Source organism: Myotis yumanensis, unplaced genomic scaffold (assembly GCF_028538775.1).
Source record: "Myotis yumanensis isolate MYYU_CA2020_CCGP unplaced genomic scaffold, mMyoYum1.0.hap1 SCAF_1, whole genome shotgun sequence".
In the NCBI taxonomy this organism is placed as follows: Eukaryota; Metazoa; Chordata; class Mammalia; order Chiroptera; family Vespertilionidae; genus Myotis; species Myotis yumanensis.
The window spans coordinates 4786681-4929800 of NW_027223752.1; the positions used below are offsets into that span (position 1 = coordinate 4786681).

At 48.6% G+C, this 143120-nt stretch overlaps 1 protein-coding gene across 2 annotated transcripts; it reads left to right on the plus strand.

The window, feature by feature from the left end:
• The first annotated feature begins 24812 nt into the window (after positions 1 to 24812).
• Positions 24813 to 84674, plus strand: VRK1 (VRK serine/threonine kinase 1). Of its 2 annotated transcripts, none has more exons than XM_070412789.1 (13): positions 24813 to 24899; positions 46056 to 46220; positions 51629 to 51684; positions 60809 to 60878; positions 61898 to 61985; positions 66281 to 66389; positions 66504 to 66596; positions 68518 to 68650; positions 69381 to 69501; positions 70034 to 70092; positions 72362 to 72540; positions 78678 to 78768; positions 83843 to 84674. In XM_070412789.1, the coding sequence occupies exons 2-13, from the start codon at positions 46061 to 46063 to the stop codon at positions 83872 to 83874; spliced, it is 1191 nt and encodes a 396-aa protein (XP_070268890.1). In that variant the 5' UTR covers positions 24813 to 24899; positions 46056 to 46060; the 3' UTR covers positions 83875 to 84674. The 2 variants fall into 2 exon arrangements, with proteins under 2 accessions (XP_070268890.1, XP_070268900.1); XM_070412799.1 differs by lacking the exon at positions 24813 to 24899 and adding an exon at positions 45692 to 45767.
• Positions 84675 to 143120: the final 58446 nt, after the last annotated feature.

Here is a 143120-nt window from a genome sequence, read left to right on the forward strand (position 1 = left end):
CTGAACATATTGTGTGTGTATCTTTCTGTATTCAGTTTTCTGTTTGCCCTGTCTGTAAAGCTCCTCCTCTCTTCTCTGCTTGGGGAATATCTCTTAGACATTCTTCAGCTCCTGGCCAAAATGCCACCCTGCTGACATTCCAGAAGTTACTATCGCCATTCTCCCGTGGCAGTGGAAAGAGGACTCTGTATGGCACTTGTCACAATGTGTGATTGTTATTCCTTTATGCACACCAGACTCTGAGTTCCTTGAAAGCCTGACTGTGATATGTTCAGTTCAAAAGCCCCTGTGTCAACCACTACGCCTGGTGCATAATACTTGCTCAGTAAGGATTTGTGCAATGGTGCTGTGGATGGATAGGTAGGTGGATGGAAGGCAGGATGGGTGTGTGGGTAGATGGGTGGGTGGGTGGATAGATTGTAGGAGGATAACGCTCTCTCTGACCCTGGAGGCCTTCAAACACAGGATAGGTTGTCAGGCGAATGAATCTGTAATGCATTGTGCTATGACGGTAGGACAGCTGTGATGTCCCTAGGCAATAGGAATTTTTCAGCTCTGTTATGATCTTACAGGAGCACCATCGTGTGTGTGGCCTATCGTTGACGGAGACGTCAGTATGTGGTGCATAGTCAAGCCAATTATTGAAATCTCTTATTATTTTTAGTACTTTTCCAGTAGGAAAGCAGATAATGATAGCCTACACATAATGCAAGTTTAAATTTCTTCCTAATATTTATTCTCTGATTTTCACCTAATTGCTTTGGGTAGGACATCCAGTGAGATGCTGAGTAATAAAGAAGATAGCAGGTATCCTTTTCCTGTTCCAGACTTTAATGAGACCATTTCTATGATTCATCACTGGAAATTGGTTGTGGTGATTTCTGGTAACTATTATATCAGTGTGCTAATTAGGACATAGGCTGAATGGTACGGAAAAGATACTCCAAAATGCAATGGCTTGGATAACATAGAAGCGAATTTCTTGTTTACGTAAGAATTCACAGTGATAGCCCAGGGCAAGCAGTCCAAAGCCGGGCCTGCCATTCTCCGCCAACTTGCTCTACTCTTGCATATTCCAGCCAGCAGGAAGCGGGAAAGGGATGTCTAGGGTAAGCAGCTTCCTCTTTAGAGCAATGACCTGGCAATGGTAGGTATCATTTCTGCTCATATCCCATTGGCTTAAACATAATCACCTGATCACAACCAACTGCAAGGAAGGCTGGGAAATGTAGTCTCTGGCTCAGTGGCCAGACTGCCAGGAAAAGCTGGGGTTAGCTACAATTGAAAAAAAGGGGGAGAGAATAGATCATGGGGACTGAAACCATATGTGCATTTCTAGGATTTGACTACCTGGATCAAGTTGCACTATTCCCTTAACAGACTGTTAATCATGTTTTATTTAGGATTTGCTTCTGCATTTATAAATGAAATGGACCTATAGTTTTTATGTGTGCACCTGTCTTGTTTTTGGTATCAGGGCCATGTCAACCTGAAAGGATGAGCCAGGAAGCTGCCTGCCTTTTTCCATGCTCTAGAAAAGTTGATATATTATGAAACTATCTCTTTTTTTTTTTTTGAAGACTTGGGAGAATTTGTTCTTAAAACCATCTGGCGTGGTGATTTCTTAGAGACAGATCTTTAGCTCCTTTGGCAGAAACGGCTAATGGTCCACAATATCTGTTCTCTCCTTTTTCTAAGAAAAGAGGAGCCTTGATTTGTAGCTGGGCATACATGCCTGCACTGCGAAGTTTCCCTAGCTTCTCTCGTGGCTAGATGTGACCGAGTTCCAAAGTTCAGGTTGGAAAGAGTTCAGAATTCAGGTGGCAAAGGCAGGGGTGTGTGAGCAACTTCCCGCACATGCCTTTACATGCGAGTGTCCCCCTTCTTCCCTCCACGTGCTGGCCGGAAGGGGGGCCCAGAGGGGAGTCCGCTGGCAGCAAGCTGGGATGGCGGGTCAACAGAGCAGACGGAGCCCGAGTCCTCAGGGCTGTGAGGCCGCCACGCCACCTTCTGAACTGTTCTGCAAAGGAAACGTTGACTTCTGTTTTGTTTAAGCCACTTATTGTGGGTTCCTTTTTTTAAAAAATTAGCTTTTTAAATATATTTTTATTGATTTCAGAGAGGAAGGGAGAGGGAGAGAGAGATAGAAACATCCATGATGACAGGGAATCATTGATCGGCTGCCTCCTACACTTCACACTGGGGATCAAGGCCGAAACCTGGGCATGTGCCCTTGACCGGGAATCAAACCGCTATCTCCTGGTTCATAGGTTGATGCTCAACCACTGAGCCATGCCGGCCGGGGTACTGTGGGTTCTTGCTACACCCACGGACTCCACGTCTAATTAATATAAGCTGCCATTTTAATGAATTACATTTTGAAAAACTCCTCTGTCTGTAGTTATGCCTCTTTCTCATTTCTATTATTTATTTGTTCTCCCCGAGGCGCCTGTATGAAATGATGTAAGACAACTCTTCCAGCCTAAACAGGTCAGCCTTGACTCACCAGGAGTGGAGGGGCAGTCGGGAACAAAGGTTCTGGTTAATTCAGTGATCTGCCTGAGTGGGCCCATCAGTCAGTCCGGGTTTTCATCACAAACTGGGAGGCTTACTCAGTAGGACTGGATGGCCTCCCAGGCCAGAGGCCACAAGCGCGAGATCAAGGTATTGGGTACCCGAGGCGGCTTGCAGGTGTCCTGCCTCGCTGAGAAGGGTGTGATTCCCAGGGTGGGCGTTCAATGCCGTGCAAAGCCGTTTGAGGTTGTAGACACTTCCAAGTCACACCGCTGACTCACCTGAGCCTCCGTCCTACAGCCCTGGGGACTTGCTTTTGAGCTAGTTCATGTCCACTTTTGTTAGTCAGACATGCCCAACACTGTCCGTATTAAGGGATGCTTCTAGAAACAAGGTTTGAGTAAGTACATGTTTCTCCTGAAAGAACAGAATCCTGTATGCAAAACCCCACACCATTGAACAATTAGCCTGGGATCTGTCTGGGGCTTAGGCTCACTGCTGGGAATAAAAGCCCAGCTCTACCTGGACACGAAAAGACAAAAAGTTGCGGGTGATGTCAAGGGTGGTTGTGGCAGAACTGCCTGGGAAAGTGGGAAGTCCAAATTCTGTAGTTTCTCCTTTTGAGAGCAATAGACAGGAATACACTGATGGACAGCAAGGGACGAAGGAGGAAAATGAGGAACATGAACACACAAGAGCCATTCACAACCGGCATCCATGTCACAATATGTCTACGCACAACGCCCCAGCTTGGAGCATGCATCTTGAATGTGTTACTCCAGGAGAACAGGTAGGAGGCTCGGATCATTGAAAAGTCCGCATTACGGTTCCAACCAGTGGGGCTCTCCAGCCTCTGCTGAGTGACAGGCCAGACAGTCGCCCGGCACCCAGTCACAACAGGGGAGGGAGATCCACCCGCCCCTCCTGCTCCCTCCGAACAAAAGCCCCCATGGCGCTGTCAGGTCCCATTCGGAAACACAATATCAGTCTTGCCTTATCCATATTATTGATGGGCTGTGGGTTTTCGACTGTAATTATGTCAAAAATGAAATATTTCTAAATGTGATTGGCAGGCTGATTACAGGAATGCGTGGGACTAACCCAGCGCTTGCCTGTGCGCCGAAAGGAAGCCTGTCGGTGGCAATTACTCTATTTTCTTTCAAGTTTGCCAAGATTTCTCTTGTTTTCCATTGTGTCTTTGTAAAATAACCCACCCGGCACCTGTGGGGGGCGCCCTTCCTGTTCTTCCCCAGGGCAGCCCGTGGATTGTGGTTGGGGGCAGAAATGAAAGGAATCTTTGACTCCTGTGAGCTTTGCCAGCCTCAGGAAGTAGCTAGAACCAAGGACAAAGACTGTCCAAACTCTCTCTCTCTCTCTCTCTCTCTCTTTCTCTCTCTCTCTTTCTCAGTCTTACTCTCTGTCTGGGGCTCTCTTGGGTCCATCTGTCTCTCTTTCGTCATCTCTTTGCCCCATCTCCTCAATTCCAAATCCTTGCAGGAAGGGACTCATTGGCTCCGTTTGGATCCCATGCCCAATTGGCTGCCATTTTCTATGATGCCAACTCCTCCCCCGCCACCTCTGACCCATGGCATAGGCCACAGATGGGTAGACCCGGTGGGTAGGTCCACTGCCAGATGTGAAGCAGCTGGTCACGGCTGTCGCCATGCCCCAGGAATGGGCTGGGCTGGGGTTCAATTTTGCTCTTATTTCAATTAAGTGAACATTTTCAGAGAACCTACAGGGCTCCAGGCTCTGATCTGGACCCTGCTGGGCGTAGAGTCCAAGAAACGACATCCCCTGTCTGCCCCATGGGCTCATAGGGAGCGGCGAGGGCACAGGAGGGCCTCGCTGACCTTCTCCGGCTGCTGTTCCGCTCACTAGAACCCCTCATGGAGAAGGATTCTCATCTTGAGATGGGCCCACGTGTTGAATGCCAGAGCCCTCCAGGGGACCCGTGGTGGCCGGCGGCACTCAGCACAGGAGGAGCGTGTCCCCCACGGCCCTGGAAGTCATCCAGACCTAGAGCCACTCTCAGAGCCCCCTGGGCCCGGGGCTGTCGGGACCCTCTTTCCTGCCTTTATTGTGAACCCAGCGCGATGCTTGGTAGGAGCTTTTCTCTCCAGAAGGCCCCCGAGTGCCAGGAAGGACCAGGTCTTATTGGTCTGGGTCTGAGGCCCAGCACATGTATGTTAGACCCGTGGTCAGCAAACCGCGGCTGGCGAGCCACATGTGGCTCTTTGGCCCCTTGAGTGTGGCTCTTCCACAAAATACAGTGCGATTGAAACTTCGTGGCCCATGCGCAGAAGTTGGTATTTCGTGGAAGAGCCTGTATTTTGTGGAAGAGCCACACTTAAGGGGCCAAAGAGCCGCATGTGGCTCGCGAGCCGCGGTTTGCCGAGCCGCAGTTTGCCAGCCACTGTGTTAGACAAATGACCCCGTGTGTTTTCCTGGGGCCACTAACCCAGTGGCTTAGCCGGCAGGACTGTGTTCTCTCCCAGCTCTGGGGCACAGGTCAGAGGTCAAGGTGTCACAGGGCCCGCACCCTCTGAAAGCCCCAGGAAGGTCTGTCCCAGCCTGGCTCCCGGCTTCCGGTCGTTCCTCGGCTGTGACAGCCTCACCCTGCTCTTCGCATGCCTGTGCCCAGGTGTCCCTCTCTATTAATTTATTTAGTTAGTTAATCCTCACCCGAGGATATTTTTCCATTGGTGGTTAGAGAGGTTGGGCGGGAGAGGGAGAGACAGAGAGAAACATCGATGTGAAAGAGACGCATCAATTGGTTGTCTCCTGCACGCATTCCGACCAGGGCCGGGGAGCCTGCAACCAAGGTATGTGCCCTTGACCAGAATCGAACCCGGGACCCTTCAGTCCGCGGGCAGATGCTCTATTCACTGAGCCAAACCAGCCAGGGCCCAGATGTCCCTCTTTTATAAAGACACTGGTCACACTGGATTAGGGGTCCACCCCACTCCAGTATGACCGCCCTTGACAAATGACACCTACGATGATCCTATTACTAAAAAGGCCCCCTTTCGGGGTATAGTGGGAGTTAGGACTTTAACACATGAATTTCGGGGACACACAACTCAACTCCTCTCACCCCTCGGCTGGTCTCCAGGCTCCTTCCCCAGAGCGTGCAGGTCACTGCCTCTCTGTGGCCTCACAATACCCCTGAGACAGAAGCAGCGCTGCTGCTGCAGACTCCCAGCTGCGCAGAGCTGGCATGTGAGCGGGTCTCCGCTCCAGCACAGGCCGGGCCTCCCAGTGGCCTCGCCAGTGCGCTCCGGGGCCTCCCGGAATGTCCTTGTCTCCCCTGCAGCATGGCCTCCCCGCCCCAAGGCGTGTGTCAGCCCGGCCCCTCGACTCCGGAGACCCAGGTAAGGCTGAGCTTTGTGTTGGGCTGCTCTGGGTGGAGGGTGAGCCGTGGGTGGAGGGGAATGGTTTGGAATCACCCCACACGCCTTCCTGGGAGGGAGGGTTTGCTGGCGAGGGAGCGTGGTCTCGGATGTGGCCCAGGAACACGAGCAGTGGTGGTAGCGATGGCTTTGCAGTGGGAACGAAACACCGACTGACATGGCGCTATTGCTTGGCGCCTGGAATGGCGTTAAATTCTCGTTCGTGAATGAAACCCACCCACTAATGGTGTTCCCCATACTTATGCCGTGTTCTTTCCCACAGGGGCCACGGGCCCTATGTTGTCAGGACTGTGGCTGAGACGTGACACACGCTGGGGCAGGAGACAGGGTGGGAATGAACGATGCAATCGATGTGCCTAAGAAGTGTGTGTGCATGTGTGTGTGTGTGTGTGTGTGTGTGGTGTGTGCGTGTGTGTGTGTGTGTGTGTGTGTGCACATCCTCGTGCACTACTTCTTATCTTCACGGGACATTTGTTAGTAGATTTAACGCTTTGAGATTGTCCACTGTTCTGTTTATGTCTTGCTGTGTCCAAAACCCCTTAGTGACGTACGGCAGCAGCCATTTAACTCCATGCACGGTTTTGTGGGGTAGGCATTGGGGCAGGGACGCGAGGCAGCCAGTCTCTGCTCCCCAGTGGCTTGACCGAAGCTCGGATGGTTTGACCTGGAGGTGGCCGAGCAGCCCAGCTGCAGCTGCGTTGCAGGAGGGGGTAAGGGGGAGGTGGGCCGGGTCCAGCTGCTGGCCCTGGTCCTCGCTTCTTCCCCACGCTGTTTGCCGGGCTGGATTGTCCATGATGGGGTCTGCACACATGTGTCTGATGACTGGGTGGGGGACTGGAACAGCTGGGCTGTGGGCTTCTGGCTCTCCGTACACACTCCCCGCATGGCCAGCTCGGGCTTCCACACAGTGAGGTGCTCCCAGGCGACCTGGGCAGGTGGCTCCCCTCCGGAGGGCGGGTTCCAAGGCTGGGCGGCAACTGCAGTGTCCCTTCTCCCCATGCTATTGGCCAAGCCGTCACGAGGCAAGTCCTGGGCCCGAGGGTGGGGAAGGGGGGTGGGGGGAGGGAAGGGAGCGCCGCCTCTTGATCAAGAGTTTGACAATGTGCTGCCATCTTTAACCTTTTTGGCTCATTCAAAGCCTCCTCACAGGAAGTGCGGATGCCACGCTTCCCACACTGATTTCATCCGGGAACTCGGGCGGGGCCGTTGGGAAACGTTATGTTTTATTTTACTTGTCATTGCTGCTCTGCCCGCCACCCTTTTCAGGGGACACGCCTGCTCTTAGCCCCCGTTGACTAGGCCGACAGGGGACCAAATAGCCTTGCTGCTCAGCTATTGGCAAAGGGCGGGCCAACGACCAAGAGGGGCCAATCGTATCCTCTTCTCTGTAGCAGGTGACTGAGCTGGAAGGTCCCATGGGATTGAGGTGGAGGCAGGGGGGGTCCACGCACAACACGAGGGACCAGGACGACTCGGTGGCATTTTCAAGTGGCAAATGGCCTTCACAGTGAGGAGGAGGAGGTTAGAGAAGTGAATGGCTGGTCCGGGGTAAAATGAGAGTCAGTGGGCTGAGCTGTAAGTGGGGTTCTACCCACGACCCCACTTCCCTCAGTGGGACCTGAATAGGTGAAGTGACCGAACCAAGGGTCGAACTGCAGTAATGAGGGGGTCAGAATTCAGGCCTATTTCTGGGTGGCTCGGCTGTCTTTCTGCCTTAAAAAAACACACAACTCTTTCGTTTTTGTTTTTTTTTAAATTAATTAATTAATTATTTGTTTATTTTAAATATATTTTATTGATTTTTTATAGAGAGGAAGGGAGAGAGATAGAGAGTTAGAAACATCGATGAGAGAGAAACATCGGTCAGCTGCCTCCTGCACATCTCCCACTGGGGATGTGCCCCAACCCAGGTACATGCCCTTGACCGGAATCAAACCCGGGACCCTTCAGTCCACAGACCGATGTTCTATCCACTGAGCCAAACCGGTTTCGGTAACTCTTTCGTTTTGATTTTAATATATTTTTATTGATTTCAGAGAGGAAGAGAGAGGGAGAGAGAATAATATCGATGTAAGAGGTTGCCTCCCGCACGAGCCCTGACCAGGGCCAGGGATCGAGCCTGCAACTTCCTTGATGGGAATAACCCAGGACCCTTCAGTCCACACGCTGACACTCTATCCACTGAGCCAAACTGGCTAGGGTCTGGCTGTCTTTCTTGAGCAAAGTGCCTTGCAGCCCATCCAGGATGGTTTCGGTCTCTGCCAATGGGCACAGGGGAAGCGCAGGCCTGTGAAATGTGTCTGACTCGCTGGCTGGAGGTCCAGCCTGGCCCCGGGGTTTGCCGCTGCGTCGGCTGCTCCCAGAGCAGCCTTCTGGGGAAAAGGATCAATGGCGGAGTGAGTAGATCCAGCAAGGCTTCTGCAATAAAAGCTTTTTATGCCTCTTGTTCAAAGCATTTAAGTGCCTTTTAGATCACAGATTGAACCATCGACATTCTAAAGTGGAACCTTTTAATGCCAAAATACACTTCCAGAGTGAAATTCCATTATGGGGAAAAGCATTTCACGGCACCGGGCTAGATAATAATTCTCGCACGTGTAATAGGATGTATGAAATGTTTGATGATAAATAGAGTTTCTCAGCATTGTAATAAGGCGACTGATACTGCAAGGGGTGTGTGTGTGTGTGTGTGTGTGTGTTGTATACACATAACAAGTTCCATCTTATTCTGGACACCAGTTTCTTTATCTGTAAATAGTGGGAATTGAACTTGATGGGCTCTGAAGTGCTTTCTGCTGTCAGATTATATGAAAAGGCTATTTTTCCACTCTGGGTTTCCATTTCCTCATCTTTAAAATGAGGGCTTTTGAATCAACCAGGGAATGTTTAGTTGCAAGTGAGAACTGAAAGTGGCTTAAGCACAAGAAAAGAGGGGAGTGGGGAAGGAAGGACTATCATGTCTCGTGTAACTAAAAATTTCAGAAGCGTTCCGGGTTCAGGTAAGGGTGCACCCAGGGGATCAGCAGTGTTACCACCTCTTGATACCGTGATCAGCCAGGCTCCCCCTTCTTGCTTCCCTCCCTTTGGCCCAGGTTCCCATTTTCATGGCTCAGCAACTCCAGGATAAGAACTTCGTTCTCCCAGAACTTTTCACATGAGCCCCTGGATTGAATCCCATTGGCTCCGATCAGATGACAAGTCTCTCCCTGAACCAATCACCATTTTCAGGGTGCAAACCACACCGATTGGCCAGGCCTGGGTCACATGCCCACTCAAGGGCAGAGGCGGGAGTAGGGTGAGCCCATTCAGCTGTAGAGTGAAAGTTGGGGGACGGTTCCCATGGAAAAGTGGGAGTTGCTGATAGCAGAGGGGGAAGGGTACAGGCAGAGGAAGCCACAGGGATCCTTTGGGTTTGAACTGGCTCTAGCCGGCCCTGCAGCTGCCCAAACTGCAGGAGCTTCTGAATAATAAATGCTTAGAGCTACAGGCACTTTTGAGATTATAACGTACAACTCTTTTTTTTTTGCTTCAAAAGCTAAAGGAGCCCTGGACAGGTGTGGTCCAGTGGTTAGAGTATCGTCCCGTGTGCTGAAGGGTCTCGGGTTCAATTCCAGTCAGGGCACATACCCAGGTTTCAGGTTCGACCTCTGGTCTGGGCGTGTTCGTGAGGCAACCGATCGATGTTTCTCACATCGATGTTTTATCTTACATTGAGGTTTCTCTCTCTCCCTCTCCCTTCCTCTCTCTCTCGAATCAGTGAAGAAACATACCCTTCGGTGAGGAAAAGTGAAAGGAGGCTGAGGTTCAGAGGGGGAAGGGACTTGCTCAAGGTCACTTGAGTCTTTCATGGCAGGCCTACTGCCAAAGCTCGGCCTCTTTCCCTCAGCCCCACCATCCTTAACTCTCTTCTTTGAACTGCGCAGCGAGGGAGGCCTCCTGGGAGGGACTGACTCAGGGGAGCCCCTTGGCTGTGCCTGACGAATTAGCGGGGACCTTGCTAATTTGACTTGCTTCTGCTGACAGCAGCCCTTTGCACAGTCAGTTTGGGATATTTCAGGTTGGCTGATGCCTTCCAAGTTTCCCTCTGCAGATTTCTGATTAGATGCGCCCGATTTGCTGTGCACTCTTGGCCAAGTCACTTAACCTCTCTGGGCACCAGTTTCTCAATTTGTAAATCTGCCCTCGTATCAAAGCTCCCCTTTATTGCCTCTCTCCCCACAGGCACCCCCCTGTAGGCCACCCCCCCTAATGTCTAGAAGAAGATGATCTAATACCCAGGTCTATGAAATGGGTTTCCTTGGAAACCTCAGGAAGCGGCTGTATTTCAACAAATGAGTTTAAAGAACACAGTGTGGGCTCTCCAACAGCGGGAGTGTTTCCGGCATGTGGGATGGCCTGGACTCCCACCTGGGTTCAGCCTCGAATCCTCCCTGCGTGTGACCTTGTGCAGCCGATGCCACCTTTTCAGACCTCTGTGTCCTTCTCTGGAGAGCGGGGACCTTGCAGGAAGGCTGGGCTTGTGCCAGCGCGGGCTCCAGGTTAGGAAAGACATGCAGAAGCAGGAGACATGCCGGCAACACCTGGGGACAGTGAGAGGTTGGCAGCGCGGCTTCCCCTTTTAGTTCCATTAAAGGGGACTATGGCAGCCACACGGGCCATGGCTGCTGTTACGTTGTGTCTCCAAAAAGATATGCCCAAGGCCGAGGCCCTGCACCTGGGACTGTGACCTTCTTTGGAAATAAGGTCTCTTTGTAGGTGGAATCAAGTTAAGGATTTTGAGATGAGATCCTTCTGGATGTAGGGTGGGCCTTAAATCCAATAATGAGTGTCCTTAAAGAGGACAAGAGAGGGAGATACTTTTATTTTTTTATGTTTTTAGAGAAAGTAGAAGGAAGGGAGACAGACTGAAAAACATCGATGTGAGAATGTGTGAGAGAGATACTAGTATTTATTGATTGCCTCCCACACATGCCCCAACCAGGGCCCAGGATCGAACCTACAAACCCAACCAAGGCCGGGAATCGAGCCTACAACTGGGTTATGTGCCCTTGACCAGAAATGAACCCGGAATCCTCAGTCCAAGGGTTGGTGCTCTACCCACTGAGCCAAACCAGTTAGGGCAAGAGAGGGAGATCGGATGCACACAGGAAGGAGGCCCTGTGGAGGCAGAGGCTGGAGAGAGGCAGCCACGAGCTGGACCCCAGGAGCTGGGAGAGGCCCGGAAGGGTCCCCCCGGAGCCTCTGCAGGGAGCGGGACCTGCTGACACTTTGATCTCAGACTCTGGCCTTCAGATCTGTGAGAGAAGACATTTCTGTGCTTTTATGTCACCACGTTTGCCGTAATTGGTTGTGGCAGCCACGGGAAACTAAAACAGCTGCCAACCCAAGTTTTTGATAAAGCAGAAACTTTGTAAGTTCTGTAGTGTGGACGCCAACTGCCTTTCTGACTACAAAAAGGTCTTATCTCTGTCTTCCTCTTTCCCTCGTTCTCTCCTCCCCATTCATTCTCAGCGTGAGCCCTATCTTTATGTCCGGTTTGATTACCCGTGGAAATGTTCCCTACTGAGCTGATTCATCAAAATACTGAGTCATTCACATTGCACTTAGAAATTCCTGATCCCGCTTAAAAATAGTAACAGCCCTAGCCCGTTTGGCTCAGTGGATAGAGCGTCGGCCTGCAGACCAAAGGATCCCGGGTTCGATTCTGATCAAGGGCACGTATCTCGGTTGCAGGCTCCTCCCGGCTTGGGCCCTGGTGGGGACGTGTGCAGGAGGCAACCAATTGATGTGTTTCTCTCACATCGATGTTTTTCTCCGTCTTTCCCTCTCTCTAAAAATCAATGAAAAAATATCTGTGAGTGAGGATTAAAAAAAAAATCAGTAACAGATACACACAAATAAACCTGGCCATGAACCAGAGTGCTTATTGGTGATTTAATTCACTCCAGGTCATAAAGTGTGTATGGGGGGAGGTGGGGGGTGAGGGGGTGAGAGATGGGGGTGGAGGTGAAATTATATGGCAGGACTGCATGTTTAATCATATGTCTTTACTAATAAAAATGTATTAATGCGTCATTATACATGCATAGGCTTTGGTGAATTAGCCATCCCCAGCCATTCATTTCTTTACTCAACAAATGTCATTGGACTGTGTGCCCGCCCCGGTCAAGCCCCCGCTGTAATGGATCCTCCGTGCGGGAGGCCGGCAGCTGAATGGGCGACGACACTGGATGCTGAACCCGGGGATGGGCGCTTTAAACAGGGAACGGCCGTGTGGGGAGAGCCGCGTGGATGCGGTGGCCGAGAGCATGGGCGCTGGGGCCGGAGCCCTTAGGGCGGATCCCAGGCCTGCCGCTCACCAGCTGTGCACCTAAGACCTGCTCCTGCTATGGGCGTGCCTCGGTTTCCCAGGTCCCTAGGCCTTGGACATAGGCTTTCCTCCTAAGTCTTGGTCTTTTGGGGGGTTTCAGGGGGCAGCCCAGAATGTTGATGAAGCTCCACTAGGTTGGTAGGGCTCGGGCTCCAACCCGGTCTCCCCTGCTCGGGGATGGGGGCGGTGAGGGGGGTGAGTGGGGGCGAGGGGGGCAGCTGCCATCTCTGCCTGCCCCTTTGGCCCTCCTGTTGTCAGGTCTTGGGCTGCTTGAGGTCTTGCTCGCGCGGGTGCAACTCATTCATCGGCCAGGGCTTTCAGGGGTCTTCGATGGAGGTGTTAGGGCTACGCCTGTTGCCCCCTTTCTGGGGTCCCACCTCCCCAAGTTCCCATCGCTCTGGCTGTTCGCACTCATCCTGTGGATCCTCAGGCTGCGGCTGCGACGTTCTGCTTGAGTTCGAGCCCCCGTGGGGCCCGTGATCCCAGGAGCGGCCTCAGCGGGACAGTCAGGATGACGTGGGTCTCCCTCAGTGCGGCTCCGTCTTAGGGCGGAGCCCCCTGGGTCCCTGCCCGCCCGTGGCTGCTGTCTGGCGGGGGTTAGTGTGATGTGAGTGACTCCGCCATCACCACGGAAACCCCCGCTTCTTTTCTGAATGCACACTCGCTCCTTGGGGGAGTTTGTCTGTTCTCCTGGGTGACCCCTTCTCATTTCTCACAAGCCAACCCTACGCGGCGGTCCCCACGTCCCCCCCGCCTTCCCCCCCCTCCCCCGCAATCTGTAGATGTGAACATAAGGCCAGAGAACAGGGCCTTGAAGACTCAGAGGTTGGAACCGGAAGGCCCTGCAGAAGAGCTTTCAGAGGAGGGAAGGAAGGCGGGCGGCGCGGTCACAGGGCCCAGAGGGAACGTGCTGGGAGGGAAGGGAATGGGCAATGGGGGTGAAGAGGCTGGCAGGGTAAGAGCGGTGGTCATGCCCGGCCGGCGTGGCTCAGTGATTGAGCATCGACCTAGGAACCAGGAGGTCACGGTTCGATTCCGGGTCAGGGCACATGCCCGGGTTGTGGGCTCCATCCCCAGTGTGGGGCGGGCAGGAGGCAGCCGATCCATGATTCCCTCTCATCATTGATGTTTCTATGTCTCTCTTCCTCTCCCTTCCTCTCTGCAATCAATTTTTTTTTAAAAAGAGCGGTGGTCACTGTAATCAGTAGCACGCGGTCCCTGGGGGCAGGGCAAGCATGCTCTCGGTGGATGAGGAAGGCAGATGGCGCAGTGGAGAGGTCGAAGAGAGGGTTGAAGAGGAACTGAAGAAGCAAAGGCGTAGACGGAGACAAGGAGGTGGAGCAGGGGCCGCCGCTAGAGAAGGTGCCGGCCAAGAGCACAGGCTGCTTCCATACTCTGCGCCTCTGAGGGTGCCTTTCCCCTGCCAGGAACGCCCTTCCCACCCTTGTCTGCTTGACTCGTGTCCTTTCACCCTTCAGAGCTCCACTCGGGGGCCCAGCCTTGCCCACCAGCCCGTTAGGTTAGGCCGCTCTCCCCCTTTTTGCTCCTTCATCTCCTCCGACTTCCCTCTGTCACAGCTCATGGGGTTTAGGAAACTAACACTTCATCTCCTTCCCTCTGAGTTTTGAAATAAATCGAAATACAGACATAGAATCAAATAGATGAATATCCACGTGCCAACTTGATCATCACTAGAGCTGGATCGGAGACTGTGGCTTGCCCTGTGGCCCAATCGGCTTCCTTAGACTGCGGTCCCAGATCTGGACTTGACTCCCCTGAGCAAGTCACATACAGCCAGATGCAGGGGGGGCTCTGCCCACACCTGTGAGCCTTAACAGACCTGAGTCAGGAGGCAGGACTGGTCCGAACCCCAGCTTTCTTACCCCGGGAGGCAAAAACAGGTGAGAGAGAGAAAGAGAGAGAGAGAGAGGAAGAAAGGCACTGGGCCCATCCTGAGTTCTGTTTCCCAGTGCTCCAATCAGACACGTCACTTATTTGGGAGGAGTGGGTGGGGAAGAGCTGGAATTCGTGTCTAATAACCCTCCCCGCGGCGTGGAAAGGACTTTTCCCGTGGGAACTTGAGGGTGGAGACAGCCATCCTCTCCCGTAACGCAACTAGCCACCCCCATCCTGTAACGGTCGCTTTGTGTCCGCCTGCCCCAGCAGAGCGTGGCCTCCTTAGAGACGGCAATCCTGGCAGGTTCATCCCGACCCTGAGAACCCAGCACCGCGCCTGGGGCAAATGGGTGCTCAGCAAACCACTGTTCAACAGCAAAGGGAAAAAATCCAAGTGACGCCAGTGGGTACGTCAAAGGGCGGTGCCATGTGTCCCAACTCCTCTTACAGCTGCTCGGCAGATGTGAAGACGGCCGAGGCCTTATCGCCGAGGCCAGTGAGAGCCAGGAGAAAGAGTGACCCGGTTCACAAATTGGCCTTTGGTTCATGTTTTAATTCCCGAAGATACACGGTACCTCCGTTCAATCATGCGTTACGCTTATCAAAATATTGGCTGAGCTCAGCTCCCTGGTGTGAGGTGCAATCCTGAGGAATCCAAACGTGCAGGCGGACTGCAGCCTGGGCTTCTTTTTATTAATGATCACTGATGTTCCGCCATGAAGCCACACCTGTGAGGGGCCACCCACATGGCTTGTTTGCCTGAACTGGGCATGATTTACCAACTTGCTAATTATTCATTCTCTCTCAAGGTGTTAGACAGAGACAGCTAGGCAGAAAAAGACAGGGGGTGGGATCAGGGTTGTCCTCTTGTCGAGTGTCACAGGCAGGTGGCGTTGTTGTGGCTCCGGGCCAGACAGCCCTGGGCAGGAAGCCGGTCCTGTCACAAACTGGCCGTGAGTGCAGGTGAAGACCTGTTCCTCATCCTTAGGTCATGACCACGCCAGCCTGTCAGGGCTGATGGCGAGGGTGACATAAGTCAGTCGCCTCGTGAGGCCTCCTGTCGCAGTAGGGCCGCACATTTGCATTCCGGTCCCCTTTGCTGCTTTCTAGGAATTCTGTCCATCCAGTTAACATGTGAAGCCCTAGCTGGTTTGGCTGAGTGGATAGAGCGTTGGCCTGCAGACTGAAGGGTCCCGGGTTCGATTCCCAGTCAGGGCATATGCCTGGTTGTGAGCTCACTCCCCAGTGGGGGGTGTGCAGGAGGCAGCTGATCCATGATTCTCTCTCATCATTGATGTTTCTCTCTCTCTCTCTCCGTCCCCCTTCCTCTCTGAAATCAATCAATCAATCAATCAAATTTAAAACCAAAAAACATGTTAAGGCACATTTGCGCCAACGTCTCTCCCTCGGTTCACACTTTTGGCCTCATAGGAGGTGCCCTCTGAACTGAGTGACAGAAGAAAGGGCCCTGGCCTGGTGCCCAGCAGAGATGGGTGGAGAGGAGCGCCAAGCTCTCCGCAGGTGGGGGCAGACTCGGGCCTAGAGCCACCCTGCTCTGTGGCTCCACACTCTGGTCACCGTCTGTGTTCCCATGCTGGGGCTGCCACAGCAAAACACCACAGACTGGGCGGCTTAGTGCGCAGATATTCCTTTCCTCTGAACATCCAAGGTCAAGGCTTTGGAAGACTGGTTTCTTCCGAGGCCCGCCTTCCTGCATCCTCATCCGTCTTCCCTCTGCGTGCGTCTGTGTCCTAGTGTCCTTTTGGCGGGAGGATGCCAGCCCCACTGGGTTCAGGTCCACCCCACAGCCTCGTTCTGACGTAATTCCCTCCGTGATGACCCTGTCTGCAATACAGTCACATTCGGAGACACTGGGAGTCAGGACTTCAACATATGAACTTTGAACTTGGTGGGGTGGGGACACAATTCAGCCCATGGCTCCTGGGAGCAGAGCAAGCAGCCCGGAGCCTGGGGGACAAGGTGGGGTCCTATATGGGGTTCTATCACCACCACCGCCGGGGACTGGGGGGGGGGGGAGGGCAGGATGCACACAGGGCCTCTCAGACACACCTGGGCACCTTCCCTCTTCGCTTCCTCTTCCATCCCCCTCCCTGTCTCGGATGGAGCGCAGTCTGCTGGAACTTCTGCTTTTCCTTCCAGACCTTGGCTTTCCATGCCCAGAAGCCCAGGTTTCTGAGTCACAAGTCTTCTGTGAATTATATTCCTACTGCCCTGACTTGCAAAGGCATATTTTAAAGTCTGAAACGGAGACTTTCCATCCTTGCTCTCTGCTTCACACCCTTGGGGCACCCCTCCTCTGAGGCTTAGAGCTGGAGTCGTCTTTGTGGCCTGAACTGGGGAGAAGCTCCAGGTCACAGAGAAATGGATGGGGAGAAGGAGAGGGGTATAAAGTGCTTTACAAACAAACCATGGCCCCTGCACACTGTCTCCTTGGCCTCGGCCTCACTGCGCCTGAGCGCAACACTGGTCTCAATGACCAGATCCCAGGTTTCTGAAGATCAGGGTCCGCGTGCGACTTTCCGTTGTTTAATCCCATATTCCCGTTGGCATACAGGCGGAGCATAATCGCTGGAATAGTACAGCTGAGTTCAATCTCTGCTCCACCACTTGTTAGCTTATGACTTTGGGCAGGTTGCCGAAGTTCCCCGAGACTCAGTGTCCTCTCCTGTAACATGGGCTAACAATGGTGCATACCTCGAAGAAATGCTGGGAAAACCAAGTGAGATACTAGATGGAAAGTGGTTCTGACTGTGCCTGGCACATGGTAACTGATAAAATATGTCTACTGTTATTATTATCTCCTATAATAATAAGAGTGTAATATGCTAATTAGACCAGATGTCCTTCCAGACGACCTTCCGGACAACTTTCTGGACGAAGCAGGGTCTGCAAGAGAAGCCCGGGTCCTGGGTGCCAGAGGGAAGCTGGTGCTGGCAGCTGGGGGAAGGAAGGCCTACTCTTGCACGAATTTCGTGCATTGGGCATCTAGGCTACATAATAAAAGGCTACTATGCAAATTGACCAAACGGTGGAATGACTGGTTGCTATGGTGTGTACTGACCACCAGGGGGCAGACGCTCAACGCGGGAGCTGCCTCTGGTGGTCAGTGTGCTCCCACAGGGCTCACCGCTGGCCAGCGCAGCAGCGGTGGTGGGAGCCTCTCCCACCTCCGTGGCAGCGCTAAGGATGTCTGACTGACAGCTTAGGCCCGCTTCCTGCTTAGGCCGGGCTAAGGGACCCCCCCTCCCACCCGAGTGCACGAATTTCATGCACCGGGCCTCTAATTTAAAAATATTTTTCCTATGGATTGATAGGCGATGAGTTTCGTTAAAGCAGGTGGTGGTGATGGGGATGACGTGTGGAAAAAAGGAAAAATGCGTTTTCCATGCAGTGACTATATTTGGCAACAAGTCTCTCCGATTCTCTTGTGATGAAAGGATTTTGTTTTGCTCAGAGCCCCTTTGAGTCTCACAATAATGCTTATATATAGTGCCTTTTGTCCCGGCGTCTTGGAGCGGCCCCGGAATCAAAACATAACAAGAGTTGGATGGTGGCAAAAATAACAGCAACAATTTGCTTTTGTTTTTGGAAAAGCTTGCCTTCTTTTCCTCATTTGCAACTTGGCAGCTGCATGTGAACACGTCCGTGTATTTGACCTGAGTCTGTGGCTGCCGCTGACAGTGAATGATGACAGCTGTCTGCAGCTTGGCTCCTGGAGCCCGAGTGACGCGAGGGGTGGGCCTCAGGGTGTTTAGAGGGAGGGACATGGGTGAGGGGCGAGCAGAAGAGGGAGGAGGAAACAACCGCCCCGGGTGTCTAGAACTCCTCCCATGCTATTGCATTGGATCCCCAAATCTACAAACTCGTCCAGCTGAGGAGGGAGGCTCAGAGAGGCTGATCGTTTCTATAAGGTTGCACAGCAATGAAGTGGCAGAAGGAAGTTTCAGCCTCAGGTCAGTCTCATTCTTAAAACCCAAGCTCCTGTCCCATTGCCACGCGTGGGGAGTGGGTGGAGGAGGGGAGGTCAGGCCCTCGGGAGTTTGGGAGTCGGAGCCAGTGAGCAATGCGGGGTGTGGGGTGCACAGGAGAGGCGGCCCGGAGAGCAGCTCTCACGCAGCAAGCACCAGGTGTCCTGGAATTTCATCAGATCTGAGTCCGTCCATTGTAAGAGGCCCCCTTATCTCACGTGTTATTAATAAAGAAGAAATCAAATCACTGCTAATTACAGCGGCATTGATTGCAAGACATCTCTGAATTTTAGCGACATTAACATGTGAAAAGCTTGCGTGTTAGGATTGCTGAGCGATGTTGTTTATCAGGGACAGCGCCTCTTTGGTGTTGGTGAGTTGAACACAGGACACAAGAGCCATTCTAGGGGTGTTGAGCACCGAGGGATTTAATACTATTACAGGGAATCAAATACTCACAACATGGCCACAGGGCTGGGCTGGGCTGGCAGGGAGCTGCCGGGGCACTGCAGAACCTCGTCGCTAGGGAAGCCACCAGCTGTGCCACCACAAGAAAGGGCAAGAAAGCCCAGCAGCGTGGCTCAGTGGTTGAGCATCACCTATGAACCACCTATGAGCAGTTCGATTCCCGGTCAGGGCACATGCCTGGGTTGCGGGCTCCATCCCCAGTGTGGGGCATGCAGGGGGCAGCCAATCAATGATTCTCTCTCATCATTGATGTTTCTATCTCTCTCTCCCTCTCCCTCTCCCTTCCTCTCTAAAATTAATAAAAATATTTTAAAAATATTAAAAAATAAAGAAAGAAAAAGGACGAGAAGGAGGAGGCTGCCACTGGGACTAGCGAGTGTAGGGACATGGTGGGAGCTCCAGTGAACTGTACCGAGGGAGGGAACACAGTCCATCGATCTCACTCTGACACCAATTCCGAGTTTGGGGGAGGCCCCCAAACCCCCCTCAGTTTTGATCATTCACGAGAAAGACTCACAGAACTCACTGAAAGCTGTTACACGCATGGGTGTGGTTTCTTGTGGGGAAAGGACACAGCTTAAAACTGGCCACGAGCAGACACGGTGGAGGCCTGAGGAGTCCAGACTTGGAGCCTCCGTTGTCCCCTCCCCATGGAGTTACGGCGGCATCAGGCTCCCAGCACCCCCATGTGCCATATGCGGGAGGAGTGCCAGCCGGGCACCTAAGCCTCTGGGTCCCGAGTGTTTCCTGGGGCTTCGTCACCAGGGTGTGACCGAGTGCCAATGGGCCGACCTGCCGGGGCTGACGGCTGCTGCTGACGCCAAGCACCCAGCACAGATGGCACGACCAGCCCCTGCCCCGCATCCTATCGGGGACTGGAGGCTCCCAGGCCAAAAAGATACTCCGATTAGGGTGGCATTCCAAGGTCTGAGGGCTCACCTCCGAGAAGCTGAGGACGAAGGCCGGAGCCGTTTTGGAGCGAGGTTAAATTCTGTCCTACACAATCCCCCAACTGTCCCTGCGCCCAGGGACCGGGGCACCGCCACTGCCACCAACACAGCTGGCTTCTGACGCTCAGGAAGGTGGATGCCAGGCCCGGGAACGCAGCCGCAGGAACATCCCACAGCTCCCTGACCATGACCCCTCGTCCTGCCCTTCACATCTCCTTGGGGGACCTAACAGACCGAACCCAATTTGCATCCAGAGCCTTAAGCAAGAGGGTGTGGGTGTCTGGGAACTGCAGGTCTTAGCCCCGTGGCCTCCCTGGAGGGGGGGCAGGTGGGCAGGGTGTGTGCTGCGTGTCAGTGCCATCTGCCAATCCTCTAGACCTGTGGGCAGGAGCCGCCCATCCACAGGCAGTCACACCCCCTCGGCTCGGACCGTCTCCAGCACCTGAGTCTGTGGGGCGACCCAGTCACCCTTGGAGGTGCACACACTACAGTTTCCCCTCCCATTAATCTCTCAGAACTCCGGGAAGACAAATAACCACGGCCCCTGGAGCCCCAGCTCGGGAGACAGACACGCGCCGAAGGAGGAATGAACGGCTGTGTACTGTGCGGAGAGTCGCAACATAGACTTAAACCCAAACTGTATCGCTTACCAGCGGTGTGACCTTGAGCCAGGCGCTTCCCTTCTCTGAGCTTCGCTTCCTGATCGTTGCAGTGGGGAGGGGACACTATCAAACTTCAAGGGTCATTGGGAAGCTTTCTTGAAATGTTGTTTGTACCCTCTTAGCGCAATTCCTGGAAAATGCTACATAAAACGTAACAAAATAGAAGCTGTCATCGTCACCGTCGTACCATCGATGTCACCATTATCAGGATGAAGAAGAGGAGGAGGAAACGTTAAACCCTCATTTGAATGTTTCCTAAAATGTTAAAACCCCATTCATCCACCTCTGACCTCAGAATAATCTATAATCACCAATGATTAGGGCGTTAAATCTGAAAGAACCTATTGCCAGGACGGTGGGAGCCACTGGATTCGTTCAGTAGGTCAGCAGGTCTGAGTCCCCGTGTCTGTGAAGCTGGGCAGGACCCCATGCCCACTCCCCTGCATCCTCGCTGCACAGAGCTGTGCCCACAGTCAGCTCTTACCTCCTCGCCCTTCCCAGGGTGACACCGAGTCAGCCCGCTCTGCTGGTCCCTGCGGTGTGACCTTGAGCACATCAGTCCATTTCTCAGGGGCTGTGTCTCACTGGGACACTGAGGCGCTCAGGGTTATGTGAGATGGTTTTCCCAACATGCAATGGCTGCTCAAGAAAAAGCGTCGTGATAGCATCGGAGGGCACGTCTGCCTCTCCTACCGGACTGTGAATCTGTGAAGGACGCTGTGCCTGGCACACGGTAGATGCTCAAAAGTCCTTCCCGAAATGGGAACAAGGGCGCCGGACACCTGGGATGAGATGAAGCATCAAAAGGGGATGGAGGAGCGGGAACCAGGGCAGGGTCCTCAGAAGACCCCTGAAACGTTCCGCTGCTCATGCCCCTCCCTCTCCCCTCCTCCCAGGAGCTCGTATTTTCCTGGGTTGTTGTTCGGTTGCCAGCACTGAGTAATGAGGCCCTGGCAGCTTTGTTCCAGGAAGATCAAAGTTCTTCTCGCACATTACCTCGCCTACCTCCCACCGCCTGGGCAGGCAGAGAACTGGTTGGGCCAGGATGATTGCTCCCATTCTACAGATGAAAGCAACAAGGCCAAGGGCTCGTGGACTGACTCCTGGGTGGAGCCAGCATCCGCTGGGCAGCCTGCCAGGGCAGAGTTGTTTGCTAGTGGCTCTCAAGTTTGTTTGAACTTCACAGACGTAGTTTCTGCCATGGTCCAGTCTATACCAACCTCCTCTCCCTTTCCCAAACGTCCCTGTACTATTGAGACCTTTCTGTGCCTCTGTGATAGGGTTATGAGGGTTGGAGGGGCTTCTGGAAATACGGGCAAATCAATGCTGATCGCATGTATAGACTTAGCTGGTCTGCCCTTGCTAGGCGGCTGGAAACTTTTATTCCTTGGGTTGGACCCACTCATGGGTCACCCTGTTTTATCCACGATGATCTGCTGGCCAGGAAACCCATGACCCGACTATGCCAGTATTTCCAAATCTCTATCACAGCACTGAAATTATTATTATTTTTAATATATATTTTTATTGATTTCAGAGAGGAAGGGAGAGGGAGAGAGATAGAAACATCCATGATGAGAGAGAATCATTGATCGGCTGCCTCCTGCACGCCCCACACTGGGGACTGAGCCCGCAACCTGGGCATGTGCCCTGACTGGGAATCGAACCGTGACCTCCTGGTTCATAGGTGGATGCTCAATCACTGAGCCAGGCCAGCCAGGCTGAAATTATTTCTTTATAAGAAGTTTCCTCATTTACTGAAGCTGTGCATAAAGGGGCAGTACAAACAAGACTTGGAAGTAGATTCAGGGGGCCTGGGATCATTGAAACCCTTTGAGATTTTTTTCTCTTTAAGACTTGAGGTATTATATGCAAAAAGCACAGTACCTAACACATAGTAGGTCTTCCTTTAACGTTAGGTTAACCAGAATCCCAGCGTCCACAGCGGTTAGCCCAATCCCTGGCTCACAGTAGGTGCTCAGTGAGCCTTTGGGTGGAATGTAGAGGTGGTTTTGAATACATGGCAGGACTATATTCATGAACCTGCCCTTCCTAGTTCCATTCTGAACGTCTAAGGCCCAGCCACAGCAAGTTCTCACTGGTCAGCCTTCTGCAGGACACTGATCCTGACACCAAGCTATCAACTCATCAAAATCCACTGAGGCTCTCCCCTGTCCCCGAGCTGTACCCTCACAGCTTGCACCGGTGTCCTGCCGTGCTCTGCACTCAGACACGTGTGGGTGGTGCTGGAGGTGTTGGCAGCTGCCTTGGAACCTGGGTGCATTTAGGCAGCGTTTAACAGTGAGTCATCGGACTGAGGGTGAGGGAGTCATGAGCTCCAGATGAAATACATTCCCCTCTCACCTTGGAATACTTCATGCACTGCTGCTCATTTAATTGTGCTGTGAGGCCCGCCAACTGGCAACCCAGTGCGGAAGCAGGGACACTTTTCTGCCCGTGTGTGGTGAGGTTAAGGGAACATGGCCACATGTGCCAGATAAGTTCTGTTCCAAGGCTTCTGAGCATGTGTGTGTGAGTGAGCAGGTGTGTGTGAGTGTGCATGTGTGAGTGTGCATGTGTGTGTGAGTGTGCATGTGTGAGTGTGCATGTGTGTGTGAGTGTGCATGTACGTGTGAGTGTGTATGTGTGAGTATGCATGTGTGTGTGTGAGGGAGCATGTGTGTGTGAGTGTGCATGTGTGAGTGTGCATGTGTGTGTGAGTGTGCACGTGTGAGTGTGCATGTACGTGTGAGTGTGCATGTGTGTGTGTGAGTGTGCACATACGTGTGAGTGTGCATGTGGGCCCGCATATGTGTACGGTGGAATGCCCTCCTCTCAATGGATTCTGGTCACAGAGTCTTGCTGGGGAAGTCCACGCCGATCAGAGGTGCGAATCTCAAGTCCCCTTTACGACAGACGTGCATCAAGGGCTCACCTTGTGCATGTGTTTCCGTCAGGGTCTCAGCAGGAAGCAGATGACACATTTGAAAGAGGGTGATTTCAGGAGGTTTATGTGCAGTGAGATTACTCGCAAAGGTGTGGGGGTGGAAACCGTAGGAAAGGAACAGGAACTGGAATGTTAGCAGCAGCCTGTGGTTTTTCGTCTGAAGATCTGAGGCACCAAGGGAGGGCGGGGCGGTCGCTGCAAGCCCCAGGGAGAGCCAGGGAGCAGTGGCCTTCATCGAAGGGACCAGCCAACTGGAGGCAACCTTCCCGAGGACCCACGGGAATATCTCCCCCCAGGAACCTCTCTCTCTCTGTCCAATCCTCTGTAGGGGGGTGGCTCCCCACTGGCCTAATCCAACAGAAGCCAGGGGTCTTCGGAACCTTGCAGAGGTTTGTCCAGCTCACCTCCTGGGGCGGAGGGCAGGCTGGAGAAGTGTCTGGAGCAGGTGAGGGGATCTGGAGGGGCAAATGTACGACATCATGCGCAATGCTGCACTGTGCAATGGACAGCGTGTTTCAGGTTCTGTGGGGACGGAGCTCACATAATTTTGGAGGTCTTCTTTAAGAAAAGCACACAAAAATATCTTACATGGCAAATACAAAAGCTAACCAGCCAACCAAACAACTAACCAAACCACCCCAACAACGTGTAACCACATTGTTAAGGCTTAGAAAGACCCAGGGCCTTAGAAGGACTCGTATCAATGAGGTTCTGGGCTTTGTGCTTCATTGTACATCTCCCTCTGCCTATGGCTTTGGTGGTTTTGACCTATAACAGAGTCCCAGTCCACAATCAGCTTACAGTCTCATGGTGGTGCAAGCTTAGATGACTGATTCGAAGTACAAAGCTAACCGTGGCATAAGAGAATTACAGATACAATACTAGAAAAGGTGAGGTGGACATGGAGGCTTTGAAAAACAAGTAGCATTTAGACACATGGCAGTGGCTGGGCAGAATAATATAATACTATCTGCTACTGGTCACCTACGATGTACGAAGCACTGTCTATAGATTATTTTATTCAATCCTAACAGAAACAGGAGACTGAGACTCCTAAGGGTTAAGTAACTTAGGTCACAAAGCTACAGAGTGGAAGAGCTAGGATCTGAACCACTGGCTCCGCTGTTTGCTTCCAGAGGCAAGCCCTTGTACAATGAAGCAAGCTGCTGTGGCACAAGCACCCCCGTAAGGTGCGCCAGAGGTGGGAAAGCGCCAGTTCCAACAGGCAGAGGAGACACTCGGCCCATGGAAACATAGGACTGCTTTTACCTCTAACCCTTTGTCAGCACTTATTACGTGAATCAAAGCCACCGAGAATATTGGCAATCCTTATTTCGGTTCCTAAGGTACTGAGCAGGACTGACTCAAAGCTTGTAAACTACATTTCCCAGAAACCCACGGGGGCAGATGGACTGAGATCCAGCTCCGACTGTGAAAGACTCTATTTCCCAGCATGCAGTGGGAGCGCGGGACCACGGCTTCCAGCATCAGGGGAGGCCCCGGGGCCAGCGCAGGCTCCGCCCCACTCCGCGACGTCCCCGCTCGCCCCGCCTCCCCCGCTCGCCGCCGAGCCAATGGGAAGGCCCCATACTGCAGAGTGCGCCGGGGCTGGCGCCGCAGCGGAGTTGCGAGTAGTGGAAAGCGGCGGGAAGTTCATACTGGGAAGGAGGAGACGTTTCTGCTGCTCGGGGTAGGGGTGCTGCGGCCGGCGCGGCCCGAGTTCGCGGCGCCGAGCGGGGGTCACGCAGGGGGCTGCCGGGAGCTGGGCAGGCGCGGGGTGGCCGTGACCTCGGGCGGCGCCGGGGGCTGCGGGCGGCGCGACGCGGGCGTCCCCTTCAGCCTGGTCTCCCTCAGGCCCCGCGGCGGCCCGGGCTCCCTGCACTGGCCCGGCCGACCCCCGCCCTGGCCCCCAGGCTTAGTTGCACGTTCTGGACGGCGTGTTGGCGCGGCCGGGCCGGGCCTGAGAGATGGGGTCTGTGCCCGCCCGGCCCGACGAGGTCCCTGTGCTGTCCCGGAGCTGACATTCTGGAGGGTAAACACGATAGGCGCAAGCACGGTCCTTTGCAGGCGCTGAAAAGCTCCTTTAAAGCGAGGGCAGGAGATGGTGGGGCCCGGGCGACGGGGGGAGGCGGGGCAGCCCGGAGGCCGTGACGCTGGGCTTGAGACCTGAGCGGGGACCAGGAGCCCGGGTCCTGAGGACAGCGTCCGGGCCGCCCCTCGCCTGCCCGCCTGCCCGCTTGCCGCGAGCTCGCCCTGCAGGGCCGCTGCCAGGCCCTGGAGCCCCGGGGGGTGGTGTGTGTGTGTGGGGGGGGGGGTGGGGGGTGTTCTCCGGGGGTTTGCGTAACCCTCGGGCAGCTCTCCGGCCTTCTGTCTCCCCGCAGAACTGCTGCCAGGCCCTGGAGCCCCGGGTGTGTGTGTGTGTCGGGGCGGGGCGGGGGGGCGGTGGTGTCCCACTGGGGGTTTGCGTAACCCTCGGACAGCTCTCCGGCCTTCCGTCTCGCGAGCCGGCGGGGCGGCACCCTTTACGGTGTTCAAGGGCAACAGGCAGTGTTTCCTACCGTCGGAATAGGTTTTGGCCCTGGTCTCGAAGCTCCTAGGACCTAGGTGACCTAGTTAATTAGCTCCGACAAACAGCATCGAGTCTCTGGGGAGGGGGAGAGAAGGAAGGAGGGAGGGGGAGGGGGGGAAGGGGAGGGACACTAGGTTCCTGTTGAGGCCACCCATTTTTCTGACTTCTCCTTCAAGCCAACCATTTTTGTCTGACTTTGTACTTCCCTCCCCACCTGCCTTGTTTGGGGGAACAGCTTGGAAAGACCAGTTTGGTGGGGGGGTGGGGGGGTGGTTGTGGTGGTGCTTTTAGGGAGCCGCCGCGGAAGAGCATCTCTCATTATTTCCCTTTCTCCTTTTTAAAAACTTGGACTTGCCCATCTGTTGAGTCTGGAATGTGTAAGCGTAAAAAAAAAAAAATAACTTGTAGAGCAGCACTTGTTAAGAGTTCTGAATACAGGCGCCTTCCTTTTATGACATGCGGAGCACGGTGGTTTTGGGGGAGGATTCAGTCTACCATTTTCAAGCGGCTTCAGAGGGAAGCAAGGGCTCTTTGTAGGATCCTTTTGTGCAGATTGTGCCTGTGCTGTTTGGCCCGGAGGAACTGGGATTACATTTCTGGGTAGATGAGGTTGTGTTCACCTGCTGCCTAAGAAGGGGATGTCCCGGACACGGTCGGTCGGTCGTGGCTCGCGCTGCCCCAGCTCCCACAGATGGCATCCTCTCTGCAGCTCAGCGTTGCTGACCACATTGTCTCAATACGGGAAGCAACTCAATTTCCTAACAGTAAACCTGTGTTAAGCATTACTGTCAATTTAGTGCTGGTGTCTAGTACTAGTCGTACCATGTGTATAGTGTAACGGCTTCTTACGTTCAGTGCTGCAAAAATGAAGAGAGGGTATTTGTTAAACACATGAGATAATGGAGTAACGTGTCAAGCAGAGAACCTGGCATAGAGTAAGGTAGTAAGTGCCCAGGAAACGGTTATGGTTATATGAAAAGCTTATGCTCAGTTTTATTCCTGGGTGCAAGTGTATATTTTAAAAATAACAGTAATGCATCCAAAATGTTGACAGCTCCTAAAATTAAATTTCTTGAAGAGGCCAGCTTTTATTTTTTTTAAAAGCACTAATGTGAAATAATAATATATAAGTGAATGTCCCAGATGTCTAGAAAAGAGAAAAGCTTTTTATTTTGACAACTATATTTTTTTCCTTAAAGCCATCCCTACTAAGATATAATTTACTATGAATAGATTTTGACTTGAAGAATAAAACTTATTGAAAACGAGGCAGAGCTTTACAGTGTACCTTATATCAAATGAAGGTTGACTCCTGAATTTATACAAAAGTTCAAATGCTGATACCTCCATATATCAGGTGGTAAACTTAATAGGAATTAAAGTGTGTGTGTGTCTGTGTGTGTGTGTGTGTGTGTGTGTGGCTTTCAGGAAAATTAATCTGGATGGGTTTTGAGATTGGATTGGTAACTGAAGAGGACTGGAGAATATTGTTCAAGCTGGTCAGATATTTTACTTGCTGAGGTTATATTTCAGAGTAGGTGGAAATGGACTCATTTGTTCACCAGGTATCACGTGCCTACTTTGTCAGGAATTGCTAGGTGCAGTCTATTCTTGCTATTGTAGTGTTTTGTCGAAGCAAGTTTCCTTTGTTTTAAATTAATAGACGTCATTCTTTTTTGCTTAAGTTATCTAGCATTCAGCCCACAAGAAGTTAATAAATGTGTAGGACACACTTGAAAAACTACACTATTGATAAAGTATAGCAACTATGGACTTTTTAATAAGAATGTAAGATTAATTTAGAAAGGTGATAGGATCCCAACAAAACACCTAGCTAGGTGGTGTAACAAAGATGTGTTTTGCTGTTTTGAAGTAGTTTCATGCACTTTCCCAGTTACTCCTGTCCATCTCTCCCAATGTTGTTGCGAATCTTTGCACTCAAACATAAGCACGTCCTATTCTTGTCCTGGGTGACATGGGGAACACTCTTAAAAAACACCTCTCTAGAGAGAGATGAGGTGTGCCTTCCTCCCTAATAGGAGTTAGAGTTTTAATACTCACCAATAAACAAATGCTAATGACAAACGACCTTTGGTAATATTCTTCAGTAAACTGACTAAGAGTTTTACTAGCCATAGCATCAGCATTGTCAGCTGGGAAAAATGCATTGTGAGTTATATTATTTATGTAGTCTTCATGTAGGTACTTGGGTTTGATGATTCTTTGCAGTAACTCCCATCTGTCCATGGGTCTTTGGCCCATAGAAAGGGAACCAGTACTCTAGGATTTGAAAATTAAGACACTGCACATTGGCAAATATTTAGGATGAATATTAAACCCATACTAAAATGCTTATCAGTAAGCCACGTACATTAAGTGGGAAGATACACTAGATGGAAATCATATAATTGCAAGGTTATTACTTTGAGATTTGGGAGTGTTCTGTCATATACTTTCAAAGCAAATTATACATTATTGGAAGGAAACATTTATCTTGTGGAGCTCAATATCTGGAACAAATGTAGTTGGTCCCACAAGGGACTAAATGAGAACTGGAAAGTTACTAGGAACGAGGGTGGCACCATCCCTCTGTTATAATTTTTTCCCGTGTACTTATTTATTTTCTTGTTGCAGACTGGCGGGCTTGCTGCTGTTTGCATGTGGGGTAGATAAGTTTGCTCTAGACCTACCTCCTGGTTTCAAGAATGCAAAAGATACCGTTATCTATCTAATTGACAGTTATGTCTAAAATTTTAAAAAAAATCATGAAGGTAGAAATCTAAGATAACTCTAGCTGTATTTCAGGTTAATTACTTTTCTCAAATTGTTTTTCCAAGTGACAGCTGAACAGATGTCATTGTTTGATGGTACTATGTATAAATGCATTGTGACCACATTTCACAGTGCTAAGGGTTAGAAACTGCTATTAGACTTTTAGTCTTCATAGACTGTCTGGAAGACATAGGTGTATGCTTAACTTATTAAGAAACTACCAGACTTTCCCAGAGTATTTGTACCATTTTACAGTCCTATTATCACTGTATGAGACACAAGGTTTCCTTGAATCTTTGTCAGCATTTGGTGTTGGCGATATTTTTTGTTAACCATTATAACAGGTGTGTTGTGGTAGCTCATCATGGTTTGAATTTTATTTCCTTAATGGCTAATGATGTTGAATATCTCTTCATGTGCTTATTTGCCATCAATATCTTATTTGGTGACTTGTCTGTTCATATCTTTTGCCTGTTTTGTAACTGGATTGTTTGTTTCCGTATTGTTGCATTTAGAACGTCCTTCATGTTTCTGAATACAAGGCCTTTTGCCAGATGTACGATTTGTAAATATATTCTCTTAGTCTATGGCTTTTCTTCATTCTTTTACAGTGTATTTTGTAGCACAAAAGTATATGTGGATTGTGTTTTTGGTGTCATGCATGTCTCAGAGCTCTTTGCCTAACCCTAATGATGGATACTGAGGATTCTGCTGAACTTTCAAACTCCTTCATATTAATTCTACTTTTAATAAGTTGTACATGTGGGAAGAAAGGAAGTTTTTTTTTTTTTTTTTTTTTTTTTGGCTTGTTGACGTGGGTGACATTTCTTATCAGGCCTAATAAGGGTCCAAGAGGTGAGCAACTGAAAACAGGGTTGATAAATTGCTCCAAAGAGGAAATGTTAATGGAATCACTCTTATTTATGATGGCAAAGAGGAGACTGGGGGGTTATTTAATCAGTGTGTTCTGATACTGTCTATGAAGAACTATGCAGAGAATGATGATGGCCAGCTGTTCCTCAGAACCACCGAGGATCGAGTAAGGACAAACGGCTCAAACAGCGTCCTCAGTTTTAGTCTTAGGGAAGCATTTGCAGGCATTAGGGCTTTAGACACTTAATCCAGTGATCTAAACAGTCTCTAAAGGCAGAGAGGGAACCTAGATGTAGGTTAGGAGCATGACAGCAGGGGGATGTGACAGGCGACAGCTTCAGTCCTAATTCATGGTGACTGAAAAGACTCAGTTTCTTATTCTTAGCACCCATGTCACTGCTTGATTCTTTCCCCAAACAAATTATACTCATTTTCTATGTATCTGTGGGAATTTCATTTGGTTTCTGCTTTCTTTTGTGTATTTAAACGACTATTTTGGATATAGATTAGACTTCTGTTATTTAAAAAATAGAACTTATTTAATGTCAGACAGACTACTAAATATCAGTACATTTCTACTTTTTAATTTAGAGCATGGAAAAGTGTATTATCCCATTTAAAAATTAATGATGACTTGTTGAGCAAAGGATTTTATTGCATAAGAGATTACTGCGACACGTATTTTCTGTTTGATTTAATTTTCCTTCATCTGATTCTTCTCTACCAGTCTAGATCTTTTTCCCACTGAAATGTTAAGGTTGACCAAGAATGTTTCACTTATGATTGTAAGCCTTCAGTATTACCACAGAGAATTTTTTTTTTCTTCCTGTAGAAGAGCAGGCTCTTACAGTGCAATGCAAGCTGCCCATTTAAAACTATCATTGCTTGGCACCTATGCCCTAGTGACAGTTTGACCAACATGTGAGCAGGCACAGTGCCATCCTGACAGATGGGCGTGAGTGTAGGCAGCCAAGAAACCATGTATCTGCATCTCGTGTATTTGTTAAGGGCAGGATTCCCAGTCGGGGCTGTTCAAACGTCTGTCCATCCTGAGCTTTTACGCCTATGGATAAAGGGATGTCATCATTAATCTCAGCTTCTGACTGAGAGTCCATGGTGTATAAGAGCTTCGTGGCTCTCACAGAAGTAGGCAATTGGGGACAGTCATGATAATTTCTCCCTCCTTCATCTCAGGACTACTTCAAATAATCTCCCCTTTCTCCTATCTAACTAGGTTTGCCGTGAGTACAGACCTGTTCAGACATTGTCCCCCTACGTCTAGAACATGCGAGGCTTTGTTTGTTGTCTAGAGTGCACAGCTTTGTCAGTCATTTAATATTTATGGTTTGGACAGTGATGTATATAATTGGAGTTAGGTAGCTCTGAGTTCAGATATTGACTGATATGTGACATTAGGGCAACCTAATTTTACCATCAAATCAAGGCATAACAGTACCTGTTTCATAGGGTAGTTGTGAGGATTAACTGTGAAGTATGTACACTAGTCACTTGATATATGTCTGGCTCACAGTCAGTGTTCAGTAAATGTTTATCATCATCACTTTAACATCCCTGTTTTTCTCTGGAGAGTTACCTGAAACATAATCTTTTTTAAAAATATGTTTTTATTGATTTCAAAGAGAGGAAGGGAGAGGAAGAGGGAGAGGGAGAGGGAGAGAGAGAGAGAGAGAGAGAGAGTGTTAGAAACATCAGTGATGAGAGAGAATCATTGATCCACTGCCTCCTGCACACCCCCTTCTGGGAATTGAGCCCGCAATCTGGGCATGTGTCCTGACCGGGAATTGAACTGGTGACCTCCTGGTGCATGGGATGATGCTCAACCAACTGAGCCACACTGCCTGGGCCAGGGAATCTTTTTCAAAAAACCCATTTTCCATCATCCTTGAAATCCACATATTAGATATTATCACATGATCTCGTCTACAATGGAATATCTCCAATGACAGGGAACTCCACCTCTGGAGTTTTTCAGCCACGGACTAGTGACATTGTAGACACCGTGTCCGTGGAGACAGAACTTCCACTTGAAACTTGCTTTGTTTCTTTGCAACTCTTGAGTCCTCTGTGGACTGTTTAGTGTTCAGATATTGCTACTGAAAAGGCTGTCATGGGGTTGATGATCATACATGACCAGAGGAAGGTCATGTCAGTGTCTAGAGCAGGGGTGGGCAAACTTTTTGACTCGAGGGCCACAATGGGTTCTTAAACTGGACCGGAGGGCCGGAACAAAAGCATGGATGGAGTGTTTGTGTGAACTAATATAAATTCGAAGTAAACATCATTACATAAAAGGGTACGGTCTCTTTTTTTTTAGTTTTATTCATTTCAAACGGGCCGGATCCGGCCCAAGGGCCGTAGTTTGCCCACGGCTGGTCTAGAGGCAGAGCTTCCCTTGAGGGGAGGAGGAGAGGAGTTTTAAGAAATGCCAGGCGAGCACAGTCTCTCTGGTATTGGGTGAAGTCACAGCATTTGGAGATGAGCTCCTGCATTTTCACTCTGGGTCCTTGTAATTGAGACACCGAGCTTAAACTGGACATTGCATGTGTAGGGGCTTAAATTGGTGGTATAACTTCTTCAGTGCATTTGCTTTCTCTTCTGTTTTAGGAATAAGACTCACCTCTTATCACCAGCTGTTGTTGCTTTAAAGGTGGCTCTGCCCTGGTTGCAGATTCTGCATGAGGCCTGGGCTTTTCACAGCATGTTGGCTGGGATCCCAGAGGAAGCTTCCTGAGAGTGACTTATTCTCAGAAGTCACATCATATCACTTCCACTAGACTCTCTTGGTTGAAATAGACACAAGCCTGCCTGGTTTCAAGGGTAGGAAACATAGACCTCATGTCTTTATGGAGAGGTGTGTCAAAAAATTTCTGGCCATTAAAAAAATCACCACAAATTATATACCACAATGTATTTATCCATTCTGTTGTAGTGAATGAATAGTTTCTAATTTGTAGCACTTATGAATAATGCTGCTGGAATCATTCTTGTTCATATCTTTGGGTTCACGTGTGTTCATTTTAGTATCTAAGAGTACAATTGCTGGCATGTATGTGTATCTTTAGCTTTAATAGAGAGATACTGCCAGTTTCCCAGAGTGGTCATACCAGCTATGACCAGCAAAGTGTCCGAGTCCCAGCTCCTCTGCATCCGTGCCTCCACTTGGTACTGTTGGTTAAACATTAAAATTTTACAACCTTTCATCTGTGATTGTGTGGAAGATCTCAGTGTGGCTTTAATTGGCATTTTGCTGATAACTAGTGATTTGAGCATCTTTTCATATACTGGTTAGCCATTTGGATATCCTATGTTATGAAGTGCTTGTCAAATCTTCCCTCCCCCCTTTAAAAAATCCTCACCCAATGACATTCTTTAATTGATTTTAGAGTGAGAGGAAGTGGGGGGGCGGGGAGAGAAACACCCATTGGCTGCCTCCGTACATGCAGAATGCACCATATGCACCCCCACCAGGGATGGAACCCACAATCTAGGCATGTGCCCCCCTGACTGGGAATCAACCCACGACTTTTTGGTCTGCAGATGATGCCCAGCCAGCTGAGCCACACCCACACAGGCCAAGGCTTCCCATTTGCTAACAAATTGGGTTATCTCTTTCTTTATTGAAATGTTGGTTTTTTTATACATATGCATAATAGGTCTCTTTATTTTATACTAGAGGCCCAGTGCACAAAATTCATGCATGGGTAGGGTCCCTAGTGGCTACTGGCTGCCGGCTAGGCACTCCCTCCCTTCCCCTGGCCGGCCCCGCCCCCTGGTTGAACTCCCGGACAACTCCGAGTAGAGGGGACAGTTTGCATACTATGCTTTTATTATATAGGATAGATACAAATGTTTTACACATGGTTCTTCCCTTGCACTTTTTCATTTAACTATATCTTGGAGACCATTTCACATATATAGAAGGGACCTGGAATATCTTGTGCTAGAAAGCAAGGAAAATACCTGAGACTGTGGGGTCATGCACAAGGACACAGTGGCCAACTTGCAGTACTTCTGTTGCCTAGTGCAAAGGAAGAGAGAAGGGAGCAGCCCTGGTGTTCAGACACTGGCATGGCCATGGTAGACCATGTTGTTCTCCAGTTGAACGTAAACAGCCCCAGCTACTGCAGACAAGGTTCCTCCGAGTGCATGATAAACTGAGACAAAGCTCGAGGAAAACCAAGGTCGCTGGGCCACCCACCAGATACTTGGCTAAAATGAGTGACTGCTGCTTCCTTACCAATTACAGCTTCATCTTCCTTCTAGTGTCCCTTCCCTTGGAAACGGTTTCTTGAGATACCCAAACATAAAATAACCCCCCTTTCTGACAGCATCCAACTTAGAGAAAGCCCTCCTTCCCTAGATCCTCCCCACATTACCCAACTGGCCCAAATCCTGTAGTCGATTCTCTTACTGAGCTGTACCACTGGTCCCTATGGTGTTTGTTCTCCTAACTTGTGTAACTACAGATGTGTTCTCGGTGGTCTTTGGTTGAAGGGCTTTGCCACCAGAGATAGGACAATTTGAGCAACACCAACAAATTACAGGGGAACAGGTTAAGTGACAATACATGGACACAGCAAAATTCAAAACGTAGGAAATTTTACAGAACAGATGACTAGGGGAAGAAAAAAAATAAAAGAGATGGGTGGCATTTGTTGATTAAAAAGATTAAAAGTGCCCAGTCGGCATGGCTCGGGTTGAGGGTTGACCTATGAACCAGGAGGTTATGGTTCAATTCCCAGTCAGGGCTCATGCCTGGGTTGCTGGCTTGATCCCCAGTGTGGGGTGTGCAGGAGGCAGCTGATCAATGATTCTCTCATCATTGATGTTTCTATTTCTCCCTCTTCCATCCTCTGAAATCAATAAAAATATTTTAAAAATATATTTAAAAAAATAAAAAGATTCAAAGACATATCAGCCAGATGCAGTGACTAAAAATCAACTATAAGAGGACATTTTTTGAGACAAGATTTGAACATATTTTATTAGATATTAAGGAATTATTATTAATTTTGTTAGGGGTGACAGTAATATATGGTGGTTACATTTTTTAAAAGTACCTGTTAGAAGTGTTTACACTACATATGAAATGATGTGATATCTGGGGTTTGGTTGTAGACTGGGGTTTACAGAAGAAACAGATGGCCATGTGTTGATTGCTAATTGTTGAAACTAGGTGATGCGTACATGGGAGTTTATTATATCATTTGCCCACTTTATTATATATTTAAAAACTCCTAATAATTTTTTAAAAGCAATTTGTATTTCTTTTTCGGTGAGTTTGCCTCTCTATGTCACGTTTCATTTTTCTTTTGTCTTTTTCCTTATAATGAAGGATTTTTAAGTACTAAGAAAATTAGCCTCTTGTCATATTTTGTAGATATTTTTTTATTTTTGAGTTTGTTTATAGTATTTTTTATCTGGAGAATTTTTATTTTGTCAAATTTAGCAATTTTCCTAATGTCTTGAGTGTTTTATTTTGTGTGTTGCTTAGAAAAACCTTGTCTCAGATTCTGAAAAGTTTTTATGTTTTCATCAAGGATTTTTAATGACTGCAGTACACTTCTGATAATACTTTGGTTACTTGGTAATCCTAATTTCCTTTTAAGTAGTTAGAAATATTCTCCCTTTGAGCCTGCTGTAAGAATATATAAGGAGAAATGTTTCTCAGTAGTTATCTCATATAGACTTAATAGTGAACACCCAGGGAAATAATTGCAAAAAAAAGTTTGGTAGGTAATTTTGCTCCCCAATGGGAGAACTAATGGGAAATCTATCATTTACAAAACTGTCAAACTATGCTAAATGTTATGTAAGAATATTAACAATATAGTGCAGAATTTGTAATTTTAGGAATTGTTTGCTCTACATAAAGAAGCATTCTTTTCAGCTTTTTCCTTTTAGGGCCTATGAGGAGAACAGCGCCACTTCCCTTTGAATCCTGCATGTGTCTCTGTCTGTCTGTCTGTCTCTCTCTTTCTTTTGTAGATGCATTTTTTTCTTCTTTCGCAGTGTATAGCTTCCTCCAAACAATCAACCACCAGGGTATCTGATTAGAAAAGAGTGAGGATTGCAGTAATTTTTTAGGATGCAGGTTGGTTGGTTCCCCAGAATCTGTAAGAAGAAGAAATGTTTGAGTGTTTTCACAGACCCAAGTCAAAGGATAATGTGGTGATGATCTCGTCTTGGTTAGATAATGCTTTCAAACCCAGGTAGGCTGCTCTCCTGAGCCTGTGGGAAAACATGTTTAACTGCACAGAGAGTGGGGGAAGGGCGTTTTAATGAGGCTTTTCCACATCAGGGAGGGAATGCACGATGGCTCAGGAACTGCCTGCTGAGGTCCACATCGTTCGACTGCTCCCCTCTTGCTGTACATGTATGATCCCTCTTGCCATACATGTATGATGCTTTGCATAGGCAGAGCAGGAAGTTCCTAGTTTTTAAAATCGGGGGGCGGGGGGGGGCAGGAATCAATGAAGCAGTGTCTGCTTCATGGTTGGTTCCTGGAGACTTGTTAGGACTCCAGGGGTGGATCAGCCACTCACGGCATCAAAACTCAGAAAGAGAAGTGAACGGACCCTTCCATTTGGGGAAGTGGTGGCAGTGAGCAATCTGGGCTTGTGTTTGAAATGGTACCACAGTCCGTGTTCTCCCTTAAGACTAGTTCTGCAGTTAGCGTTCCTCTTTCAGATGTCACTTAAAGGAATGAGAGTTGAGGGTGTATATTTGATACTGTATTTTAAAATTTTATTCACTAGACCAAAAATTTAATGTAACATTGATCACTTTCCTAATACAAGTGAAAATAATCATGGCTAGGACGAAATGTTTCTTCTCTGAAGATACTTCCTTTTTCAGAGTTAGACTTGAGTGTCTTCACCTAGTTCTTTCCCTCGTAGGTGTGAAAATAACTCGTGTGGCAGTTGCTACAAAGATTGTGTCATAGTTTGAGTTTAGCTTAATGTTTTTCCAGAATAAATTTATGGGTTTATAGGATCTTATTTCAGGAGGTTCACTTCTATATTCTTATGGTTTGTTGTGTTACTCTTATTTTTAAGTTACTCAAGGTACCATATAACATGAATGTCTTTCATACTTTTATTCATTGGCAGGTTCTCTGAGTGAAACCAGAGGTCTGGTTGGATGTCCCTAACAGGAACTCACAGTTCACCTTCCAGTGTCTCAGGTTTTATGTTAAACTAGAGACCCGGTGCACGAATTTGTGCATGGGTGGGATCCCTTGGAGTGGCCTGCAGAGATTGGGCCCCAGCTCTCGCCCCCAGCCCCACAGTCCCTCAGCCCCGCAGCCCTGCCTGACACCCTGCCTTGGCCTGGTGCCGCCCTCTTACCTGCTCCACCATCCCACCTGTGGGCGCGATCCATCAGGGCCAGGCTCCCCACCTGGCTGCTTCTGTGTCTGGGAGCTAGGTGGCGACCCTGGACCCTACCACCTTTGTTGGTTGCACCTGCCTTGACCTGGCGCTGCCTGCTCACCTACTCCACCATCCCAACACGGTCCTGCTCTCATTGGGGCCCATAGGGGCCAGCGGTGCCTCCACTGCCGCCTGCTGCCAGTGCCTCATCACCGACGCCTGCCATGTTCTGCTCTGCTCCCTGGTGGTCAGCGCATGTCATAGCGAGTGGTCGAACTTCTGGTCTCCCTGTCGAACGACTGCCCGAGGGCACAATTTGCATACTAGGCTTTTATTATGTAGGAGGATGGTGTTGGTAATAAGTATATTTTTTATTCTTGTGGCTATCCTTATTGTTCTGTCTGAACTGTAGGATTTGTGTGGATAAAATGAAGTAAATATGTAAAGACCTTTTATATTATTGGGAAGTGGCTATGATTCAGTATTTTATTTTTCAGATGATCTCTTAGCACTAATCAAATGCATTGATTAACTTCTGATTAGCTGGCTCATTTGTAAGAGAATTGTCTTTAGATGTATTGCTTTCAAATCGTTCCTGATGTAATTTAGCAAAATAGGTGCTGAAGTTCTTTGTTGACTGTCTCCTGTTTGATTTTATTCTTTAACTTACTGTAGTTTGGCAGGAAGCCATTTACACCAAACTATATAATTACTTCTTAATCCCAGATAAGTTTGAGATACAAATGAGGATTTGGGCTTGGGATGCAGTAGGATGAGAAAAGGGCAATTTTTTTTTTTTTACTTCTCTTGTGTCACTCATTCACTAATTTATATATTTGCCTCACTTCTAAAATGAACTGGAGGTGGCTACTATTAAAATGATCTAATCCAGTAGAATTGTAGGTAATAGAGCCGCTATTTTGGAGTGAAGGACTTAATGAAGAAAGGCAAATGCACCAGAACCTAGATCAGTGGTCCAGTCTGCGTCTCAGCCCCTGTGCAGCACTGAAGCATCCAGACACGGGGCCCTTGGGGAGTAGGGCCTTATTTCACGTTCCGCTGGGGATTATGATGGACAGCCATGGCCGAGAAGCACTCCCGCAGATGATGGGTAGGCATGTAAGAGAGTTTATTCGTCTGCTCTGCACTTTGTGGCACTGATTGAAAAAGAGAAAACAGGAGTTTCATAGCTCTTAATATCTTAAAAATTTACACACTGGAAGAGGCACTTTTTCCCCACCATGAAACTAACAGAGTTTGATGTTGTAGATGTCTGCAACTGCTCACTGTCTTTAACAAGTAGTTTCATCAAGGACTCAGAAACATCCTTTACCTGAAGGGCTTTTTATCGATCCTTGTGTGAGGTTGACAGTGTAATATGAAATCATAACTGTGTGATGGCGTTTCTGTATGAAACTAGTCAGCTTCCTGAGTCCAAATGTTGCATTTCATTCATGTTTGTATTTCCAGCCCCTCACACAGTTTTGGCACACATTTCAGAGGTGTTTTATAAATGCTTTTGGAATAAATGAGTTCAAATGTTTAGTTTCCTGGTGAACTACATTGCCATAAAGATAGAGCTGAGGAAATCTAGAGTAAAAATGATTAGCATGTTTCCTGGACCATCTGTCACTAATATCAGTTGTTTCTACTTGGCACTGAAGACTTGTTTTTTTTTTCTGTGTTTTTTTTTTGGTGGGAGGGAGCGTAGCTTGTGTAAAGTTAAAAGAATAAAAGGAAAGCTCGTAAGTTTATTCTGTAACTTTCTGTTTAATGGTTAAAAGGAGTGGCTACATCCAAAGTTAGACTTCAGGTACTCAAAGAAAAAAAAAGTAACTTTCTGCTGTTTATTTTTACACAGTTTTTGAATTCCTACCAAGTGCAATGTATTGTAAGGTAGTTCTCTTTTCAGGGAGCTTATAAATTTACAGGGAACATTTATCAAATGCAGTAAGAGGTAAGAACACTGCTGAAACCAGAGGTCCTATCTGACTGAGAAAGAGAGATATTTGGGTGCGGAAAAGATTTCAGTAAATGTAGATGTTGGAGGGCAAGAAACAGCTTTATACTGTGAAGAGTGGAGATAAGACTATGTTGGTACCATGTTAACGGAATGGTGAATAGTCCAATGGTGCAAAAGTATCCTTGAATCAGTGCGGCTACATAGTTTAAAGGCATCAGAGAAGCTTATGACTTTCAAGAAAACTTCATGAAAATCTATGACCCACTCAGAGGAACTTATGTGCATACCTATCGTAGGGAAAATGCATGACTAGGCATCCAGTGTGTAATAAGCTTTATACAGCATTGTCATCTTCCAGTTTGGTTGTGAGGAATTCATAGAGCTCATTGTCAGTAGAATTGTTTGAATCATTCAAACATTTATCTTCAGCAGAAGATTAAAAAAGAAATTGTTCCAAATTTGAATCCAGGACTTGAAAAATGCCAGTTGTCTAAATACAGTACTGTATTGTGATAAATATAGCTATGGAATATTTTAAAAATCTCTTCACAAAACTTTATTTTAATATTCATAGCAGAATATTTTTGGAAACGTTATCTGAAAAAGAACCATTTTATTATCAGAGCTGACTATTAATTAGGGTATTGTTTCGGATATAAAAGTTGATCTGCCACTGAATTTCTATTTGAATATGTATAGTTCCAAGCTTGCTTTGTGTATTTAATAACTTTACCACCATAATTACTCTGTTTACAATTAGATTTTGGTGAATATGCTAATATGGACTATACCAGTGAGTGGTTCCAGCAAAGGGGGTATTGATTTGCATTTGGATGTGCTTTTCACTTGCATCTGAATTTCATTTCAGTGGTAAAAGAGGTGGTTGGATTATGTAGTGGATTATATGTGAGGGTAAACTTTTTCTTTGCAACATCTCTGTTGAATTGGCTATCATAATAGTGGATTTTCTTTGCTCCAGGTGGGCAGAAATAACGCGGAAAGATTTAATTTGGTTGAGGTTTGTGCTCTCCGATGTATTGTTTAATAGAAATCTTAAAGCTGGTCATTGGTTCATTATTAGAAGAAGCCTATAATGTACTAATGCAGTTGTTTAATTCAAATTAACATTTTAAGCTCTTTAGAGAATTCACTGACTTACTGAAGCAAATGCTATGGTTCTGTTATATATCATAGTTTTTGAGCAGGAACTTCTGGTTTCAAATAATTCTACTCTCTTCTTTTCACAAATCACCTGAAAAGGAATAAGTGGATTGAGAAACACAGATTTCCTGTTCTCGAAAACTAGGAGACTTCTGTCACCCTGAACCAGAAAATAAGAGTGGCTGCCAAATACAATGAAGGTCAGAGAGGGGCATGGGAGGCTGCTGCAAAGGGACATCAGGTCTGAGACGCAGATCTCAGACAAAGCTGGCAGAGGAGTGTTCTCCAAAGTCAGTGGCACAACCTGAGTGGCCTTGCCAATCAGCTGAAAGAAGAGGAATGCATGGGTGTTGGCAGGAGAGGGGCTGGAGGCAAGGTTATGGTGTGATGAAAATGTTCTCGGAGTCCTGATCCCAGGTAGTTGTTGCTCAGGTGTATATACATGTGTAAAATTTACCAGTCTTGTGCACACTTTCAGTTTATTGCCTCTCAACTGCAAATTCACCTTTCTTTGCTCTGTTTGTGATACTTGCGTTAGATACTATAAACATTTTTTTTTCTTTTCCAGCAGTGTTAGGTTTTGTCACTAGAGGATGAGGGAGGGATGCTTGCAAGGCATAGTGAGAAAGGGACTTCCTTTTAACATTCCTTGCAGTGCTGATTTGGTGGTAATGTACTCCTTTAGTCTTCTTTTTTTTTTTTGGTCTGGGAAGCTCATTATTTTGCCTTCAATTTTAAATGATAGCCTTGCTGGATAGAGTAGTCCTGGATTCAGGTCCTTGCTTTTCATTACTTTGAATACTTCATGCCAGTCCCTTCTGGCCTGAAGTGTTTCTGTTCAGAAATCAGCTGACAGTCTCATGGGAAGTCCCTGTGGATAACGTTCTGTCTCTCTGTTGCTGCCTTTCTTTGTCTTTAATGTTTGCCATTTAATTATGAGGTGTCTTAGTTTGGGTCTCTTTGGGTTCATCTTGATTGGGACTCTCAGTGCTTCCTGAACTTGTGTGACTTTTTCAACTTCACCAGGTTAGGAAAGTTTTGTCATTTTTTTAAAAACAGGTTCTTTATTTCTTGCTCACTTTCTTCTTTCTGGTCCCCTATGATGCAGATGTTGTTACCTGTCAAGTTGTCCCAAAGTTTCCTTAAGGTAGCCTCATTATTTTCAAGTGTTTTTGCTGTTCTAATTGTTTTTTTCCCCCTTGTCTTCTAAATCACTGATTTGAAACTCTGCTTCATCCAGTCTACTTTTAATTCCTTCCAGTATATTCTTGACTAGAGGCCTGGTGCACAAAATTCGTGCAAGAGTAGGCCTTCCTTCCCCCAGCTGCTGGCACCGGCTTCCCTCTGGCACCCAGGACCCAGGCTTCCCTCCGGCCACTGGCAGGCACCCGGGACCCAGGCTTCCCTTGCAGCCCCAGCTTCGTCCAGAAGGTTGTCTGGAAGGACATTCGGTCTAATTATCATATTATGTTTTTATTATTATAGATGTTATGGTATTCTTCAATATTCTTATTCATGGTTTCTATTTCCTTGTTCGTGCTGTTGTGTTCCTAAGTTTCTTGTAATTCTTACTCAGTTCCAAACCATGACTTTGAACTCGTTATCTGATAAATTGCTTGCCTCCATTTCATTTAGCTCTTTTTCTGGTGATTCCTCCTGAGTTTCATTTGGGGCCTGTTTCTTTGTTTCCCTATTTTGGGTGCCTCTTTCTGTTTGCTTCTATGTATTAGATAGCTCTACTATGATTCCTATTCTTCGTTTGGTGGCCTTATGTAGTAGGTGCCCTGTGGGCCCAGTGCTGCAGTCTTCTTGATCTCGAGAGCCGGATGCTGTAGGAATGTCCCTTGTGTGGGTTATGCGGACCCTCCTGTTGTAATTGGGTCTTGATTGCTGTTGGCCTGTTCATGTGTCGGATTGACACTCAGGGTGGCTGACTGTGAGGCTCAACTTTGACCACGTCGAATAAGTTGTTGTACAGGTGCCGACAGAACAAAACAAGACAAAGTAAAACGAAAAAAAAAACAAAAAATCATTACCACCACCACCACCAACAAAAAATAAGGAAAAGAAAGAAAGAAATAAAAGACAAAAGAAAAAAGAATAAAAGAAGAAAAAATATGAAAGGAAAGAAGAAGAAAAAAGATTAGGAAAAGAAAACCAAGAAAAAAAGTATAAAAACAGAAAAAAGAAAGGAAATAGGATTAGAAAGGAAAGAGAAATATGAAATATTAAGGAAAAAAGAAGGGAAAAAAGAAAACAATAGCAAAAAAGAATAACAATAAAAGAAAAAAGTAAAAAAATAAAAAGAAAAGAAAAAAGTGAAGCTTGTTGAATCCTGTTCTGATGCTGTTGAAAGCTGCCATTTGGTTTAAAGGTTCCTGGCCTCCCAGCTACCTGTTAGCACCTATAAGTGACCCACCAGTATGTGGCTGCCTCTGCTCAGCTTGCTGCACTGGGAAAAACCTCAATGACTTCTTCACATTCATGTGGAATGGACCGAATTGTCAGGGAGGTTCTCACCGAGGCAGCAAGTTAGTTTCAGATACTCATTAATAAATATATTTTTCTTCTTTTTTGTTTGCAGAGAAGCTGGTAATTTAGGACCTACATTGAACAACTTCATATGAACTTTGTACTTAGTTTACTTGCATTGGTATAAGGTCTTGAACACTGTGGGTCTCTTGAAGGGGGAGGGGGCCGGATAATCTGGAAAAAGGTGGAATCCTACTTTATATCTTAAACCAGTGGTTCTCCACCTTCCTAACACCGAGGCCCTTTAATAGCTCCTCATGTTGTGGTGACCCCCAACCATAAAATTATTTTTGTTGCTACTTCATAACTGTAATTTTGCTACTGTTATGAATCGTCATGTAAATATCTGATATGCAGGATGTATTTTCATTGTTACAAATTAAACATAATTAAAGCATAGTGATTAATCACAAAAACAGTATGTAATTATATATGTGTTTTCCTATGGTCTTAGGCGACCCCTGTGAAAGGGTCGTTCGACCCCCAAAGGGGTCGCGACCCACAGGTTGAGAACCACTGTCTTAAATCTTTGTAAGTGTAGACAGATCAGAATTTTACCAGCAAAATATGAAACCATAAGACAACTAAAAGAAAACATGGGAGATACTTGAAAAAAGTAATTTGACTGGGTGAGGTCTAAGGATGATGTATAATCCAAAAGCTCAAAATTAGCAATATCGAAAGACAATTAATTTGGGAAGGATATTTGCAATACAGAGGGGTAATTTTAAAAATATAATGAAAACAAAATGCTACCCATAGTTCACAGGAAATGAATTACAGCTTTTACTTGGGGGTGGGGGAGTCTTTTTTTTCTTCCTTTTTTTGTTTGTGTGGTTGGACAAGCTCATGGAATATGAAAAGATTTCTAGTTTTGATCCCTTGATGATTGTTAATTATAAGAACAGTAATTTTTTAATGTTATAGCTATAAACTACCAATACAGAAAACCTTATCAAACAAATATAGACTTAATGAATTATAAGGTACTTTTATAATTACCACCCACATCAAGAAATAGAACTTTGCCAGCTATGTCCCTCATCCTACTCACAACTTTCTTATGCTTTTCCAGTGTAACTTCTATCTTTTATGGTAGTCGTTTCCGTTTCTTTATAAAAATTATCACTCAAATGTGCATCCCTAAACACTGTAGCTTAGATTTGCCTGATTTAATTTTGTTTTGCATGTTATTTTTAAGCCTTTTAAAATGTAGGTTTTTTTTTTTTTTTTCTGCATCTCTTCTCTTTTTCCTTTAGTGAAGAAATGGGATTCTGTGTATTGTAAGATTTCCACAGTTAGGGTTGTGCAGATTGCTTTTCTGTGTTACAGTTTATCATGTTGTTCTTTTCTCTTCATAGCTTGTGAATTGGTAGGCTTGATCAGATTCAGGGTTTATTTTTTATTTATTTTTAATTTATTTTTTGGCAAGATTGCTTCATGGGTAGCGTTGTGTTCTTTTATCAGGAGGCATATAATGACTGGATATCTGTTATATTTTGATGCTTGTAGCTGTCAAGGCTCAATGTGTAGATCCATTAATTCATTAGGAGGGAGGAATGGTGTTAACTTAAACCATTCTTAGTCATTTATTAGCGGAAATTTTTCTGTAAAAAGAAATTTCTCATCTTCTGTGGGTTACCCAGTGGTACAATTTATATTTATCACTTTTCAAAATTGAGTGGTTTTCTATTATCCTTTAGAGGTGACCGCTTAGGGTTTCTTACTGTTATAAGCTCCTGGATTTACCCATTGTATATGTCTTCAGCCATTGTGGTGTTGTCTTTACTGACGCAGATTGGCCCATCTTTGGTCAGTGGGAACATCTTTCAAGCTGACTCCTTAGACGTATTTGACGTAACGCTAGTAGTTTTTGATAGCTTCCTTGACGTCTAGAAACTACAGGTGTTCCAAGTCTATCTTGTACATGTACAGCTTCAGACCTGGAGTCAGTCCTTTCTTCATCTGGTTTCTTTTAATAAGAATTGGTATTCCAAGAATACAATTTATGTACCAGGGATGCTCATTTGCTACTGGGTTTGTTTCCAAGCTTTTTTGTGAATGGGGTTAGGAAATACAAGGGGTGTGTGTATGGTTTTTGTAAAAGATAAGATACCTTCTGAATTAAGAATATTTCCAAATACACAGCATTTCAACCTTACTTTTTGGTCTTTCATCTGTATTCTTTCTTCCATTTTTGAATCCTGATTTTTAAGGATCCAAAGGGATGATAGAATTCAAATATCACATAATTACTCATTTGCATTATTCCACATTTGTGCATACAATAGCCTTAGTTAACAAAAGCAAGTATCACCACAATATGATTACTGGATAATTACTTTTTTGCATATGTTCTCTTGATTTTTCATAGTTGTACTATATCTGAATTGTCAGACATATAGCCATTATGTATTCTATTCTTTCCTTTATTGCCTTTGTTGGTTCTACAAGTAAATATCTATTTACTGCTCACTGTCAGTTCTTACGTTAGTCATTTTGGATATATGATGCTTGTTCTCTAGTAAGTTCTGACTCCCTTTTTCCATTTTGATAACACTTTGAAGTCTTTATAGTTGAAATTTAACTGAGTATAAAATCTTTGGCTTATGTTTTCTATCTTCAAGTCTTAAATACGTTACTTTTTCCCCCCTGGCATAAAGTGTTGCTGTCAGTGATGACAATCTGATTTTATTTTTCATATAAAATATCCTTTTTTTTTGGCCTGGGTGCTCAGAGAATATTTTCTTCTACTATTAAGTTCAGTAATTTTATTAAGTTGTGTTTTAGTGTTGATTATCCTGGGTTGAATTTTGTTAAGTGTGTGGTGTGACCTTTCATTTTGATCTTTATTTTTTTTTAAGTACAGAAAAATCGTTCCCTTTCCCCTTGTGTTAATTGTCTTGTGTTTTCCATCTCTGTACTGTGCTCTTACCACATTGGTATTGACCTTTATAAACTTACTGCATTGTGATAAAGTGTGCATACTAATTGGATGCACCTTTCCCCTCACCTTCATAGAGCATATTTTTGTGTGTTAAATAGCATTTTTAGTTATAGATATTAGATCACTGAAACTTTAAACTAAATATTTTCTTGAAAGTAATTGCATAGGTTTTTTGTTGTTGTTGTTGTTAATCCTCACCTGAGGATATTTTCCCATTGTTTTTTAGGGAGAGTGGAAGGGAGAGGAAGAGACAGAGAGAAATATTGATGTGAGAGAAATACATCAATTGGTTGCCTCCTGCACGAGCCCTGTCCAGGGCCAGGGCCGGGGAGGAGTCTGCAACCAAGGTACGTGCCCTTGACTAGAATTGAACCCTGGAATCTTTGGTCTGCAGGCTGACACTCTATCCACTGAGCCAAACCGGCCAGGGTGCATAGCTCATTTTATTTATTGTTTTCTCTCCAAAATTAAGAGATAATCCAAGAGGATTATAAATTAGAACAGATGTCCTTTAAATTTTAGAGTTAGTAAGAATTTGAATAGTACCTGTATTGCACAGAAGCTTTCCTTAGTGGGAAATGTTTTGAACACTTCTGGCATGATAATTCTCAGTGTTGCTTTGTTTTATATTTTAGTGAAAATGCCTCGTGTAAAAGCAGCTCAAGCTGGAAGACAGGGCCCTGCAAAGAGACGTCTTGCAGAACAATTTGCAGCTGGGGAGGTAATCACCGACTTGGCAAAAAAGGAATGGAAACTAGGATTACCCATTGGCCAAGGTGGCTTTGGTTGTATATATCTTGGTAGGTGTATGACCACTTCTAATGAATTGTCAAGCCAAAGATTTATGTGCTTCATATCAAAATAGTTTCTCAATTTGAGCTGTTACAGGATATTTCTAATAAACTACAGTCAATATATGACTAGGCAAAAATGCATCTCTGTCAGGAGTGGAAGAGAAGATGGTTGATTTAGTCACAGTAGAAAGAGTATAAAGTATCTGTAATATTGTCATTAGTGAGCACCATGGCTTTGGATTTTTAAGGTATTCCATATAATCTTAACTTTTTTGAGATGCAAAGAAATTGATGTACATTTTTTCCCCTACCTCCACCCAATTAGGATTTACTCCCTCTGTTTTGGTTTAATTTGGCAATTTTCAGATCTTAACCATTGTAGGTTTTTATTTTCTTCCTATACAACCTTAATAAGTTGTAATTATGGAATTAGGAGAATGATCTAGAAATTCATGTTAGTCCTGATTTAATGTACTATTTTTAGCATACTTACCTTGAAATTTGGGGGGACCTACTGTGGAACCCTGAGATTCTGTAGGTTAACTAAATTGTTGATTTAAAAAATATTTTACCTGACTACTTCTAAAGTTGTCTGCTTCATCAAGAATATTATAGTGATACAACACACTTCATGTTTGCTTTTGATATTTCTAACGTTTCTGTGTTCTTATTCCACCTCTAATCTCGATTCAGCTAGTCCATCATTTAATTATTTAATTTCTGCCTGGAGGTTTATAAAATGTTGCTCTTAGTAGCGGAACCCCTTTTCTCTTTGAAGGAATATCTTTCTTAGAATACTAATTTTGTAGTGTAGATTAGCATCACATGGAAACCTGTTTGAACTGCCAGTTCTCAGGTTCCACCCAGACTTGCCAATCAGAAACTAGAGGGCCCATGCATGCTGAAGCCCCTGACAGAGATAAACGAGCAGCTGTATCTCCTCCAGGACCCACGGGCTGCAGTGGGTTAGCCGGTCTCTAGGGGTATGGTCATGAAACAGCTTAAAAGCCACCGCTTTACTATCTATACTAATAATCTATACTAATAAAAGGATAATATGCTAAATAGGGCGGACATCTGGACGTCTGTCCGGACAAAGCCACAGCGGCTGCGAGGCCCGGGGGGGGTCACGGCAGCCATGAGCCTCGGCGGCTGTGAAGCCCAGGGCTCATGGTAGCTGTGGGCTCAGGCAGCCAGGGGCTAAGGCAGCTGTGGGCTCAGGCAGCTGCGAGGCCCGGGGCTCAGGCAGCCGCCACGGCCAGCAGTGGCAGCAGCAGCGGGGTTATGGGGGCAGTGCCTTATCCTGATCAGCCCGGTTGCCTCCTGTAGAGCAGGAGCTGGGAGTGGGCCTAAGCCATCAGTAGGACATCCCCTGAGGGTTCCTGGACTGTGAGAGGGGGCAGGCCTGGCTGAGGGTCTGCCCCCTTCCCCCAGTGTACAAATTTTCATGCACCGGGCCTCTAGTATTTCATAAATATGATTCCTCTAGGTCAGTGGGAAATAGGTGTTGATTCTTTAGTTTTGTTCAGAGCCAAACGCATTACAGTGAACTAGGTTATCTCTGATTTAACGTGAAAATCCTTGTAAACCATGAAAGGTTAGAAGCTTTTTTAGTCAGGTATATATTGTTTGACCTTGTAACTTAGAGATGGTAGATTATTAGGCCGTCTCTCGGCAGAATGTGTGGGTTAGGACATCCCATAGTAGGAATGGGAACTTGTCTTTAACAAGCTGGTTCTTAATTTTGCATTAGTTACTTTACTTTTGTAACCTTTGGCAAATAGGGAACTTGCTTTTGCATGTGTGCTAGCTATTTTGTTCATATTTGTATTTATCACCAGAAAATGCCATTTAATAGTATTTTTTGTATTTGATGGTTTGAAAGATTTCTGTGACAAAACGTCACTGCTATAAGCCTGGATTGATAACTCTGGAGAAGGGTTTGCCTTAATGCTGCCTCCAGCTTACCTCTCCATAACTGCCCTACCGAAGATCATCAGCAGTTTCTGCTCATGAGTTAAACAAGTTGCTTTTGCATCTTCTTTGGGTGTTTTCTGCAGGACTTGATACTGTTTATCTTTTACAAATAGAAATTGCTTCCATCGTCTTCATGACAACTACCTTCCTCTCTGGCCTTCCTCCTCCCTCTCAATGTGCTTAGTCATCTTCCAGCTTTCCTTCTTTGGCTCACCTTTCTTTGTTTAATGTTTTTTTCTTTTTCTTTTTATTGATTTCAGAGAGGAAGAGAGAGGGGGAGAGAGAGAAACATCAATGATGAGAGAAAATCATTGATCGGCTGCCTCCTGCACACTCCCTACTGGGGATAGAGCCCGCAACCCAAGCATGTGCCCTTGGCTGGAATTGAACCCGGGGCTCTTCAGTCCGCAAGCCAATGCTCTATCCACTGAGCCAAAGCGGCTAGGGCTGTGGCTCACCTTTCTTCTGCATATTCTGTCTGAGGGATGTCCTCCAGTCTCCCGGCTTCTCTACCTTTGCTGCCACTACCTTATTAGTGGAGGTCATTTCCATGTCTCGTCTGGATTCTCACTGTAGCAATGAATCCTCTGCTCAGTCTTGTCCCCTTGCATCTCCTTGTTCACATTGGGGCTTAAGTGACCCAGACCGCTAATCAGATCATAGGACCTTCCATTTAAACGTTTTTTAATGTCTCCCTGGTGCCCTTAGGATAAATGACAAAGTTTTGGAATGGCATACAAGACCCTTCATACAGTCTGGTTCCAAAGTAACTTTCTTCATCCCTTTTATCCCCAAAAGCTATGCTTCAGCTATAATGTTGCCTTTTGCCTCTTGGTTTTTGTATGTGATGCTTCTTTTGTTTAGATTTTCCAAAGCTGAGTTTAGGGTAGGCGCTGTCTTTTTATGGTCCCCCTGTGCCCTGTCTTCATCCTCTCATAGTACATCCACGCTGTGTTGAAATTACTTTTCCTCTTTCCAGAATAAACATAAGCTTTCTGTTGTTTTGTTAATCCTCACCTGAGGATATTTTTTCCTTTTTTTTTTTTTTTTTTTTTAAGAGAGAGTAGTGGGGTCGAGAGGAGAGATATCAATGTGAGAGAGACACATGGATTGGTGGGGATCAAACCTGCAACCCAGGTACATGCCCTTGACCCAGGAATTGCACCCATGATTCTTTTGTGCATGGGATGGTGCTCTAATACGTAGCACACCACCCAGGGTTAAACGTGTGCTTCTTGACGATGGACAGCTCTTATGGTGTACTTAGTGCCTGGCATATTTTGCAGTACATATTGTTGGAGTGAATTATTGAGCTTTTTTTTTTTTAAAGATATTTTTATTGATTTCAGAGAGAGAGAAACATCAATGATGAGAGAGAATCACCGATTGGCTGCCTCCTGCACGCCCCCTACTGGGGACTGAGCTCACAACCCAGGCATGTGTCCCTGACCAGAATCGAACCCAGGACCCTTCAGTCCGCAGGCCGATGCTCTATCCACTGAGCCAAAGCAGCCAGGGCTTATTGAGCTTCTTTTCCCCTTTTTCTTCATTTGAATTGTACGGTCTTATTAGTATACTAGCCTCATTTTAATATTTTGTATACCAACTGCTAAAATCTGACTGTGCTTTATTACTAATTCAGTATTTAAGCGACATTCCTTGGCTATTCCTTCTACTCATTAGCCAATTTTATGACTTTGTGTTTCTTCTTTAGACTGAAGTATTCTTGCTGCTTCCCAGCTGGTTGGAGTTTCTTGGTTTCACCTTGCCTGTCCCTCCTATCTCTTCACCTGCTGATGTGAGAATGCCTTAGGGTTCAGTCCTAGGATTTCTTCTTTCCTCTCTATACTCATTTCCTGGGGAGCTCTTCCAGCTTCTAGGGTTTGGAGTGAGTAGATTGATGACTTAGGTTGATGACTCATTTATTTTTAACTTGTATCCCTCTTCTGAAACTAAGACTTGTACAGGGTGGAGCCAAAATAGGTTTACAATGAGTATGTGAAACAGTTTATTCTTGTATTATCATTTATTAATTATTGTATTATTTTCCATACAAGCAGGGTAAACCTACTGTTACCCTACCCCGTATACCCACTGCCTGTTTAACATCTGACCTTGGATATTTAATAAGCATCTCGAATTGAGACACCCCCCGCACCAGGTCTCCTGCGGTCTTCTCCGTCTTAGGAAGTAGCAGCTTCCTCTTCCCAGTTGCTCAGGCCAAAAGCCAGGAGTTATCCTTCCTCCTTTCTCCCACTGAACTCCATATCCAGTTCACCCACAAAGCCTGTGGCTCTTCTTTGAAAATATGTCCACAATGTGACCGCTTCTCACCACCTTGTCTGCTGCCACTCGGGTTCAGGCACCGCCATCCCTCACCCGAGTACTGAGCTCCTTGCCCTCTACTCTCCATTCTCCACAAGCATTCTGAAGGATTCTTTACAAGGCACAGTCTGACCTTGCCAGTCCTCTTCCCCAAACTCCCAGTGGCTTTCCAGCTCATTCATAGAGGGACAGCTTTATGTCACCAATGAAGCTCATTGTGTGTGTTCTGCTGCTTTCCACTCACTCTTCTCTGGCTACTTTGGCCTCCCTACTTTCCTCCGACATGTCAGGGGCTCCTACATCAGGGCCAGGTGCTGGTTGGCCTGGAATGGTTTCACCCTGACATTTCCATGGCTCACTCCCTCACTGTGTTCAGACCACTGCTCCAGTGACACCCTGTCGGTGAGGTTTCCCTTACTATCTTGCAGCACTTATAGCACTTATCACCATCACACATAATTTATATGTATATTCATTTATTTTTGTTGTTGTGTGAAGCCTCACCAAGGATATTTTTTCCATTGATTTTTAGAGAGATGGTAGGGAAGGAGGGAAGGCGGGGGGAGGAGAGAGAGAGAAACATCGATGTGAGAGAGATACATCGATTGGTTGCCTCCTGCACATGCCCCAACCCCGGGCTGGGGATCGAACCTGCAACCCAGGTACATGCCTTTGACCGGGAATTGAACATGCAACCTACCCTTCGGTGCACAGGCCGACACTCTAACCACTTACTTTATTAAATGTAAGAAATTGCATCAGTTATTATCTTGGGAACTCTCAACGTATGTTAGCATATCAAAGACCATGCATACTTTCAAGTTAAAAGTTTAACTTAGAGTTTTTCATACTTAATAGATGATCATATTGATGATACCAGCCATTATAAGATACATTCCAGTTTGACATGTTAAAACATTAAAAAAAATAGTCTTCAAGTTGATGATATACACTGTATTGATATGCTGAAACACTGCGTATTTGGAAACTGAAATTTATTCTATCAAAGGATTATAGATATAACAGACCTAACTGTTAATAAAAAGTAATAGGCTATGTATCACGATGCTACTTCTTGTTTTGATATTACATATATCACTTTTTTCAAACAGCTGATAAGAATTCTTCAAAATCGGTGGGCAGTGATGCATCCTATGTTGTAAAAGTGGTAAGAAAATATTTTTTCTTTTTTGTTGATTTAGTGTAGGACTGTGTTTATTTTGCAAAACATCCTCTTTGATAACTAGAATTAATTAAACCATAAGGTATTACATTTTTAATAATGTTAATAAATATTTAATGAGACACAAAGTAGTTTTATAGTTTTAAATAATTTGAATTCAAAAAGTCGGTCTCCTGTCTTGAATTAGAGTGGCACTAGTATTTGGGGGAAAATGAGTGAAAGCATAGAGGCATGCAGATGTGGACTGAAAATATTCAGCTCATTCTTTTTAGTTTAGCTATATTTACAGTAGATGAGATGCTTCTTTATACTTATGTCCTATAAGACTATACTACCTTAATGAAATTTTATTGTATTTTATCTTGTATTTGCTTCTGAAGTACTTGGTCAATTACTTCTGTGTATTTCCAATTTTCTTCCTTTCCCCTTCTATTTTAGTAAATTAAATTATTTAATTGTGATCACTTTGAACCTTCTTTTGGCTATGAGAACATTGAAATTATTTTGTAACTAGAGGCCTGATGTATGAAATTTGTGCAAGGATAGGCCTTCCTTCCCCTGACTGCCGGCTTTGCAGCCCTGGCTTCGCAGCCCCGGCTTCGCAGCCCCGGCCCCCACCCGCACCTGCCTTGGCCTGGTGCTGCCCATGTCCACTGCCACACACCCTGGTTCCCCGGTTCTGTGGAGCCCCCCCATCGATCGCCGTGCAGAGGGTGGCCTGGGCCTCCCTCTTTGGGGCAATCGTGGAGCCCCCCGATTGATCGCCCCGCTGGCCGGTGGCCTGGCCTCCCTCTGCGGAGCCATCATGGGGCAATGGCGGGCCCCCCCGACCAATCGCATCGCACCCGCCTTGGCTGGCCTGGCACCAGTGCGTGTCATAGCGTGGTCGTTCTGCTATTCGGCCATTCGGTAGATTTGCATATTACGCTTTTATTATATAGACTAGGGACCCAGTGTATGAATTCGTGCACCTTGAAAGGAACTGTGGGCATCGAGGCTGCGGTGGGCACAGGGGTGGGTCTCGGCCCATCCTTCACATCCCCGCCTGGCCCCTCCTGCCACGGCCCCTGGTCCCCTGTCTGCCGGCAGCCCCGCTCCTGCCGCTGCCACTCCCACGCGCACTTGCTGACGGTGTAGAGTGATTGGGGCCTGCACCAGCAGCGGGTGTGAGCGGGGCTGGTGCTGTCAGTGGGTGCCAGCGGTGGCTGCTGCCCCAATTGCCCCTCAGGAGCAGGGGGAGGTGGAGAAGCCCTCAGGGACGTTTGGGGCTGGTAGCCACCGCTTGCACCTGCTGATGGTGCTGAGCAATCAGGACGGGTGCCGGGCGCCAGCAGCGGGTGTGAGCAGCGGCTCTAGTGTCAGGAGCAGGTGTGAACAGCGGGCGGGACTGCGGTGCATGGGAGCAAAGAATTTTCAGTAACCACCAGAGGCTCACCCTGATGACAACAACTGGTGCCCCACCTTGGTCTGGCGCCCCCTCTCACCTCCTCCATTCCGCTGTGGCTAATGCCCGCCACGTTCCGCACACGCCCTCTGGTGTTCAGCGCACGTCATAGCGACTGGTTGTTCGGTTGTTATGCCATTTGGTCTATTTGCATATTAAGGTTTTATATAAATAGATGAGTAAAGGTCGAAAACCTTCCATCTGACGTAGCATACTTGAGTAGCCAGGGCAATTTATAAACTGGTGCACTAAAAGACATTTTAACTGCTCTTTATTTGTTATCAATATATTATGCTTTTTTTTTTCTTACCAACATTTGTAACTCCCTTCTCTCAGAGTTCTTTCAGACATTATGCGACATGTTTTTGTTACATAGAGGAGATAACAGTATCTGTTATTTGAGCAAATTACCACATATGTCTCCCACCCTTCCTTTCTTTTGCTAAAGGCTACAGAATTCTGGAATTAGAATTACCCCATGTTTTTTGTTTGTTTGTTTGTTTTGATTTGTTTTATTTTACTCTCTTTTCAAAAGGAATATACATGATTCATTATGAATGAACTATTTTGGACCTAAATTGTTTTAGTGATTGTTTTGAACATATTTTAATTCAGGTATAGTTTTTAAAAGGAAATACGTAGATATTAAATGAACAATTTGAATACTGTTGACAAGTATATATACCTTTGTAATTCCCACCCCTATTAAAATATAGAGTATTTCCATCACCCCAAAAAGATTCCTTGTTTCCTTTCTGGTTGAACCCCTTCTTCCTGCATCTTTGGAGTTTCCACTGTAGATTAGTTGTTCCTGTTCTAGAACAGCATATAAATGGTAGTGTGCAGTGTGTCCTGTTTTGTCTCTGACTTAGTGCAGGTTGCACAGGTTCATCCATGTTGTTGGTGTATCAGTTGCTTGTCCAGTCTTACTGCTCAGTAGTGTTGTATCGTATGGACATAGTTTGCTTTCCGTTTCCTGTTGATAGACTTCGGGATTGTTTCCAGTGTTTGTCTGTTACGAATAAATGTCTATAAATGTTCCTGTACAGACGTTTTTATGGATGTAGGTTTTTACTTACGTGTGGAATTGGCTGGTTATAGGGAAGGTGCATATTTAAATTCACAAGAAAGTGCCAGATTTCCAGAGTGGTTGTGTCACTTCACAACCACAGTCATATATGCGAGTTCCGGGTGCCCCGCGTCCTTTCACACTTACAGCCCTCGGGTTGGTTGCTTGGTTGGTTACTTAGGGTTAGGGTTAGGGTGTGTAGTAGTGTCTCAGTTTCAGCTTGTTCACTTTTTTTTTGGTGACTCATTTTGAGTATTTTTTCATTGTGCATATTAGCCAATCATACATTTTCCTTTTGACACCCCTTCATCAATCTTTTGACACCTCTCCATCCCCACTTTTTTTAAATTTTAAATAACAAGGTTGTTTTGCTTTTTAAAATTGAGGAGTAAGAGAGGTGTTCTGGATACAAGTCCTTTTTCAGATACATGTGTTGTAAACATTTTCTCCCACTCTGTAGTTTGGCTAGTTACTTTCTTAATGCTTTCTCTGAATCTACTGAGATGGGTCATAGGATTTTTCTCCTTTATTTTGATAATGTGGTAATTACATTGATTGATAGTGTTGAACTAACTTAGTATTTTTAACATACACTCCACTTAGGTATGGTGTATTGTGCTTTTTAATAATGCTGGGATTGACTTGCTAATAGTTTAAGGATTTTTATATCTTTGTTCATGAGGGATACTGGTTTTTAGTTTTTTCCTGATATTTCTAAATTAAAAACGTTCCAATCTCCTTTCTGGTTTTGGTGTCAGGGTTGCTGGAACAATGTATTTGGTTTCCCCACTTTCCCCGCTGTGTCTTCAGTCTCTGCCTTTTCCTCCGGTGCCTCTGGAGAAAGCTGGGCTGTCGTGGCTCACTTTCATTTCCAGCTGTTACAGGTCACTGTCTGGACTGCCTGTTCTGTCTTATGTATGAAAAGAGTAGTTTCCTGTATTTGTCCAATTTTTATGTTCGCTTACAGTGGAGGGCTAATTGGATCCAGCTACTTCGTGAGGTTGGTAAGCGGAAGTGAAGTTGGTAACTTCGGTGTGTCTCCCCCACCATTCACTTTTCTTCATGCCTTTTCATTTTGGATTTTTCTTCTTCCTCATTTGCAGAATAATATTCCTTTTGAAATAATCGGTTTGCTGCTGTACCAGTGGAACAAACGTTCTTACTGTTAAATTGGGTCATTTGCATGGAATTGCAGAATATTAACTGCATTTGTCTTTGGTACAACTAATTAAAATATTGAAATCTATGGGAAAGATTAGTTTCTCCTTAGGATCTTTAAAAAGTTTCCATTGTGAGAAGAAAGCAAGGTAAAAATCATGGTTGCCTGCCTGCTTCGCAGTTGGCTAATCTGCACAGCCATCTCTGGGTCTTGGTAGGGAGGTGTGCCAGCGCCATAGCTTACGGGGAACGTGTGGAGTCATGTCTTCCTTCTCTAGTACCCAGGCTTCCTTAAATTGCATTTTATTTTAGAATTATGATACTCTTCTTCATTATGGGTGATTCTAAGTATTTTAGTTGAGATTCAGTGTAACTTCACTTTTACTACCGTTTTTACCTAGAGTTATGAAAAATGTGTAGTAACAAGTATTTCCTAACAGCTTAAGGTAGCAAATTACCTTACATTTCTAAGTTTAAAGCCATTTGTTATTAAACCTGGTTCTGTGCTTTGCCTCTCCAGTCTCCTAATGTAGTTCTGGTTCCTTTTGCCTGTATTACTCTTCTTTGTAATTAGGACAGCGATAAATATTTCTCCTTTGCAGTTAATATTTCAGTAACATTTTCAGTGTTGGATTTTGACCGTGATCCTGAAAGAATGCCATAAACAAAATAATATTACTGACTTTCTTTTTCTTCTCCAAGGAAGAGTTTAGTAACTGCTGTTTGCTTGTTTGTTCCTGGATACTTATCTTTTCTGAACTTTATTTTTTTATTTATTTATTTATTTAAATTTTTTTTAAAAATATATTTTATTGATTTTTTACAGAGAGGAAGGGAGAGAGATAGAGAGTTAGAAACATCGATGAGAGAGAAACATCGATCAGCTGCCTCCTGCACATCTCCCACTGGAGATGTGCCCGCAACCCAGGTACATGCCCTTGACCGGAACCAAACCCGGGACCCTTCAGTCCACAGGCCGACGCTCTATCCACTGAGCCAAACCGGTTTCGGCCTTTTCTGAACTTTAAACTCCTGTACCACTTATTCTATTTCCATTTATCTTATAATTTCACATGCTAATATCTTTTTCATGGCACTAATTGTTTTTAATTCTCCCTAACTAGACTTTCAGTTATTTCATGGGTAGGGCCTTGTTTTCAACTTTGTTTCTCTAAACTGCCCTTAAATACCTATTTTATATTCTCTTGAAAACTTTGTAGCCATGATTCTTACCACCTTTTAACGTCTTCATGCCACCCACTTTCGTTTCCTGTCTGTGCCTTTAGAGTAGGCTCATTTATAATTTGCCTTTATGTGTTGACAGGCTATGCCAGAACTCTATCCATCACTATTCTGTAATTCTTTTGTTCTCAGAACTTTATATTAAAAGTTCAAGTGGTTCATCAAATATAAGCATATAAAATAAGTATTAGATCTTTTCAATATTAGAATCTGAACTACTTATGAACATTTACCATATAAAACATTAAGGGCTATTAAAAATCATGTTTTCAAAGAATAAATATTACTCTTTGGGGAAATTTTATGATTAATTTATTATAATAAAAGCATAATATGCTAATTAGACCGGACAGCCGAACGACCTTCCAGACGAAGCCACGGTGGTGGGGGCCAAGGCAGAGGCGGTTAGGGGCGATCAGGCAGGCAGGTGAGTGGTTAGGGGCAAGCAGGCAGGCAGACAGAGCAGTCAAGGGTGATCAGGTAGGCAGGCAAGTAGTTAGGGGCTACCAGGCAGGCAGAAACAGCAGTTAAGGGTGATCAGGCAGGCAGGCAAGTAGTTAGGGGCGATCAGGCAGGGAGGCAAGCGGTTAGGGGCGATCAGGCAGGCAGGCGAGCGGTTAGGAGCCAGTGGTCCCGGATTGCAAGAGGGTGCAGGCCGGGCTGAGCAACCCCCACCCCCATGCACGAATTTTGTGATCTGGGCCTCTAGTTACTAAATAAAAGGCAAGATACAAAATTATAGTATAGAAGGAGTTTTATAAAATAGCTATGTATGTGAAGAAAACATCAAAATATTTTCAGATTTTCTAAAATTTTAGTTTTAGAGAAAAAAGTCAAAGGGAGGTAAAATAACCAAAGGCAAATTGCTCTTAATGTGACATTAGACTTAATAGCATATCAGACCGTGGCTCTCAGCTCCGCTTGTACAGTGCCATCCGAATCTCTGTATGCAGGGCCTGGTGAGTAAAGCTCCCAGAGGAGGCTTTTGTGCATCAAGGTTGAGAACCACTGGTAGAGTCTGGTGCACAAAGCACCTAATTATGTCCAGTGGAATCATGTGTGCATGCTCATGTTTATCTTTGTTTGGGGATCTTTTTTCTTTAATTGTCACCCAAGGACATGCTTAGAAGGAAGGAGGGAAGCGGGGAGAAGGGGGGAGAGGGGGGGAGGGAGGGAGGGAGGGAGGGAGGAAGGAAGGAAGTTTGCCTTCCTGTATGTGCCCTGACCAGGGATCGAAGTGGCCACCTTTTGATGCACAGGACAATGCTCAACCCACTGAGCCACTGTGGCTGGGCGGGGATCCGTTTATTCAGTGGGGACATGCAGGCACCCGTGCTTCTGGTAGGGCTTCCACCTTCATGTGGGGACTTGTCCAAAATCTGATTGCTGCTAACATGCATGTCTGCTCTATGAAAGAGCTCTAGATAGATAACCCACAAATGGTTTACAGTTAACTTTGAAATGAAGTTAAGAAGTACATGTTCGAGATAGATGTTTAGGTAAATGCTAAATCGATTCTTTCTTCCACCAAATGAGTGTGTCTGGTTCAGAGCCTTAATCCTATTGACCTGTGGGAGCAGCCGTGGGTCCTGGTGCTGGGTCAGAGGTGGAGGTGGCAGACTTGTGTTTCCTCTGAAGATAAGGGAGAGACACTCTCTCTTTACTTCAGGAAAGTAAATGGAAAGATTGATAATAAGTTGGATAACCAAGGGGGAAAGTTCTCTCTTGTGATTTCTTGTTAACAGATTTAGTAATAATTAGTTCTTTCAGTTACACTTCCCTTTGCAAGAGAGGACTGGTGGGGAAGGGCAGGCTTTTGGGCCTGGGGTCCTAACAGTTCTTTATGTCATGGCCACTTCCAGTATGAACTGATGGAAACCTGCATTTTGAAGTTCCATGGAAAGCATTTTGCAAACTGATGTTTAAGTTCCTCACTGATGTTAGGAGGAGTGACCTGAATTTCCAATTCATATATCAGAATTCTCTGGTAGGAAGGAGAAACTTTATGCAGCTTCATTTTTAAATGGCAGCCAGTTGCTTTTAGATGGTGCCATTGAAATATATCACATTTTAATTTTTTTCTGTTGTCATCTTCATTTTGACACTTTAAAAGTCTAAAGAAACGTTTAGTGATATTCTAGTTAAAATGTCAGCCCCGATTTTTTCCCTAAATCTTGGCTATTATAGAGTTGGCAAAGTATTTTAGATTTGAAATATGTTAATAAAATTTTAGTTGTGAGTTAAGGTAGTTTCTTCAACAGCAACAGTGAGCTTTGGCTAGAGTGTAATGCAAGAAAGTAGCTCCTTTATTTTGTTGTTATGGAATCTTGCTGGATTAGAAAGGTCTGAGCTGAGCTCAGAGAGCCTTCGTTGTAGTGAGGCTTTTATTATAATAGCCTGATTTTATAGGCTGATTCTCATTATTATAAGTTTAATAAATTATTGCCTGAAGGAAAGCCTGAAATTAAAGTTATTATGACACAGGCTGAAATTGAATAAATTAGAATTTTATACTGATGAATAATAAGCTTGGATTTGTGTTAGAAAACCCCTTTCAAACCTGAATTATATTAATGAGCTATTCTAAAAGTTAGCCTTTGGAGAGTAACTTTACCAAAATTCTTCCCCTTGAATTTCCATTTCTTTGTTTCTTACACTGAGTCTCTTACTCCTGCTGAAGGCTTGTGTTCGGTTGTGAGCTCTAAACATGCACGTGTCTGTCCAGCTTCCTTTGCTGCTAGGAAATGAGCCACAGGTTCTGGTGACACCTGAGATACTGAGACTGAAAATTAGTGATTTGGCATTCACCCCCTGGTATATGGTTAGATTCAGCTTCTTAGAGGTGACGATATTATCCCAAGGCTGGGCTGAGAAAGTATACTGACCAGGAACACCCAGGCCGGGTTATTTGCCGGTCCTGATCCAAGTGTCCTGTGTGTCACCTCTTTGCTGCTGAATGCTCAGTCTTAGCTAGGTCCTGCCTGACTCTGCAGGTTGGCTTAGGAGTTTTTCTGTAAGTACTTTAACTTGGATTCCTGTTTTTCTGAATTACAAGAAATCTGAGATATTAGAACTATGTGTCTAGAGTGGTTTTATTTATTTATTATTTTTTTAAACCCTCACCTGAGGATATTTTTCCCCCCATTGACTTCTAGAGAAAGTGGAAGGGAGGGAGGAGTGGGAGAGAAACAGAGAGAAACATTGACTGGTTACCTCCAGCACATGCCCCTACTGGGGCTGGGGAACCTGCAACCAAGGTACATGCCCTTGACCGGGAATTGAACTTGAGACCCTTCAGTCTGAGGGCCATCACTCTAACCACTGAGCCAAACCAGCTAGTGCCAATTTTTTTTTTTAATCCTCGAGGATATGTTTTTATTGATTTTAGAGAGGGAGGAAGGGAGGGAGAGAGAGAGAGAGAGAGAGAGACAGACAGACAGACAGACATTGACCAGTTGCCCCCTGAATGCTCCACCACCAGGGATCAAACCGCAACTGACCAGGAATTGAACTCCAAACCTTCTGGTGCACGGGAGGACGCTCCAACCAACTGAGCCACGCGGCCAGAGCTCCTCTTGACTTTAAATTGTCACGTGGGAAGTAAATTGTAGGGCCCTTTAGTTTGCTACATGGGAATCAGGGTCCGAAAGGAGAGGCTGCAGTTAAATGGCCAGTACTTGCTCTCTGCAGTTCCAGAATATTCTTCATGGGAAGGCCGGCTTCTGTCAGTCCCGATAAACTATGTATAATTGTCAGGAGAAACACAAAAGGAATGGGATTTTTGCCACGAATTGGTTAAGTCAATTGTTGACATTTTATTGAATCTCAGAAATATCTTGTAGCCGCTCGGTCAAACAATGAACATGGTTGCTCATCTTTTCTTAAAAGAAAGCTAAATAAAGATAAAAATAAATTTAAAGATTAAAAACTTTTGCAAAGACTGGGTCATATGTCTAATTTTGTACAATTTATCACTTAAAGAGTTGGAACTGGAGAAAAATAAAATATAGACTATTCTGAGAATATCTGAAACATTTCTAAAGAGTTTGATTTAATCTTAAATATAGTTATAAACTTAAGTATCAAAACTACATTGTTTGATAAGGAAAGTTGATTTGTTAGTCTTTTTTGAAAGTTTGCTGAAAATAACAGTAATTTTGACAACTGCTCGTACTAACTGATGCCTGTGTTTCAAGGAACCCAGTGACAATGGACCTCTTTTTACTGAACTAAAGTTCTACCAGCGAGCTGCCAAACCAGAGCAAAGTAAGAAGCATAGCGCCTGCGTTTGCACCTTAACGTGTCACCACTGCTTGTTTCGTTTTGCTTAAGCTAAGACTAGGGCATTGCATCTCATATTATGATTCTTTGTTACTTTATAAGTATGTTCTATTTACATGAGGTTTTGTTTTGGTGTACGGGATGATGCTCCAACCAACTGAGCCACCCGGCCAGGGCACTACATGAGGTTTGTATGAAAGAATTCTGACCTCTCAATGAGTTTATTATAAGATTTTACCTGTATGATATATAGACTAAAATTAGTAATGATGTATAATTTAGAAAATGTTAAACATTGAATAAAACTCCCAATCCATGAGTATGGCTCAAGGATCTCTGAATCTGGGTATTTTTTTTTGAATTCTGGGGAACATAACCAGGGGTGGGGTTGGGGTGTCATAATTGATGAAACAGAGCAGATTATCAAGGTAAAGAGCAGGGCCTCTTCTAGCTACTCTAGACCTTTTCCTCTCTTCCCTACTCTGTCCTCCCTCCTTTCTCTTCTCCTCCCCTCCCCTCTCATCCCACCCCCTCCGCTCCCACCTAAGACCCCAGGCAGCCTCCTGGATGGAATAGGCCTGGCAATCTCAAGGAAGCCTCCCATCTCTCCCCAGAGCTTTATTTCCTGGTTGAGGGCTTTGAGGATGAGGTATTAAGCCTGTAGATTGGGGTAAAAGAGAAGCCTTTCTGTGGAAGCAAGTAAACATTTGTATACTTAGGGATATGATTGCAACCACAGTTCTGTGGTTTGATTTTTTTAAAGAATGTTTTCTGCAAATTTTTCATTGTAAAGACAATGTTTAGGGCAGAATAACAAGATATTGTGAGTTAATAAAAATGTTTCGAATTACTTTTTACGCATGGGTCGTAAAATACTGTTTCCTTTTATGAATAAATAAAAGTGAAATTTTATTATGCATATAAGTACATTTTTCTCCTAATGATTTAAAAGATTATTTATGTCTAACAGAATTGAAATCACAAGCATCTGTTTTGATTTTTAGTTCGGAAATGGATTCATACCCATAAACTGAAGTACCTGGGTGTTCCTAAGTATTGGGGGTCTGGTCTACATGATAAAAATGGAAAAAGGTAAAAATACACGTTTTGTTTTTCTCTTCTATTTTTTGAGCATTCACTGTGTAGTTGGTTTAGCCAAGAATTATTCTCTGAGCACTTACAGTACCTGCTTGGCCTCCCTCTGGGCTGTGTGGAGTGTGCGCGACAGAGGCCAGCAAAGCCTTGTGGCTGCCCTCTGCTTCCCATAGCAGCAGGTTGCCATGCCCTGTTAGAGGGGGCCCTGCTCGTCCAGGGCACGTGTACAGTGTGGGAACAGCTGCCTGGAACCCAGATGACAAGTAGGAACAGATCCAAATGTGCCTGGCATCTTTTTGTCTTTAAAAATAAACAAGCAAACAAAAACTTCATGTCCTTTATGTAAAGTGGATTCCTTTTAATTTAGTATTTCATGGTAGATCTGTAAGCTGCCCACAGAGGCTTGCTTTTTATGAGGTTTCAGTCTGGCTGGTGAGAAAAACGAAATGAAACATGTATGAAACAGTGGGAACAGTTAAGTGCTAAATTCTGTGATTCTGACTCTTATGGGTCTTAGGAGTTCACAGAATGTAGAGAATACTGTTGGCATAGTAGCGTTGGAGAAAATCTCCAATAGTTTGATGCATAAACAATACTTTTTAAATATTTGAATGGCACTTCATGGAAGAAGGCTAGAAGCTGAGATTTGAAGAATGGATTTAGTTTGGAAGGGGTTTGAATGTCTTTATCTACAAATAAAGGAAACTGACTCAGCTCTCTTACGTAATTACCAAGGGCACAGGTTCCTTTTTCTTGCCCTTTTGTCCTTCTCATCCTTGCTTTGCTTGCTGTCATATGGTCTCAGGTGGCGGCCACATTTCTAGGCTTTGTATATAGACAGTAGCCACAGCAGAAACTGGTATTGCTTCTGTGAGCTTCAGTTTCCTGGTCAGGAAAACCCTTGGGAGTCTGGTGGCATTCTTCCTGTCCTATTTTCTTTTTTTTTTTTTTAAAGGGGAGAATGATGATTTTTATTTTTATTTTAATATATTTTATTGATTTTTTTACAGAGAGGAAGGGAGAGGGATAGAGAGAAACATCGATGAAAGAGAAACATCAATCAGCTGCCTCCTGCACACTCCCTACTGGGGATGTGCCCGCAACCAAGGTACATGCCCTTGACTGGAATCGAACCTGGGACCCTTGAGTCCACAGGCTGACGCTCTATCCACTGAGCCAAACTGGTTAGGGCCTGTCCTGTTTTCTTGGTCAGAGTTTCATCAGGTCCTTCTGAAACCAGTTTCGGGCATGCAAGGCGGTCACTGATTGGCGTGGGGAGGCACTTGGCTGGGTGGGAGGGGATGGAATGCCGAGCCAGACCTGGGCTCGGGTAGAAAAGGTGGAGTGGAGGTCGGTGTTGGGTGGGAGCCAGAGTTCTCCTTGAAGGTTCTGATTCTGGAACCATGCACTTCTTAGGATTTCCCCAAAATATGATAGATTATATTTTGTTATGTATGTTTTTGCTGGAACAAGAGTCTATATTTTTATGGAATTTTCTGGAGAAATAGTATAGATCAAGGATTGATTAAGTAAGTTAAGATGGGATAGTAGGACTTTATGGAGTTACTGTGAAGATGAAATTGAAACGTAATTCGTAAGGGGGTTGTTCTGGCACAGGGTATGGGCTCAGTAAATGTTAGTTGTGCCCTAGCTGGTTTGGCCCAGTGGATAGAGCGTCTGCCTGCGGACTGAAGGGTCCCAGGTTTGATTGCAGTCAAGGGCACATGCCCGAGTTGCGGGATCCATCCCCAGTAGGGGGCGTGCAGGAGGCAGCCGATCATTGGTTCTCTCCCATCATTGGTGTTTCTCTTTCTCTCTCCCTTCCTCTCTCTGAAGGCAATAAAAATATATTAAAAAAATGTTAGTTGCAATCATCATATCATTTCCCTCCCTCCCTCCCTTGTACCCTCCTTTTCTCTTTTCCTCTCTCCCTTTCTTCTTTTGGTTTGGGAATGGTGCTTTTTCTTAAAGTTGCCCACACTATCATAGCACATTTTGCCTGTACAGTTTTATCACTTATTGTGTGATAAAGCAGAGAGCCAGTTAAACAGGGCTTGTGTGTGTGGCTCCTGTGAAGTGATCAGGCCTGGGGAGGTGGTGGGGGTCGCCGGTTGGCCCTAAGGTAGCTGACAGGAGCTGCAGGAGAGAACTCCCGGCATGGACTGGAGGGTGCCGTGGAGCACAGGAACTCTGGAACCAGACACGCAGGTGTCGTCCTTAGAGCACCATTTACTAGTAGTTCTCTTGCCTCCCAGCCTCTTCCTTCTATCACATAAAGTGGCTGCAAGTGTCTCCTAAAATGGAGCATTAATCACCTCTAAGGTATTGATTTGCTTTTTAGGTTGAATCTCTTAAAAACAATCATTTTGGTTCTTATAAAAGTACAGATACAAAAATCCTTTTTTGTGTGCCAGAAATCTTTCCTTTTCCCTGTTACTGATTTGAATTAATATGTATATAGTGCTTAGAACAGTATCAGGATTGTATAAAAAGGTTATCTGTTATCATTATTAAATTATTTATACTGATTTATATTTTCCCATTATTTGCATTGTTTATCCAGGTTTCCAGGAATTAAGTAATTGTGGTTCAGCCCTCTTTCAGACTGTCAGTAGAGGCTGTGTTATTGTTACCCATATATTATCCTATATAATAAAAGGCTAATATGCAAATTGACTGAACGGCAGAACAAACGGTTGCTATGACACTCACTGACCACGAGGGGGAAGATGCTCAATGCAAGAGCTGCCCCCTGGTGGTCAGTGCGCTCCCACAGGGGGAGTGTTGCTCAGCCAGAAGCTGGGCTCATGGCTGGCAAGCACAGCGGGCGGTGGTGGGAGCCTCTCCCGTCTCCGTGGCAGCGCTAAGGATGTCTGACTGCTGGCTTAGGCCCAAGGGCTCCCGGTCTGCAAGAGGGCGCAGGCCAGGCCGAGGGACCCTCGTTCCCCAAGTGCATGAATTTCGTGCACTGGGCCTCTAGTTTTATAATAATTGTATACATATCACTTATTTGTAACATGTACATGTTTCCTTGGTCACCCCTCAGTCTTTGAAAACCTGTTGTACAAAGGGAACTTGGCAGTCAAATTTATTGTTCCCTTTTTATTATCTCAGAGTTTAAGGCACTGGAAACTCTTGCATTTGCCACTGGCTAATTGTATGACTTTGGGCAAGTAACTTTACTTCCATAGACATTAATTACTTATTAAAGATGTTCACAAAAGATGATTTCTAATTCTCTTCTAGTATAAAAATGGGTAGAATTCTAAATTTATTATTTGACTTGTCTTTTTTTTGTTGTTGTTGTTGTTAATCCTCACCTGAGATATTTTTCCATTGATTTTTAAAAAGAGTGGAAGGGAGGGGGAGAAGCAGAGAGAGAAACACTTCTATTGGTTGCCTCCTGCTTGCGTGCTGACTGGGGCAGGGGATTGAATCTGCAACCTAGGTACATGCCCTTGACAGGGAATCGAACCTGTGGCCCCTCTTCCCGAAGGCTGACACTTTAAACCACTGAGCAACACTGGCCAGGACAAAACCAAGAATCTTCACATTGTTTCAGAATATTTTTTTCTTCTCCAATTCTTGTCTGTTGAGTATTTAATATATAGTTCTTTTGCACGATTTAAACAATTTTACTGACTTTATCTAAAAAAATTTAAAAAAATGTTTTTATTGATTTCAGAGAGAGGAAGGGAGAAGGAAAGAGAAGAAACAATTGGCTGCCTTCTGTGCATCCCCTACTGGGGATTGAGCTCACAACCTGGGCATGTGCCCTGACCGGGAATGGAACGAGCTACCTCTTGGTGCCTGGGTCGACACTCAGCCATTGAGCCACACCGGCTGGGCTGAATTTAGCTATTGTTACAGCATCTCTTGACAGTCTTGATTTAAACAGAATGGTACTAATATTGCTAAAATGTGCCTTACAAATTGAGAAAAGCTGTCACAGGAAGGAAGCTAATATTCAGAAACATACATTAACTTTAATTGTCAGAAAAAAACAGTGATATTCTCCCTCAGATTGTTTTGTCCTTACTGTGAATGAATCTGTTGGATTCTCGTGGGCGTTATCTTACATGGCATATGGTCTCCTCTTACTAGATGAGACCAAGAGGAGGCTCTTGAGAATTATAGTCAGAAGAAACTGTTTTAAATGTTTATCTTTCTTTCCTTTTCTTTCTTCTTTCTTCCTAAACATTGCCTTGAAAAATCACTCTGACAGGAGTACTCACTACAGTCAGTTTTCCAGAGGCCTGTTTTGTCCATTGACTTTTCTTGTTTGTCTTCAGTTACAGATTTATGGTCATGGATCGCTTTGGGAGTGACCTTCAGAAAATATATGAAGCAAATGCCAAAAGGTTTTCTCGGAAAACTGTCTTGCAGCTAAGCTTAAGAATTGTATGTGAGCTACATGTTCCTTGTTTTTAACCAGTGAAGCTGTTGTGTTGAAGCTTGGTCCTCTGCTGGTTGGTATTGGGTACTGCATTAACTTACTCTATGTGATGCTTTCAGTTAGATATTCTGGAATATATTCACGAGCATGAGTATGTGCACGGAGATATCAAGGCCTCAAATCTTCTTCTGAGCTGCAAGGATCCTGACCAGGTAGTTTTATAACTTTAACTTCTACAATTTGAAACCTGTTGTTTGAAAACAAATATGGCTGCTTTGAACTTTCAAACCCATGCAGAAGTTTTACTTTTTGAAGTAGATATGGTAATAATAATATTTTTTCTTGACACTTTTCTCTAGTTAACATTTTACATTGTTGATGCTATTTGTTGGCACTTTATCAAGTTGGCTATTTTTCCCTAAATAATATTCAGAAGAAGTGCTTGTGATACAAAATGAATTTCAAATAGCTATTTGGGGGTGGGAGCTTAAAATTATATAGTGCACCAATGAATTATGTTTGCCTGTCTGCTTTGTCATGTTTTTATTTCCTTTGTTCAGGAAATCCATCAAATGTAAGTGTTCTGTTGAGAAATTTGGTCTTTAACATGTTGATTATTCAAATCAGTTGGTTTACAGAAATAACGTAGCTGTCTAAATTTGTATGCCCTTAGTATTTGAAATTTAAATTTGCATTTTTTTTTTTTTTTTAGTTTATTACATTTCCTTTGTAATTTTTACTTTTTAAGGAAAGGAGAAAAGCTAATGTTATTTTACCTTTATTTGAGTTAGTTTAGTTGGAGTCAATGGATCTATACGATTTTCTTATAACTGTTTCTATGATTTTGGTAAGTAAGGTTTAGTTGACATTTCACTGTTGGGCTACTGTACTTATTCCATCCTGTATCTTCTCTACTAACTTGATCTTGTATGAGAAAAGATTATTTAAACATTTTAAATGTGTTTATGGCAGTAGTCCGTACTTCATTTTTCTTTCCCTCAAACCTGTCTTTAACTTCTTGCTTATTTTTTCCTTTTAACTTAGGCTCTTCTTTCTTTTTCTATCACTCATGTATTTGCTTCCCCTCCCATCTCCTTTATGGTGGCCATAGAGATCTGTATGCATATGCAGAAGAGAGCTGCTATACTAAAGCATGCTCATGCAGAAAGCTTAAAGGCAGTCACAGAATTGCGAGCCATCTTGTTTTAGATTAGAAACAAACAAAACAAAGCTAAGACCCCAAACGGTAAGGATTCTATTAATTGAAGTAGACTGGACTTATGCAATATCGTAAATAATAGTACAGCCTATTTCAGTTTGCAGTTGACTAAAACCTGCTGCCTTTTGTTTCTAGGGAAGTATTTTTGCAGCTCTCTTATTCTTTGGGCATATGCTTTGGATGGGATTATTTTTCTAGTATTAGATGTATGTGCTAGATCCATCCCCATATTTTTACTTCACTTCCCTCTTGTGACCAGCTGCATACATTTGTGAGACAGTTCCCAGAACTAGGAATGTAATAGAGGCTCTGGCATAGAGAAAGCCCAGATTATTAGATTTGTATGCTAATCAGACCCACATGTATATGTCCACAGATGTGTGTGTATGTAACATTAAAATGTAGCTTTAATTTTGAAGACTTGACTTTAATATATAATATTTAAATGTAGATAAGAACCTCATCTAAAAGTTTTTTAAATCATGATCTGAAACACTTTTATGAAGTGAATTGATATTTGATTATTTTACAAGTGAAGAAGCAGAGGAATGAAGGTTAGCAGGATTATACTAGAGTGTGGCAGTTGTATCTCAACAAGTATGATGGTTTGCTTTGTGCTCAGTTTTTTTTTTTTTTCAGACTGTAAGGAGAAGTGTGGGGTTTATAATCCTTGCTCAGTAGAAGATTAAGGAGAAGTATAACATACTTATCCAGAAAGTAATCAAAGTCAGGTGATACTGTCTATACTGTAGCTACATGGTCATCTGACACTTTCCTTTAAGTAAAGAGCCTTTCAGAAGTAAGCCTTTGCTGATGTTTGCATACAGGACCTACCTTGTCTGGGTGCTATGCTGTGGTTTTGTGGGAGGGTATGTGCAGTCTCCTGGCTTAAATTTGCGCTTACAAATTTATAGGTATACCTGGTAGATTATGGCCTTGCTTATCGCTACTGCCCAGACGGAAGTCATAAAGAATATAAGGAAGACCCCAAAAGATGTCATGATGGCACTATTGAGTTCACCAGCATCGACGCGCACAATGGCGTGGGTATGTCAGCAGCAGCTAAGCAAGAAATGCACAGCTAACATTTCACCTGGATCCCATACGGTTCTTAGTTCTGCATACGTAACTAAGGAGAGAAGATTGAAGAGGCGAAGTGGGACGGGAGGAAGGGGAGGCGGATGCCTGCAGCAGCCCCTGCTCTCTCTGAGCCCGAGCGCCAGTGTCTCAGCAGCGAAGTGGCTCAGTCACTGCAGCGAGTGTTTCTTTTCGGTTGCTTTTAACTTAATCAGAATGTTGGTTGTTTTTCCCCTTAAAAATCTAAGTTTTCATGCAGCTACAACTTTATAACAGGTAAACTTGTATTTCGTCACCTGTTAATAAGTTCGTCTCTTTCTTCAGCTGTTGTTTCTTTTTTCTGTGCCCACTTCTGTGGGGGAGCTAAAATCCCCAGTTCTCTGGGCCTCTTAATAGCTCGTAGCATTTTTAATATCTTAAATATTAAATGTGGCATTATTTTATATTTTATTTCCTAGATTAATAGTCTCGGTTTGGAACTCTAGAGTTTGCCAATTTGGGTTTTAAAATAAATTATTAGCCGGGGGGTAAATTATTTCTTTGTATTATCCAATATTCAATACTTTCTTTAAATGCAGGCAGAATTTATGAAAAACAAGACTGTAGAGTTGACTGTTTTACCTTATTGCTTTATATATAATTGAAATTGCACCTTAAGAATGATTTCAGTGTGCTTCATCTACTTCTTCTGTGTTCACAGCCCCATCAAGACGTGGCGACCTGGAAATACTCGGTTACTGCATGGTCCAGTGGCTCAGCGGCCACCTGCCCTGGGAGGATAATTTGAAAGATCCTAACTATGTTAGAGATTCCAAAATTAGGTAAAGGAGACTCACAAATTATTTTGGGAAGCTCACGATAAGGCAAATGTTTTCCAGTCAGAATTTCTTTACTGGAACTGTAGCTTTAACTGATATTAAAATAGAAATAACAAAGTACTTGTTAAATAGTAAGGTTTCTTGTGTTTTTTTTTAATATATATGTTTTTATTGATTTCAGAGAAGAAGGGAGAGGGAGAGAGAGAGATAGAAACATCAGTGATGAGAAAGAATCATTGATCGACTGCCTCCTGCATGCCTCCTACTGGGGATCGAGCCCGCAACCCCGGGCATGTGCCCTTGACCAGAATCAAACCTGGGAGCCTTCAGTCCACAGACCAATCCTCTATCTACTATGCCAAACTGGCCAGGGTGGTTTCTTGGTCTTGTGTTCAATTTATTTTAGAAGAATGTCTATAAGGATATTTAGGATATAGCACAGTGCTGCTTAGTGTGCTATTTACTGTTATTAAATATTAATAACTTTCTATGGCATCAAGCTTCAAACAGTGACTCATTCTTTAATTTTTAACAGATACAGAGAAAATATTGCAGGTTTGATGGACAAATGTTTTCCTGAGAAAAATAAGCCAGGTAGGAGAAGACTTCTTACATATTCACATGGGTTTTGTTTTCTGAGAGAAAGTCATGATGTCCATTGGATATTCCTTAATGTGAGAGTTCAGGTGAAATTGTAATGGGGCCTGTTCCCATCAAAAAAGAAGTGGCTACAGGGATACTTGAGCTTCATTCAGTTACTTACTGCTTTCAGGAGGGGAACCAAATTTCATTCATTCATGCAGCTGTTTCTTTATTGAGGCTTCCTTGTGTGCCAGGGGCCCTTCCAGGCACCAGAGATACACCGGTGAACAAGACACACAAATCCCTGTCCTCATGAAGCTCACGCTCTGGTTGGAAGAGACACACAGTGAAGAAACGAGTGCATTGCAGTGTCTTATGTGGTCGGTGCAATGGAAAAGAAGAAAGCACAGAGTAGAACTAGGGAGTGAAGTAGGGAGGAGGGCTGGGGTTTGAAATGGGTGGGCAGGGAGGGCCTCACTGACCAGGTGCCATTAGCATTGTAGGAAGGACCTAGGGAGTAAGCTCTGAAAGTCGGGAAAAGCCTCTTCTTGGGCCATACTGCCTCAATTATTGTAGCTTTATCTTAAGTCTTGATATCTGGAAGGTTAAGTTGTCCAGCACTGTTCTTTAAACTTGCCCTTGCTATTTTGCTATTCTTGGTCTTTAGCATATCTATGTAAATTTAAGAACCACCTTGTCACTTTCACACACACCCCCATCCCCGGTCTGCTGGAACTCTGAGTGCAGTTGCATTGACTGTGGACTGATTGGGGGGCATTAGTATTGTTACAACATTGAGCGTGCCAGTCTACCAGTATGGTATATCCTCCATTCGATTTCGTCTCTGTTTCTCTCATCTGTGTTTTATACTTTACTCTGCAAAAAATCTTGCCCATCTTTCATTGTGTTTCATGCTTTTGATGCAATGTTATGGGATATATATTTTAAAATATTTTCCAATTGCTTGTTGCTAGTATACAGAAATAGAATAGATTTTTATATACTTACCTTGCTTTTGTGACCTTGTTATGTTTACCTATTCTAGTATTTTTTAAATAGATTCCTTAGGATATTATATACACTATCATGTTTGTGAATAAACTGTTCTATAGGTGGCATTCAACTCTGTGCCTTTTATTTCTTGCCTTACTGTATTGGCTAAAAGCACACACGACTATTGTGCTGAACACATTGGTGAAAGAGGACAGTCTGGACATTTATTTTCCTTTCTGAGGGAATTTTCAGTAGTTGACCAAGCTCAGTGATGATGCTTCAGGTTTATAGATCCCCTTGATCAGATTGAGAAGTTGAAAAGAGGGTTTTGTTTTCTCTCTTTTTAACTCATGTATGTCAAGTATCTAGAATCTTACCTGGTCCGTAATGGATGCTTAGTATGTACTTGAGTGAGTGAATGTGTTCCGTGTGCATGTAGCACTGGCAGGAGCCCTTGATTGGTTGGGTGTGGGTGTGGGAAGAAGAGTGCCGGCTTGAGGAGCTGGAGGGTGGAGGTCTCAGTCACCCAGACTGGGAAGCCTCAGGGGGCAGGTGTAGGGGCAGGTCAGGGATTTAGGTTTAGATTTGTTGGGATTTGAGATGACAGTTACACACCCTAGAGCTACTGTGTGAGGCAGTGTGTGCACCAGTCTGCAGGTCAGGGCAAGGGCGAGGCTGGGGCTACGTAGGCGTGAGTCAGTCGCCTGGAGGTGGATTCTTGGTGCTGAGAGGTGGTGATCTGGACTAGGAAGGTTTCTCTTTATGGCTGTGGTTCTGCCTCTGTACAGTTAACCTGTCACTCAGAAGGTGATTTTTCTCTTTCATGGGAAAACTAGGCCTTGCTTCTTTCTTCAGCCTGTTTTTGGTTTGTTTTATTTCTCATTTACATGAAGAACCCGAATTTTAAAAGTTGGCTATGATATTCATTGTACTTAAGCACATTTTACTTCATAATCTGTATTCTAGGTTCCTGTGTGTTTTTGATAGCTTTAAAACTATGGCAGTTATTTTTGTGAATGTTTAAATTTTAAGTATATCTTTTTCCTTATTGTCTCACAATTTCAAAAATGTTTCTTACATCATACCTCAAAATATATTTTTTATTCTGACATTTTCTGAGTTCAGAAGCACAATTTTCAATGAAGAAGTAATTGAAAAAAGATCGTTTAACAAAATATCCATTTTAATTCTAATTTTACTATAACACAAGTTATTTTCTTCGAAGTAAGGGATAAATATATTGTATTTGTGATTTTAAAATTATAGAATAATTGTGTTATTTTTTTAGATGAAATTGCTAAATACCTGGAAACAGTGAAATTGCTGGACTATGATGAGAAACCCCTGTATCAGAATTTACAAGACATTCTTTTGCAAGGACTAAAGTCTATAGGAAGCAAGGATGATGGCAAACTGGAACTTGGGGCTTTGGAGAACGGAGCTCCGAAAGCAAGAACGACAACCAAGGTGAATTCTGTTTTTGACTATCCTTTGAACTTCCTGAGATTGTGATTGCAACAAATAGTGATTTCAGTAGAGTAACTCAGTGAGTAGCTCAGGAAAGAAAATAATAACAGATTGCTGGCAATTAAATATTTATCTTCATTATCTAAGGGCAGGCTAAGCTCTTTATGATAAAGAAAAATATGTAGAGGGTTGAAAAAAGTGAACATTTATTTATTTACTAGTGCACAGATTCGTGCACATTGAAAGGAAATTAATTAGAAAAAATATTTTAATATTGCAGCAAGCTAACTGATGGCCGATTCTGCGAGGAATCGGGCTCCCTCCTCCCTCCTCTCTGGGTCCAGGATGCAGGTGAACCAGATTCGGGGCCGACAGGCCCCAGCAGCAAGCTAACCCATGGCCAGCAACCTAACCTACCATTCAGAGTGTCTGCCCCCTGGTGGTCAGTGCATGTCATAGCTACTGGTCGAACAGTCACTTAGGCTTTTATATATATAGATAGACTAGAGGCCTGGTGCATGAATTCGTTCACAGGTGGGGTCCCTCAGCCTGCCGGTGATTGGGGCCATCTCACCCAGTCCCTATCGGGGCCGATTGGGGCCGGCCGGCTGGGGGGAGGGACTGCGGGAGGTTGGCCAGCCGCAGGAGGTTGGCTGTGGGAGCACACTGACCACCAGGGGACAGCTCCTGCATCTGCCCCCTGGTGGTTAGTGCGTGTCGTAGCAACCAGTTCACCAGTCAGTTGGTCGTAACGGTTGCTTAGGCTTTTATATATATAGATTATGTACAGTAGCAAGTGATTACATTTTTTCAAGAGATCCTAGCTTGGGATAGTGGTACCTGGCAGAGGGATTTTGGTAGGGGCACTCAGCTCACAGTTTGTATTGTTTTTTCCCCCTCAAGTCAGCCCCTAGGGTTGATCTTGTCTTTGTTGGCGTGGTCAAAGAATTTATTATTTGAAAATTGGTATTTGAAAAGTTACAATTTGAAAGTTTATTGTTTATTGATCTGTTTACCATTTGAATATGATTTTGCTCTTTACCAAAATGACATTATATAAAGCAGTTGTATATGCATATGAGGGGCTTACTTTTTAAGAGAGAAATGTTAAATAGTGAACTTTATGGGGAAGTATTATGCAGCCATGTAAATAACTCCTGATATTACTTTAATATTTAGATTTTACAGGTATGCATTAACTTTTGGTTTATTGATTATTTCTAGTAATTGTTGACATTGATTTCCTTTGTAATTTGAAATTGTTTAATAAAATGTATCATCTGCTTTTATATGGAAAAGGAAAACTACTTTCAGAATAAATATATTTTTTATATTAGTGACCAGTCTTACTGTCGTTAATTCTGAAAGCTCCAGCAGCTTCCTTTGGGAATTGTGTATTCCAAACTATGAGGAAAAGGGTTAAAACAAATTATCTCTTTAAAACAAGAAACAGCAAATTAAAAGATTTTATTTTTATTTTTATTTTTTTAATATATTTTATTGTTTTTTTACAGAGAGGAAGGGAGAGAGATAGAGAGTTAGAAACATCAATGAGAGAGAAACATCAATCAGCTGCCTCCTGCACACTCCCCACTGGGGATGTGCCCGCAACCCAGGTACATGCCCTTGACCGGAATCGAACCTGGGACCTTTCAGTCCGCAGGCCGATGCTCTATCCACTGAGCCAAACCGGTTTCGGCAAATTAAAAGATTTTTATAATTCTTCCTAGATTGAAATTTTGAAATTGGATCATAAATTTGACTTTTTGGCAAATAGTAGGCCTCTAATTTCATCACGGAATTGAAAATTATACATTTCGTCTACATAGGCATTTTCCCCCTGCAAGTTTTGTGTTAATTGCATCTGCTCAGTTTTGTGGTCAACAAGTGTTCTAACAGCTACATTCGGCTTTGAAATGAAGGGATGGACTGGAAGCCTGATGGAATTTTCAGTGAGGCAGTAACTTACAGTTTGCATACATGGGTAAACACACAGCGTGCATCCTCGTGTGCCGGACAGATTTCTTTACATTATATTTATAGCTCGCTTCTAGAGTGTTTTTCCTAAAATTTAGCTGATTGAGAAGTAAAGATCTCTGCTGCAGTGAGAACTTGTTCAGTGCCATCCCCCTTCTTTGCAAATCACTGTTTGGACCTGTGTGCTGGAGAAATTTGGTTTCTGCAGGTTGGCTGACTTTACAGCTGAGTAGGTCAGTCTGCTGCAGAGCTAACATCTGTGCCTGATCCCCTGTGTCCTTGGGTAGTTCAGAAGGCTGGACAAGTCCTGTCGGATCATGCCCTACATGCCTGAAGCTTCACGTAGGGGGAATATATGAATACCAAGTTGAACTGTTAGGTTTCCTTTATTAGTTTACTGCTTCATTTTATATTTTATTTTATTCTTGTCTTCATGGCTGACACAGGGCTATTCTTGGTATTAAAATGAAATTAATAAAAGCTAGGATTAGGTAAGATCATGAAGCTGCTCGATAGCCATGTAACTATATAGGTGAGTTATTCAATGTGTTGGCCCTTTGTCTTTTTGTTTATAAAAGTGAAAAAATTGCACCAGACCAGTTTTTTTTAAACTTTTCTTTTTCTTCTTCTTTGTTAAGCCCTAGAACAGTTTTCCCAAATAAATTGTAAATGCCACATGTCTAAAACTGGCAAAAGCAGCGCTGCACTTGCTGAGAAGTGGGGGCTCTCTAGAAGGAAAAGCTTCTCTTTTGAGAAATTAGAATTCCCTTTCTTCCTTAGCAAGGGGTATGCAATCAGGATGGCGTTCTCCGCTCTGGTTATCAGGAAGCTCACAGCTAAATAGGATTTTCTGATTATGGAAACTATAGTGTTAATCTTTATAATTAGCAGATTTTCTCACTACTCTTTTTGTCATAATTTTTAGGTTTTTTTTCAGATTATTATTCATATAATCCATGTCTAACTCTAGTTTTGCTTTGGAACTTATTCATTTCTTGAAAATCCATTTTTAGATTTCTAAGGGCCTTAGAGGTCATGTGACTTACGCAGTGAAGCTTCAGAACTGAAGTGTCTTGACTCTTTTCATTACAACTGCTTCCTGCAACTCAGCTGATTTTGTCTGACAGCATTTACGTTTATAGAAATCTTTGCTCATGCCTTATTTTTTATTTTTAGTCTTTCCAGTCTTATTGAGATATAATTGGCATTCAGCACTGTATAAGTTTAAGGGGTACAGCATAATGCTTTGACTTAAATATATTGTGAAATAACTACCACAGTAAGTTTAAGAAAAAATGTATATGTTCTTTTTATTTCTCAGTCTCAAATCTCTTTTGGAAAGGGGCAGGTGTAATAAGTTCAGTACATGTTTCTCTGTGTTCCTAGCAGTATCTGTTATGGTAACACCTGTAAGGATTGATCAACAATGGCAGGAAGCAAGGTTTCTATCCAGTTTTTCTCTGACACCATGCACACTGGTAGTCACTGCATAGTACTGACTTTCTTCCCCATGCTGTACTTCACATCCCTGTGGCTGTTTTTGTAACTGGCAATTCGTACTTAGATACTATTAAACTTGAAGATTTTTTTGTTTTTGTTTTTGAAGGTTTTTGTTTTTGAAAAAAAAAAATAGATCATAGTCTGTAGACCATTGGTTCTTCCTATCCACGTGGCATGCATTGTCAGGAAAGTTGGGCAGGAGACGCCAGCTGAAGGCGGGTGAATGGAAGTCGGGGCCTAACCTGGTGCCCCTGCTGAAATCACAGGTGCTTCTCTTGTCGGTTGAATACTGTCTGATTTTCATTCCTGCGTCATTTACCTGCCCGGAGATGAAGGAAGCTCCTTTTTATTAAATAAGCTTGAAACAAGATGAATGCACTGGGCTCTTGGGTAGAATGTATTGGATGGCTCCCTGTATGATGAGCATGTAGAAATCTGCCCTCCTAAACCTGCAGAAAGCATTTTCTCCTGTGTGGAAAGCAATATAGTACTGAAATATTCCTCCTTAATTTTGGCCCGGACGAACAAAAGTGTCTGTGTTTATTCCTGCCTAATGCATCACGAATCTGCTGACATGCTAACCTTGGAGTCTTGGCCGGCGTTAATCAGGCCTGCGCGCCGGAGGGAGGAGGCACCTAATGCACTCCATCAGTGCCGTTTGCATATGGAAGCCCTCACAGGGGAGCTGCCCGTGCCAGCTGAGGGTTACCTGCCCACTGCAGTTATTGTATGTAATTATCGAACCAATCTGTTCAGCCCAGCAGGGCTGGGATGGCAATCATGGAGCGACACTTTGGAAAGGGAGGGTGGGAGGCACTGCCCCTTCTCTCCTTCGTTGTAGGAAGTCGCAGCCTCTCGGGCAGCTCTCTTTGAGAAGGGGTCCCTCCTTCCCCAAAGCTGCTCAGCAAATGCTGCTTCTGAGGTTTCCTAAGCTCAGTGCAGTCCTCAGGTCTGTATTTGTGGAGCCTTTTCTTTAGGAGCCTGGTATCTCTGAGTCCTGATCTTTCACAGCCGCCTTAAACAGCGTTGGAAACAGTGGGATTAATTGTTACACAGAGATAATAGCAGTTCTGACCGTTCGGAGGGTTAAGATAATGTGGTCTGAGCGGAGCTGGGCCTCCCTGCGCAGCTCTCTTCGGAACAGAGCCATGGTTGCCATTAGGAGGAAGAACAATGTGCTGTCAGCAGGTATTACACTCTTATAGCCACACGCACAATGGCCCGAAGCAAGGAAGGTTCTCAGATGAGGTTCAACTTAATGTTAATTGTTAGGAAATATAAATGAGGACATTCTGATGCGATGTGAATCTGTGAAACTTGCGAAGTATCAGATGATTCCCTACATGACACACACTTATTTTAGGCAACCTAGAGAAGCTTTGACTTTTAATTTGCATTTTAACACATTTAAATTTGAGACTACATGGGATAAAGTTACATGCAAAATGCAAAGTTTTAAATTATCTCTAAGGTCCTTCTATAGTTATAGTTACATGTAGAGATGTTAGGTGATTTAAAAACTTTACACAGGAATGAACTAGGTAGAAAATAGTATAGTATTGGAAAATAATAATAAGGAATTGAATGAACAGTTGGGAAGAATGGATGGTGACAGAATATAAGCATTAACTCTCCTAAGTCACATTCAACTGGAAAAATAAGTAGAAAATAGGAAAGGCCTGAGAGAATGGTGGGAAAACCAGCCGTTTCTGAGATTTTAGCAGACCTGTGTACTTTTAAGATCCTTCCTTACAGCAAGGTTTTTAGCCCTGTTAAACTTTTAATAAAAACATTCCAGAAGGAAATATACCCCCACAGATAAACACTGTAAAACTGGAGAATAAGTATCATTGGCCTCAGAGAGGGGTGATGCCAAGTTTATAAAACACTGGGCTTTAAGAGAGTTTCTGTATCACCAGTCCTGAGGGTAAAACACAGCTTTCCATGATGAACTACGTGAAGCATAAAAAGTTAGAGGTGGGTAACAGCAAACAGACCCACCTTTCAGGCACACTGAGTAGTTGAAGGCTCTCTAATCCCATTGTCTTTGCCCCCCTTCCCTTAGGCCCCCACTACCTTGAAGTTGTGTATTGTAGCCCCCATCCATATTTCTCTTTCCTTGGTTCAGTTACCTGCAGTCAGCCATGGCCTGAAAATATTAAATGGGAAAATTCAGAAATCAACAGTTCTTAAGCTTTAACTTGCCCTCTGCTCTGAGTAGCATGAACTATTGCCATCCTGCCCAAAGCGTGAGCCATCCCATCGGCCAGCATTTCCACCACCCGTTAGTCACCCCGTGGCCGTCTGGGTTGTCGGACCAGCTGTGGCAGTATCACAGTGCTCGCTCAGGTCACAGTTATTTTACTAATGGCCCCAAAACGCAGGAGTGGTGGTGCCGGCAATTCGGATGTGCCAAGGAGAAGCCATCAGGTGCTCCCTTTAAGTGGAAAGGTGTGTGTGTGTGGGGGGAAATGTAGCGCACTGTAGATAGGATATGGAACATAAACCCTCGGAGAAGGAGGGCTACTGTGTAGGTGTTTTGTGTATTTTGACAGCACACCTGTATAGGTTCATATGTATACTAATATACAGTGAGTTTGAGTATTTACTTCTTGGACCATCAGACCACAGCTTTCTCTCTTTACATTTTCACATGTAAGAAGCGGAAGAAGGAGGCTGAGAAGAGCACAGAAGCAGGTGTGGAAGACATGGAGTGCTCGGATGCGCACACGGAGGAAGCCATGGAGACGCGTAAGTGGACGGTCTCGCTGCGACCTCTCTCCACGCGTAAATGAGGTTTCCTTTCCTTCCGCTAATAGGACTCCGCTGTTCAGGTCGTCACATTACGACTTCATAATACAATATCGTAGGGGAAGGCCTTCCGTCTGTGCAGTGTGTATCACGGGCTTTGTACACGCAGAGAGTTATTATTGTTCACAGTGATCATGAAGTTGGCGCCGGGAGCTTCTCTCATTTTTCAGATAATGGAGCCCAAGACCCCGAGCGTTCAGGTGGCAGAGTTGTTGCGCCCTGGCCGGATGGCTCTGTTGGTTGGAGCGTCGTCCCGTACACCTAAAGGTTGCGGGTCCGATTCCCAGTCATGGCACATACCTAGGTTGTGGGTTTGATCCTCGGTGGGGGCTCAAACGGGAGGCAAACAACCGATGTTTCTCTCTCTCCCTTCCCCTCTCTAAAAAATCAAACATCTCCTCAGGTGAGGATTAAACAAAGATGACCGTGTCGTTGAGAAGGGCGTGGCCTTGGAGACCAGCACTCCTGATTCTCAGCCTTTCTCCGTTCCCACGCGTGGGATGGAGAGGAGCGCGTGTCCAGCACCAGGGGTCAGTCCTTAGTTCCTGCACTGCCCTCAGCTGCCCCGCTCTGCTTGCCTGGTCATTCCCACAAAGTGCCAGCCTTTCTCTCTCTACACTTAGGGTGCAAGGATTAAAGCCTTGCATCGTCATTTTCCAAAAAGCAGGGTGTAAAGTCACCGGGTGCCTCATAGGCTGTGCTGCTGGCGGAGCGGGTCCAGAGCTAACCTGAACGAGGCCACAGGCTGGGCGGGTGGGCTTCCTCTGAGGGGCAGCAGGCCCGGGGTGACCAGGGAAGGGAAACATGTCCCAGGTTCCTTTGACTCCACGCTGGCTCCGCACCCTTGCTCTCCTGGCCCATGGGCTGGTCTCGCGTTGCCCTTGGTTTCTAATGGGAAGGCTTATTTTAGGTCACGTCTCACTGAGGCGCGAGGCTCTGTTGGGCCAGGTCCGGGGCGTGCTGCACCTCCCCTCTGCCCTGGCCCAGGGCGCGCTGCGGAGGCAGCCATTTGACTTGCCAGGAGGGCCATCTCTGCCCCTTCCATCCACCTCTTCACCGTGTGTTCTGGGTAGAGCACCCTGAGGTCCACCTGGATTTGCTCAGGAGAACACGGGGGTGTCTGGAGAGTGAGTGTCCCTTCGCTCTGGGTCCCCGGGTCTGAATAGCCCGTCTCCCCTCTGCTGCCGCCTCCATTCTCCACTGTTCCCTCCTCCCGCCGTGTTCATGTTGTTAGGAAGTGAGGAGCCCTGAGGAGCAGTACAGCCAGGCCTGTCTCAGCCAGAGGCGAGCAGCAGCCGGCAGTGAGTGGGAGTAAAATTAAACAGCGTTTATAAAGATAGAGCAAGAGTCTTACTTTAAAACCCCCCCTAGGTTCTAAACCTGGCGGTTTTCGTTTAGGAGACGGCCTGCAGGGTTAGTAAGGTTGACGCTCATTTAGGTCCGGGACTCGGGCTTCTCTCCACTGCCTGGCGTCATCGTTACCTGGGCTCTGCTGGCTGGGCATCAGGGGGGGTTGTTTCGAAACCTAAATGATTTTAAATTGGGGTATAATTATAAATAAGTTTTTTATACCTAAAATTTTAATCAGAGGTCCTTATACTGATACTTTTTACTGTGAGAAAATATATTAGTTTTTTTGTTTTATTTAATAATGACAAAAGAAGAGAGTAAATCCCATTGCTAATTTAAGGAGAGCAATCCAGCTATCTTTTTGGTATAAAAAAGCAGATAAAGAATAATCAGATTCTGCTTTATTCACATAAACTTGGAATTGCTTTACTTAAATGCTGTCTACTTTCCCATTGTAATTCATTTTCTCCCTAAAGTAAAAGGCTTGTTAAGGTATTTTACAATCTAAATATTCAAAAATGAAAGAAATATCACCTGAGATGGTGAAATATTACTGCTTCTAGCAAAACAAACAAACAAAAAAACCCAAACACCGCCCCCCCCCCCCCCCCCCCACACACACACAAACTAAGGGCACAGGAAAATGTATATATATTTGTATTCATCAGTTTAAAGAAACTTGAAGAAGGCACATTATTACATTTGATTTAAAGAAAAAAGTAATCCAATTCACTGAATACTGTTTTAGAGCTTTAAGATTTTGTGTCATAAATGTGTTTGAAGAATGGTTACCTCCAACAGCAGCTTTAGAAATGTCAGTTTCTTCATTAACAATTTTATTTTCAAACACAATTTATGGTTTACAATATGGTGAGAGATTTTTCTCACTGTGTGATCTTTCAGAATGCTGTGCCTAGCAAAATGGGAGCAGCTTTCCTTTAATATCTATTTAGACCATTTTAAAACGTGTATAATTTTCTTGATACACCTAAACTCATTTAGACTAGTTGGGGGTCTATTGTGTACGAACACATTCTGAAAGCTTTCAAAGTGTGTATTGTGTGGGTTTTCTCAAAGACGGAGAGGGGGTGATGGGCGATTTTCAAGAAGAACAGAGGCCCTAATCCTTTTATTTTTATGCAAGGCATAATTTTTACCAATTGAGAAAATTTGGTTATTTGCTGCAAGTAATTTCTTTCCTGCACAAAATGATAAGCCTTATAAAAACCATGTGTATTCTGGCATTTCAAAACCATGCCAGGATTTCAGAATTGGACTAAAAATTAGTTAATGTCACCATGATATTTATGGCTAGTGTCCTTTGTCCCTACTGTTCATAGAATGGTCAGTACACAACAGAAGTCTTGTGGGTGCTTTTTAGTTTTAGGTTTGAAGTGCCTTGCATTTTGGATCATTCTTGAGGATTCTTTGATGAAAACATGGTTTTTATTTACCTCTTGAATATCTATATTCTAGTAAAAAAGAGGTATTTTTAAAGGCACCCTACATACATGGACATTTCCCACTTGTTTTTTCCTTCATTATTAAAATCATAGGAGGGTATCTCAAACCTGTATATTTTATTTTTCAAATATTAAATCTCACACATACTTGTTTTGTGATTAGAACTTTTACCACTAGTAGTGTATTATGAAAATGAGTATATTTTTTAAAGAGACGAGAAATTGACTTTTCTCTGCAGCAATCAGAATTGATTATTAGGAAACTATGGAATTGATACATGCAGCAAAGTATCTAAGTTGCATATACTGATTATATAGTAAATTCCAGGTGGTGGTGGCATTGAACTTTAAATCTAGATGGAAGAGGGTGGGCAGCAATGGTGTTTAAGAGTGACCTGTCAAACTAGGACATTAGCGGGACAGTACTGCTTGAACATGGCTGTAACCGTGTGAGCTTCGGCGTGCTTAGTTTGTGGCTGCTGTGCCCAGTGCTGACTCTGGCCTGGATCTTGGGATCGCCGTTTTACCAGTCCCAGAGTCACAGCACTCTCGGTTTTCTATGCGAAATTAATTTTGAAATTCTCAAACTACAAACCTAAAAATCTACCACAGGATACTTTTAAAAGAAGGCTGTATCACAAATATTGAAGAAAAACTCAGTTTAAACTAACCATAGTTACAGGCTATGTATTTGAGTGGCAGGAAAAAAAAAGATATTCATATACCTTTGAAATTTGCTTTAATTTAGTGTAGCGATTTTCAACCTTTTTCATCTCCCAGCACACATAAACTGATTACTGAAGTTCAGCAGCACACCAGAAAATACATTTTTGATGATCTGACCAAGAAATAGGTATAATTTTGATTTATTCACACCGGATGGCTATTGTGGTGTTGGCTGTAGTCCTTTTTTTATTTGACAGTCTAAGGCAGCGGTATTCAACCTGTGGGTCGCGACCCCTTTGGCGGTTGAACGACCCTTTCACAAGGGTCGCCTAAGACCATCCTGCGTATCAGATGTTTACATTACGATTCATAACAATAGCAACATTACAGTTATGAAGTAGCAATGAAAATAATTTTATGGTTGGGTCACAACATGAGGAACTGTATTTAAAGGGCCAGAAGGTTGAGAACCACTGTTCTAAAGAGAAAAGAAGTCATTGCCCCTAACTAGTCAGGTGCTACATGTTTTAAAAATTCTTGCGGCCCACCAGTTGGAAGTCGCTGATTTAGTGTATAGCAATTGACTAGAAACTAGAATTTGGAAAAATAAAAATAACGCACTGATTTTTAAATTGCTGATCTTCCAGTTAAGGGACTAAATAAATCTGTAATCAGAAAACCTTTAGGCACTATTCATTATTAGTCATGTGTGATAGACACTTTGTCCTAGGTTCACAGTGTTTGTCCCTGTCAGAAAGGAAGTATTGATCTCTTCGTTGCTCGATGTGGGCATTGATTGATCGTGAGCCACCCGCTGCCCTCACAGGGGCCATTGCTGCTTCCTGGCAGAGCGCAACGTTAGGTGTCCTAGGCATCGAGATCAGCCTCAGCCACGTCCCTCTGACTGCCGCGCTCGCGTCGGGGTGGCGTGGGGTGGCTGGGAACAAAGTCCTTGGGGAGCAGCACTCCCTGCCCTCGATAAAGAATCGCTGGTTTATGCCACCTGGAGTGGTCGGGGCGGAACTGTTGGAAGTCCCTTAGCCGTGTCAGGTGTGATGCTTTCCTCGAGGCTGCTCAGTGGCCCCTGTGTCATTCCTGGTGGAAAGCTGTTGAGGAGCCCGTGCTCGCCTGCCTGAGAGCACGGGTGGCAGGTGTCAAAGGCAACACCTTTAGAATAAGCCTTCCTGCTTCCCTTAGTGTGCCTAAGCCGTCAGTGCCCACGGAGACAGTCCTTACGTTCTGCTCTGCCGCACGTGAGCTTCATGTTTCTGCTGCACATACACTTTGGGAGACGCACTTCAGGAAATCACTGTTTTGCCAGTGGGAGAGCCGATGGAACTTGGAGAGAGACTTTGTTAGCATATTTTTGGGGCATTAACAGTTACACTTTTGTGTATGAATTTCATCTCCACTAATCAGCATGGTTAATAAAATTTAAAATATTAATAACAATGTGTGGAAATACTTACATTTCTGTTCTTTTGCTTTTGTAAGTTAACGATTACTGTTTGAAATTTCTTTGTTTTCTCTTCAAGGTTCAAAAAGGAGAAAGAGAGTCCAGAAGTAAACCACGTGCTGTGAGCCAGTTTTTCTTTTCTTCCTGTCATTCGGCTTTTTCTTCATTTTCTGTTTTGCGTGTTTTCATGTGGGTCTTGTGGGTGGGGTAACAGGGAAATACCTGTGTCTTTGAAAAACATTTTTTATTGGAATAAATGCTTTGTACAGTTTATTAAAGGCTAACTTATAAAATTTCAGAATGTTTAGGTTGCATGTACTCTTTAAGCTGCCCGGCTGTGGGAAAGGTCTGGGTACTTAGAAGAACTGCTGTGAGGTGCACTTTCCAGTGTGTGTATTTCCCAGAGGGTCAAATGTTTGGCTGAGTCCTTCCTCTTAAGGAAATGTGAAACTTCAAATAAAGGGGTCTTTTTGCTTGATACAAGTTCAGTTTGTTGTGGCCATGTTTGGTTTTTATTGATTTTGTTCAGTCCCACAAGCATGTAAGCACCTGCTGTATGAGGCAGGAGATACAGAGAAGGGGAAGGAGGTGAAAGAAAACGTGGGTCATGAGCACATGGGGCTGGTCGAGTACACATGCTTGAAAGCGAGGTTATGTAAGGATTATGTAAGTGGGCAGGCTCTGTGGGAAGAAGATGGGGTAATTGCCAAGTGATGGCGCGGTCACAGAGTTTATATATAGACACTTCCATAAGGAAACGCTGTGAAATAAATCTCTAGCTTTCTGTCTGTCTGTCTGTTTAATGGGTCTATCTCTATGTCTAATGGTTCATTCACAGATTATTTTTCGTAAACGTTTCATTTTTTGTAGCATATATTTGTAAGTAAAGCAAGCAGTTGAGACTTTTGGTGATTAGAAATTTTAAGATGTGGACTTTTTATAGTTGCCCTGGAAACCAACACTTGCAATTTAAACGTTTATGAACAGTTTCAAGATTTGCTTTGTTAGAGAACCTGGGGCTGGATTGGCGTCGCTAAATGTTGGCACACCTTACCAGCTGTGTCATGTCCAGGGTTTTCAGATGGTGTAGAGACATACTTTTATTTAAGTCTTTAAACATTTATTTCTAATACATATTCAAAATCTGAGTAGCATGTTAAACTGGTGATTTTCTGTACTGCTTAGGACAAGCCTCATTTAGGGACTTTAGTTTTTTAAAAGGGCCTTGATCGGAAGAAAATACTAAGTGCGGTGGGCTGTCTTCAGCTAAAAATGGTCCAGGTTGTACCAAGTGTGAGCAGCTCTGGACCAACACAAAGACTGGAACTTGCAGTCTCTGATGCGGACATTCAGCTGTCCCTGCAGCAGGTGCCTCTGGAGCAGGTGCCCCTGACGTGGTCAGACACTGACGAGTGTGGAACAGACGGCAGACTTTCCTGTGAGGTTAGTCTCAAAAGCCTCGCGAAGTTGTAGGGCCCTGTGTCTTTCCAGAAGAGGGAACTCGGCTCTGGGCAGAGACTTCTGCTTTCTGGAGAATGTTGGATTTAGTCCTCGCCAGTGCTATGGTCCCAAGTTTATTTGTAACACTTAAATCAACTCTCAAGTTCTGTTTCAAACACATTGACGCCTAAAATAGGATCAAATGTGTGTGGTGTGTTTTTGTGTATATGCCTTAGCCTTTTTTGTTTTTCAAAACACAAAAACATAGCAAAACCTGTTGGTTAAATATTAAGAAAACAAATATTTCCTCACATATTGTTTTTACAAGTGCTGGCATTTTCTCGAATGTTCCTCTGTTGGCAGGACTGCAGAAATGGAGAGCTAGTAGCCATAGTAGCCAGTCTGATTCTGCTGCTGGTTTTCTTTCCCCGCCTTGGGCTGGTTTTTCTTACCCCCTGTGTTAAAAATAAATAAATAAAAAAGGTGAATAATCTCCCTGCCATCGGAGTTATGCTTTCATGTTTTTTTGCCTTTTCCAGGTCTGTGCTAACTCTGTGCATCTTGCGTTGTTTCTGTTTTCTTTCCAGTCCCCGCATTCAGTGGGGCTCTCCATTCTTTGTCCCCCCTTTACAGTTGGGCTTCCATATCTGACGTGTGCTCCTCGCACATTTTGTCACCTGCTTGGCCATTCTCTCAGGTCTGTGGAGGACCAACACCTGGCCGCTCCTGGCCTTCACGCACTGGAGCCGTGCGCCACGGGTCCCGGGCAGCCTGTGCAGCTGCCCGAGCCCTGCAGGAAGGGAGCGTCCAGGTGCTCTGCAGGGGTCACCTCTGAGACAGACCAGCCGCTGCTTCCTCTGAGTTACTAGGTTCACTGCCTGTAGAGACCTGAGCTGCAGTGATACAGCAGTGGCGGAAATAGAAGTAAATTAATGCATTTGGTGTGTGTCTGTATTTACAGTTGAGCATTGTACGCTTGTTTATCCTTTCAACTTCTATTTTTAGTGGCCTTTATTAGTCTGATTATCAATAAGTATTAATAACACATGGTCATTGTAGAAAATTGAGAACATACAGAAAGAAACTGTGCAAAGACAAATGGGCCACGCCACTACCGTACCACCCCCGACAACCACTGTGGACGTGAGTTTCTTCTAGTCTGTTCAGGCACTTTTATCTTGAAATAATTACCAGACTTGATAGACAGCTTTATATTCTGCTTTTTAAAGCGAATTTTAATATTTTCTATGTTATTACAGATAAGTATAATAAGTGTAATTTTTTTTCTTATGGATTTATGATGCCGTCATGGCCATTTCCCTAATATTGGACATTTAGGTTGTTTTCAGTATGGAATAGTATAAGCAATACTCTTTAGTAAACGTGGGCAGAAACCTTTACCACATGGACAAGTATTTCCTTAGATTTTTCTGAAGGGAACCGCTTTGCCAGAGACTAGAAGAATGGAAGAAGGTTGCTGATGCCTGTTATCCAATTGCCTTGTAAAATCTGTCCCCGGACCCGTACTTGCCTGGTACATCAGCGTGCTCAGCTCACGTTCCTGTCATCCCGAGTAGTACTAGTTTTCATAATTTGATAACAAATTCTCTTAATGGCTGGTAAACCTGAGCAGTTCTTATGTGTAATCTGCTCAGTCTCTTCTCTCTTTGGAGTGGCTGTACTGTTTGTATAGTAATCATCTTAACCCTTTGTCATGTTCGTTGCTAACTTTTTCTGTTTTATTTTTTTATTATATTTTCTTATGAAGCTTGATTTTTATGGCTTAATCTATTGATCTTTTTCATGATAAATTCTGCCACTGTTTTAAAATTTTCCCATCTTGGAATTAGAAATATGTACCATAACTTTTTCTAGGTTTTTTGTTTTAATACTTCAAATTTTTAATCCGTGTGAAATTTACTTTGGTGTGTGTATGCCATGAGGTAAGACTCACAACGGATTTTTTTCCAAATAGCTAACCAGTGGTTTCAGTTCATTTGTTAAATAGATTCTCTTCCCCGCCCTGGTTTGGGATGCCTGTTGTGTTACATTTTACGTTCTTACGCCGGGGTCTGTTTCTGGACTGAGTGTTCTGTTTCATTGATCTGTCTGTTCTTATGCCCACACCACACTGATTTAATTAATGCCATTTAACTTACTAATTCTTATTTATTGCCCAATGTACATTAACAGATCAAAATGAAAGAAAAGTTTACACATAATCTCGTCAAAAGTAAAAAGTCAAACTCTGGTCCTGTGGCTGTGCTGAGTCCTGCTTCACGCCCACTTGCATTTCATAGTTCAGGCGGCTGCGTGGGTGAAGTTTTGTGGGTTTTGTGTTTTCCTTCAGTGCACAGGCTGCTCTGTGCCCTCGTTTGTGAAGCTCTGCACACAGCGTGGTGAGCAGAGGAGAGGGCCGGTCACTTGAACTTTCCTGGATGGAGAAATGCGCGTTCCAGACCCTTAAGAAAGAACCGTTGTGTTTTGGGCATTTTAGTTCCCCTCTCCTCCCCCCTGCTCGCCCCAAATAAAAGCTCTGCCTTCTTCATGTGATGAACTCCCCGAACACATTGGTGCTCATGCACCATCACCCCTGGAGAAGGACTGTGTGTCCTTCCTGGGCAGCACCTGCAGAGGTAGGACCTGCTCCCTCCCGCAGCCCTCCTGCCGCAGCCCCGCGGGCTCTAGTCCAACAGCCTTGGCGGATATGTAAAGGCTTAGGATAAAAACGTCATTTACCCACCGTGTGTAATTTAAAGAAGGATCATGCAGCCATTTTGAAGGATACGCATATAGTCCCAGTGGTCTCACCCCCTTTAAAGTTTCTAACCAGGTTTTTGGCAGAAGTTGTCTGTTCCAGGTGCTGCAGTTGCGGGTAAGCCTTTGCTATGTCAGGAGGCAGAGGTGGCCGCAGTTCCTCACGTGGTTTCCCGGGCTCTGTCCTGCGGGGGTCAGAGAAGCCACAGCCAGGAGAGCCCAGGGCGAGGCCAGGGCTCCCAGGCCCCTGCTGCTCCCAGCGAGCTGCACCCAGAAATGTGTGCAGGGGGGTCAAGCTAAGCGAGCAGCCGCCCTAATACCCAGTTGGTCTTTTAGCAGCAAAATTGGGGGGAAATAGGAAACTTAAAAAATGGTGTTTTTTCCCGGTGTTACTGTTGCTCTCCCCATTTGAATGAAGCATCCCTAACAAAAGAAGCGCTGCCTGGAGACTGCATTTGCTGCTCTCGACTCCAGTTGTGTGTAAATATTAGAAAACAGCGGGGCCCCGCATTCCAAGAACCACTTGAGCAGTGCCACGAAGACAAGTGTCCTTCCTGGTGTTGTCGCCGCAGTCCCCGCTCTCCTGCTGTTTCTAATCTGTGCGCGCAGCCGTGCAAGAACCGGACTGACATTTACAGGCGCAGCAGGGAGCACTTGACGAGGGGATGTTAAAGACTCCAGTGCCTCCGCTGCCTGGCCACCGCATGCACGTGCTCCCAGGCTCCCAGGCGCGGGGCGGAGGGCGTCTGTGCTGAGGCCCCAGTGGAGCGGCCCCTCCACCTCAGCTTTCCCGCAGGCATCACTGGTCCTCAGGCCGCCTGCCTAAGGAGCATCTACTTCTGGTGCGGGACCGGGGAGGGTCTGTGCCCCCCTCCTCCCGCCCGTCCCCGCTAGACTCTCCAGGAGTGTTCCTCGTGCAGGAATAACTGCGTGAAGGCACAGCCCCCGGACCCGATCCGCCGCAGCAGGTACAGGGAGAGGGGCAGTTGCTTTGTTCCCAGCCTGACACTCCTCCATCGCCCGCCCGCCCGCCAGATCCGCGCGGACCGCAGTGCAGTTAGGCCCGCGCAAGTGTCTGGTTGGCTTCTCCTCCGCGAGGCGCTCCCATGGGAGTAAGGCGAGACAGACTGTCATTTGCTATTACTAATTCTGTTAGCATTATCGCTGGCGCTTTTTTTCGTAATTAGCTATCTTAGTTGGCTCTTAAATTTTAATAGCCAATTGAAGCTACGTTTTAGCCAAGTTCCATATCTAAATTGCATTCAGTCCATTAACAAAGTTGGTTAAAAGGCTATTAAGACAAAAGCCAATATATGGCGGCTTGCACTTCCCTCTCTGCGTCGGCCACTCAGCCTCCCCCTCGCTCTGAAGGGACTTCCTCTCTGCGAGCAAAGTGGCAGGTGAGCCAGACGCAACTTCCAGGGGCAAGAAACTAATGTCGACAAGATTTTCATTGAAAAATGCCACTGCCGCCTGGCTGGCATGGCTGAGTGGTTGAGTGTAAACCTATGGACCAGGAGGTCACGGTTCGATTCCAGGTCCGGGCACATGCCTGGGTTGTGGGTTTGATCCCCAGTGTGGGGCGTGCAGGAGGCAACCAATCAATGATTCCCTATCATCACTGATGTTTCTCTCTCTCTCTCTCCCTCTCCCTTCCTCTCTCTGAAATCGATAAAAATGTCACTGCCTACCCCTGCCCTCTTTTCCTTTTTGTGAGGGTTCTTTTGGGGCTGGGTTTTGTCTGGTCGATGGTGACGGAGGGTGGAAGAAAGGGGCATTTAATATTCCTACTTAACACTGACGGGTTCTGAAAAGTGAATCATTGAAATGATGTTTTTCTCCATTTCGGTGGATCAAAATTATTAGCTAAGCCATCTGAGGCACCTTCTGGTAGAATTGTAGTCTTGCTGGGTCTCGTGTGTAAAACGTTTTGCCAGACAGTAAAAAAGAACTGCAGACGAGCCAGCACATGGCCCCGGCACGGGCGGCCTAGCGACAGTGCTCAGCGCTGCTATTGCTCGCGTTCACAGGGCGCTTCCTAAACCAGCCCGGCCCCACCACCCTGCGCACATTAGTTTGTCCTGATTGTACCCTCGGCATCGAGGTCCCCCCCTTCCAAAAGGGGACGATGGGTCTGTGTTCCATTTTCAAAGATACATGTTTGTGATCTGTGAAGCAGGCTGTCAGGAGGAATCAGACGGGTACCGGGCGGGTTGAGTGGACTTTCATTTCTGACTCAGTAGCGCCCTGGGAGTGGAGGGTGGAGAGAAACCAGTGGGCAGGGAGCCTGGCCCCCTGACTCCGCCCAGTACATCTGAAGCCCCACCCCCATCTCACTCCCTCCACCAGCGTTACCAAAGTCCTGTTTCGAAAGGAATACTTTTTCTGCTTCAAAAAATTTGTAGATTTAAGAAACCTTCAAGTGGTGTTTTCTTCTATTTCCCCATTTAGGAGATATTAGCAGTTGTAGTTTCGTCTTAAAGTCGTCAGCAGTAGGTGGGTTTGACTCCCTCGCGGTCCCCAGTATTGGCCATTCCTCGGGTTAGCTCTCCCACCCTCAGGACCCGCTCAAGCTCAGCTTCCCTGCGCCTCCTTCCCGCCTGAGGCACCTGGAGACGCGCTAGAGGAAGACGCCAGGTGTGCGCAGGTCCCCCTGTGAGATGCCCAGGGCCCGCTTTCACCCACAGTCCTGCTTCCCCGGCCTTGCCTGGCCGGCTGAGGTGCCGTCAGTGAGAGTGCGGCCGTGACCCGGGTGAAGGGCGGGTGGGGTCTGAGCCGAGGGTCCGACACGCTGGAGGCCCGAGCCCGAGGGAAGGGGGCAAGAGAGGCCCTGTCACCGAGTTTGTTCAGATGGCAGCATTTGTCCACCATGGAAATGTCTGTGACTAATTGCCCTTCAATAAACGCAGAACTGAAAGGTCACAGACAGAGGTCAGGGCTGGTGGCTTCTCCGGAAGACCGCAGGGGAGCAGAGGGACCCGCCACTGTGATGGGGGGTGGCCCGGGTGGGCTTTGGGTGAGTGTCCGAGGTGTGTACCTCGCTGTACATCTTTTCCAACGAATTGTTAGGGAACAGGCACTTTTTGAATAGGTGGTATAGGCACATGGTACATGATACAAAACCCAGTAAGAATCCAGGAAAGTAGTGAAAAGTCTTACGTTTGGAGATCATGGGCCTCCAAGGAATCTGGGCAGAAAAGAATCCCATTTTCATTTGTTTCATTAAAAACGGAAAGAATCCACGGCAAAGAAAAAATTAAGAACCTTTCCTTTTCCCTCGCCGGCACCATCTGCACAACCATTTAAAATGGGTGCATAGAGTTTCACCAGTATGTTAGTAAAACACCCCCCTCGTAGTGTGTGTTTGTGTGTGTGGCCCACAAGCCATCCCAGGCTCCCCCAGTAATGTGTGTGTGCGTGCGTGCGTGCGTGTGTGTGCCTATGGACACATGCGTGCCCACGGGGAGACGGGAGTGCAGGGCCCAGCCCCTCGTGGTGGCTCACAGCATTTAGCACCTTTCCTGGGTGGTCAGAGAGTCACTCCCTGCGGCCTCTGAGCCCTCGGTCACCAGGCCTCTGAGCCCTCGGTCACCGGGCCTCTTCCAGCGCCTCGGGGCCCCTTGGCTTCATTCCCACCCATCTCCCTAGAAACCTCTGGAGCTCTGACTGTGTACTGTGTCTCCTATTGGCTATTTTCTAAAAATGATGCAGGCTTAGGACTCTGATTGACGATCCTACCCCCGAGGGCAACAAGAAGGAAGGCTCAGGAAGGTGCTCTAGACACTGCAAACCCAGCTGGGGACAGAGGCCTGCCCCTCGAGGCACATGGACGGGGGTGGGGGGTGGGGCACCTAAAGAACGGGCTTGCGATTCTCGGACGAGTCACTCTGTCAGGCCTCATGTCGGCACATGGCGCTCCCTCTCCCCAAAGCCCTTGCTCCTCTTTTCCAACCAAGTAATTCCTATTTAAAAAAATGTATTTGTTTTAATTTTTTTTGTTAATCCTCAGGATATTTTTCCATTGATTTTTAGAGAGGGTGGTGGTGGTGCGGGGGGGGGGGGGGGGGGGGCGGGGGGAGACAGAGAGAAACATTGCACGTTGATTGGTTGTGATTGGTTGCGATTGGTTGTGATTGGTTGCCGTCACCTAACCAGGGCCAGGGTTGGAGCCTGCAACCAAGGTAAGTGCCCTTGACTGGAATCGAACCCGGGACCCTTCAGTCTACAGGCCGACACTCTATCCACTGAGCCAAACTGGTCAGGGCACATAAACGACATTTTAAAAATAATTTACTATCTATATGTTGTCCTTTCCCGAAAAGCTCACAGAAATACCAGGAGAATAATTGTCTGCAGACTTAATCCTTGACGCCCAATGTCTAGGATGTGAGACTCAACAGATGACGTTTAGGTGGGATACACGAGTGAGGGGGTTGTTTTAAAGGAGAATCGCATTGCTCCAAGAGGGGTCTCTTCCTCGGATGACCAGAGCTTCCTGCGTGCAGAGCTTGGGGCCAGAGGGGTTGGATGTCACGCAAAATCAAAGGAGAGGACGGAGGGCACGCCGCTCACCCATCTCCTTTCAAAACCCGGTTGAAATAGAAGTCAACAAAAAGTAATTCATTCAAAGGACATACTCCGTATGCCTCCAAGCCTAATGGTTGGATTGTTACCTTTCAAATCTTCATCATGAAAATTCAAGGACAAAGAGGAAAAAGCAATGATTAGTCCCATTAGGTACGAAATGAACACAAAAGATTCACATACACAGGACGGTTCTATGCCGTTGTTAGGGAGCGGGGCGGTGGGGCATAGAGGACTCTGTTTCCCTGTAGCTGGGGCGCAGCCGCTCGGTCTGGTCCATGCTTGCGCCCGACGCAGCCCCGAGGGCTCCCTGCTCAGAGTCTTCCATATCTTCCCAGTAATTAGGCAATTTTTATGCACGTGCAGGTGCATACCACGCACACCCATCGCTGACCTTGCCCCCATTTACCTGCAGCAGGCGGCATTCTGGGAAGTGAACTTTTCCCCGTGAGTGACGGCAGGGCAGCCGGCGTCCTGGCCGCCTCGGGAGCAGGACCCGCAGACCCCACCAGGGCACCCGTCTGTGATTCCCAGCCAGAGATGCCAGTCCCTCTCTCCCGTGCCCTGTGCGGTCCCGGGTTTTGTTTTCAGTCATTCGCAGCATGTCATTCTGAGAGCCCAGGGGGCGTCATAGAACCACAGCACCCCCTGGAGATGATGGTTCTGGGCTGGCGGCTCACCGTCCAGCCTGAGCAGGGGCAGCCCCAACCCCCGAACATGAAGCCGGAAGGAGAAGGATCTGGCACGCTGGTCTTGAAACGGCCTCTTGGTTCCCGCCGTGCCCCTCCCATGGAGAGGATTTGCCATGGTTTGCAAGGACAGGGCTTGCCACCCTCCCCGCAGGGTCTGCACAGGGGGTGGCTTTTAATGCACCATCAGCCTGTTGGAAACATTCCATATTGATTATATCTTCATCAGCATGTTGTCTATCAAAGTAGGCAGGCCCTCTGAGAGTCCCCTAACCTCCCTCCAAATCCGGGGGCTCTAGACACCTTTGGCTGGAATATGAGCATGTTTATTATTTTTTTAATTTTTAATAGATTTTTATTGATTTCAAAGGGGGAGAGGGAGAGAGAGAGAGAGAAACATCAATGATGAGAGAAAATCATTGATTGGCTGCCTCCTGCATGCCCCCACTGGGGATGGAGCCCTCAACCTGGGCATGTGCCCTGACTGGGAATTGAACTGTGACCTCCTGGTTCATAGGTCAGTGCTCAACCACTGAGGCACACCGGCCAGGCAAAAACGAGCACGTTTACTAGTAGATGAGAATTGAAATGTTGGCTGAACCCCAAGATGCGGATGGGGGCGGGGTCAGCTTAATCACACCGAATGGAGGACCGATGCCATCCGTGGATCCTCCGGGTTCTTGGCCTTTGAGGACCGGATCCCCTGCCCCAGTAGCCCAATCAGGGTCCTGGCCGCTGACTGATTGGATGGTAGCTCCTCTCCCCTGGGCAGGGGCAGAAACGGTGGTGGATGGGAGGCACACGGGCGAATGACACTGCAGGGCCCAGCATCAACCTCCCAGGCTGGGTTTAACCCGGGCGATGGGTCCAAGTTGTTTGGAGCCAAATCTGGCAACAGCGGCTAGCTGTGCTGAGGAACCTAGTGCTTGGGACCAAACACAATGCGTTGCTCCCAAAACAGAAGCGTTACCTGGCTTCCAGATGGGCTCCCGGGGCAGCTCTAAACCAAGAATGCGAAGGGGTTTGGCAGGACGGCAGCCCAGGGACAGGAGTCTGTGCCGCCCGGGGGGACCACGGGAGGCTCCATGCAAACGCCTAGTGGACGAATTTGCCCAGCGGTGGGCCACGCACCCACAGAAGCGGTGGGTGCTGCGTCCGGCCGGGACCTGAGTCGGTCTGCCACGGCTTCAGCACATGGGGCCCGGAGACTCCCGTCTCTGCCGTGTGCAGCGCCGTGGATGCTCTAACTGGGTGCTCCACCCTGCTCCCCTGAGCAGACTTCCTGGTGTCCTTCTGCTCAGCTCGACTTTCCCTCCCTAACCCCCACGGAGTCGCTCTCCTCCCAGCCCCGCGCTGCTTCCGTGTGGCTTTCCCACCACATTCTCACAACCGGCAGAAGCAGGTGAGGACAGGCTGTGTCCTGCCCCTTCCTCCAGACCCATATGCTGGACTCCTGACCCCAGGACTTCAGAGGTGATTGGGCCGTTAGGGAGGTAATTGGGGCTCAATGAGGCCGTAGGGTGGGCCCTCATCCAATATGATGGCTGTTCTTAAGCAAAGGGGAAGGGACCCAGGGATGTGGGTGCACAGAGGAAAGTCCACGAGGGGACGGAGAGAGAAGGCGGCCGTCTCCAAGCCAAGGAGAGAGGCCCCTGGAGAAGCCAAAGATGCCGACCCTTTGACCTTGGACATCTGCTCGCCAGAACCTTGAGAAATGGAATCCTGTTGTCGAAGCCACCACCTGGGTTCTTTGTGGCGGTGGCTTCAGCAAGTGAACATAGATCGGAACACGATGGTGGTGCTAAGCCACACCGTGTGGGGGTATCCGTTATGCACGGGGTATTCCTTATGCACAGCGGTAAGTGGTGCAGAATGTGGCTCTGGGGGAGCTGAGAGCTCGGGTCTGGGTTCTGCTCCTGGTTCTGTTGATGCCTCATGTGGGGACCTCACCCCTGTCGGGGCCCTGGCATCCCTGGCGGCCAGGTGGGCAGATGAGGTGACTGCAAGGCCTCTCCCAGCCTGTGAGGAGCTGACGCTGGGTGCGTTCCCGGGAGAGGTTCGTGCACAAGGAGAGAGGTGGCAGGGCGACTTGCAGAGTGTGGCTGAGGACACCTTGCTCAGAGTCTGAGTAACCCACTCACAGCGCCTGCGGCTTAAGGAGCTCAGACTGGGTCTGATGGAGGCGATTTACATCCGTATCTCAGTGCACCCAGTCTCCCCAGCGGCTCCACGGGAAGAAGCTCTTCCCAGCTCAGAGCGCTGAGCAGGGAGGTAGAGGGACCGGCCCAAGGTCACACAGCGGGCGCGAGGGCGCCAGGGTGCGAGCCAGTCGACTCCCAGGTCCACGTTCTTCTCCAGTGGTTCCCTAAGTTGACCTTGGGGCCAAGGCTCCCGAGTGTCATCGGCCCCCCCATCCTCCCCCACCCACCCCTCCCCCTCCCATTGAGAGGCTCTCTGTCCGCAGCTTGGGCGGCTTGCCCTCACTTTAAAGTCCCTTTCTCTGTCTCGGAGGGAGGGCAGACGGAGCCGGCCACCAGCCAGCCATCTGGAGGGGCCAGGCATAAAGGCATTATTGTCTCTTGGTAAGAGCCGAGGATTTGTATGTCAAGGCCAAGCGGGGGGAGATTAGATCTGCCCCCCCGAGCCCCCTTCGGGCCGGGCCCAGGACAGATGGCTCACTGGGGTCACTGGAGACGAGTCAGGCCATTTGGAAGTTCAGGTGAGAGGCCGTGGTTCAGGCTCCCATCAGCTGTCGGGAAAGTGAGCCCAGGGACTGCCTCCCGGCGCTCTGGTCCCCTTTTCATTCGGAAAACAGAGTCCGTGACTGTTCAGATGGGTGATGTATGGGGTTCTGGTCGCGCATACACACTGCGCCTTTTATCGGGGTGCCGGTGTGGGGTGCAGGAGACAGCTTCACGGTGCAGCGGCCGGAGCCATGATCTCGTCTCCACCACTTGGTGCCTCAGTCTCCCCATCTGTGCATTGGGGATAACATACAAACCCCAAGCATGTTCCCGACGATGAGACACTGTCCTGTGACGGTCCCATCAGGCACGTGCTCGCTCATGCCCATCCCTCTCCCCTTCCGCCTTCACTGCTGCACTGGCTTATTCAGCAGGTGCTCACCAGTGCCCGCTGCTGCCTGGCCCTCTATGGGTGCCGTGGTTGGAGGGACTCTGAGCAAAGACAAAAGGTGGTCCCCTTCCAGCGAGGAAGAGAGGTGCGCTGTGCACATGGGCAGTGTGGGTGCTGTTAGAGGTGGTGGGCTCCCCAGAGGAGGTGACGGTCAGAGGCCTGGTGCTCTCTCTCCTCCCTGCAGGTGCTCTCTCTCCTCCCTGCAGGAGCTCTCCCTCCTCCCTGCAGGAGCTCTCCCTCCTCCCTGCAGGTGCTCTCCCTCCTCCCTGCAGGTGCTCTCCTCCCTCCCTGCCTGAGCACTCCCTCCTTCCTGCAGGTGCTCGCCCTCCTCCCTGCCTGAACACTCCCTCCTCCCTGCCTGAACACTCCCTCCTCCCTGCCTGAGCTCCCCCTCCTCCCTGCCTGAGCTCTCCCTCCTCCCTGCCTGAGCTCCCCCTCCTCCCTGCCTGAGCTCTCCCTCCTCCCTGCCTGAGCTCCCCCTCCTCCCTGCCTGAGCTCTCCCTCCTCCTTGCTGGTGCTCTCCCTCCTCCCTCCCTGCAGGTGCTCTCCCTCCTCCCTACAGGTGCTCTCCCTCCTCCCTACAGGTGCTCTCCCTCCTCCCTGCAGGTGCTCGCCCTCCTCCCTGCCTGAGCTCTTCCTCCTCCCTCCTCAGCTCTCTCCTCCCTCCCTGCAGGTGCTCTCCCTCCTCCCTGCAGGTGCTCTCTCTCTCCTGCCTGAAGGAGCCCTTCCGCAGTCGGGCCCAGCCAGGCTTTCCAGTTCTAACCAGGGGCACATGGCCATTTCCTTCTCCTCTGAGGAGGGCTCTGCTCCTTCCTGCTCCTGCTCCTGCTCCAGCTTCAGCCCCGCACAAATATCTGAGCTCACAGTTGGGTCCCAGGATCAGGGGGCGCTGTGCGTGTTCATAGTGAGCCTGCGTACGGGACAATCACACGGAACTGCTCTCCCTCCTAAATACGCAGAAAACACTTACCAGTCCCACAGCGGCCCGCCCCACGCTGCCTTCTCCTGCAGAACATGACGCGCAAGGACCGGGCAGGCTCCCCGGCTCCCCGGGCACATTCGTTACCCATCAGTGAGGGTGGTGAGTGGTCATTTCTGAGCGGGTAAAAAGGGGTTCATGTGGATATAGTCTGGGATTCTCCCACTCACCCCGCACATGGATTAAGCAGCCACAATGTATGAGACTGCAGGGGCGCAGGCACAGTCACTGCTTTGAGGGCGTCTTTCGTGTGGTCATTGGCTGGGCCTCTCCAATGCGCCCCCTCCTTCAATCCTCACAGCCCCCCTGCGAAGGGCACTGGGGCTTGGAGGGGCTCAGGAAGCGGACCAAGTCCCCCGAGTTAGTAAAGAGCGAAGCTGGGGACTCAGGCCCAGGCCGCGAGGCCACATTCTTGACCCCTCACCACCGTGACCCTGACCCCCGACTCTGCCCCCTCCCACCTCCTCAGCGACCCGGTGAGCGGCTTCCCGGGGGTGGGACGGGAGAAGCTGGAGCAGCGTTTCCTGCTGTTGTTCCCATGTGATGGGTGAATCGTGTCCCCCACAGACATGCTCTCTAGTCCCGGAGAATCTGCACTTGGAGCGGGTCTTACACAGTAACCAGGTCAACATGAGGCCATTGGGGTGGCCCTGTCCTTCAGGAAGGGAGAGTGGACACCGGTTCAACGTGGGGGAGACGGCAGGGGCCTCCCCCTGCCCCATGGGCCTCCCCACCTCTCTGAGCACTCACTCGCTGGGGCCTCTCCCCTCCGCTCACGCTGTCCCGGGCACTCTGGTTTTCCCAGTTTCTGGAGCACCCACTCATTTTTATCTGTGGCTCCCCCACCCCGCATACATGCTCCCCTTCCCTCTTCTTCTCCCCTGGGTCCTCTCCCCTCGCCCTCGATGCCTTAACAGCTCTGGCCCGTGATCCCCCACTGTCCCTCGAGTGACCCCAGGGTCCTGTGCCTCATCGTTCTCTCTGTCGGTCTTTCGTGTTTGCCCTCTGTGGCGTGCCTCCTCGGCCAGCTCTGAACAAGGGAATGCTGTGTCTGGCACTCGCTTCCCCTGGTGCCCAGGCAGCACTCAGCTGGTTGCCACGTCTCACCTGGGCCCTGGAAGGGCCCCCCTCAGTGGGACCTCTGCAGTCACACGGGGACTCAGCCTCCAGGCCGGTGCACCCATCCTGCAGCCAGTCCCACACCTGAGTACGCCAGACCCTTGGCCCCCTGGGAGCAAGGGCCCCTGAGGGAGGAGATGGGCTGGAGGGGATGCACTTGCAGGAGAATTAGACTGGGGGGTTGGGAGGGACCCAGCAGGGGGAGCAAGGAGGAGGAGCCTCGTCCAAGTGCAGGGCGAGATTTGTCTTCAGCAAACTTTCTCCAATTTCCCCAAACGCTGGGAATTCATCAGGGGGCGGGCCCTGGGAGCCCCTTTGCGGTGAGCTCCCTGCCAGGAGACTCGGTCGGGCAAGTCACGGACAGTCCCAGGGGTCTCACGCTGCCCAGGTCTGTCTTGCGCGTCCGTCTGTCTGCTCGCCACACCTTCCGCTGGGAGCGCCTCCTGGGTGAGACCGTGGATGCACACAGACGCCCTGAGTGCAGCTGCCAATGGCTCCGGGCTTCTGTGCAGCTGGGCTGGAGGGCGAAGCCAGGCCCATGGCCACCTGCCCCACAGACAGGCGCACCTTGGAGAGGGAGTAAGGGCCGGGCTGGGCTGAGTGGCCCAGGCTTGCAGGAGGGAGCAGCAGGGCTGTGGCCCCAGGCCCCCGGTAGCAGATGCTCAGTTCTCTGTTCTGTCCGAGGCTTCCAGGAATCAGCTGCCAAAGAGGGAACCCAGGCAGCAGCCCCTTCCCAAGGCCAGAGGGCGCTGGGAGCTGTGGCCGCTACGGAGAGCCGGCCTGGCGGCAGTGGCCTCCTCCGGGCTGTTGGCAGCCACAGCTGTGACGTGGTGGCTGTACAAGAGGCAGGACAGCAGCCTGGGCTCCAATTTGGCCGAAATACAGCCTTTGATCACATTCCTTCCACTCCTGCAGCTTCAGTCACCACCGTGCTGAGGCTCCTGAATCCCGGCTCCTTGCTAAGATTTCGCCTCTGCCAGGAGGTGCTCTGCGTTCCCTCTAACCTTGCTTTCAAACTCCTGCTGCTCTGCCCAGTGGCTCCTACGTTCTCCCAGAAACTGGGAATCACCCGGGATTTCTGTCTCCACCTCAGAAATCCAACCGGTCAGCCAGTGCCTGTGGGCTGTTTCTCCCTGCACCCCTTCCATCCGTCCGCTCTTGTCATCTCTCTTGGCGTTTTAGCTTGGGGGTTCCTATTTCACATCCGGAAGACTGCAGCAGCCGCCCCCTGGGCACCCTGCCCCCACTCCCACCTACCCCCTGACTGTGCACACGGAAGCCAGAGCGATCTCTTCACCATGCAGGCCTGTTCACGTCACTCCAATCCCAATAGTCCTTCATCACATCGGACAGTCCAAGCTCCTAAAGGACATGTGATTCCCCCAAGGAGCTGCCCAGCCATGCCCATGGACTCCTCCCTTCCTGTCTTACTTCTGTGCCCTTCCACCCATCCATTTATCCACCCACCCACCCATCCATCCATCCATCATCAATCCATCCATCCACCCATCCATCCATCATTCATCCATCCATCCATCCATCCATCCTTCATCCATCCATTATCCATCCATCCATCCATCCATCCATCTATCCTCCATTTATCCATCATCCACCCATCCATCCATCCATCCACCCATCCATATATTCTCCATTCATCCTCCATCCACCCATCCACCCATCCATCCATCCATCCATCCTCCATTTATCCATCCTCCATCCATCCACCCATCCATCCATTCTCCATTCATCCTCCATCCACCCATCCACCCATCCACCCATCCATCCATCCATCCATCCATCCCCCATCCAACCATCCATCCATCCTGCAACCATCCATCCATCCATCCATCTGCCCATCCATCCAAAAATCCATCCATCCACCCACCCAGTAAAATCCAATAGCACATCTTTATGTATCCCTGTGACTCATGCATAAAAACGTTGCTGTTTATTGGGACAAACAACAATTCCAGAAATCCCATATGGGAAATTAAGGATAACAAAACAAAACAAGACTCCATCTCCCTTTCTTAATGCTTTCTATTTTTGTGGCCTCTTGAGTTAATTTTTCATAATGATTCCTCCCTCTCTCTCCCCCCCCTCGCCTCCCCCTTTCTGTTTGCATTTTGCTTGGGGTGAAAAATGGTCATTTGCACCGAGGCCAATGCAAGATCTACCCTTTGGGTGCGTTTGTGAAATAGCCATGCGACAGCCCCCGCTTGGTAAAATGGACTGTCTCTCGCAACACACACACACACACACACACACACACACACACACACACACACACACGGGGAGCATCACTCCATTCCGGAGGGAGTGCCCTGGAAGGTGGTGAGGCTGAGGGAGGCGAGGAAGGAGCACAGCGTGCAGGTGCAGGAAGAGCTCAGGAGAACCACCTTGTGTTTCACACCCTGGGAAACAGCCCCCGACACGGGGATTATTTAAAAAACAAAACCAGACAGAGAGGGGCTTGGCCCGCGTGCTGTTCATGTCCGAGCGTCTTTATTATTTATTTATTTATTTATTTATTTTAATGACGGAAACCCCCTGCTCGTCGGCGCGCAGCCCTAATGAGAACCCGCGGCATCGGGCGCTCCCAGCATTCCGCCCCCAGCCGCGCGCGGGTCCCCGGGCTCCCTGGCATGCAGATGCCTCATTACGGACACATGCCCTGTCATGTGTTATTCCTCACTTAGTGACAATTTGTCACTGTCACCCTTGACATGTCACTCCTCGGCAGACGGATTTGACTCCAGTGCCAAGCCTGACACTTGGATGAGAGGCGGTCGTAATCGGAATTGAAATAGCGGGTCGAGAGTGGCTGGTTTCACTCCGACACAATTCTAATATCACGTAGAACGAGAGAAGTGCTGTATTTAAAGGGGAGGGCTTCTGTTTTAAAAGCTCGCCCCACCCTCCGCTCCTGCTCTCTCTTGCTCCGAGTCTGAGTATTCAATTATTCTTTAGGATAATGCTTTTAGTTTTGAAGGATTAAGTCTTGCGTTTTAATAACATGCATTTTCAATTAAGTGCACCCAGACCCAAGATCCATGGATATAACTATTACTTAAACTATAAGTAATGGCTGCATGCAAAAATTAGGAAACATTGTGCTTTAGATAAATTACATTCAAATTAGTCCTTGTTATAAGTGGGATAGAAAATGGGTTTTTAGCTCGGGCTGGCCGAAGCGCCAACATTTCTATCTCCTTCATTTGTTTAAATAAATTTCAGCCAGATTGAAAGCCACACGGCCTGACATTAACTGAACGCCGCCACATGACACACTCAGTTCCACACACCGCTGAAGAATGAGTTCTCACTGGCTTGAACTAGAAATATTCCAACCTTCCTACTACTAAAATAGTATGACTTAGATAGTGATTCTGTAAGCCATCCTTAAGCGGTGTAAATCTTAATAAAATGCATTTACAAAGAGTATGCAGGGGTGTTAAAGAAACAGTATTTTTTTTTTTCCCACTGAAGAGATGTTTGCATTTTTTTTCCTGTGGGAAGAGATACTTTTGCACAGTATTTTCCCATCCACACGGCTTTCCTTTGGCAAAGCGATGAGCACCGAGGCCAGGCGAGTGCGGATTTCTCTGTCTCCCAGCTCGCCTGCCCTTCCTGGGGCTGGGAAAGGACAAAGGGAGCATCGTCGCGCCATCTGTCCTGGGAGAGAGGACGGGTGGGGTTCGGACACGCTTCGTGATGCCCCCCTGCAGGGAGTCCCTGGGACTTGGTTCTGTTTTCAGGCACCCAGAGTCCAGCGTGCCAGTTGATAGTGAGGATTGTAAATGCCGTGTGGGTCAGGGTTCTCGAGTCACGACCGAGGGGTCCTCTCCCCCTGGGCAGCCCATCAGCAGCGGGTTGGGTGTCCAGTGGCACAGAGGAACCCCAGCCCGAACGTGTGCCCCTTTGCAAGATGCGTTTCCCGAGCACCTGTGCTCCGGGAGCTGGGGCAGCAGGGACAGAGCTGGGAACAAGGGTGGCCGCCATCCACCGTGTGCAGAGGAAGGAGACGGGAGATGCCAGGGAGACGCTAGGCCTGCTGGGAGCCTCACAGACGGGAGGGAGGAGGGCCCATCCAGGGGCCCATGGAGTGGGGGAAGATGTGCAGCACAGGTGTTTGGAGGAAGCCGGAGCAGTAGGAGGCAGGCTTGGGGCTCAGAGTACACGGGGTCGTGCAGGAACAGGGCGAGGGCACTTCTATCTCATCCCGGGCTGAGCCAGGGGAGCAGAGGGCTCGAGGGAGAAGTCTTCCCACCACGGGTAAACTGCAGAGACCTGGGCTGTGGGAAGGAGTGAGCGCAGAAATGTGCAGGGAGGCGCAGCTGAGCGAGGCCAGGGCAGGAGGGCACGTGACGACCATAGGTATTTCCTGAGATGGAGCCGGAGGAGGCACGTGGGGGGCACCTGGGGGCACATGGTGGGCACGTGGGGGGCACATGGTGGGCACGTGGGGGGCGGTGAGCCGGAGGCTTTGCTTTCTCCCCGAGGAGCTTGGATTTTCCGTGAGGGCTGTGGGGAGCCATGCGGGCCAGTGGGCAGGGAGGGCTGTGAGCAGCTTTGCATTTTAGCTGGACAAAGAGGAGCATTCATCTCAGCGGCTGCGCAGGTAAAACAGGAGGTTCTGGGAGGCCCCGTAGCCCAGCCCAGCTGGGAGGCGCTCACTTATTTGCCTCTGCCCCTGGGCGTCCCTGGGGACGGGCCTTTCGCGCTTGTCTCTGCTCTCATCATGGACCCATTTTCCGGGCAGCGGGGAGCTGTGCGGACGCTGGCCCACGAGCCCCACCCTCCGGGTGACGGCCAGGGCCTGAGCGACGTGGCATGCACAGGTGGCACCTGGGAACGGACACCGATTCTTGGCCACCAAGGGGCCGGGCGTCCACTGCCCAGATGGTGGCCGCGCTGGCCTTTTCAGGAGGGAGAGCAATTACCTCCCAGCAATTTAGCCCTGGTCCCAGCAGCCGGCCGGGGAGTCGCGTCGCCGCTGTTTCTCCAACCTGGGGTTAATTGGGGACTGCTGTGTGCTTAATGGGGGCTCGAGACAGAGCTGTGCGGGCACTCCGGCGTTCAATAGTCCATTAGGCAGCACTTCAGAGTCGAAGGGGTCAGCCGAATCTCCGGAGAGAGAACTCATTAAGGGGACAGTAAGTTTCAATTAGTGGCACGGCCCAGAAGGACAAGGTGCAGAAACCCTGTCCCCGGCGTCTCCCAGAGCAGCTCCCCTGCCCGGCTGCCTGCTCCGCGCTGCACGGCCACGGTCACAGCCGCGCGGACGTTTGCTCCCAAGATCCACCCTTGTCATCCATCCTTCCAACTAGCGGGGAAAAACCCACCATTTAGAGGAAATACTAGTAAGAAGGCCACCTGTTTGCACAAGGCAATTGCTTCTCTGGACAAGGAGGGGAAAGCCTGCTGGCATGGTCCGAGCGGAGGCCTTCCTGTCCGGCGTGTGAGGCTGGGGCCCCAGTTTGGAAGAAAAGTGTTGTCTACCTGTCTGCACAGCTGCGGCTCCTGATCTCTGTCCCGCCCAAGCACCAAGGGCGCCCCCACAGGCACCTGGGAAGCCTCATGACTCCTCCCGCCTGCCCGGGCAGAGGCGCAGGAGGGAGCTCGCTTTGGCCGAGGACGGGACATTTCTCCCAAGTTCACGGCTCACAGTGGTGTCTGCCCACGGTCAGTGCTCAATGATGAGCCGTCTGGCGATTGGATGAATGAACTGCACCTGCCTGCATGGTCTCCACCGACCAAGCACCAAGCGTCTCTGACTTCTCTCCTCCGGGCCTGTGCCTGCGGACGTCCCACCCCCTGCGCTCAGCCAGGCCTGGGCATGAGGGCGGGATCCAGGCTGAAAGCCATGGTTGCGGCCTTGGCTTGGCTGGGCGGCCTCCTCTGTAAGCCTCGTTCTCCCTGCTTTTCTAACTCGGAGACTGGACTCCTGATCCCTCTGGCCTCCTCCCAGGCCCGACCATCTCTCTGTGCCTTCGGAGAACACTAGCGTTCAGGTGCAAATTGGGTGACGTGGCCTGGCCGGCGTGGCACAGTGGTTGAGCGTCAACCTATGAACCAGGAGGTTAAGGCTTCCATTCCCAGTCAGGGCTCATGCCTGGGCTATGGGCTCCATCCCCAGTGTGGGGTGTGCAGGAGGCAGCCGATCCATGATTCTCTCTCATCATGGATGTTTCTCTCTCTCCCTCTCCCTTCCTCTCTGGAATCAATAAAAACATATTTAAAAACACACACAAGAATACAAAAAACTGGGCAATGTGTTAAAATCCATTTTCTCACACTCCAAGGCCAGAGGTCTCAGTTGCAAATGGGGCAGATTCTGAGAGAAGGTGTCGGGGCCCTGTGCCCCCAGAACAAACGCCTGTCTTGGGGTGGGCGGAAGGGGTGCATGTGCTCTGTGCCTTAGATGCCAACACAGCTGTCTCTCTCCATAGTTTAACTTCGCTCTCCCTCCACCGCTCGGCCACGAGAATGGATGGTGAATATTATGACCATGACATTCTGAAATGATGCTTAGTGATGCAGCAGAAAAGGAGAATTAATTTCACTCATTGACAAGCTTGTCAGTTTGCTCACAGTGACTTGCTGATGCCTGTGCCACAGACGGCAAAGTTCAGGCGCATAAAATGCCTCGTCGCTAACACTGTCTGGGCCCTCGTGCTCCTCTGGGAGCTGAGAGACCGGGGCTGTTTCTCCAAATCAGATCAGCACTAAAGACTGTAAGATGTTGCGTGCTTCTGTTTATGTTCATATCAAACAGACCAAAGGCATCTTGAATAAGTCATCTTTGACACCCCTCACCTCCATCCCTCACGCCACCCGATCAGCTGCCGAGCCCTGTCGATTCTGCAGAGGGTTTCTCAGTTCCACCTGCGGCCTGGGCCCTGTCATTGCTTGATGCCTGGACGGTGGCAACAGGTCCTCAGGAGGTCTTGTAGTCTCCTGTCTCTCCCCTCCCCAAACCCACTCCCCCCCCGCCCCCCCCAACAGCATTGATCCTGCCATTCCCTCCCTTGAGAGCAGTGGTTCCCAGCCTAGGCACACGCCCCACAGGGGGGCAATTTGATTTTTAAGGGGGGCAATTCGAGAACGAGTTATTAACAGTGATTTTTTTTGCATTTCTTATGGTTCTAGGGGCCTTCTATGCAGTATATAAATATATATTGTGACATATTTATGCATTTCAGTTCTCTCTTACATGTGTTGAAACTGCCATTTTTTCATATCACTTCATATTATTATTTTTTAAACGATTTCTTAGAGATTTCTTCAACTGTCCTTTTGTTTTTTTATTTTTCTCTTTCATGGATGCCATGTTCTTTGGAAGCTTGTTTAGACCAAAAAAGAATGGCCTTTTAGGCTTCCTTTACATGAATAGGAGTTCACGTTTTGAATATATGTCATGGGGGGCATCGGGATTTTAGAGATGCTTAGGTGGGGTGTGGCCAAGAAAAGGTTGGGAACCACTGCTCTAGAGCCTGCTGTGGCTCCCTGGTGCCATCACATGAGCGTTCAGTGTTGGTCTGTCCTTGGCCGGTCACCCCACGCTGCATCCCTTTACGAACGTATGGGTCCCTCCCGAGGTCCAACTTTGCATCTGCATCTGCATCCTGGGTAGGAATTGGTTAAATAAAGATTCCTGCACCCCTGCCTTGTAGATGCTGGTTCTGGAGGGGCCTGGGAAGCAGCAGGTGAAAGGAGAACCAGTGTCCCCTGAGCTGGGGGACCCAAGGACCGGCTGGCCTGTCCCACCAGCCAGTCCTGGTCCCTCATCCGTTCCCTGGGCCCTCCCCACACCTGACCATAGCTCCGCACCCCGTCTCCGAGCTGAAGTTCCCTCCACCACGAGGGCTCCTCGACCACCGCAGCTGGAAAGACTCTTCTTTTAAACTCTATGGATTAGACTTTTCATCGTCATCAGGGTCCTTCGCTCTGTGGACGGGATCACAGGCAGCCCTCCCCTTTCCTTCCTGCCACTGCCGGTTCTCACACCTCGGGCGAATAGCTGGGACACTTCGGGTGGTTTCTGTTGGTAACAACACTTCACATCCCCACAGTCCTAGGGTACTTTCACAGTATCTTAGTGTCTTCATTCATTTGGCTGATGGGGCACCAGCTGGGTGGCCACTGAGGTGCCAGGCCCTGGAGTTAGGGCATCAGAAAGCCACTGTCTACCCAGTGACAGGTGAGTCACCAGATACTGATGACATAGAGGCATCTGACACCTGATGGGTGACTCTATGGGGTCCCCTTGCCCACCATGTAGCCCGCCGCCTAGCCCGGAGCCTGGCTCACAGCAGGTGACAGAGTTAAAATGCTGCTCCTGGAAGCCATGCAGTGTGTCCAAATGAGAGGCCAGCAGGTGCGTGGGAGTGTCTTGCGAAGCCCACGCGGCTTTGTCTCCTGAGGCACAAGGGGTGGGCAGTGCGGGTGTAGGGTCAGTAAGCTTTCACCATCTGTCTGCCCCGCTGTGGGCAGGCAGGTGTCATGAGCCCAATGCCCACGTCCTCAGGTGGCCCCTGGGGTGAGGGTGGGTGACAGGAAGGTGAGCACCAGGGCCTCTGACTTCCAGGCCGGTGGCTGCTCCGTGGGGTTGCGGCCTCTGTCCTGGGAGGCTCAGCTGAGCAGCTCTGGGACCTCCACCCCCCGGACCCCCTCCGAGCTCTGCCCCAGCAACAGTAGACTTTGAGGGTTTCTGCAGCATCAGATCGGCCTCTCTGGGTGACTCTCCGGCTGGTGGTCCTTGGAGGCAGCCCTGCTTATAAGCAGGGGCTCAGGGCTTCCGGCGGAACCCGGGCTTAGGGCCAAGCCCCACCGTTTCCTGCTGGTTTATCCTGAGAGAGACACGTGCACCCAGTGTCTGACTCGGGGAGACTGGTGTAGTGTGTCAGGGTGTCAGCCTCACGCCCTCACTTCCTCGGGCTGACCTTGAGTTTGCAGCAGTGACCTTGACCTCCTCCATGGAATTATCTTCGGCATGGCCCTCGCTCAGGGCCTTCTCTGCAGCCGCCCCACTCTTCCTGGGGGAGAGGCGGTCCCCAGGGACAGAGAAGCGCCGGGCCGACCTGAGCAGGGCCCCTTGGGCTTCTGTCCTGTAATGGGGGGATTACAGGCAGCATCGGCCTGGGACTCGAGGCCCCGGGGGAGCCCCGGGCTCCTTGCTGTCGATTAAACATCCGTCCCGTCCCTCGTCTCCCCCTGGCCCTGAGACCAGGGTCCTGGTGGGCTCCGCCTCCCGCTCCCACACTCACCGAGGGGGTCACAACCCCCTTTCCTCGGCGGAGCTTCTGCCAACCTGGATCAGAATGGCGCCCGGATAAGTCTCTGAGAGTGGTCCTGCACATGTGAATGGGCTGCGGCAAAGTGCGGCGCCTGGCCTGCTGCACGGTGCTGTAAGCAAGCGGCTCTGTGCAGTTCACAGAGGCCCACGTGGCTGTGGAGGAAAGAGGGTGCAGGCTGCTCAGAGGCCCCCCCCCCCCCCCCCCCCCCCCCGCAGGAACCCGTGTCTCTGTCCGTGGTGCTGAGGCCCCCCCCCCCCCTCCCCCCAGGTTCCCTTGCTTCTGTTGATGCTGGTGACTCCTGACCCAACTTCCCGGGAGTTTCCCGGCTGGTGGGGAAGGCGGGAGAGTGTGAGGACGGGGAGAAGGCTGGGCAGAGGTGGTGGCAGCAGCCCAGCCACGAAGGACTGGGGGGGCAGAGAAGTCGCCTTCCCCACATACCCGCTGTTGCCCAGAAAGTTTTTTCTCTCTAGGAGTTGAGTGGAAATGTGGCGTCTGGGACCACCCACATGCTACTCATGGTAGAGAGGAGTGTTTATCTCCACCCCAGCCTGAGGCTGGGCCCCAGGGTCCGGGCACCCGGATTCATCCTTCCAAGCCCAGCTGAATCTCTGCAGGAAGCTCCCCCTGTGTGTGTGCAACTATTCCCGTGAGCTCTGTGAGAGACGGTCCATTTTACCAAGCGGAGGCTGTCGCATGGCCATTTCACAAAAGCACCCAAAGAGTGGATCTCGTATTGGCCTTGGTGCAAATGGCCTGGAAGCTCCCCGGAGTCCAGGCAGAGCTGGTCATCCGTCCCCTGCTCCTTGCAAATCTCACGTTGCCCATCACTTTAAATGACCGCAGTGTGCCTGGCAGGGGCTGGGCGTCGCTGATCTCTGTACCCCAGGCGTGAGCTGGGACCAGAGCAGACCAGAGGTGTCGCGCGGACAAACACTCCCCGTGCTGTCCACGGGCCCAACCCTGGGATCACCTGCCTGACCGTCCTACCTCCTGTCTTTTTAATTTTTTAAAATACTTTTAAACTGATTTCAGAGAGGAAGGAAGAGGGAGAGAAACATCGGTGATGAGAGAGAATCATTGATTGACTGCCTGCTGCATGTCACCCACTGGGGATCGAGTCTGCAACCCAGGCCTGTGCCCTGACTGGGAGTGGAACCGTGACCTCCTGGCTCATAGGTCGACGCTCAACCACGGAGCCACCTGTCTTAAAGAGAACGGCCCACGGGGACCCACCTGCTGGCCCCACACTGGTCACCCTGCTGCATTCAGCCTGTGGCCGGACCCCTGCCACCTGCCTGCCTGCAGGGCTCTGTTCCCAGGGCTGCCAGAGAGGTGGGGCTGGTCCACCCGGGCACATGGAGGGGACGGCTTCCCCCAGGCAAAGTGCTCGGCCTCGGTGGCCCTGCCATCCAGTCTCCTCAGCCTCGGTCCAGCCGGGGTTCCTTTTTGTTCCTCCCGTGTTTTGAGGCATTTCCTAAACAGCCACTGCTGTCTGAACTTCTGAGGCCCGTGCCCATTCGCTGGGGGGAGAGGCCTCACTGCTCGGGCCTGGCCTCGGCCTTACTCTGGCTTCTTTTTATGTTTATATTTTTATTGATTTCTGAGAGGAAGGGAGAGGGAGAGAGGTAGAAACATCAATGAAGAGAGAGAATCATGGATCGACTGCCTCCTACACGCCCACTACCAGGGGCCGAGCCCACAACCAGGGCATGTGCCCTGACCGGGAATCGAACTGTGACCTCCTGGTTCATAGGTCGATGCTCAACTACTGAGCCACACTGGCCGGCCAGGTATGTTTTGGTTTCTGATGCTTCCACACGGAGCCTCCCCTCTCCCATGACCTGGACCCAGACCTGATTGCACATCTGCTGTGCGCCAGGCACTCACAGCAGCCTCCCTGCTCAGGGGACACCCCGGCCCCACGTACGAGAAGATCTGAGAGCTGCCAGGGTGAGGGGCTCGCTCCGGGTCGGACAGGGCCACTGCAGAACGAAGCCGACCGGGGCGAGCTCCACTGCTGCCACCCGCTCCTTCGGCCTGGAGCCTCTCATTACCGAGGCCTGGGGACCATCTGGCCAGGCGGCTAGAGCAGCCGATCTGTGGGAGGAGCCGCCCTGTGATTTCTTCTCTCAGAGGTTCCCAGGGTTATTTTTTTCCTCCTTCCCAAACGCCCAGGCTGCCGTGTTCCCACCTGAGGTCATTAGCTTCAGCTCAGGTTTAAAAACACAGTGTTTGTGTCCATTCGTCTAATTGCCCAGGAACCATCAAGCCTTCATTACCAGCCGCCTAATTATTCTGAAACCCAGCATATTATCCTGTGGAACAATTAGAAGCGTTTGCCACACCTGCAGGGGGACAGGAGGGAACCCTGGCTCGAGGCAGGTGGAGGGGAGGGGGCCGGGCTGCTCTGGGAAAAAGCGAGCTATCTGCAGGCACCGGCCTGAGACAAGGGAGCCGGCAGGCGCCCACCCACCTGCTTCTGATTATCTTCCGTCCTCCAACTTGCAAAGCCACTAACAAGTGTTTCCCCTTAATGAGCAGGGCGGATGGGACCCCACCGGCCGGAGGGGATGTCGTTACAGAGCGAGGTCCTAATTGTCACCACTCGGGCCTGAGTAAAAGCCTTACCTGGTGTGGTACACAGAGCGGCCAGGGCGGTTTCTAAGAAGAGCTTTGAACCCAAGCCAAGCGTCTGTGCTTGTTCCCGCCAGAAGCGTCCTGCACTGTGACCCCTGACCCTGACCCCTCGTGCTGGGGGCTCCTCCTGGGGTGCGGGAAGTGACTCGGGGCGGCCCTGCGGGTGGGGGAGGGCTTTGTCCACATGGCAGTCTGACATGCACCCCAGAACTGGAAAGTCTGGAGTGGAAGAGGCTTGCTAGTCGGCTCCTGCAACCCCGATTATAGATAAGGGGGCTCGTCCGCAGAGGAGGGATCATTGGCGGTGAGCACCAGGCATGCGGGACGGGGAGGGAAGAGGGAGGGATGGCCGTTGGCAGGGGCAGCCGCCGTCCCCCGGGCCTCTGACCTGTTCCCAGTGCTTCAGTGGATTGAGCCACATGGTGCTCCTTTGAGTCACTTACTCTGCTTCTCCCCCATTTTATTGGTGAGGAAACTGAGGCACAGAGCATTGAAGCAGCACACCCACAGTTCTACGTAGCTCTTAAGTAGCAGAGCTGAGAGTTGAACGCAGGCGGTCCGGCCCCATGGCCAATGCCTCAGTGATTCTGCACCACCTCCATGCACTGCCCAACCTCACCCAGCACCAAGCACAGCCCCCCGCCCCGTCCCCCAGCCTGCGAGACTGTCCCCTGGGTCACTATGACACCAGCAGGAAGTGGCAGCCTCAGGGCCCTCCGTGCCGCAGCCCCCAGCAGCATGGCATCAGAGGGGAATGGGCAGCGGATGTGCAGGGCCTCCAGGCACCAGCCTGGCTGCACCAGGTAGCTGTGGTCCAGGAGGTTTCGGTGGGGGTTAGGGTTAGGGGTTAGGGTTAGGGTTAGAGTTAGGGTTTAGTCACAGTGGTTCTCAACCTGTGGGTCGTGACCCCTTTGGCAGTCAAACGGCCCTTTCACAGGGGTCACCTAAGACCATCCTGCATATCAGATATTTACATGATGATTCATAACAGTAGCAACATTACAGTTATGAAGTAGCAATGAAAATAATTTTATGGTTGGGTCACAACATGAGAAACTGTATTTAAAGGGCCAGAAGGTTGAGAACCACTGGTTTAGTGTGAGTGTTAGGGTTAGTTTTAGGGTGAGCATTAGGGCTAGACTTAGTATTTAGGGTGAATGTTAGTGTTAGGATTAGGGTTAAGATTAGGGTTTAGGATGAGTGTGTTAGGGTTAGGATTAGCTGTTAAGTTCATGGTTAAGGTTAGAGTTAAGGTTAGGGTTAGGGTTAGGTTTAGGGTTAGGGTTAGCTGTTAAGTTCATGGTTAGGGTTAGGGTTATGGTTAAGGTTAGGGTTAGGGTTAGGTTTAGGGTTAGGGTTAGCTGTTAAGTTCATGGTTAAGGTTAGGGTTAGCTGTTAAGTTCATGGATAGGGTTAGGTTCATGGTTAGGGTTAGTGTTTGGGAGACTCCGACTGCCTTTCCCTTTCCCCTCACTCCCTCTCTCTCTCTTCCTGTTTCCAGGATGAAGCACAGGACACTGGGTGAATGTTAGGGTTTGGAGCGCTGAGCTGTGGTGTCAAAGGGAGCTCTCACCTCACCTGCTGAGGACCCTCGGGGACTTCAGCACTTTGGCTGTTGCGGTGATAAGGATGCAACGGTGGAGTGGGAGGAGGCAGACAAGCGTGTGGACAGCATGGGCGTGGGTCCCGCCCAGGGTGGAGGCTCTCACACAGCTGCTGTTGCTTTAAACAAGACGTGATGCGGCCCGCGGTTCGCCCCTTGTTGCGGAGGCCTCGCTGGCTGGTGTGATGGTTGAGACGGCGACTCTGGCATCTGACCGGTTCTCTACTGTGTGAACTTGGGAAAGGATTGTCGGAGGGTCTCTAAGGAGCGAGAACGAGCGGGCACGTCTCTGCCGGGGGTCCAGGCAGCCTGCTGGCCTGTTTCCGGACAAGAACATGGAGGCCCCAGGCGCCAAGGAGCTTGGCCATGTGGTGCGGAGAGAATTCGAAGGAAGATAAGCTGGTGACAGTCCCGTAGACCATCCTTTTGTGGAACTTTTTTTTTAACCTTATTGTTATTCTTGGCTACATGTGAGCCCTTTAGATCAAACTGCTCTTTATGGGCCACAGTGACAACCATCTGTCCCTGTCCCAGCCTCCCCCTCCCAATTCCTGTGCCCAGCGGCGGTCACTGTCCACTGTCTAAGGTCCTCCTGACACTCACCTCTTTCTGAAAACATTACACAACCATCTAATAGACATATTAAGTATATGTAATAAATCTATATAATGTCTTTCTGTATACATTTTCTTTTAGGGGCCGTGTGGGAATAGTGGGCCTACCGCTCTACCCATCCCTCTCTCTGCTTACCCAAGCTTTACCCCTCGTTGGGCTGGTTCTACTGCTCAGGAGAACGCCGACGCATGCCCTAGCGTGTGACTCTGCGTAGCCGACCTGGTCACCGGGGCTTTAGTTTCTTCCTTGGTGAAGTGGCCCTTAGCAGGCATCTCAGAGAATTGTTTTAGGATGAGAGTAGATTGTGCCCATTAAATACTCAGCACAGGCCTGGCCCATGGAAAGTACTAAATAAAAAACCATGGATAGCCGTGACCACCTGTCCTCCTCCCTAAGGCATCGCTCATGTGTTAGCGCTGCCGCTTGTTTCAGGAGCCACTAAGGAAGGGACAAAGCAGGGCCGCCTCACTGTGAGCACACACCAACAGGGACGCGTTCTGAGTCCCAGAGGCTCTCAATACGCAGGCACCTGCGGAGGCAGCGTGGCTCGCTCTGCTCCCTCTGCGCGGTCCCCTGCAGGACAGGGTCACGCGGTTTGGTCGGGATGAAGTGCGATGGTGCGTGGTTTGTAGATGTTGGTCCTTAGTTACCCCTCCATGCATAACTGCGGTCCTTGGTACAAAGGCTGAGAGGGAGCAGGGCCAGCGCTCACCACGCTCCTTCTGAGTGGGACTAATATAAGCCCATTTTACAGATGGGGGAACAGGAAGTGGGGGATGTGCCGGTGGTGGAGATGCAGCTTAATTTAGAGAAGGGCCTAAGCAGACCTCTCTGAGGAGGAGACCCTCAGGAGACCAGCAGGATGAGAAGAGGCCCTGGGGGAAAGAGGGAAGAGCATCGCCGCCAGCGGGAAGGGCATGTGGGGATGCTCAGAGGCAGGGGAGAGCGCCGACAGAAAGCTGGAGAGGCCTGTGTGGTCAGTGAGGGGGAGACAGGCACAGGCTGAGAGGCCAGATCACACAGGCCTCAACGTCACTGCAAAGTGACTCGGCTTTGGACAGTGCAGAGCCCCCGAGAATGGGGAAAAAACCGCCGGTAATTGAGAAGAAGAAAACAGGAGTAATGAAGTGCTCATTCGCAGGCGCCGTGATGGGGATAATGGATGGTGGCCAGGCAGACCATATGCACTTGGCTAACAGAATTAATCATGTTCGGTGCAGCACAACACGAGAACGACAAGCACAATAAAACATTTAAAGACGGGAGTGGGTTTTAATTTCAGGAGGAGTCTAAAACAATACGATAACGATGATAGCCAAGTTGGCCCCGTGAATGTAAAATCTAAATAGGACCCAAATTAAAGTCATAAATAATATTTAATTTGCTATACCAGTGCATTCTCAAAAGTCATATTGATGAAAAAACTTATTAGAATGAATCAAATGAGGAGCCTCGTACGTCTGGAATACTTAGTGGCCTGGAGAAATGCTGGCGGAAAAAAAAAAAAAAATCCATACCACGACGTCTGGGCTGGAAATGGGAATGAGAGCATTATGCTTTCGGCTTGCGTCCGCCGAGCAAACCGCGGGCTGGCTTTGCAGGGCTGTTGAGCGAGATTGGAACAAACAGGAGGACACGGGTTTTTAAGAACCCGTGGTTAACGGCGTGCGAGTGCTTCCACGCGGTTTTGTAAAAACTGTCCCGAGGATGCTCTGCGCTCTCATCTGTTACTGAGTCGCCAGCGACGGGGTTGAGGGATCTTGTTCTGCTGTCGCCCACAGTTCCTCCCGGGCATCGGACTTTTATGAACTTGGACTTCAGACAATTCGGGGAGGGTCTGTCTGTTGTCTGTGCAGAGCTGGGAGAGGGAGGGAAGGTGCGGGAGAGGCAGGCTGACTATGGAGGGACAGCTGCCCACCTGCAGAGGTGAGGCCTGATGGGCAGACGAGGGGAGGGAACTCAAGTGCAAAGTGATCGCCTATGTGCATGCAAAACACAACAAAAGGAACGTCAGTGCCGGGGAGGGGGGCAGTCTGGGAGCGAGGGCTCACCTGACAAGGCCACGCCCACCTCGGCTTTAAAACCAGAAACCAACACGGGGTCTTCACAGGCCCGTGTTCGGTTCTGTTTCTCGGGCTGCAGCCAAGGTGCGTAAATCATGCTGGGACTGTCAGGCCAAACCCCCCCCCCACAGGTTTCCAACGTGCTGTGTGCCCTGAGCTGCGCCGTCGGAGGTGTGGGGACAGGCGGTCGAGAATTAAGCACCAGTCTCCAGCCCGGCCGGCGTGGCTCAGGGGTTGAGCCTTGATCTATGAACCAGGAGTTTACGGTTTGATTCCCAGTCAGGGCACATGCCCAGGTTGCGGGCTTGATCCCCAGTTGGGGGCGTGCAGGAGGCAGCCGATCCATGATTCTCTCTCATCATTCATGTTTCCATCTCTCTCTCCCTCTCCCTTCTTCTCTGAAATCAATAAAAAACAACAACAACAGAACCAAAAGAAAAACCATCTCCAAAGAGAACCCCTGAGGAAATGCGGCCACAGGGTCACGTTGCCTCCGATCATCACATGACCTTCCAGAGGTCGTGACCTTCCACCAGACTCCGGAGAGGGCCCGCTTCCCGCCCCCTCGTCCTTCCCTCTGCTTCCTGGTGCACGTGCACACGAGTGCTGGTCTGGCTCTCGACTGACACTGCACAGGAGCAGCGAGTCCACCTCCATCCTCCACCGAGGCCCATCAGTCACCAGCGCCGCCGAGTTCCCTGCCCGACGCCTCCGTGGGGCGCCCCTCGCACCTGCCACGCGGCCTCCATCGCTCTCGCCTGCTGACTGCCGTTGCCTCCTGGCGTCTGCCTCCAGCTGCCCTCCTCCCATCCATCTCCCGCCAGGCCGCCCAGGGGTCTTTCCAAAGTGCAGATCCGATCCCCTCCCAGTCTTCCTTAAAACCCTCTTACTAGCTCAGAGGGCAGCGTTTCTTCAACCTTCACAGAAGCCCCAGGCGCCCGTTTGATAAATAACGATAATCGCTGCTATTTATCAGGAGCGACGATTCCCTGTACCCATCACTCCCTGTGCGCCGGGCCCTGTGCGCGCGTTCATCCGTGGAACCTGCCAGCGTTACAGGCGAGGCAGCATCTCGCCGGAGGTGACGTCACACAGCCACCCCCTCGCCCCCCGTCCAGGTCTGACTGGGACCGGCCAGCGTGGCAGGAGGCAGCGTCTCTGCTGCCCCCTCTGGCCCTCCCCTTCTTGTGCTGACTCCCCTCCATGACCCCATGTTGCATTTCCTTGGGGACTCCTTGCCCGGGGCCTGAAGGATGGACCCCAGCATTCCTTCCCGGGCCCCACTGTGGGCCTGCCATCCACCCACCCTCCCGTCCTGCTTCTTGCCTTTCTGCTGTGGGCTTCCCTCTGCTTCTTGCTCCTCCTTGAGACTCAGCATGAGCATCACCTCTTCCAGGCAGCCCTCCCTCGCACCCCAGGCTGGACCTGGGGCCCCACCTGAGGGTTCCCGCTGCACCAAGCACCTCTACCCTCTGTCACCCTCTCCAATCAGGCATTGCCTTGTCTTTCTCCCCCTTCAACTGTGAGTTCTCAGAGGGGGTAGGCCGTGTCCCAGTCCGTCCGTCCGTCCGTCCTTCCTTCCTTCCCTCCTTCCTTCCTTCCACAAACATCAACTGAATGCCTTCTGTGTGACAGGCACTGTGTGAGGCACTGCCGATGCGATAGCGACAAGGCCAGAGGAGACCACACTCTCATGGGAATCTGGTTTGTACCAAGATGTTGAAATAGAAATTTTGGTTGAATTTATTTGGAAATAAATGCCACATCCCAAAGAGGCCAGCCACGGAGACCTTGTTCCCACAGCGGAGTGTGGGTCACCTGGCGGTGCATGTGCCTGGCCTTGGGGTCAGGTGGCCTGGCCCCCAAGATCAGCCCTGGTGGGTGACCAGCTGTGTGCCGCTGGGCAGGTGGCACAGCTCCTCTGAGCTGTGAGACGAGGTGAATGACAGACTGCAGTGAGGATCCAATCAGAGTGGCCCCCTGGCACTTGGCTGGGCTTCCACTGACGAAACATCCTTTAATGTCGGCCCCTCATGCCCCTACCCCCCTTTTGAGCTCCGTTGCTCACCTAGTCTCACGTCGCCGGTTTGGCGTTAGGCAGCAGGTGCTCATGCAGCGTTCCTGATCCCCGCCTCCTGGGACGACATCTTCTGTACCTTTGCACCCCCCGTCCCCCGTCCCAGTCACACCCCCGAGGCCAGTGCAGCAATTCACACACCTGCCATCGCTGTATTAGATTGCCTACCATTTCTCTGCTTTTCCAAAACTGTGCTTTATTATTCTGCTAAATTACTAATAGGGGGAGAATGGAAGAATCCAGTCTTAAGAAATCCATTAAACACACACACACACACACACACACACACACACACACACCCTTTAATAGGCGAATAGATAAACTATGGTTCATGGGATACAACTCAGTGATAAAAAGAAATGACCCATCAAAGCCACAAAGACACGGGGAAGCTTTAAACACCTCCGCTCAGTGGCAGAAGCCCGTCTGAAGGCCACAGGCGGCAGGATTCTGGAAAAGACAAAACTGCGGAGACAGTAAGGGTGGGAGGGTTCCCGAGACTGGGGCAGGGGAGGCTGAGTAGATGGAGCACAGGGGTGTTTAGGGCAGTGACACCCCGTGTGATACCATCGCGGTGGACATGTGTCATCATACATCCGTCCCAGCCCACGGAACAGAACACGCACCGCCGAGCGTGAACCCCGGATGTAAACCGCGGGCTTCAGTGACCGGGGTGCGCCCGCCCCGGCTCGGCGGTTAGAGCGATGGCGCTGCAGCACTGAGGCAAAGGGTTAGGATCGGGGAACCCCGAGTGTCGGGGCGCGTCCATGGGGACTCTCTGTACTGTGTACTTCGTTCTGCAAACCTAAAACACACCTAAGAAAGTCTATTCCAATTTTTTACTTCTTTTTATTTTTTTTTACATGTATTTTTCATGGATTTCAGAGAGGAAGGAAGAGGGAGAGAGAGAAACATCAGTGATGAGAGAAAATCATGATCGGCTGCCTCCTGCACACCCCACACTGGGGATTGAGCCCGCAACCCGGGCCTGTGCCCTGACTGGGAATGCAACTGTGACCTCCTGGTTCATAGGTCAATGCTCAACCACTGAGCCACACTGGCCGGGCAAATCTATTCTAATTTTTAGAAGAAAACAGAGGGATTCCCCTGGAATGAGACAAATCTCACCCGATGAGACGCTGAGGGCCCTGCGTGAGATTTCAGGTTGGGGTTCTCCAGCTGTGGAGGAAGGACAGCGGGGGGGCGGGGGTTGGGGGCGGGGCCAGGCCTCCCTCCTCAGCATGTGTGTGACCTCGGTCCGTCACCTGCAGGGGTGCAGAGCAGCATCGCCCGCAGACACACACAGCGGCCTCTGTACCCCAATGTCCTAGTGGCCACATTCAGTAAAGAGGAAGGCACGTTAGTATACTTTATTTAACCGAATTGTCTAAACCATTATCATTTCAACCTGTAATTCACATGAACAGATTAATGGGATGTTTTACATGCTTTTGTCTCTACTAGGTCTTCCAAACCGGGTGAGTGTGTGACACTCACATCTGGACTCGGACTGGCCACATTTCAAGGGCTCAGTGGCCTCGCGTGGCCGTGGCTGCCGGAACGGACAGCGCGGCTCAGAGGTCACGAACCCTCGGGGGCGGCAGGCCGAGTCCGGGGAGGTAAGGTGCCTTCGTCCCAGCAGCTCCTTCCTTCTTTCTTCCTGGCCGAGCCCAGGGCGAGCCAATTAAAAATTAATTTTTAGAGTTGCTCCTGCCTCTGCCACTCCTCGGGGCAAGTGTCTGTGCCCAAGGCTGTGTCTGCACAGGCGGCCGGCCTGTCAGGGAGCTGCTGCCGGCGCTCTGCCCGTGGCGGCCCCCCGTCCCCCCCGCTTTGCTGTGCTTGCTGGGGAGGAAGGAGGCGGGGAGGACCGGCTGTCCTAGCTGTGGCCGACCTCAGCCCCTCGGAAACCTCCTGGCAACACCCGGGATGCCATGGGACTCCTCCGCTTGCTGTCCCTGCTAAGACAGCACACGTCGCCGTGGGCCGCCGGCCTCCCTCCCGTGCCCGCGGCAGGTATCGCTAATCCATCGCCGCTCCTCTGGGTCTCCCCCTCACGTGCTCCAGGCAGACCGTCCGGGGGCGGGCCAGCCCCAGGTGAGCCGGTTTGCTGTCCTGCTCCGGGAACCCCAGCTGGTCTGTCCACCTTGACGTCACATTGTTCCCGTCTCTCCCTGGGCTTCAAACTCCAGCGGCATCAAGTGACTCATCATTTTCTTTCCTTTTTATTTTTGTTATTGTTTTTAAAATAGAATTTGTATGTTACGTGTGCTTTGGGACAATTAAAGATAAAGAGGTGGCAACTGCTAAGAGAGGGGTTCCCGGTCCTTGGACAGAGTACACCGGGATACATGGGGTCAGGAAGCAATGCCCCCAAGGACTGGGGAGCGGGGAGGGGGGTTACTAGCACCAAGAAGGCAGAAAAGCAGGTGCTGTGGGTGCTGGCATCTCTGAGGGGGGAGGTCACCAACCACCCCGGTTTGCCCAGCACTGAGGGGCCCTGGGATGCAGAACTTCCTGTGCTAAAACCTGGTCTCCTACCCGGGCACAGGGCAGCTGGCTTGGCAAGTGGTAAGAAGTGCCAAGTGGATTCAGCTGCTGCCAGAGGAAGACACTGTATCAGGGTGAGGACACACCGGGGTGACACTCAGGGGCCAGGAAGCCGGCAGGAAGCACAAGTCCCTCCCCCTTCCCAGCCAGGCCGCCGGTAGCGACCTGTGGGTAGCAGGTTAGCAGGGTTCTGGCCCCTCGTCACAGAACAGAGAGGACAAGCCAGGGCTGGGGTGAGACACATCGCTCGCTGTCCATCAGCCCTCTGGGTGACTCCGGTCCCCACTGACCACCGAGGCGAGGGCTCCCCAGCCTGGCTCATGATCCATTGCTAACCATGTAACACAGCGGTTCTCAACCTTCCTCATGTGGCAACCCTTTCATACAGTTCCTCATGTTGTGGTGACCCCCAATTTCATTATTACAAATTGAACATAATTGAAGCATAGTGATTAATCACAAAAGCAATATGTAATTATATATGTGTTTTCCGATGGTCTTAGGCGACCCCTGTGAAGAGGGTCGTTCGACCCCCAAAGGGGTTGCGACCCACAGGTTGAGAACCACTGATATAACATATCACGTGTTTGGGTCTTGGCCCCTGTCCCACCCCAGTTGGACTCTACCCTCCCCCGGGGGTAGGTGGGATGATGCCTCGTTCATTGTTTCAGCTGATAATGAAAATACACATTACCCATCCTGCTTGGCACCTCCAGGAGGTTTTCCTGCTCACGTCCGTGAATTTCGGCCACAGCGAGGTCCCCATTTTGCAGTTGAGGAGACTGAGCTCAGAGACAGGCAGCGATGTGCTCAGGGCCGCACAGCTTTGCAGGCCGCGGAGTCTGAACGGAAGCCGGGGCACCTCTCTGCGGCCGAGCGCATCCCGCCGTGTCCCTCCGGCGCTTCGCAGCTGCTCAGTGTCCCTCCTTGGTTCTGTGTCCGACGGGAGGACGGAGGCCTGGGCCACTCTGGGACGGGCGAGGATTCCAGAAACTTCCCTCGGGGGTCGGCCCCTGGCTGAAGCTGGGGTTGCTGAGTTGGGTTCATTTCACGACGTTGAGCGCAATGTCTTCTCGCCCTCACAATCCCATGGCAGCCCCGCGGTGAGAATTAATCTCGGAGAAGATGAGAGCATGCGAGACAAGCTGCTCTGAGTTCTGCATAAAAATCAACCCGGGATGCATGATGTCGGGGGCACATCACCCCTGTGTGACCTGCAGAGGCCTTTGCTTTTTGTGTGAGTACAATGCGGGGTACACCAGCCTGTCCCGGTGGGTGGGGTGCTGGGCCCCAGGGGTTTGCATGAAACTGGGGCAGAGAATGAGAGAGAGAGAGAGAGTGAGAGAGAGAGAGAGAGGAAGGGAGGAAGAGGGGGGAGGCAGCGAGGAGGGAGAGGCAGCCGTGGGTATAGAAGTGACAGATGCGGTGTAAAGGGGACTGCCGCACAGTGAAGGGCTCTGTGGAGGCGGCAGGGAACTTGGGGACTGAAATTCCGAGAGGAGGCATTTGGAAGCGCAGACTGCCCGAGTGCCCTCGTGGCCTCAGCGCAGAAGTGATGTTTTGTAATTTGGCCTTATGATCTGTGAGGGTTTATCATGGCGCTAATCGGCCCAAGGGTGAGGGGAACTCAGTCACCCACTCCGATGCCAGGCTTTAAGTCATCATCGGTGCAGGCCGCGCGGCTGGCGGTGCTCGGGGAGGACCTGGGGCAAGGACCCTGCCGCTGGCCAAGGAGCCGGGCTCCCAGGGGGCACCGTGGCTGCTCCAGCTTCAGAAACGGCCCCCATGGCGGCCCGGCCCCTCTGCCTCGGGGTCTCAGACTGGAAGAAGGCCCCCCTCCCAGGTCCAGCCGCCGCGCTCGGGCCCTGGGCTTGCGGAAGGTGGAGCCACTGCCCGGGTGGGTGGCTGCCCAGTCCTGTTCCTCGGAGTTGCCATTCTTAATGGGGAATTTAAAACCCGTGTTGGTGATAATGCCCTTGTTCCCATGGACACCGGCGAGCGGCACAACCAAAATTAATGGAGAACCGTGGAGACCAGTCCTAAAAGAGGGTCCCTTGCGTGGATCCCGGTCTGTCACGCGGCATCCATTAGCGCCGAGCGCAGGTCCGCGGCGCGGGGTGTCGCTGGGGCCGCGCCTCTGCAAGATGGCATTTCTCCGCACGTCAACAGATCATTTCCCCACCGCTCAAGGCGCCGTAAATTGGACTTATAGCTCAGCTGCTGGCATAAATAAGTCCCTTTGATAGTTAGTGGGAGACGTTATGACACTCCAGGGTACAGGAGGGGACATTGGCACTGTCATTTTTTCTCTCCAGCCCTGGCACCCCGGTGCCTGTGATCTTTCTGGAGATTCAGGGCACGCGCTCTTCATTACGGCGTGGGCACCAGGGACTTGTTTTTTTTGCAAGATTAATGAGTGCTACGGAAATTCTCCAGCGCATCTCGATAATTAAGTCTTTGTTTATCAAAAAACAAGTTATATTAGGAGCAGAAAATTCGCAGTAATTATTCATAATTCTAACAATTCAAGTATAGCTACCTCATTTGCCTGGGTAATTCTGCTTTTTAATTTCTTGCATACATTTGCATATTAATTTTGCCCGTCGGCTGCAGCCGGCTTGACAGTTTGCTGCTATGTGATGGTTTTCACAGGGGTGCGACTCAGTTGGGTGGCATTTCGACTGGGTGCAATGATAAATTATGAATTTTCTAATTTGCTGCATAATGAAGTAACCCCTTCCAACCCAATTAAAAAAAGAATCGCCAGGATCACTTTTTTTTTTTTTTTTTTTGGTAAATACTTTTTTTCCCAGGTATTTGGTCTCCTTTTCTTTACTGTTCACAGGCAAGGCGTATGTATTTTTTTCCCCTAAAAAGAAGAAAAACCACACCAGTGCTGGCATTTGCAGCCTTTCCAAATGATGGAGACATTCTCTGCACCCACGGGGACTCAGGACCTTTCCAGGAGGCACTCGGGCCTCTCGGGGCGCGGGGGGGGGGGGGGGGACCCCTCAGCCTGCCGGGAACGCAGGGGCATCCAGTCCACTGGAGAAGTTCTGCTCCTTTTTTTTTTTTTAAAGATACATTTTTATTGATTTCAGAGAGGAAAGGAGAGAGAGCGAGAGATAGAAACATCAATGATGAGAGAGAATCAATGATCAGCTGCCTCCTGCACGCCCCCCACTGGGGATCGAGCCCACAACCTTGGTCATGTGCCCTGGACTAGGAATCGAACCCTGACCTCCTGGTTCCTAGGTCGACGCTCAACCCCTGAGCCACGCTGGCTGGGTCGTTTCTGTTCTTTGTGTGGAGGTGACGCCTGGGTGACTGGGGGAGGCGGGAGCGGGTGGTGGCAGCAGCTCATGTGGAAAGGGAGAAAGGGCTGCCTTTTCCCACCCACAATTAAGTGCCAACGCTCTGCAAGCTTCTGACTTCTTAAAAACAATAACAAAAGCCAATAAACAGCCCTGGCGAACCGGCCCAGGTGAGATGACATGTCTCCTGCAGACGCAGCTGTGCGAACCCGCAAGGAGGCCGGAGCGTGCGGAAGTGTGTGCCGGGTTGGTGTCCGCGGTGGCATCGGAGCGATGCACAGGCTTTGGAGACGGACAGTGGCCGAGGTGAGGGCTGTGGCGGCCCAATTCCCTCGCTGGGCCTGCCGAGCTGAGCCAAGCCTAGCTGAGCCAAGGATGCAGGCAGCGGGCCGTGTGCCTTCCTGCCCTCCCAGATGGTTCTGGCGTCACACACATAACATCTTCTAATGGTGCAAAAAAAAAAAAAAAAATTACAAGCGAGCTTTGTACTATCTTGTTACTTGATGTAAAACAATTCCTAGACGCTGGGGTTTGCAGGCAGCTTAGCTTTTCCCGGAGCGCCCCTTAGCACGCGGCAGGGGACCCGTGGCCTTTCGACTGGCATGAACATCTCTGCTCCCCAGTGACCCCCTCATCACAGGTACAGGAAGTGCAGCTCACCTGAGCTCAGCCGCACCTGCTGAGGAGCCCTGCTCTGGCTGCCAAGCAGCCATCACATCTCAGATTCAGGCCTGATCTGCGGGCAGCAGGGGGGACCCCACATTGGGGGACGCAGTTCAGTTAATCGCGTCGGATACCACAGCGTCTGATGTCAGGTGTAGACCCACGGAGCCTCTGGATTGGCAGGAACCACAGAGACCAACTGGCCCAGTGTCTGCAGGATCCCTTTGTCCAGTATTCCCGTGGAAGAATGTCCAGGCTTCCCTTGCACACCCCCAGGGATGGGGGGCTCACTGCCTCCCTGTGCTGTCCACTCTGCCTCCAGATAGTTCCACGAACTCAAAATCACTTTCACACATGTCTCCTCACAATCTCCCACTGGCCCTCTTTTCTTCCCCATTCAATGTTATGTCTGCCTCTTGCTTTCTGGAGGATTCTAGTACTTATCTTTTTAGCCTGGCCACGTGGTCCTTGAGGTCACATACTGGCTTACAGTCTTCTGAATCACCCGTGCCTTGCACAGGGCCAACTTCACAGGAGATGCTGATACAATTGCTGGCTGTTACTTAAGCACTTAAATGAATTCATTGCAAAAAATCAAAAGGACAGGACGGTGGGAATGAGCAGGATCAGGATGCAACCTCACAGAATGAGGCCGGATCGGCTCCAAACAGAACAGTCCCGTTCCTAAAGGCCCCAGGAGGACTAGATGAGTTGGGACTCCTTTATGCGCCCTCTCTTGATTTTGGAGGCTTACAGCACTTCTCCTTTTAGCATCTACAAGCGCATTAAGACCTCAACACCGTCTTTAGCACACATTTATTGGCAAATGGCAGCATCCGGCCGGCCACGAGTGACGGTCTTCTTCTATTTTGGCTTTTTAAAAATCATCACTGGCCTGTGTGGCTCAGTTGGTTGAGCATCATCCCCTGCATCCAGGATCACTGGTTCTATTCCTAGTCAGGGCACATGCCTGGGTTGCAGGCTTGATCCCCAGTAGGGGGTATGCAGGAGGCAGCCGATCGATATTTCTCTCTCACTTCAATGATTCTCTTTCTCTCTCTCCCCACCTTCACCTCTCTCTAGAGTTAATTAAAAAAACACATATAAAATCATCAAGATGTCTTTTAATGTTTAGTGAATAATATTAACGGGGCTTGAACGGTGTGTGGGCTCTGTGCCTTGCTGGGTGAGGAGAACAGGCCTGGCCCTGTCCTCAGGGAGCTTTATTCCTGTCCCCTGAGATGCCTGTGACGTCGTCTGGGTCTAAACGTCATTTCCAGAGACCTGTGTGATGCAGAGGTATAGCAACGGCATCTGGAATTGGAAGGACCCTGGACCCCCTAATGTGTTTTAGCTTTGGGCAATTGGAGGTCTGGGCTGTAACATTCATGAAACCAATGGACAGAGAAGGCCTCATGGAAAAACTTCTCTGCAATTTTAAATTTTAAATAAAAGTGAAAAAGCACATGAAGAAACTCAGTGCAACAAGAGACAGTCAGTATACCCAACTCACGGAAGAATTCAAACCTGAGGAAATAGAAATCATGACAATAACTAACATGTCTTGAAGGCTGAGTGTATGCTAGGCACAGTTCCAAATGATTTATATGGATCAACTCATTTAAACTCCATAAAAACTCTGTGGAGTATGCATTATCATCATCATCTTTATTAAGCAGAAAGACATAGAGATACAGCAAAAGACAGAGTTGGAATTGACCTAAACAGACTGCCTCTGCATCCCTCACACTTCACTGCTATGTTACTATGCAGCTTCAGATAAATCTGAAAAGATTTAAAATAAGTGTGCTTATAATTCTCAAGGTTGAAATATCACCCTTAAAATGAATAAAAGCTGTTAAATACAAGAAGTAATTATAGAAAATTGGAAACAAGAGAGTTTTGCTTTAATGTTGAATAGAGTAAACAAGAGATCAGAAAGAGCTAGAGAGAGAATTAGTGAAGTGGAAGCTACAAGTGAGTAACATCTCCCCTCACCCCTGTGTGTGTGTGGCCTTAGAGAAATAGAAATAGCTAACATGAAAGAGATGTCGAGCCACGAGGAGTAGATTGAAAACTTCAAGCAGTGTAAAAAATGTACAGTTAGACATATCATAGCACAATTACAGAACGGTGAGGATAAAGAGAAACCAGCAAGCTGAAGAGTTGGTTCCGTCAGTTTGGGGCAGTTACAAGTGGGTTTGTGTGACAAAGACTGTGTGAGGAATTCTCATGTTTGTTTTTATTTAATTTGCTTCTGAACCACCTGAATTAGTTTTCCCAACTTAAAGATGAGGAAACTGAGCCTCAGAGAACTTAAGTAATGTGTTAAGGGCTCCATAATCCTTGTCGAATGAAGGCCTGGCTCTAAGACCAGCCAATGAGGGGGTCCTGGGTGACCACCTATTGTCTGTGAGCTTCTTTGAGTTTTTCCTCAATTTTAAGGAAAATGATAACGCCAGTCCTTCTTACTTCATGGGGCTGTTTATGTTGGCGTCTTTAGGAGTAAGAACGAAAGTGGAAAAGAAAAACACACCCTGATCACGTTCACCTCTTCTCATTCTGTGAACCTGTGACCATTTGCTTTATAGCACCCTGACGTCTTCATCTTTTCTTATCGTTTTTTTTTAAATGGAAAGTTTATTATTTGGGGGTAACATAGCAGGCAATATCCAAGAATAGGTAAGATTTAAACAAGAAGGAAAATAAATTTTAAGAAGATGAAAATCCCTCTTTACCTCCTTCTTTCCCTGGAACCTCATCCCGGCTCCTCAATCAGTGCTGACGATGTTTCTTTCAGAGCTATTTGTATCCACGTACACACGCATATTCACACTGTTCTTCACATAGATTGTAACCCCCTGTACATTACACAGTCCAAGTGTTCTCATTAATATGTTCAATGAGTCTTTCCATAGCAGGACACATATATCCAGCTCATTCTTTATAACTACTGCATGCTATTTCATGGCATACATAGGACTCAGGTCATTCAGTTACTCTATATCAAAGGATACTTATGTGGGTCCTAGATTTTCTGTTATAAATAACTCTAATGTGCACATCCTTATATATGCTCCCAGGATGTATACCCTAATATTTCTGCAGGATACTGTTTAAGAAGGAGAAGCTGGGGGTCAAAGTAGTTTTGAATTTACAGTTCAGTTGGCTGTCCCTGAATTCCCTTTTCCCCAAAAGCTATCGTAAGAGATCCTTCGGCGACTCGATGGAGTTCATTTTCCTTCTAAATGTGTGTCCTTATCACTCCCTGGAATATTGATTACAATAGGCTATGGAATCAGAAGTTAGGGGACATTAAGAGGCAACCAACAAAGGGAAAATCTATAAAAATCAGAGTAAATGAGGAAAAAACGTGTATTTCAATCACTCACCCACTCATCATGATGTGGAACATGCCGGGGGGAGGGTGTCTGTCCACTTGGTTCTGACGGGGAGAAGGAGTCCAGAAGGACAGTAGGGTCATCAGAGAGTGACCACAGGGGGAGGTGTGGCTGGAACAGGAAAGCCGGGCACTGTGGGTGCTCACAGCTTGGCACCCAGGGGTTGGGGAAAGGGAGGTTTTCCCAGAGGAAGTGATATGCAAGCTGAGACCTGCAAGACAGGGAGGAGTTAGTGGGGTAGAAGGTGCAAAAGGCAAAAGGAGTGTTTGGCTGAAATTCAGTGTATCTAAGACTTAGAGGGGGCACGTTTATTTAAAACTAGAGGCCTGGTGCACGGATTCGTGCACATTGAAGGAAATTAATTAGAAGGTGGCTGGTGGGGCGGGACTGGGCAAGACGGGTGGACACAACCTGGAGCCAACCTCCCACAGACCCTCCCCCAGCCAGCTGCACCTGGAGTTTCGTCAAGGCTCCAAGGGCATCTGAAGAGTGAGCGGGGTCCCTCTGGCAGGTGGGGTCCCTTGGCCTGGCCTGCAGGGATCGGGCTGAAACCAGTAGTCTGACATCCCCTGAGGGGTCCCGGAGTGCGAGAGGGCACCCTGCAAAGTTGCTGTCTCTTGGCAGCTCCTGCATTGAGTGTCTGCCCCCTGGTGGCCAGTGCGCATCATAGCTGCTGGCTGGCTGGTTGCGTAGCCTTTTGTATATATAGATACTCACAGTGACTTATTGAGCTTTGTTTTGTGATTTTCCAGATGAATCTTACTTGGAAATCTACAGTCTCTCACAGAAAATGGAAAGGCTGGAAACTAAGGACCTTATGTCATTCAAATTACGCACAATAGAGGCCAGATCATGGTGGTTGGAACCAATAAGGTTTTTATTTTTGTCATTTAGTGAGAAATGTTAGGAGGCGGCTGCTAGCATGGGCTCAGCATCAGGAGGTCAGAGGCAGGTGTTTGTGCACTTTTCCTCCTGGTGCCAAGATGGCTGCGGCGTCTCCAGCTCTTAGGGGCGTGTCCCAGGGCAAGGCTTAACCCACACACCTCCCAGCGGAGCAAGTTCCCTTTAGAGAATGTTCCAGAAAACCCACTCAACCTTTCCCACCTCTCAGTTGGCAAGCCGACGCTCTATCCACTGAGCCAAACCGGTTTCGGCGACCTTTCCCACCTCCATGTCATGGGCTGCCCCATCGCAAGGGAAAGTGGGAGGTGTGCTTTTTTTTGTTTTTTTTTGTAAGTTGGAAAATTGCTACCTGCCAAAATAGAGGGGTTTTGCGAGTGAGGCGGGAGGGAGGGAAAGGGATTTTGAATATTTATCAGCAGTCTCTGCCACAGACCTCCACGACCCTTCTTTTCTCCTGCCTCCAGTGATGCGGAATTAAACGGCAAACCCAACCCCATGTCTGTTTCTTGCTAATTGTTCTTATAACAGGCCCTTTTCCTTCTGAGCCCACGGCAGCCCCTTTCAGAATGTCCAGAAAAAGAAAAAAAAATACAGAAAGAAACCTGGAAAATTCTGAGTCAAGAAACATTTCCTAAATTACAGGGAAAAAAAAGGACTTTTCTAAAATAATGGTGCTGGAAAGATCTTGAGTCTTCCCTCATTTGCTAAGGTTTGGAGTTGGTAAAAGTCACTTTTAACCCTTAAAATACTAGAAGGCCATTGTACGCAACCTCATCCTGAGAGAGTTTATTTTGAGGTAGGATTGCCTCTTCTTTTTGTAAATGTCACAAAACTTGAGCATTTGCTCTGTCCTGGGTTAGTTTATTTGTTTGTTCTAGGGTTCCATTCGACAGCCAGACAGCTGGGTTATGGGAATGCCAGTTATGAATTCTCCAGAAATCTGAGCACTGAATTTTCCACAAAACTGGTTGGATTTTTCTTGTTTGTTTATTTTTAAGTAAGGCAAACTAAATTTTGAGCAAACTTTAGACAAAGAAAATAATATCTCTGGCCATGATGTGTTATGGAAAGCAGGAGAGAATGTCGGTGTCCATGAGAAATCATATTTTTGAATCAAAAGCTGTAAGATCAAGAGGCAGTAGGAGTTTTATCCATGTGCTTAGCCGATGTAGCAACTGTCCCCGAAGCCGAGGAGAGCACTTCACAGTCTACACAGACTATTTATAAGCCTGATTCCATGCTGGAGGTCAGGGCGGAAGTCATTGGAGAGAGGGATGATATGCAGGCCACGCGTGGCTGTTCCGTCCACGTGGCGGTGCACCCTGACATCCATGGCGGCTCCCCACGCCCCACCCGAAGGCCAATACTTTGATAAAATGTCCCATCATTTCAGCATCATGTGAGTTTCCTCGATATGGAAGCCTGGGAATTTCCTTTACAAGCTCTTCCCAGCAAGGAGTTGTTGGAAGACATATCCGTGCAAGAGATACCACAGGGTGCTCACTGCCTTGTGCTTAGTACTGTGAATGCACATGCTCATTTGGCCACTCAACAGTCTCATTTCCAAAGGACACTGTGGGGTAGAGGCTGACGTCCCCCCGATGTTACAGCTGGGGAACCTGAGGATCAGCGAGATGAGGAGTAGCAGCTGACAAGCGCCCAAGCCCTACTCTCCGGGGTTGGCCCCCAATTGTGAAGAGCGATGCGTCAGTGAAAACCAAGTTTGTGGGGTCTGTACACTTCCCTCCGCTTCAGCTCAGAATCATGCGGGTTCTGATGGTGGTCTGCCCTGGATGGTGACCTCCAGGAGGGCAGGAGGAGGCGTGGACCCCTGTGCCTGCCCCCTGCCCCCTGCCCCTGCCCCTCGTAGGAGGAAGGCTGAGCTTTGTGCATAACAGCGGCTGAAAGCACGCGGGTGTAGCTGATAGTAACACTAACCAATCGGTGGCTGTGGAGGGGACAATGACGGGAAGCGTGGATGGTTGGGGAGAACGATGCAGAAAAAGCCCCGGATGTCGTGTGGGGAATGCAGGGAGGAAAGGCGATACGTGTGTGACAGAGGGGGACACATGTTTGTGTCGGCAATGGCGCCAACCTCATCCTGACAGCAGGTATTCTTTTCTTTTTTTAAAAAAATACATTTTATTGATTTTTTTACAGAGAGGAAGGGAGAGGGATAGAGAGCCAGAAACATCGATGAAAGAGAAACACTGATCAGCTGCCCTCTGCACACCCCCTACTGGGATGTGCCCGCAACCGAGGTACATGCCCTTGACTGGAATCGAACCCGGGACCCTTCAGTCCGCAGGCACCGGCTCTATCTACTGAGCCAAACGGGTTAGGGCGCAGGTATTCTAAGTAGAGGGACATTCAGAGATGAAGTCGCCAGGAACGGGGTTGAGTGAAAAGATGATGGTGATGTTTCACGATGATTGACCTGGTCCAGCCGACAGGACCAGGGCTCGCAGGAGTGAGGACGCCTGTGTGGATGGCGAGGGGCTAGAGGGGGTCACGTTCTCCAATCCTTGACGGACGGCGCAGAGCTAGGTAACAACCAAAGAAATCACAAATTGGGGAAAAATAAACTTTAATGGCTCGGCGGTATTAATAAGTCAATACAAATTAATTCCAGGCTTTAATTTGATAATATTTTAACTCTCTCAGATGTGAGAAGCCCCAGATGTTGGGTTTCATTAATATGGAATTAGGCGTGCAATTGCATGTTTTTAAAAATAGTTATTTTCTGCGCTTCAAATTAAAAATTTTAGAGAAATTAGTTTGGAGGCACAAAGCGCCATTATGTGCCGTTTTCTCGGGCTGATTATGAAGCGGCCCATTTTCTTCTCATGAAGCCATTTCTGGTTCTTTTGTTTGCAGAAGGTGGGCCAAACCGAGTTCTTATTTGGTTATTGACCGAGGTTGGAAATGCGGGCGACGCGTGAGAGCTGGGGCAGGGGAACCCCACCCACATTCCTGGCCAATCCTGCCCAAGGTGGGATTCGGGGTGGGGTGGGGGGGTTTGGGCTGGGAACCTGGGGTCTCACTTCAGGGTGTTCTCTGCCCAGGCCTGGAATCCAAGCAGAGCCAGGCAAAGGGAACCTCAAGAACAGTAGGAGCCACTTCGCCCTGCAGCGTTACTTTGCAAAGAGGAGAGACTCTTGGAGGAGAATCCCCGGACCGGACCGGCCTGAGCCACCCACCTGGTCGTGGAAGAGCCCAGAAGCAAACCCTCCCATGTGTCCCTGCGCTTGCAAAGCAAGGCCCGCGTCCTGCAGGAGGGCTGCGAGGCTCTGCGGCCGGCCCCTGGCGTCTGGCCGCTCCGGGCATGACCCACCACCTGGGAGTGGAGGTCTCTAGCCCAGGCGAAGAATAAGCGAAGCTGGGCCCACTGGCCCCGAACCCCGAGGAGGTCAAGGTCACCATTCCCAGCGTCACCTCATGACGTTCTCTCCGTCTTGCACGCGATGTGGACACCCCTCGGAAGTCTGTCAGCGCCCAGGCTCGGGCGACATACGTGCAGGGCCTCTGGGAGCCCCCTCTCTCCCTGCCCCCTGGCTCGGCTGGCTCGCCCCCAGGACGCGGACCCGGGCCACATCTGTCAGCCTCAAATCCACGGGGCTCTTTGGAAGCAAAAGCAAGGAAACCAAAACTGATTAGGGACAGATCTGCTTTCAGAAAACCTATTTCTGTCACAGGGGGATGGATAAATAAAATAACGTTTCAATAATTTATGCGGGCTGCGCGCGGGGGACGGCGCAGACGTGGAACGGGGACGCCAGCGAAGAACAACTGGAGTCGATCGCGGCTTTAATCAGCGCGGCTGATAATTCCAAAATAAATTGGAAAAATCAGTCTTGCTCTCAGCCTTTGAATGATGATGGGATGGTGGGGAGATGTGTGTTCTTTCTCCCGGAAAAGCTTGTTCTTGCTGGTCCCCCCAAGGACGCAGTCCTCAGCCCCCCACGACCGCACCCTTGGCCACCCCGTCTTCACTGCTCCACACGCCATTTGCAGGTTTGACCCGTAGGCCTGCCTCACCGAGCTTTCTTTTCTTTTTTTTCTTTTTTTAACATATGTATGTTTTTATTGATTTCAGAGAGGAAGGGAGAAGGAGAGAGAGAGAAACATCAACGATGAAAGAGAATCATTGATCGGCTGCCTCCTCCATGCTCCCTACTGGGGATCGAGTCTGCAACCCCAGTAGATGCCCTTGGCTGGAATGGAACTTGGGACCCTTTAGTCTGCAGGCCGTCACTCTATCCACGGAGCCAAACCAGCCAGGTTTCTATAAAGCAACCCAGGGCTCCTCCGTGGTGAGACCGCCAGGTATTGAGGGAGGGAGTAGGTCTGTACTTTGCAGATCACCCCCACCTCCCAGGTCAGCAATAGCGGGAAAGACATAGAATCTATTTTCATCCTGTTCAGCGCACACCCACCTGGCCAGTCCGCTACGCAGCTGGTACAGGAGTCTGGAGAGAGCGAAAAGCAGTGATGGTGGTGCCTGGGGTTTGAGGTCCCTTTCGTGAGCTCCACCTCAACAGTCACTTCGTCTGACATGCCTCGTTCTCTAAACCAGAGCCGGAGGGTCCCCGATGTGGAATGGAAGGCCCTCATTTTCCGGCCTCACAGCTCAGCTCCTCCCACAGCAGGTCCCCCCGGGCACACATTCCCTCCCACCGCGCTCCAGGGCTCCAGGGGCCGTGGGAAGGAGGCGGCACGGAGACTCCGATGTGGGTGACGATGACCACAGGGCAGTCCTGTTGGACGTGATGAGTCCTTTGCAGGGTGCAGGGGTGCAGCGGGGAGCACCTGATGGAAACGTCTGCACTTCCGGGGTCAGAGGAGAAAGAGCTGACTCTCTGTGAAGATGCCCGAAGCAGGACAAGGAGAATCCAAGGCACAGCCCCAGTCACGGGATCTAAGGTGGACAGCACCTCCAGTGCCCTGAACCCCCACGTTAGTGGCCAGAAGACAGACACCGAGGCGTGTCCGGGAGCTCAGAGCCTCGCACTGACGGTCTAACCCAGTGGTCGGCAAACTGCGGCCCCTTGAGTGTGGCTCTTCCACAAAATACCACGTGTGGACGCGCACGTACAGTGCGATTGAAACTTCATGGCCACACTTAAGGGGCCAAAGAGCCGCATGTGGCTCGAGAGCCGCAGTTTGCCAACCACTGGTCTAACCCACAGGAGCAGCAGCGCCCCACACCTTCCTGTCCTGCCCCGTCGGTCCTGCCTCATCTGGTCCCATCCGGTCCTGCTGGAAATGTGAAGCCTCCCTTTGTCCCCACACTGTGTGCGTTCCCTGCTCATTAGTCACTTAGCTCCGTTACCAGATGGACGGACTGTCAGACTCAGTGCTTGTGTTCAAGTCCCTCTGTCACTTCCGAATGGCCCCAAAACGCAAGGGAAGTGATGCTGGCGATCGGATGTGCCAGAGAAAAGCCGTCGGGTGCTGCTTCAATGGGAAGGTGTGTATGTACAGGGGGAAACGTGGTACCTACAGGGTGCGGTACTGTCTGCAGTTTCAAGCATCCCCTGAAGGTCTTGGCACGGATCCCCCTCAGATAAGGGAGAGGGGGCTGTCCATGCATTTAGCAGCTAAATCTCAGCACCCTCAACACCGGCCCTCGGCGAGCGCTTTAAAAACGCCGGGCTCCGCGAGCTCCAGGACGCCGCACCATGAAGGCCGGCCAGGCTGCTGCTCTTGTCTCCCGCTCTTTCCGTCTGTCCATCTCTCCTGTCTGTCTCTCCTGTCCGTCCATCTGCAGCGGCCGGAGCTCAGCTCTCTCCCGCTCGAGCCCTCCCTCCTCCGGCCCCTTTGTCGACACTTGATCATTTACATCAAGTTGACATTCGCAGAGTTTACTCAGGGGCCTGTAATTGTATTCTTTCCCTGGTTCTGCATTGCCAACCATGAAAATGGAATCTTATCATCCCTGACCAATTTTTAATGTACAAAATGATTTGGCTGAGGTTCAAAGGAAGGCACAATTGAAATCAGGTGAATGATACATGTAGTTTTTTCAGTCCCTTCGTGCTCCGATTTGATTTTTTCCCCGGCGTCGCATAGGGGAAGTAGATGATTTGTACACGTTCTATACGTGCGTGTGTGTGCTGCCGAGGTCCCAGAGCACAGGCATGAGGCATGTGCATGTGTGTTTCTTGTATGAGCATACTCACACGTCACATGGGTGCACCCCCTTAAACATAAGCAAACACATATAATTATATTGTTTGTCATTTTATTGATGGCAATCAAATTTGCAATGATGCTTAAAATGTATTCAAAACACCCCAAGGGCTGGCTCAGCCCGCAGCCAGTGCCGGATTAATGGCTGGAATATGCAAATGAGCCCTGCACCCCTTTGTTCCTCAGGCAGGAACCTCTGGGGAAGAGGCGGGACTCCAGCCGCATCTTCCAGGTCCTGGATGCACTAAAGGGAAGTATTCCGATGTCCTTTTGCAAATGTCACCCTAAAGGGAACAGGCAGAAATCAGGAACGTTTTGCCAAAAACGAGAGGCGATCTGGCAGGTCTCTCTGTCCCTGGGGCCGCTTCTCTTGGGTTCCCGGGGCCTGGTTCTCTGGGGACGGTCGTGGGTGAGTCCCGGGCGGGACTCCTCAAGGGACGAAACCAAGTCTCCCCGGAGAGCCTGGCAGACAAGAGGAGGGTGTGGGAGCACAGCTGAAGCAGAGGCGAGGGGTCTTTGTCAGCAACTGTCGCCAAGGGAATCCACCGACTCTCAGACCCACGTCACCACTGGAGGTGCCCGGGCTGTGCCCACGGCTCTGTCTCCAGCTCAGCCAGCTGCTTGTTTTCCTTGGCAACTCGGACGAGGCATCGAAGGTTTCTTACCAGCTGGTGCGAGGTGGGGAGGAGCTGGCGACGAAGTATGGGTTGCCAGTTCTGGACTTGACATGACCCCGATTCCTAGTCTATGTCCAAGCGACCGAGAGAGAGATCACACACTGCTCCACAGTTCCCGGCTCCCTGAAAGGCTTGCCAAAATCCCGACGACCTTGCCCTGGCCGGTGCGGCTCAGTGGGTTGGGCATGGTCCTGGGCACCAGGAGGTTGCCGGTTCGATTCCCGGTCAGGCACAGGCCTGGATTGTGGGCTGGATGCCCGGAGAGGGGTGGGTGCAGGAGGTGGCAGATGGATGTTGAACTCTCACATCGATGTTTCTCTCTCTCCCTGTCCCTTCCTCTCTCTCTAATAATCAATAAACAATTCTTTAAAAAATCTCAGCAATATGGTTTAATCCGCGTTTTCAGGAGAGAAGGGAACTCCTGGCCAATAACAGCCATTATTTACCGAGTCCCTTTTATGTGCCAGGCATTTTATAAACGATCGGTCCCTTTCGCTCTCCCACTGTACTCTAGGGTTCAGAGAGAGTAGGTCACCTACTCAAAGTCCCAGGAGCTTTGGAGCCACTGAACCAGGATTCGAACTCAGACATCCGGGTGCAAAGCCTGCCGTCCTTTCTTGCTGTGTCTGGGCTCAGGAGCCCAGCGCCAGTCCTGTCTCCCTGCTTGGGGGCTGGACCTGAGGGGCAGGGGGTGGAGGTGGGGGGGCGGAGGACGGAGGGCGGGGTCACCGGGCCTCATGGCTGTCTGAAGAGGCCCACCCACCGCTCGGGCCCATACCCCTCTGACGTCATCTGCAGGACCCTGAGCAGGGCGTCCCTATTGTGACTGCCTGCAGGCGCACCCAGCTCCTGCTCCTGCCTCCCAGAGGTGGGGGCCGTCGGGGTCACCTCCCCATCTCCATCACAGGGCCGCCTCTGTCTGGGGACCGGAGCGGAACCCAGCCAGCCACAGCCTTCCAACAGTCCCCGTCTGGGCTCCTGGCCCCGCAGCTTCTCAGGCCTGAAATTGTGGACGCGGCTGTGGTCATGGGTGGGCTAACAGGTCTCCTGTTCATGAAAAGACAATCTCCCTGAAGAGCTGAGGGGGCTGGGAATGCAAAGGAGACACGGACCCTTGTGTGAAACGCAAAAGCGACAGCCAGCCGGTGTTTCAGGAGGCAAGGCCGTCAGCCCCCCAAATCCCCCCCCGCCCCCGTCCTGTGTGTGCTGGTGGCTGCCTGGCCGCGGGCAGAGCATCCTTGTCACACACAGACACACATGCACATGCGTGTGCTCACAGGTGTGGCTCTGCTACCCCAGATCCTGACACGAATATATAATGCCACGGATCCTTCTGTGTGGACGAGAGTATTTGTGTTTCCGTGAGCTTGTGTGAAGCCAGGTTTCGATGACAGCTGTGATTATATAGCTCCTCTGCTCAAGAAACTGGCTGGTGTGGCTCATTTGGTTGAGGGTCGTGCCAGGCACTGAAAGGTCGCCGGTTCGATTCCTGGTCAGGGCACATGCCCGGATTTTGGGTTTGGCTAACTACCAGTTGGGAGGCAACCAATCGATGTTTCTCTCTCACATTAATGTTTCTCTCTTTTCTTCTCCCTTTCTCTCTCTCTCTCTCAAAAAAAAAAGAATAAAAACATATTTAAAACTAAACAAACCAAAACCCTTTACTATAATAAGTACAAATTCCTTCCTTTATTTATTTTTTGGCATCCAAGATCCTCCGTAGTTTAAACCTACACTCTGTCTCTATACTTGCATCTCCTTATCTCCTGTTGCACCCCACACTGTGGACACACCCAGCCCCTCCTTTTCCTCCTCCATCCAGGCCCTGCCCCGCTCAAACCCCGTCCATGTGCTTAGCCGTCTCCTCAGCTGGAAATTGCACCGGTCACTGTAATTGGTTCGACTCTGCTCACCTTTCACAGGCCCTCTCGTAGGCTCCGTCCTCCTGGAGCATTCGTGGCTCTTCCTGATCAAATGTGAATTGTTTTTACTCTGATGTCCCAGAGCACCTTTCCTCTGTCCCCTCCTTGACGCACAGTGTGTTCCATGGTAGAGATTCCTTTAGCGTTGGAGTCAGACAGTCCTGTTCAGATTCTGCCTCCACTACTTATTAGTCATACGAGGGGCGGGTTATGGAACCTCCCCAAGCCTCAGTGGAAGAATCATACCTACATTAGATGGTTGACCAGTTGGCTGCGTGCAATCATGGACACACAGTGCCTAGCAAAGGTCCCAGTCATAGCGAGCGCTCAGCGCAGGTCATTGACCTGCCTGCTTGTAGCAGGGACACAGCAGCAGCTGCAACTGAGAAACTCCCAAACCCTGTGGCTCACACAGCCGAGTGCATGCTGGGCAGCCTTTCCTGCAGCGACTCAGATCCAGGTTCTCCGTCTCCCGAGCTGCTTCCTCTAGCAGCTCGGGACCCTCCCCCCAGGCCGGAGGGTGGGGAGCGAGTGGGTGGAGAGTCGCTGGGGACGTGGGCCTTGCCTCAACCCCGCTAACATTTGCTCCCCTTGCGCAGGCTGACCTCCGTCACCTTCTGCCCCTCTCGCAGGGAAACCCGAGGCCTGCAGCACTGCTCTGCCCAGAAGAAAGGAGATGGACTTCGTGGTTCCAGAGCAGGTCCTTAGCCGGGTTCGCTGCCCTCGCCTCCTTCGCCCGGTGGTTCCCAGTCGTGCTCTGATACTGCGTAGCAAGTTATTACACGTGGACACCTCCAGCCGATCCGTATTTATTATCCCGTGCTGTCTGTTTAGTTATTTCTTTTTTTTTTTTTTTTAATCCTCACCTGAGGATATTTCCCCACTGATTTTTAGGCAGAGTGGAAGAGAGAGGGAAGGACAGAGAGAAACATCGATGTGAGAGAAATGCATTGATTGGTTGCCTCCTGCGTGAGCCCCGAGCAGGGCCCAGGCTGAGGAGGAGCCTGCAACCGAGGTCCGTGCCCTTGACCGGAATCAAACCCGGGACCCTTTGGTTCGCAGGCCGACGCTCTATCCACTGAGCCGAACCTACTAGGGCTAGTCATTCCTTATTGAACAAATTAATTTAACCATTCCTCATTGATCAGCTCTTTTGAAAAAGAGATCATCCTCAGATCTCTTTTGGATGACAGCGTGTGAATCTAGTTGACCTTGGCAATCCCAGTGCATGTAATGAATGTGTTTATTTTTGGGTTTGGGCTGTTCTCGCCATCACGTGGCAGGCTCCCTGCCGCCCTGAATACCAGAGCGAAGGGGTCGGCGAGGCTTTAGAAACGCACCACCTTCCTCCCTCCCACGAACGCCCAGGGATGGAGTCCACTCACTTCCAAGTGCTTCCTGTCAGTGCTCACAGGTGACATCCCGCCCCGGGACCATGGTTCACTGAAAACGGCAAATGAACATCGTCCCGCCAGCACTCCATGCCCGGCAGCCACGGGCTCATTAAAAGGAAAAATGACCACCCCTCCCCCGCCCCGACCGTCCACGTGGCCCCTTCCGCGTGTGATGTGGAACGTTGCTCTCGGAGTTGCATTAATTTCTTAACATTCCTTAGTAATTAACATTGTATTTCTGCTGATCAACCCCATCAATATGGTGATTTGATTAGCAAAACATAAAACTACTCATTAAACTCCAATTATGTTGCTCAGGTATAATTTGATTTTGATTGGTTGGAAAAATGCTGTTGTGTAGCCTTCCCCACCCCCCCACCCGCCACCTCCCTGCTCCTCTTTTAAAATACCCGCTCAGTGCTGCCTTCACCACGCTGGTGGCAATGCCAGGCTTGCTTAGCAAGGCCCCTTGCCCGTCATGTTTGCTGGGAGCTCAGTGGCATTTAGGTGCCAATAGTGGGGGTGACATTTATGGAACCTAATGGTCAGAAACCTCTAGATAACCTGCCCTCCCCATTCCTGGTGGGAGGCCCTGTGTGTGTGTGGGGGGGGGGGCGGGGGCGGGGTGGTCGCCTTTAAGGAAATAAGGGGTCCGGGCCTGGATACATGGTGCTGACTTTTTCTTTGTTAATTGGGTGGAGGTGGGTTTGAGGATGGCCCAAGGCCCGCGAAGACGCTGGCAGCTTGGATGTTAGGGAACCGGCCACAAAGAAAGGAGGGTTTTGTCTTCTAAGCTGAAAAGTCATCTGGATGTTCAATGGCAATATCAACAGCTATCTTTCATGTCTGGCAGCGTAGGGGATGGAGGCTGTATCGACGAGTGAGTTCATTCTATCTTCAATGGGCCAGACACTGTGCTGGGCTGGGGAAGCGGGTGAATGACTCTCATGGTGAGGAGGGGTTCCTGGGGGAGGGGAGCCCTGGGGGGGGGGGGTGGTCCCTGAGGGAGGGAAGCCCTGGGGGAGAGGGGGTCTCTGGGGGAGGGGGATCCCTGGGGGAGGAGGGGTCCCTGGGGGAGGGGGAGTCCCTGGGAGAGGGGAGGTCCCTGGGGGAGGAGAGGTCCCTGGGGGAGGGGAGGTCCCTGGGGGAGGAGAGGTCCCTGGGGGAGGGGAGGTCCCTTGTGGAACTGTTGAAGGCATCCATTCCATGTGGGATTCAATCCCAAGTTCTTACCATGGGCCATGGGGTCCCCAGTCCCTCTCCTTCCCTTTGCCCTCTCATTCAAACAGTCCTGGCACTTGTGTCCTTTGAACCCACTGGCCTTGGGACCTTTGCGCTGGCTGTGGCCTCTGCCTGGACCGCTCTCGCCTGGGTACTCGCCTATCCAGACTCCTCAGCTCACCCACCTCTCAGCTGTAAGGTCACCGTCTCAGAGACATTTTCAAGGATTGACCTGTGTAAGATAGCAGCCTCCGCCGGCCCTGATCCCCTCACTCTGAATCATTTTTCTTTCTTTCTTTTAAAAAAATTATGTTTATTGATTTCAGAGAAGAAAGGAAAGGAAGAGAGAGATAGAAACATCAATGCTAAGAGAGAATCATTGATTGGCTGCCTCCTGCATGCCCCACACTGGGGGTCAAGCCAGAAACCCGGGCAGATGCCCTGACTGGGAATTGAACCGTGACCTCATGGTTCATAGGTCGACGCTCAACCACTGAGCCATGCCTGGCCAGGCCATAACTCTTATTTTTATCAGTGAAGACAATTACTTTGTTTGTGATGGCACAAGAAATAAACAAAACAAAGTGGGACACATTCTACTCTCTCTCAGTAGCAGTGGAGGGACGAATGGACTAACTCACCGTGGTTAAGTCATCAGATGGAACACTATGAAGAAACGGAAATGTATTTTGACTGAGAAAAGCAAACTCTAGGAAGATATAGTCAGTATGATCCTTTTCACGTGATATTAAGTACATACACATAAAACCACAATATATTTGTTATGGGTATAAAACTATGTAGTAAAATTGCAAAAATGTGCACGAGGGTCACACACACCAAGCTTCATGGTCGTCGCTACTTCCGTAGGAGGGACAGGATGGGACCTGGGACTTTTACTTGTGTGTCTCCCTCCCTCCCTCTCTTCCTCACCCACTTCCTTTCTTTCATTTCTTGTTTTGGATTGGAAGCAAATAAAATAAGGCAAATATATCTTAAACCTGGGTGGTACATACATGGATGTCTGTTATATTATTTTCTGTATGTTTGAAGAATTCTGCAGAAGGTCAAATACTGGTAGATTATGTTTCCCTTTGGAGTAAGCATATCTATACTAATAAAAGGGTAATATGCTAATTAGACCAGGAGACCTTCCAGGAGACCTTCCGATGTCCTTCTGGACAAAGCCATGGTGGCGGTGCTGAGGCAGAGGCAGTTAGGGGTGATCAGGCTGGAAGGGAGGGCAGTTGGGGTTGATCAGGCTGGCAGGAGGAGTGGTTAGGGGCGATCAGGCAGGCAGGCAGGTGAGCGGTTAGGAGCCAGCAGTCCCAGATTGTGAGAGGGATGTCCGACTGCCAGTTTAGGCCTGATCCCCCAAGGATTGGACCTAAACTGGCAGTCAGACATCCCCCAAGGGGTCCCAGATTGGAGAGGGTGCAGGCCAGGCTGAGGGACACCCCCCCTCCCTGTGCACAAATTTCATGCACTGAGTCTCTATACTAGTTAGTATAGATGCTGGTATCAGTGTAAAAAAATTTTGTTTTTCTGGTGAGATACACATATGTAACTTCCAACAACGTGTAGCTTTAGGGGGAGATAAAGGCTCAGGTTGGGGTAGGGATGCAGAGAGAGCATATTGCATTTTACTTCATCTCTATTTGACAATTTTAAGATACCCGCACCTTAGTTCCTGTCCTCCCGCCCGTCTGTCTGTCCACCCATCCTCCCCGACGTCCTTATCTGACGAAGGGTATCTGGATAGAGGGGTGATAAGCCATTTGTGTCCTCACCTTCTCTCTACTGCAAAGGCTCGTCAATGTCCGGTAGGCACAGCAGCCAGTGAGGAGCCCTTGGGGGTAGAAATTGACCATCCTTCTCTGACCACTTGGCTCTGAGTTTGGGCAGAGCTTGGTCCTGACGCTCGAGGAGTTTTGGTTCGTTTGTGGGTTTGCTCTGTGCGGTCAGGGCCTGGAAGACCTGGTGAGAGGACCGACGCAGGCCCTGGTTTTGGGTCAGGAGACAGAGGCTGAGAGGTCAGGTGTCAGCGTCATGGCGCTCGGCCCTTTGCCTATGGAGAGATGGATGGGAAGCAGGGGCAGCCGGTTCTCTGGAGCCTCCCGTGCAGGTCGGGGACTGCCTGTCCGCCTGTCTGTCTGTCTGTCTGTCCAGCAGGCTCTGTCTTGGCTGCAGCTGCTGGAACAGGCAGCCGCTGTTTGGCTGTGTGGGCATGTCCCTCGCTCAGGGGCCACATGGAGGGACAGTGAGCAGACAGATGCAGCTGTTGTCACTTGTGCTCCAGAGAGCATTCCAGGAATCGGTGGCGTCTGTGCCTGCAAGTAAGGGAGATGCGGCGGGCGTTGGACTGCGTGCTGCCAGGCGCGGCGTTGCTCTGGTTTCATAAATACGCTTATGAGGACGCCGGCTAGTCACGTGGGGGGAGGTGGGTGGGGAGGCGGGGAGGTGGTGGGAGGGGTGGGGAGGCCCCACGCCCCTGCCTGCGGGAAGGCCGTGGTCTCTGTGCCTTCCCAGCTCCGGGTAAACGAGGCCAATAGGGTCTTTAAAACAACTCCTTACGAGACCACGTCCGTAGACCATAGACAATCCGAGGGACTTACGGGAGTCCCGATGCCAATCGCTCGGTCAGCTTAAAGAAAAGACAGACCACGGGCACTCAACGGTGACAATCTCTCATTTTAATAATCGCCTTTATGGACCACAATAAGAAGTCTCAAAGCCCATTAAATGTAACAGGCGGATCCTTCCAGGGACAGGGGTGCACACGAGCCGTTCTGTGGGGGTCGCTGAGCACACGCAGGCTTCTTGGTGGCGTTTATGAACAGGATGGGGCTGGTGTTTTTTTTTTTTTTTTAAATCCTCACCCGAGGATATTTTTCCATTTATTTTTAGGGAGAATGGAAGAGAGGGGGAAAGACAGAGAGAAATATCCATCTGAGAGAAACACAATTATTGGTTGTCTCCTGCACCAAAAGGTCGCTGGTTAGATTTCGGTCAGGGCACACGCCCGGGTTTCGGGCTCGATCCCCAGTAGGGGGCGTGCAGGAGGCAGCCGATGGATGTTTCTCTCTCATCATCCCTCTCCCTTTCTCTCTCTTTAAAAAAGCCAGTAAAAAAATACACACACACACACACACACACACACGTGCGCGCGCACACACATATCCTATATAGTAAAGATGTAATATGCAAATGGTCATTACATAACGACCGATCGTGTAACTACTAGATCACGGATCAGCTGGGGGGGGGGGGCAGTGAGCTACAGCAGGTGGTGGAGAGCTACAGGAGGGGGCAGGGTAGCAAGCTATGAGGAGGGGGGGCAGTGGGCGGAGAGCTGCTGGAGGGCGAAGGGAGCTACTGGTGCATGGATTCATGTGCAGGGCTACTAGTATATATATACTGTACTGGCCAAAAACATTGCACAAACCGTCTGACATGCCTTGCATGAAAGCTGAGCCTTGGCGCTCACATTGACAACATCCGCGGACACCAGGCATGTGTGGGGGCGAGCGCGCGTGCACACGTCTGGCTCCCACCCTGTGTGAACATTGGACCCAATCACACACCTCTTTTTCTGTCTGCCCTCAGTTTTCTGGCCAGTTGTGGCTCATGGCTCTCAGCAAAAATATGGATGTGTTCATTGGAATCCATGTTTCCCAGGCAGGGAAGGTGCGTGGTCGGGGGACGTGGGAATGGGGCACCGCCCAGGGGTGCAGGTGCTCCGTGGGCACCACAGCGTCTGCGGTGGGTGGCACATGGCAGACTCTAAATAGCAGCCGGCTGAATGAATGGACACACACTGAGGACAAAAGCCATACTTAAAACTCCATATCCTGACTGGTTACACTCAGTGTCGAAGGTAGCCTGCTAGTCTGTTATGTTGAAGGCTGCATTCTATTTTCCTTATAACATTATATCAGATTTCCCCCCCAACCCTCTATTCTAGCAGTCTTTATGGTAGACCTTGGTGACACGATAACCATTATTATTAGCGACAGGTGAATATTCTGTGAGGAGGAGGTGACATATGCAGGCAAATATCTCCGAATTCGGGAGGATGAAGAGTCTTTTTCGTTCCCGGCGATAGTGAGTTCTGAAATGAGCAACC

What these genes read in the sequence shown, in the direction of transcription:
- VRK1 (XM_070412789.1), top strand. Translation starts at nt 46,061, where the DNA reads ATGCCTCGTGTAAAAGCAGCTCAAGCTGGAAGACAGGGCCCTGCAAAG. An exon ending in CGACGCGCACAATGGCGTGG is followed by an intron (nt 68,651 to 69,380) that starts GTATGTCAGCAG and finishes CTGTGTTCACAG; the next exon opens with CCCCATCAAGACGTGGCGAC. An exon ending in GTTAGAGATTCCAAAATTAG is followed by an intron (nt 69,502 to 70,033) that starts GTAAAGGAGACT and finishes AATTTTTAACAG; the next exon opens with ATACAGAGAAAATATTGCAG.